This window comes from Antechinus flavipes, chromosome 2, assembly GCF_016432865.1.
Source record: "Antechinus flavipes isolate AdamAnt ecotype Samford, QLD, Australia chromosome 2, AdamAnt_v2, whole genome shotgun sequence".
Lineage (NCBI taxonomy): Eukaryota > Metazoa > Chordata > Mammalia > Dasyuromorphia > Dasyuridae > Antechinus > Antechinus flavipes.
In genome coordinates, this window is record NC_067399.1 from 410,433,778 (window position 1) to 410,552,300 (window position 118,523).

Genomic DNA, 118,523 nt, shown 5'->3' on the forward strand with positions numbered 1-118,523 from the left:
TCCAGGGAAGCTTCAGATCGAGAAAGGGAGAAAAGGAAAAAAGGGTCTGCCTCTTTTCTATCTACTATCCCTTCTTCCTTCTTTTTCCCCCTTTTCCCCCTCTCTCTTTTCTTTTATTCTCCCATCTTTCCTTTTTCTTTTCTCCTTCTCCTTCTCCCTTCCCCTCTCCCTCTCCTTCTCTCTCTCATTTTCTGTCTTTGTCTCATTTCATTTTCTCTGTCTTTCCATCTCTCTCTGTCTCTATCTCATTCCCTTTCTGTCTGTCTCTTCCTCTCCCTCCTCCTTTCTTTCTGACATAGTTTCAGAGAAAGAAAAAGGGAGGAGGTCCTTCCAGGAAGAGCAGCAAGAATAGAGAGAAGCTCAGGGCAGCTGTCTGACTTTTGAGGGCACTGCAGAGACTGACAGAATACAGATTAGCCAGTAAGGCTCAGCAGTTCATCCCAGGGGATGGTGGAGAATGGGCTATGGTACTCCTGTTTATGGGTCTGCTGAAAAATAAAGAGAATGGAGTCTGCCAGCGAGATTCAGCAGAGCCATGCAGAGGATGCAGAAAGTGGGGACTTCACTAAAATTATGGGGCTCTGGGATTAGGGTAGAAAGGGGAGGGATGAAGTAAAATGGTGTAATGCCTTATGGAATGTGAGGAGGTACCTGGTACTGTCAAACACATTGTTTTTTCTGTCCTTCAACCACTTAGCTTGAGTTATTTCTCTATCTGGAATGCCACTGGTTCTCTTCTTCCCTCTCCAAATTCTACCAGATTTCAGAGCCTACCCATCTGAAATGGCTCCTCTTCCCAGTTTCTAGTGGATTTCTTGTCTAAACTTATTGTCTGTAACATTGATTTGACTATTAATCTCATGTTATCTTGTTTCATCTATTGTATAGTTGTATGGAACTATTCCTTATTTAAATGTAAAGCAGCATGAAATTGTGAATAAATGGCTTTGCTAGAAGCAAAACGACCCATTTTCAAGTCCCACTTTTGATACTGACTGTGTGACTGTAAGCAAATCATTGAAACATTCAGGGATCCAGATAACTCTTTCCTCCATTTAATAATATATATTTTTTCTTACGTGTAAACGTAGTTTTCAACATTCATTTTTATAGGAATTTTAAGTTTCCTTTTTTTCTCTTTTCATTCTTCTCCTTCCCCTTTCCCAAGACAGCAAGCAATTCTAGTTATCTTTTTATGGAATTTTTATTTATTTATTTTTTGGTGAGGCAGTTTGGGTTAAGTGACTTGCTCAGAGTCACATAGCTAGTAAGTATCTGAGGCTGGATTTGCATTCAGGTTCTTCTGACTTCAGGACTAGTGCTCTAATTCTTTTTTTTTTTTTTTTTTTTTTGACCTTGGCAATTGGGTCACACAGCTAGTAAGTGTTAAGTGTCTATGGCTGGATTTGAACACTAGGGCCAATACTCTATCCACTGTTTTCTAAGACTATAAACTACAGAGGAGGAGATGATCTGCACCATTAGAATGAATTTTCTCTCCTGGAAGATAAAACCACAATTTAAGTCCCTGTCCCTTGTATTATTATTTTTTAATTGCTTGTTGATTGATAGATTGGTTGAAATCCGATACGGCATCAGTAGTAGAGACCAAATACCAAGAATTGAATTCTAAAGATGAAATTCTAAGCGAGACAAATAAAGTATCTGACCTCATCATCTGGAAGTTCAAGTCCCATGTGGTTCTGATACTTACTGATTAGGAGGCTAGGCAACTTTCTTCATTGCTCAGGTACCTTCCTAAAGATCTGCTTTGATAGAAGAAGTCTGTTATTAGGAGTTCCCTATACCAATAAAATCACAGGTTTAGTTTAAAAAAATTCTAGTTTCTTCAACTGGAATATCAATTCCCTGAAAGTAGGAATAGTGTTAACATTTCTCAAGGCTCCTATCTCAGCTTTTTCTATGTATTGTAAATCTCATATACAAAATGTCATTACTTTTGATGTGTGTATTAAAATTGTATCTTGTTGTGGTTCCCCTCACCACTTCTCCCCCTTCTATTCAGTATAGTAAGTAAATTTCTAAGTAACCAATAGAAAGGAATAAAATTACACAAGGGAAACTGGAATACAAACCATCCCAAAGATCAAAGGAGCATAATAATTGCATCATATATTAACCAAAATTCACATTCTGGTAATATGTAATGAAACAGTAGAAGCCATCTAGGTGTTGGCCAATTCCAGACAAATTCCAGATCTTCACAGTTCCAGACTAGCCAAACATCAAAAAGGTATTGAGAATTTTGAAATTTTACAGATAACTTTCTGTTGATTTTGATATGTTAATGAACTAACCTCAAGGTGGCACAGATAGGAACTGATCTGTTTTCTACAAACAAATCTATAAAAATTAGACCTCAAACTCCTGCCCTCCTCACCCCCATTTCCATGAGGTTCATACTGCCCAGTGGTTCCAAATCTAATTCATGGTTACATGAGTGATAATCTCTGCCTCTTCCCCTTCCTATCCTTCTTCCCCCATTGCCTATTTCCCTTCACCATCCCATTCCCTGTCCCCATGATGCCATCTGCCTCTGTACCACTTTTCACCACTTGTCTCTGCTCTTATGGGCTTTTTATCCCCATACCCTCTGCGTTTAATTAAAGTGTATTTGCTGCCCTGTTTTCTGCTGCCAATTGTAGTCTTTCCCAGGAGTACCCAAAGAACAGAGTGTGTCTGCCCCCATTTCATAATTTCATAAACCATCGACTCAGTATGTTTGTTGACTGATATAAAATAGGAAATGAATATGTGCTGATGGATTAATTCTATTCAATATCACAAATGTCTAACAAGCATTTATGTTTTGTACAGTAGTGGGTTTGCAAAGGCTATGCCAGCAGAGGGCTAGTGCCAACTAATCTCATCAAGCTAAAGAAGGCTCCAATGAAGCACTGTCCATCTGCCATCTGAGGACCAGCCTAGCAAAGTTCAGAGCCTCATCTTCAGGCTGGCTGCAGGGGAATTATTTTTTCCATCACAGTAACTCTGGAAGACCTTTTATCAAGTAATAGAGGGGGTAGGGATTTGTGGACAGTGCTTTTCTTTGTGTTCCCAGAACTTTGCATAATGTTTGGCACATAATAAATGATTAATAAATTTGCTTATTGCCTGAGATCTGATCCCTCACTAAAGAATTATAGATGCTTGAAGTATTAAGATGCTGAACTATGTGTGATAGGCCCACTGCAATTTAAAAATGGCTCATGTACTGATCTTAAAGACTTTATATGATGTATTCAAGAAATTACTTCCATCAATGTTGAAGAATTCTACTCCTTTATTTGAGAGAAGGAATGCTAAGCACTAAAGAACTTCCATGGAGCAAGAGAATCCCAAGCTCAGTCCCAAATGATAATTGCTATTGTTCAGCCATTTCTGACTCTTCATGACCCCATTCAGAATTTTTTTTTGACAGACATACTGAATTTATTTGTTCTTTTCTTCTCTAGCACATTTTACAGATGGGAGACTGAAGCAAATAAGATTACATAGTAAATGTATGAGGTCAGATTTGAACTCAGAAAGCTTCTTCCTAACTTCAAGCCTGACACTCTATCCACTGTGCCATCTAGCTATCTGGAAGGTTATAATAGTATAATATTTCTTTTCTGTAGTACTGTACTTTAATATCTACAAAGAGTTAGAAAGAACTGAATTTACTAGACAAAGATGACACTACAGATACAGCTGAAATCCTTAAAAGGTACCACAGAGTCTCCTGGTCCTATCTCCTAGATCAGTAGCAGGAAGATTCCCCTCTTCTTTTTTGAAAATAGTATTTTATTTTTTCCAATTACACAGAAAAAACTAGTTTTAAATGTTCATTTTAATAAGAATTTGAGTTCCAAATTTTTCTCCCTTCCCCAAGACAGCAAGCAATCTGATGTACATGTGCAATCATGCTAAACATATTTCCACATTTTTCATGTTGTGAAAGAAGAAATAGAACAAAAGGGAAAAACCACAAAAACAAAAACAACCCAAAAAGTGAAAATTGTATTCTTTGATCTACATGCAGACTCCATGGTTCTTTCTCTGGATGTTGATGCTCTTTTTCATCACAAGTCTTTTGGAATTGTCTTAGATCATGGTATTGCTGAGAAGAGCAATATCTATCATATTTGATCACTGCATTATGTTGCGGTTCCTGGGTACAATATTTTCCTGGTTCTGGTCTCTTCATTCAGCATCAGTTCATGGAAGTCCAGGCTTTTCTGGAATCTTCCTGCTCATCCTTTCTTATAGCACAATACTATTCCATTACATTCATGTGTCACAACTTGTTCACAAACCACAATTCCCCGACTGATAGGCAATGAATCCTCCTTCATAACATCCCCAAGGAGTGCTTATTCAGTCTTTCTCCTCATTGATCACCAACAGTGATGAGATATTCACCACACACTGCATGTGGTTGCCTATTCCACTTTGAGAAAGCTCTATTAGTTTGAAATCTGCTGTCTGAAATTGCTGAAATTTGTGTACCTGTAACATAGGTTCCAATCCCAGATTTTGTCTTTGTGGGCACCAGGATGACTTAATATCTCTTCTACATGAAAGCCCTTTAAATAAGTGAAGATAGCAAATCATAACATTTTACAACTCCCTTTCCCCCTCTTTCCCCAAGACTCTCACCTAATGATTCCTGGCAGAATTTTCCTCCAAATGTGTTAGAAAAGGGTAAATAATGAGACTCGGTCTCTAAAACAGCAGTCTATGATACTAAAAATCAAATACTTCTATAATGCTATCTTTTCATATCTAGTTATCATTCCATTCAGTTTTTAAGAGATGTTCATTATGGAGACCACTAAATAGCACAGTGGATAGAATCAGCCCTAGAGTCAGGAGACCCTGACTTCAAATCTAGCCATAGACATTTAATAGTTTTGTGACTCTAGGCGTCACTTAAAAGTCATGCAAAAAAAAAAAAAAAGAAAAGAAAGAAAGAAAGAAAGAAAGAAAGAAAGAAAGAAAGAAAGAAAGAAAGAAAGAAAGAAAAGAAAAAGAAACGTTTATTATCCTATGCAGAGATCAGGTCTGAGGGTATGGATTACACTTATAATGGCAAACTTTTTCGATATATTGATTGTAATGCTGGACTTTCTTTTCTTCTTTTTTTTAAAGTCTTTTGTAAGTGACAGCTCTCTGCGAGTGGTCTGAGAAGGAATAAAGAGGGAAATCTAAATGATGTAAAAACAAAAGATTTCAGTAGAAAAAGTTAAAACCAAATTATTATCTTGATTTTACCAAAGAATCTCAGAGTTGTTCATGAGTTGCCCCACATTTCATGTGTAACAAAGCTGGCACTAAAGCCCAGTGAATGCTTTGAAAGATCTTTTACCTGGCTCCATGAATCAGAGCTGTTTGGTGTACTCACCACTCCCCTCCCCCAAAAATCTTCCCCCAGGTGCTTCGTACTTTAGTAGAAAATGCCAGTCTCAGATGATTCTGCATCTGAGGATTTTGTAAGAAGAAATTGCTCTTGGTCCTTCATTCTTGAAGAGGTGACTCCATAACATGCAAGTGAATTGGATTTAAGTGAAGGAAGACTGTGTAAGCTCACCAGTCTCACTTTCCCCTCCAGAGCCATCTGGGTCCAGTGGCAAGATAGATTCACCCCTCCTTTCCCTTCCCTCTCCCTTCCATTCTTTCTCCTCCCCACCCTGTCCTCCCTTCCCTACATGGGTTGGGTTTACATACGCCAAGGTCTCCTCCTCCTCCTCTTCCTCTCCCCATCTCAGCATTAACTACTATCTCGGAAGCTTTGTGTTCTAGAATAAGGGCTGAGCTGTGAACTCAGTTCGGCTTTGGGCCCAAGGCCTTTCAGTCAAGGACAAGATCCTAGTAATGATTAGATCATTAACTCCCAGCAGGTTTTGCTATCTCAGCATATCAGCTTAGGCAAATGCAGCCAAGAAATGAAAACTTAACATCGTCTTCCCAACCCCGAGCTGAGCTGATATATGCACGAGCAGGATTTGTTTGCACATTGGGCCCCCCTTCCCCATAAGACTCTACGTGCATACCACACACACACATGTACATGTAGATACTTGCACAAACAGCCTGTGGGGAATTCAGAGAAGAATAATATGACTCACTGCTATCACGGAGCTGTAGCAAGTATGTTCTGGGCTCACTATCAAAGAACCAAGAGATTTTTTTCTCTTTGGATTCTAGGGGTAACAGAGTTTGGGGCATTTCTTTTTTCAATGTCATCTACTCAGGCCCTGTTTGAGATATGTTCCTTCCCCAGTGTTAGCCCCCAGTGATTAGAGTCCTAATTTCATCTAAGCAATTAACATCTATTAACTTTTAAAAAGGCATATTTACTTCAAAGATATAACAAGAATAAAAGTACAGTTCCCCAAACAACTCAAAGGCACACTTTTTCTTATACGATTGTGGTCCCTAGGGAAAATGAGCTTAGATTTAAAGCAGTTTCTACATAGCATTAGTCCTACCAAATTTATGTCTGAATATAGCACTGCTCTCAGAGGGGTCCTCCCTCATCTCAGCTATTGTTGGACTGGATCCCAACAGTCACTTCCTGCTCCTTGGGGAACTGAGGCTGGGACCCTGAAAAAATCAACAAAAATAACATAAAATTGACTTCTGGTTGCCAAGATTCTCAAACTCTTAAAAGGCTCACTCTCCTGATCTTTTGAAATTCCTAAAGTCATAGCTTGCAAATGGATCTCCTTCATCTAAAATGAAAGAATAGATTCTGAGACAGAGAAGCCATTTTTACAAAGCTACATGTTGCTTTTGCTGGGCAAGAGTCCATTTTCTTCATTGTCTCTCATCTGAAGTCTCCCAGCAGGAAGAAGTTAGCCAAAGAGAAAACATCAAAACAAGGGAAAAAGGCTGAGTTTAGTCAAAACTTTTTGAATGTCCCAATTCCATCTCCACAACTTCAACTAATCATGAGGCTTGATTCAACACATAATTAGAAGAACAGAACCAGTTACAAAGTGTGCATGCTCCAAAGCTCTCCAAGACACTTCTATTATATTTCAACTCAACAATCCCAGAAGCCTCTTCCATAGGGAGAATTTTATCAGCAATTCACTCCACCCTTTCACAAGGCCCCTTCCTGTTTCCCATTCTGTGAAAGCATTTAAATAGGTTTGCCTTCAGATCCCTTCCATCCTTTTTACCGATCTAGATTTCAAAATCTTCTCTTTGTTTTTGTCTTAGCCTACACTTACTACACTCAGCACAGGGGCCTTCCAACCCTTAGGCTTGATTACTGTACAATATCCTTTCACAAAGGTGAGTTCTCTCTTTGGGAAGTTCTTCCAGGAGCCACTATTTTGTGAAGGAACCATGGTAGGCCTCCCTTCATTCCCTTCTTGGCCTTGGTAGACTTCAAAATCCTATATCTTTTATCTCTCAACTCTCCTCATTTTAGCTCTCTTTTTTATGTTGTCCTTCCCCATTAGAATGTAAACTCTTTGAGTGCAGGGACTATTTTTTTGCTTGTATTTGTATACCCAGAATTTAGCACAAATGCCTGATACATAGTAAATGCTTGATTCCTTCCTTCTTTCCCTCCCTCTCAAGAATGGCACTTTCCATCATAAGTCTGTTGAAATTATGGGGCCAATGCTTCTTTCACATGACTGCCCCTGAAATACTTGAAGACAATTCTCAGGTCCCTCCTGATGTATTTGTTTTCCTGTCTAAATATTCCCTCCCTTTTTTCAACTGATCCTTGTAGGATAGGACTCAAAGCCCTTCATTTTCATAGTTGTTTTCCTTTCAATATTCTCCAGTTTATTAATAATCTTAACCTGTGGTACATAGAACTAAACATAACATTCCAGGTGAGATCTAACAAGGCTCAAGCATAGGGAGATAATCACCTCCCCTCTCTTAGAATTATATCTCTGAGCTACATCTCTCTAAATGTGGGCTGACACTGAGGAGAAATCAGCCTACTGCATGCTCTGGTCTATTTGGGTGATGTCCAGTGTAGCTTCCTTGGAGTCCTTGCCTGGGACATCTGGTTCTGCCTTTGATTTCCACCACCTGGAGAACTAAATTATCTCCAACATTCCTCCCAGCTCTAACAATCCTTAAGGATCTCTAAGACCTTGATAGACCTCAAAATCATGTTCTCTGCTGGATATCCTCATCTCTCAACTCTCCCCATTTTACTGCCTTTTTAGCTGTCTTTCCCCATTAGACTGTAAACTCTTTGAGGACAGGGACTACTTAAAAAAAATTAAGAATAGCTTTTTATTTTTAAATATTTAAATATCCCTGAATTTTATTGTTTATTTTTAAAATACATGCAAAGATAGTTTTCAACATTCACCCTTGCAAAACCTTGTGTTCCAAATTTTTCTCCTCTTTTCCCTATCCTCTTTCCCTAGACAGCAAACAATCCATTTTAATTTAAACATGTACAATTCTCTTAAAGATATTTCCATATTATCATACTACACAAGAGAAATCAGATCAAAAAGGAAAAAATGAGAAAGAAAGAAAAAACAAGCCAAGCAAACAACTACAACAAAAGGTGAAAATTCTATGTTGTGATCCACATTCTGTCTCTATAGTTCTCTTTCTGGATGCAGGTGGCTCTCTCCATCACAAGTCTATTGGAACTGGTCTGAATCACCTCATTGTTGAAAAGAGCCAAGTCTATCAGAGTTGATCATCACATAATTTTGTTGTTGCTGTATACAATGTTGTCTTGGTTCTACCCAATTCACTTAGCCTCAGTCCCTGATATTCTCTCCAGCCTTTCTGAAATCATCCTGCTGATGTTTCTTATAGAACAATAATGTTCCATTACATTCCTATATCAGTCATTCCCCAACTGGTGGGCATCTACTCAGTTTCCAATTCCTTGCCACTACAGAAAAGGCTGCTAAAAACATTTTTTACACATGTGGAAGGGACTATTTTTTTTTTCTTGTATTTGTATCCCTAGAGTTTAGCCTGGCACATAGAGTCTCTAAGTCTCAATGCTTGGCAAGGTTCTATCTACTTTCCTTGGTGGTGGTGGTTGTTCAGTCATTTCAATAGTGTCCTACTCTTAGTGACCCTTTTTGGGGGGATTTTTCTTAGCAAAGTAGTGATTTGCCATTTCCTTCTCCAGCTCATTTTAAGGACGAGGAAATTATGGCAAACAGAGTTAAGTGACTTGCCCAGATTCACTCAGCTATGTGTCTGAGGCTAAATTTGCATTTAGGTCTTTCTTATTCCAGGAAGTGTCCTCTATCTGCTGCACTACCTAGTTGTCCTTCCCTTGGTTATTCAGCCACAAAATAAAAAGTCAGAAAGGGAGCTAATTTTGGAAAGCGGTTGCTTTTTGGGGCCACTGACTTCATTTCCATTCTCTAATACTTAGAAGCAGGACGTCTTTTTAGTGTTTCGAAGTATCACATCACTTCAGGTGGGGAATTGGTATCTAGGGAAATCAAGTCCATTCTGAATGTAAAGAGGCCGGGGAAAGCTGACTCAGGATGTATAGTTCCTAGCAGGGTGATGTACCTGGAGAAGAAATATAACAGGAAAAGCTGAATGCTCTGACTCAGCAGAAACCCCCTGGTTTTTCAATAATTCAGGCACATGTGTTCTGGATAATTACTTTTCTCCCGCTTATAAGCTTAGAGGAATACCACCTCCCAATAACTAGATACTTAATAAGGCTAAATTATAATGAGGGTTCTGTGGAATTACACATTACATTAACATGAAATGAGTTCATTAGGAATTCATTAAGAATGACTGCTGTGGTGGTCACAAGAATTCGTAATGGTTAGTCAGACACAATGGAAAGGATCTGAATTATTGTTCAAGGAGGGGGATGGAGACCTCTCCAGTTCCACCTTGGGCCAACAGTCCCTATTTCCCAGGATTACAGAATCCGTGAAAAGTTTTCAGAATTTGGACATTACTAGATCTACTTTCTTCTCCTCCTCTTACTCCTCTCTGATCTAGCCATGACTGGTTCCCTTTTACAAAAGGAGAATAAAGAGGTCGTCTCATTCTTTACTGATCCTAAATGTTGAGCTTTTTCTATGTTTTTAACCCTATGCTTTTTATCTTGGAGGATTCAGAAAAGGGTAAGACTTGGTCCCTGTCCTCAAAGAACTTGCTCTCTAGCTAGAGAGATAGGATACATACATAAAACATAAAAGACAGAATTATAATTTCGTGATGAATTGTATGGTACAGACAATGTGTCCATTAGAGAAGGTACTTCATACAAGCACAAGAAGGGAAAGACATGACTGGATATCATTTCATAGGGAAAAGATGAGAGGTTTTTAGTGTTTTATAAATTCAATGAGTAGATGGTATGATATACTCTAGCATGCTAATAGATTTGCAATCTTATGGAATCTCCAGCTACTCAAATTCATTCATTCTTTTGTGCTTGGCACAAATCCTTGTGAATCTTGTCCATGTCATTCCATAAATCACTAGTTAAATCTTCCAAATTTTCTTTATGTTGCATGAATACTTGTGGAGCATGTAGACTATTCATTAATTATTTCTTGCTCTTGTGAAATGACCAGACTATTGCTTTTGCTGTCAAACCTTTCTTTGATGACATCCTTTATACCACTTCTGCATAATTTCTCATTTGTAATGTATTATGATTTACTTATACTCTGCATACTTATACTCTACATACTCCATAAAGGAAAAGATACTTTCCATTTCCCTTTGGGTAAACTTCAACTTCCTCAACAGTAGCCTCCTCAAAATACTATGGTGAAATTAAACTACATTAAGAGATGCATGAAGGGCAACATTATAAATAATGCAAATTGTCTTTTGTTCAGGAACGCCTGGATTCAAGTCCTGCTTCTGACAAATATTAGTTATCTGTGTGACCATGGACACATCATTCAACTCCTCAGTGTCCCCTGAAAATGCTCTAATTCTATAAGTTACAGACAAGTTATATATCTTCCTAAGTGGAGGGACATTTTATATTGCAAGTTTCCTTCATTGATGATGGTCTTGTCCTCTTTCCCCCTTTCCCTGAAAAAAAAAAAAAAAAAGGAAAAAAGGAAGGAGCATTGTGCCTAGAACTAGGTAAATCTCCCTGCACTTTAACCTGATCAGACATCTGGAATAATATATTCTATTTGAGATATCACATTTCCGGATGAGCATTGAAAATCTATAGAGCGTATCAAGATGGCAGAGGCACTCAAGATAGTGAAGACTTTTGTGAGTCCATGTCCTGGGAATATTACTAAACTAGGGGCATTTAGCCTGATGAAAAGGAGACTTTTATGGTGGTAGTGATGGTGATGGAGGTTAGGGGTACTGGAACATGGTGATTATCTTCAAATATTTGAAGAGTTGTCATAAGAAAGATGACTTAAACTTTTTATGCTTGGTCCCAGAGGGTAGAGCTAGTACTTAATAGGTAGAAGTAACAGAGAAGTAGATATTACAACTGTGTGAGATAAAATTCCCCAAAGATTAAAATGATTCCAAAGTAGAATGGGCTGTCTCCCTGAAGCTTTCAGGCAGAGGTTACAGTTGCTTGTTGAGATTCTTGATGTGGAGCAGGTTTGGGATAGATGATTTGTGAAGATTCTTCTAAAGCTGAGATGCTAGGTGGGATTTTGTGAATTGGTAAAATTAGGACTTAAAGGAGTATAATCTTTTTTAAAATAAAGCTTTTTATTTTCAAAATATATGCATAGTTTTCAACATTCACCCTTACAAAACCTTGTGTCCAAAATTTTTTTTCTCCCTTCTTTCCTTTTACTCCCTTCCCTAGATGGCTAGTAATCCAATATATGTTGTGTGTGTGTGTGTGTGTGCGTGTGTGTGTATATGTGTATATATATATATATATATATATATATATATATATAGTGTAATTCTTCTATATATATTGAGAAGTATAATCTTTAAGCATGGCTTGAGAATTTATATCAAATCAAAAATGGGAAAAAATACAGGTTAGGGAAGTGAGGACAGCAAGAGCAGAACAAAGGTTTCTCTTTTTATGACTTGGAGGCAAAGGTTGGGTGTGAATCAGAGACTATTAATTTATAGCTGAACTAAAAATTTTTAACCTGAGGTTCGTGAACTTCAATTAAAAAAAAGATTTTGATAACTGTATTCCATTAAAGTTGGTTTTGCAATCCTATGTATTTTGTTTTATGCAATTAAAAACCTTATTCTGAGAAGGAGGTCCATAAGTTTCATGAGATTGTCAAAGAAGTACAAAACACTCTAGTAAGCAACTTTCCATTCATTCTTAATTATCGTTGTAAGTTTACCCATCACTAGAGATTTCAAGGGAAGACTGACTGGTCATTTACTGGGGATGCTAAAAGAGGGATTCTTTCTAGATGAGATATGGATTGACCAAGATGACATTTAAGAACTCCTCCTTCTCTGAGATTCTCTGATCCTGAGATCTGCTATTAAGTGATGAATTTATAGGAATTTATAATCTCAGTTCATTTTTCTCTGACAGAACCCAGTCCTCCCACCCTAGATATGTAATTATTTTATTTTTTCAATTGACATTTTTCTCCCATATTTTCTCCTCTCCCCCAGTAAAAAAGAAAGATTTAATCTTAGACCTTAGAGATCCTCTACCACAATCTTTACATTTTACTGAAAGGCAAAAAAATGAAGTGACTTGTCTAAGAACACTCAGCTTATCAGTGGCAGAATTAATATTGGGACTAAGTTTGATCCTCACAACAATCCTGTGATATATGTACAATTTTAATCCCTTTTTACAATTAAGGAAACAGGTAGGCAAAGGTTAAATTACTTGTCCAAGGTCACACATCTAGGATGTGTCTGCTACTAAACTCAGCTCTTTCTGATGCCATATTAGTGTTTGGGGACTAGAGAAGTTGGTTAGGTCAGCTTATGAAAAGATCTATATTGTGTCTTCGTGGTGAAAGATCCCAAGTTAGGAGAGGTCCTAGAAGAACATATATATCACAATTCTTCTAGTTCTCTCATGTCACAAATTCCTAAGACCCCCAAAATCTTGCCATCTGGGTTTTGATTCTCTTTTACTAAGGGTTAAAACATGTCTTGAAAGTTTTCATTCTTTCAACTCAGCAAGAGTGACTGGAAGAGGTACCTGTCAGTCCACTCCTCTGACACCCCATTTATCATCTAAGAATCTAACCCCAAACTGTATCTTCCAAGCCACCACATAGAACAGGATTTTTTAGACTTTTTTCATTCATGACCCCTTTTCACCTGAGAAGTTTTTACACGACCCCATCTTGGATCTAGGCTATGGTGTTTCTGGCAGCATTTGTGCATATGCAGTGCAAAGTGTGCAATGAAGTCACGCAATGTAACGTGGGCAAATGCTGCCAGAAACACCTCAGATTCATTGGGTGATTGATTCAAATTAATTTTTGATTATTGTGTTTAGAAATCTTTTAATGTTGACAAATTTTTGTGACCCCCACATTCAGTTATATGACCCTATATGGAGTCTCAACCCAGAGTTTAAGAAGCTTTGACATAGTGTGTGAATTTCCCCTCACTAGAATATAAACTCTTTGAAGACAAGGCTAGTTTTTGCTTATTATTATTATTTTAAAATTTCCCCAGGACCTAAAACAAAACTTTGCACATAGTATTAGCCTAAATTTTTTCATTCCTTCATTAATTGGCCCAGTGCAAGATTAAGGTCTAACCATGGGAAACCAGGATCAATCTGTTCTAGAGAGACACAGCTATTTTTCGTCTTTACCACAAAACAAACAAACAAACAAACAAACAAACAAACAAAAAAACCTTAGGTTTAATCTTAGACCTTAGGGATCCTCTACCACAACCTTTACATTTTACTGAGAGGGAAAAAAATGAAATGACTTGCCTAAGATCACTCAGTTTATTTTATTAGTGGCAGAACTAGTATTGGGACTGAATTTTACTCAACTTGGAGCTAAACACATAGATTTGCCTACAATGACACAAAGTGTAAAATGGCAGACTCACAACCAGAACCAGCTTCCTGACTGCTAGGTCAGTGCTCTTGCCTCTATATCACATTGACATTGAGTACTGTGGTACTCTATCAGTTACAGTTGCCCCATAAAATAATAAAGAGGGGCAGCAAGATGTCTCAATGGAGAGGTCATTGGCTCTGGAGTCAGGAAGAATTGAATTCAATCCAGCCTTAGACACATCACTTCCTAGCTGTGTGACTCTGGACAAATCATCTAAGTCTGACTGCCTCACACACACAAACAAACAAACAAAAAAATAAATAAAAAAAAAAATTGGTAAATGGTTATTGAAATTGTGTGGGATAGGAGGAAGGTTTGGGAAGAAGTGAGAATGAGATCTTGAAAGTAGACCCTTCCAATTCTCCAAAAGCAGAGCAAGAATACGGTTGAGTTGTCATTGGTACCTAATGCCCTCAGGAGTTCTCTCCACACCCACTTCAACCTTGAACTTGAGAGTATCAACTGAAAAGGAAAAAGCTTTGGCTTTAGACTCAATTCCCATTAATAATTAAAGAAAAGAAAAAGGAGGAAGTTGGGAGGTGGGAGATGGGAGATGGGAGGTGGAAAGAGAGAAGAGTGTGTGTGGATTCTAAAGCCATCAGGCTTTCATCACTGTACTTTTCAAGCAGACTCCTTGAGATTATTCCAGGAGGATCAAGTCATATCAGATATTTATTTAGTACCCACTAAAGCAGGCATTCTTGATTTTTTTTTTTTGCATGCCATGGATCTAGTTTGCAGTTTGATAAGTCTTATAGATTCTTTTTGTCAGTCAACTAGCTTTTTAAGTATTTACTATGTGTCAGGTAATGTGCTAAGCACTGGGTTGACATGTGGCAGGAATAGCAAAGTCAGTATTGTTGGATTGTAGAATATGTAGAGAGGATCAAAGTGTAAAAAGACTGGAAATATTGGATAGAAGACAAGTTGTGAAGATTTTGTTTTGTTTTGTTTTGAATAATAACTTTTTATTTTCAAAATATATGTAAAGATAGTTTTCAACATTCATCCTTGCAAAACCTTGTGTTCCAAATTTTTCTCCTTTCCTTCCCTCATATCTCCCCCAGACATCAGGTAATTCAATATATATTTAACATGTGCAATTTTTCTATACATATTTCTACATTTATCATTTTGTATAAGAAAAATCAGGTCAAAAAGGAAAAACATGAAAAAAAAAAGCAAGCAAACAAGAAAAAGGTGAAAATACTATGTTATGATCCACATTCACCCACAGTCCTCCTTCTGGATGTAGATGGCTCTCTCCATTACAAGTCTATTGGAATTGGCCTAAATCATCTCATTGTTGAAAAGAGCCAAGTTCATCAGAATTGATCATTACCTAATCTTCTTCTTGTTTCTATTCACTTCACTTAACTTCAGTTCATGTAAGTCTCTCCAGGGTTTTTTGAAATCATCCTGCTGGTCGTTTCTTATAAAATAATAATATTCTATAATATTTATATAGCATAACTTATTTAGCCATTCCCCAAATGATGAGAATTCATTAAGTTTCCAGTTCCTTGCAATTACAAAAAGGACTACTACAAACATTTTTGCATGCATAGATTCTTTTACCTTTTTATGATCTCTCTGGGATATGGGCCCAGTAGAGACACTGCTGAATCACAGAGTATGCACAGTTTGATTGCTCTTTAGGTATAGTTCCAAATTGCTCTCCAGCAAATGGCTGGATCAGTTTATACCTCCACCAACTGTGAAGATTTTTAAATGCCAAATAGAGCATTTTACATTTGGTTCTAGAGACAATAGAGAATCACTGGAATTGATAACATGGCTGGACCTGTGTTTTAGGAAGATTACATTGGCAGTTAAATGGAGAATGAATTGGATTGAAGAGAGACTTGAAGGAGAAAAATTAGAAGGCTTTTCGCTTTAGGCTATGTAAGTAGAGTGAAGGGAACACATAAGAGAAATGTTTTAAAGGCAGAAAAGATAACAAAAAACAATAGTTCAACAATAGATTATATATGTGAAATAAGTATGAGTCAAGGATGACAATAGTAATAGCCTGGTGACTGGGAGGAGGATGGTGTCCTTATCTGTAAGGGAAATGTGGAAAAGAGAAGGGTTTTGAGAAGAAGTTAATAAATTTTGTTTTGAACGTTTTGAGTTTGAGATACCTATAAGACACCTAGTTCAAGATGTCCAAAGACAATGTTGTAGACCTGGCTCAGCAGAGAGGTTAGGTCTAGATATAGAGACTTGAGAATTATCTGCAGAAATGAGAACTGAACCTAGGTGATCTGAGATCACTAAACAAAACACTATAAAGGGGAGTCCCAGAATAAGGTCCTTATTTTCTTAATAATTTTTTCCAGTTACATCTAAAGATGATTTTTAACATTCAACTCTAAGATTTCGAGCTCCAAATTTTTCTTCTCTCCCTTCCTTCCTATCACCCCAAGATAGAGAGCAAACTGACATAGGTTACACATGTACAATCATGTCAACCATATTTCCAGGATAGAATCTTAGAGGACACTCATGTTTAATATACATGACCTGGATGAAAATGTAGCAATGGAAACAAGAAAAGGACGTATTCAGACATAGGAAGAGAAACAGAAGATAACAGGAAGATAATAGGAGAAAAAAGCAATCAATAGGGTAAAAAATTGCAGAGAGGTCAAGAAGGATGCATTTTGAGAGTAAACCATTGGATCTGACAATATAGAGATCATTGGTAATGTTGGTGTTTCAGTGGAATGATGAAGTACAAAGTAAGAATGCAAAAGGTCTAGTAGAGAGTGACAGGAAACAAAGTAGAGGGACCTCAAGAATACACTGCTATCTTAAGGAATTTAGTCAAGAATAAAGGTCAAAATAAAAGTACAGAGGCAGGAAGATAGTACTATAGAAAGATGCTGGATTTAAGGTCAGATGACAACTTCAATCTTATAACAGTGCTGATTCCCAGCTATGATCATTTGATCACTCTGGACCTCAGTTTCTTCATCTGTAAAATGAAAAAGATAATCCTATGAAAGGACAAGCTAATCATAATAACTGACAACCCATTTTGTTGTCATTCATTATGTTTTGTTCTTTGTGACCCCATTTGGGATTTTCTTAGTAAATATATTGGAGTGGTTTGCCATTTCCTTATTTTACAGATGAGGAAACTGAGGCAAACAGGATTAAAATGACTTGTTCAGGTCACATAACTAGTAAATGTCTGAGGCCAGATTTGAATTCAGAAAGATCAGTCTTACTGATCCCAGACCTGGCATTCTAACCTCTGTACCACCTAGTTGCCTATTAACACTCTTTAGGTCTTACAAAATAGGGCAGTTATTGAACTTTCAATGTTCCCTCTTAACTTTCTAAGTCTGTAGATTGTAGAAGAGTACCTGATCTGGTCTACTGTGGTAGAGGAAGGCTCCTGGTTGGTATTTACCAATATCATTTCCTTTTCAATACCATATCTTCTTTATTAAGAAATACTGGGACAGCTAGGTGGTATAGTGGGTAGAGCCCTGGAGTCAAAAGATTCTAAAGTCAAATCTGGCCTAAAAATGCTAATTGTATGACCTTATTTTATATATATAATACTTATTTTCTTCCTTCCCCTCAAAACCCCCACAACCAACAACAACAACAAAAAACAAGATTTCAGACCCACTATTCTTTTCATTATACTATTTTTTTCTCTCAATTGGCCCTTGATTTTGCATTCAACTCCAGAGGAAATGCTACAATTTCTCTAAATTGTCTTTCCCTCCATTTAATGATATTAAATGTCAGGAAATCCTACTTACTGTCTGGCTGATATCTCCACCATTATGGTTAATTTTATTTCTTTAAGGTAGGTATTCAGGGGAGATGCCTACTAAACCAGTGATATGGTTTATCTAGATAGGTATATTACAGCACAGTCCCTCTCAGTGTTTTGCCCATTATAAAAATTTCCTTTGTTAGTTTTCTAAGTATGAAATAAGACCCTTGAACATGTGCCAAGTTTTCATGGTTGGGAGCCTGAAGAAAGTGTCAAAGATATTAGTTCAGAAAATCCCTGGGATCCAACAATTGGCTGGGAGAAAAGCTATTTTCCCAAGGATTTTGTCAAGATGCCCACTGGAAGTCATTCTTACTCTACTCAACCCTGGAGAGACTATGTCTGAAGTTTGGAATTCACTTCCAGATATCACATTTTTAAGAGGAATCCTAATAGGCTGGAGTGTGACCAGGATGATAAAGAGGCTCAGATATGGTTAATGGAACTGGGAAGTTTTAGCCTCAAAAAATAAAAAGTTTTAGAGAAATGACAGTTGTCTTCAAATATCTGGAGGACTGATTTATGGAAGAAGGTTTAACTTTATCTTGTGTTGTGTTGGAGGTTAGATAGAATAAGACAAATTGTGGAAGCTACAGGAAAACTAATTTTGGCTCAATGTAAAGGAATATGAAAAAAACAAAACAACCCTACTAGAACTGTCCAACAATGAGGCTCCCTCATGAGATAATGAGATCCATTTCACTAAGAATGTTCAACAGAGACTGGTTAAGCATCTGTTAGGGAATGGGAATTTAGACTAGATGGCTTCCAATAGTTGGAAGAGACCTTAGAGATTTTATAATGGAGCTCTAATTACTTACAGACTCCTGTAGGGGAGACAAACTACCAAGGATTTTATCAATATTAATAATTAGAACAATATCTTGCACTTATGGAATGCTTGATTCTCATCTGATCACTACAGTGACCCAGTTTGGGGGTTGGGTTTATTATTATTTTTTGACTAAGATGTGTGATTTCATATAATAGGGAATTTCTGCAGTTGTTTCACAATTCAAGATTGTAGAGACTTGCCTATTGGCTCAGAAAGGATAAGTTTTGTTTAGGGTCACAAAGTCAGATTATGTCAGAGATGAAATTTGAACCCAATCCTTTTTACCCCAAGATTGGCTCTCTATTCAATATTATAGGATGTTATCACTTTAGGATTAGCCAAATTTTATTTTAATTTAAAATTTTTATATTATTTAAATATGTAAATTTTTAAACATATTTGTTTCATTTGTTTATTTCCATTTATTTATTTCAGTAAATGGTATTTTAATTTTTACAATTTATTTTATATGTATGTAAAGGTAGTTTTTAATACTCATTTTTAATAAGATTTTTGAGTTTCAAATTTTTTCTCCCTCCTTCCTCCAATGTGGAATCATGTAAACATATTTCCATATTAGTCTATAATGTTCATTTTTTAAAAAATTTGAGTTACAAATTCACTCTCCTTCCTCTTTCTCCTTGAAAAGACAAGTAACTGGATACAAATTATACATGTATAGTTTTTTTTTTAATTAAAGCTTTTTATTTTCAAAACATATGCATGGGTAATTTTTCAACATTGATCCTTGCAAAACTTTGCTTTCCAATTTCCCCTCCTTTGCTCTACCTCTCCCATAAAAAGCAAGTAATTTGATATATGTTAAACATGGTAAAAATATAAGTTAAATCTAACATATGCATATAAATTTATACAATTATCTTGCTGTACAAGAAAAATAAGGTCAAAAAGGAAAAAAAATCTCTGTGACCCTGGGTAAGTCACTTAATCTCAATTGCTTCAGTAAAAAAAGGGAAAACATGAGAAAGAAAACAAAATGCAAGCAAACAACAAAAAGTGAAAATTCTATGCTGTGATCCACACTCAGTTCCCACAGTCCTCTCTCTGGGTTTAGATGACTCTCTTCATCACAAGATCATTGGAACTGGCCTGAATCATCTCATAGTTGAAAAGAGCTATGTCCATCAGAATTGAGCATTGTATAATCTTGTTATTGCCATGAACAATTATCTCCTGGTTTTGCTCATTTTACTTAGCATCAGTTCATACAAGTTTTTCCAAGCCTCTCCGAAATAATCCTGTTATCATTTCTTATAAAACAATAAAATTCCATAACATTCATATACCCTGACTTATTCAGCTAATCTCCAAGTAATGGGTATCCATTCAGTTTCCAGTTTCTTGCCACTACAAAAAAGAGCTGCCACAAATATTTTTGTATGTATACATGTATAGTTACACAAAACACATTTCCATAGTAATTGTGTTGCAAAAGAAAAAAAGACAGCTCTCTTCCCCTATTAAAAAAAAATTAAGAAAAAAAATATGATCTGCATTTAATATCAGTTCTTTCTCTGGAAGTAGATAACATTTTTCATCTTAATCATCATCATTTCATTCTTTGTAAATTAGTCATATTTTGTTAATTTTTTTTTGGTTCTTTTATTTTTTCCCATTTTAAAGATGATGAAACCAAATTCCATAGATAGCTTGTGGTCCTGTGACTCTATAATTTGCCCCAGATAAAGGTTGGTGTACCAGACTGGAACCCTCAATCAGTGTTGACTGTTGCTTAGTTGATTGGTATTGTTGCTTGGTTTTATTTTTGTTCAGTTTGGTTATATCTGACACAATCAATAGAATGTAGACTCTTTAAGACAGGGACTTTCCGTTCATTGTTGTAGCGACAGTATCTAGCAAAATGCCTGGGACATAATAGACCTTTTGCAAATGGTTGACAAGTGACACTGATTCCCATCTAATTCATTAAAGCAAATAAAAGTCTTAGATCTTCCAAGGTCAAGGAAGAACAGTGGGAATTCAGCCAAACTGGAGGTTCAACAACCTCAAGGTTGAAGACAGTCTTCTTCCTCCTTTTGATTGACCCTTCATAAAATCTTGAGGGTAGGGTGGGGAACAGTGGGGTGATTTGAGGGCTGGACAGAGGCTTCACGGAGAATTTATAAACCTCTAGTGGGGAGCTTCTTCATTGACTCCTAAACTGTGAGGTTGCTTTCTACCTTCTATCTATCCGACTTCCTTTCAGAATGAGCTTCACCGGCAAATATGAAGTTGAGAGTGAAAAGAACTATGAAGAGTTCCTGAAATGTCTGGGTAAGTGGCTTATCTGGAATTTTTTCTGATAAAGTTGTAATAGATCTAGGAAATAACAATTCCTCATAATCTTAGTTTGTAGGAGTATTTGGTATTTTCAAACCACTTTTGCTCAATTGTTTTTTGTAGCTAATCTAGAAACTAGGCAAGGTAGCAATTACTCATTTAATTGATGGATGGATTGAGGCAGAGAGAGAACTTGGAGAACTGAATAGGGAGCTAATCCCAGATTCAGGAAGACTTGGGTTTCAGTTCTATTTCTGATGCATATTGTCTATATGACCCTGGGCACTTAATCTGTCAAGTACCCTTAGGTAAATTTTTAACACTTGAAAGTAAAATGAAATCTTAAATATAGTGGGGAGGCGGGGGAGAGAGAGGAAATGAAGTGAATTAGTAATATAATTGGGATTAAAACTCTGGTCTTCTGTATTAACTCTGGTACTCTTTCCTATAATACTGCATCTTGGATCCTGTTCTTCTGCTCCAGCTACTGAAGAGAACAAAGACACATGTCCCCAAACTTTCCCTATTTACAGGCTCCTAGTGTTAGCAATTTTTTCATGATGCCCTTAGGCCAAAAGAAATGCCTGCCATTTTCCTTTATTAACTAATTAGATCCAAACAATTTAATAAGTAATGGTATCCTAACTACTTAGGAGAAGTTTAAAAAATACATATAAAATGAAAGAAAAAGGAATATCTTAAATCCATTTTTAAATTACCACAATTAATTATTGATGTGATGTGTATACCCTTTGGGCATTGCTCAGCTTCTCAAACCTTAGAATCAGGTATAACACTGACACCCTCATTTTTTCTTCCACTTTGATTTTCTTGTAGTTCTTACTTTTTATACACAGTAACCACCAAAATCCATAGAGGCAGCTTATTGCTCAGTGGTCAGAGTTAGAAAAACCTGATTTTGAATGTATCCTCAGACACTTGTTGGCTGTGTGACTGAGCAAATCATTTAACTCTGTTTGCCTCAATTTCCTCATCTATAAAATAAGCTAGAGAAGGAAATGATAAATCACTCCAGTATCTTTGCCAAGAAAACCCCAAAATAAGTCACGAAGGGTAGGGCAACGACAAAATAAAATTTTATTTTCTCAATGATAAGTGATCATGAATGGAAATAGAGTTTGCTGAGCTTTAGTATTTAGCAATGAACATTCATTTGTTGTGTTTCCCCTGAGAATTTAAAATATCTTATGGCCCCTCTCAGTCTGGGAACCTTGGAACTAAAGCCTTTTGTGTTTCCAGCCATCCAGTGACTGGGGGTCACCAATCTCACCTTTATAAGCACATCAGGTAAAATGTTTCCTGTAAGGAACCTGAGGAAGTCTTTGAGGCCCTGGAATGTTGATCTTACCATAGGAAGCAAGACTGAAATCCTAGGATAGCCTCAAGATCATCCAGCTAGATAGGGGAAGAGAAAGGAATGCTAATGGTGTTTCTTCCTTTTGTTCTTTGGCCATTCATGCCTTAAGTTTAGGGTTTTTGTCATGTGGGCAGCAGCCAATGTGAAAAGGACTTGGGTTAAGAGTCAAAAGACCTGGGCTCCACCTTTGAGTTAGTTAGCTGTGTGTTCCTGTGTAATTCCCTTGACCTCCCTGGACTGAAGTTTGTTGTTCTACCTCACAGGGTGAGAAAGCAGATGTGAAAGTCCTATAAAAGCTAAAAGCCTTCCCCAAATCAAGGTGGTAATATTATGGCTTTTTGTGGTGAGTCAGTGCTAGGTAAAAGGAAAGACTTTTAGAGGATGTTGGAATGTTTGCTCCTTACTCTATGGAGTAACTGACGCTATGGGGATGGCAGGGACTTAGGCTTCTTGTGCTTAATATTATCCCTTCCAAGTCAACCAACATTTATTAAGCTCTGGGCTAAGCACTGGATACACAGAGAAAGCTAAAAACGGGCTCACACAAACAAGCAAGATGTATTGCAGAGTAAATTGGAGATAATCATAGCAGGCACTTAATAGTTCAATTAAATCAAATTATCCACAGGAATCACAGGAGAAAGCATAGTGTGGGTCATAGGATACCCAGTTCTGCCTACTGATTTATCCCCTGGGTAACCATGGGCAAATAAACCTCTTCACTTCTCTATTAGCTTCTCAGTCTATTTAACATATAGCAGCTGGAATTGGATCAGGGGTGTCAGACTCAAGTAGAAATGGGGGTCATCTATTGACTTAGAAAAACAAAATTAATGTTAACTGTGTTGTATTTTTTTTTTTAACAAACATATCCTATATTTTAACATATATAACATTTATTGGATTGCTTGGCCTCTAGGGGAGGGAGGGGAGGGAAGGAGGAGAAAATCTGAAATACAAGGCTATGCAAAGATCAATGTTGAAAAATTATCTGTGCATATATTTTAAAAATAAAAAATAAAACATCCCAATTACATTTTAATCTAGTTCTGGTGCACTCAGGAATTTTGTAGGCCCCAAATTTGAAAGCTAGATGATCTCTTCAGGTTTTACAATGATTCCTTAACTCTGTCTTTCTTTTTGTTATAGAGGACAAGGCAGGAGAAGAGGAAACCTTTTTTTCAGAGATTTCTATATTTCACCTTAAGAGGGCAATCAATCATGTCTGTTGTATGCTGGGTGTTATGCTAAATGTTGGGAATTTTTCATTTTTCATCCATGTCTGACTTTTTTTGTGATCCTCTGTGGGACTTTCTTGGCAAAGATACTGAAATGGTCTGCTATTTCTTTACCTTAGCTTTTTACAAATGGAGAAATTGAGGTAAACAGGATAAAGTGACTTGCCAAGGGTCATATAACTAGAAAGTGTCTGGGGCCAGATTTGAACTTAGGAAGTTAAGTCTTCCTGAGTCCCAGACCAGGGCTCTTTCCATTGCATTACCTAGTTGTCCAATGTTGGGAATACAAAGACAAAATGGAAACTGTTACTGCCTTCAAGGAACTATCTTTCTCTTTGGCTAGACAACAAGTACATATAAATACATATACAATGTATATATCAAAAATACATGGTTTTTGTTTTGTTTTGTGTGGTTTTTGCAGGCAGTAGGGGAGGAAGGCTATAGCAATTGGGATGAATCTGGAAAGGTCTCACATAGGGTGCTTGAACTAAGCTTTGAAGGAAACTAGGGATTCTTTTTTTTTTTTTTTAATAATTTTTTATTGATAGAACGCATGCCAGGGTAATTTTTACAGCATTATCCCTTGCATTCATTTCTATTCCGATTTTACCCCTCCCTCCCTCCACCCCTTCCCTGAGATGGCAAGAGTCCTTTACATGTTGAATGGGTTGCAGTATATCCTAGATACAATATATGTGTGCAGAACTGAACAGTTTTCTTGTTGCACAGGGAGAATTGGATTCAGAAGGTATAAATAACCCAGGAGGAAAACCATAAATGCAAGCAGAAACTAGGGATTCTAAGAATTTGGAGATGAAGAGAGAGTGCCAGGGGGACAACCTGTGCAAGTCTTTGGAAATAGCTCAATGAGTGGCTTGTTTGACTGACTATGGAGCATATAAAAGGAAGCATAAAAATAATAATAGCAACTAACATTTATATAGGATTCACATTATTCCAGACACTATGCTGTGTTTTACTATTATTATCTTATTTGATTCTCACAACAACCCTGCAAGGTAGGTACAATTATTATCATCTTCCTTTTATAGATGAGGAAGCCAAGGGAAATGGAGGTTAAGTGACCTGTCAAGGGTCACACAGCTAGTACTCCTATGGAGTCACATTTGAACCTAGGTTTTTCTAACTCCAAGCCCACACTTCTATCCACATGGCTATCACTTAGTTGCCTTCAGTATTGTATAATAAGCCTGGAAAGATAGGTTAGAGCCAGAGTGTGAAAGATTTAAAATAACAAATAGGATTTGTATTTGATCTGAGAAGTAATAGAGAACCATTGGAATTTATTGAGCAAGACTGTGACAACATCAGACCTATAATTTAGTAATATCACTTTGCTGACCACATGAAGGATTAATTGGAGAGGAGAGACTAGAGGCAGGGAGAGCAATGAGCACATTGCACTAATGCAGGAAAAAGGCCTGAATTAGTCTCAGACTCAATTGAGGAGTAGCTAGGATGGTTCAGTGGCTAGAACCCCAACCTTGGGGTCTAAAGGATTTGAGTTCAAATGTGGCTTCAAACACTTATTAGATTCTGGTCAAGTTTTAAGTGACTTGTGGGGGTTAAATCCCAACTGCCTCAAAAAAGAAAACCAAATGAGGAAACTTAAGGGTTTCCTAAGGAAAAGAGAATTTTTTTCTTTCAAAGAATTGATTGTAAACAATAAATATGATGTTTTCCCCCTTAGGACTCTCCAGTAGTACCATTGAAAAATATAGACACTTCAAGACTATCACTGAGGTGATTCAAGATGGGAACAACTTTACCTGGATCCATACCTACCCAGATGGTCATACCGTGACAAACAAATTCACCATTGGCAAGGAGTCTGAAATGGAAACCATGGGAGGAAAGAAGTTCAAGGTGAGAGATGACATGGTCACTCAGGTATATCTTCTCTCCCACAGTGTAGGCTCATCTAGGGCTGATGCCCTTTTCTTTCTTTTATTTTTTTTAAATAGTATTTTATTTTTCCAAATACATGCAAAGATAGTTTTCAAGATTCACCTTTGCAAAGCTTTGTGCTCCAAATTTTTCATCCTCTTCCTTCCCCTGCCCACCTTCACCCCTGACTCCTTTCCCTGCCCTATGCAACAAACAATCCCATATAGGTTAAACATGTACAATTCTTTTAAACATATCTCCATATTTGTCATGCTGGGCAAGAAATTTCAGACCAAAAGGGGAAAAAACACGAGAGAGAGAAAAAAATCTAACAATAACAACAAAAAGATGAAAATACTATGCTTTGATTCACATTCAGTCTCCATAGTTCTCTCTGGATGTGGATGGGCTCTTTCCATCATAAGTCTATTGGAATTATTGTGAATCACCTCATTGGTGATTCAATTGAAAAGAGAGCTAAGTTCTGGTGTCCTTTTCTCTACCAGGGACACACAAATTCTTATTTCTCTAATTCTCTGAAAGGTCAACTTGCTCTGTTCCCTCATCTCAGTCTCCAGGATAATTAGGAAGGTAGGATTGGAGCCTGGGGCATTAATTAATCCAGATTCTTTTGTCAAGAAATATATTCCAAGTTTTTCCATGAATCCAAGTCACACCATTATTACTGTGTCCCAGCTATTATTAGCTCTTATTCCCCTAGAAAGCAATATTTAGATACCTTGGTGGCAAGGAGTGGGAATTTATCACTATCCCTTCTTCCCAGTCCCAGCCTATGTTCCCTCAGTCTTCCTCTGTACCTGTAACAAATGTTTGCTCACTCCACCTTAAAGATACTTAATGCTTCTTTGTCATCCTGAGCTCTCCTCCACCAGACTTCATCTTAGAATTCACTACCCTAGACCCTCTTTTCTCATATCATGCTTGCTTCCCTTTTTATGGTCCTGCCAAGAAGTTACTAGTTATCCCCTATAAAGTTCTTGTATTGTTTCTAGTCAGTTTGTACTTGGAGAAATTAAGTAATTTAGGGGCTATATTTGCTTTTATCTCAGGCCACAGTGCAGATGGAGGGGAGCAAGATTGTGGCTAACTTCCCCAACTATCAACAAACCTCAGAGATTGTAGGGGGAAAACTGGTGGAGGTAAGTCTGGGATATACCTCAAGAAATCCAAGATAGTCCCTGGGCTGCTTACAGAGGGAAACCAGTATACTGTCCAGCCTTGAAAATTTTGTATCAACTGACATTTCAATGAATAAAGGGCTCTTCTCTGGGGAAAACCTGCCCTTCCTATTTGTTATCATGGTTTCTAGATCAACAATTTTTTTAAAATTTAATAATAACTTTATATTGACAGAATCCATGCCAGGGTAATTTTTTTTTTTTTACAACATTATCCCTTGCACTCGCTTCTGTTCCGATTTTTTCCCTCCCTCCCTCCACCCCCTCCCCTAGATGGCAAGCAGTCCTATATATGTTAGATATGTTGCAGTATATCCTAGGTACAATATATGTTTGCAGAACTGAACAGTTCTCTTGTTGCACAGGGAGAATTGGATTCAGAAGGTAAAAATAACCCAGGAAGAAAAACAAAAATGCAAATAGTTCACATTCGTTTCCCAGTGTTCTTTCTTTGGGTGTAGCTGCTTCTGTCCATTATTTATCCATTGAAACTCAGTTAGGTCTCTTTGTCAAAGAAATCCACTTCCAGAATACATCCTCATACAGTATCGTTGTCGAAGTGTATAATGATCTCCTGGTTCTGCTCATTTCACTTAGCATCAGTTCATGTAAGTCTCTCCAAGCCTCTCTGTATTCATCCTGCTGGTCATTTCTTACAGAACAATAATATTCCATAACATTCATATACCACAATTTACCCAGCCATTCTCCAATTGATGGGCATCCATTCAATTTCCAGTTTCTAGCCACTACAAACAGGGCTGCCACAAGCATTTTGGCATATACAGGTCCCTTTCCCTTCTTTAGTTAGATCAACAATTTTTAACCTTTTTTTGTGTATGCTGGAACCCTTTGTGTCTGATGAAATCTATGAACTCACAAGAATAATAAATGCATAAAACACACAAGGTTACAAAGAAAAACAATTTTATTGAAAAACTTATCAAAATAATACATTTTAAAAAGTTAATTGATTCTAGGTTATCAAACTCCCAAGCTAGAAGGGACCTCAGAGACCAGTCCAATTTCTTTATTTTACAGATCGGGAATCCGAGGAAGGGAGGGAAAGTAAATTGCTTATGGTCACATAGGTAATGCCAGAATCAGGATTTGAACTCATGACTTTTGACTTCAGAGCTAGTGCTCTTTCTGTCTCCTTTCCCCAATGTCTCCCCAATGGTACACTATATCTTTTTATTTTCCTTTTTAGGAATCCTCAGATCATTTTTCTCTTTCCCCTGAAACCCTTCTCATAAGAAGGGAGAGCGAATGATAGGCTATTCAAGGTGAAGTAGAAGGGGGTGTTTTTATTTTCTATTGGAGAGAGGCCTTCAGTTCCATTCCACTTTGTAGTGACTAAACATCTCTAGAATGCTCCAATTTTCTCCACAAAGTTATCTTTTTCATTTCTTCTTCTTTCCTCTCATCTTCCTCTTTGTTCCTTGGATATTATGGATGAAAAAAGAATTGCACTCATTCTTTGCTGTTCCATGTTAAGACATTCTAATTCAAATGAGACTTACTAGCTGTATGACTCTGGGCAAGTCACTTGACTGCATCAGTTTCTTCATCTGTAAAAATAATCTGGAGAAGGAAATGGCGAACTCACTCCAGTATCTTTGGCCAAGAAAATCCCAAATGAGGTCATGAAGAGTAAGACATGACTGAAATGACTAAACACCAACAGTGCAAATTGGCCTATCTTGTTGTATCTTGGGTTGAAGAACTTGGCCTGTGAAATAATCTCAATATTCCTGCAGACAGCAGGCCATGTTGCAAGTGTGCATCTAGCCCTACCTGGTTCCTTTGAAAAGACTCCATGGTAGTGGCTTTGGGAGAGGGGGATGAGGGAGGATCATGGATGAGGCTCCTGTCAGATAAAAGATTACAGCCTGATGGACCCAGAAATTACACTAGATTTACAACCCAAGGATTAGGTTCAAACCTGACTCTTCAATTTGCCATCTTTGTGACTTTAAGCAGATCATGTGACCTCCTCTTTCTTGGTCTTAATTTTCTTACCTGCAAAATGAGGGGGTTGGATCTCTAAGAAGTTGATCTCCAAGATTCCTTCCAAATCTAAATCCTAAAATTCCTCTAGTAGACTGGAATGGGGTAGAAGAAAATGCCATAGTTCCACCAGTTTGAGAATCAGAGTCAGGATTAGGGAAATCATAGGACCATCTATCTGGCACTAGAAGGGACCTCAGAAACCTGATCTAGTCTACTTTTCTCTTCATTTTTGTTCAGTTATCCAATCATATCTGACTCTTTGTGATCCCATTTAGGGTTTTCTTGGCAAAACTACTAGAGTGGTTTGCCATTTCTTTCTCCAGCTCACTTTATAGATGAGGAAACTGAGGCAAACAGTGTGAAGTGCTTTGTCCAGATGTGAACTCATGAAGATGAATCTTCGTAACTATGGACCTGGAGCTCTGTGTATTATGATACCATCTAGCTCCCCTCTTCTCTCCTCATTTACATAGGATAAAATGTATAGATAATTTGGTTGGGATTAGCTAGGTAGCAAGCACCAAAGGCTACATTTGAACTCAGGTTCTCTGCTTCAAAAGCCAGCCCTTTTTTCATTCTATGGGAAGCAACATGACTTAATGGACAGAGTGGTAAACTGAGAGTCAGGAATCCAGGGTTCAAATCTCTCTTCAGATGCTAACTGTATGTATGTCTCTTAGGTGCATATTTCAGCCACACTTTCTTCAGTAATAAAACAGAGATAATAATACCTACCTCATGAGGTTATTGTGAGGATTATGAGATAATATATGTAAACCACTGTGCAACCCTTAAAAGGCTATTTAAATGCTAGCTATTATTATTACCACTGTGTCTCCTTAATCTTTTCCCTAGAATCAGAGCTATAAAATGTCAGAGCTCAAAACGCCCTTTGAGCTTTTAGTCTATTTCCTTCAGTTTATAAAAAAGGAAGCTAAGGTCCAGCAAGTGGAAGAGACATGCCTGAAATCAGCTGTTCTCACCAGGGCTTCTTGGCTCTTGGAATTTATGAGACTATTGTTAGGATTCCACGGGAATCAGAACCAGATTTGTCCAAGAGAATGCACTGAAACCCCCTCCCAGTAAGGACCTATTTCCTGGGACCTGGAAGCATCTAACAATCTTTTATGACCTTGTGTCTCAGAGTTCAGGTATGCAGGGCCCACCTCCATTTCCAAGCCTTGTTTGCCAAAGGAAACAGTGGCTTTTTGGACCCTGGAGAGTGGGGCTTTTGGCAGACATATGGAAAGCAATCAATCCTTCAGAAGATGATAATGACTCTTGCATAGTATTCTTCTCTCATTTAGTCATAGTTCTTTTTCTTCAGAGCTTTGCATTTTTAAAAGTGCTTTCCCCCCCAAATCCCTGTGAGATCATATAAGTCTCACAATAATTATTGCTCCCATTTTTTTAACCTGGGCCTTAGGTTTTCATTAATGTAGGGGTTCATGTAATATTGTGTTTTCTGTAGCCTGAGAGATACCTGAGGACGTTAAGAGGATAAATAACTGGAAGTCAGTATTTGTGAGATTCTGGGGCTAAGCTCTCCCAAATGTAGCAACCCTATTTTATAGAAGAGCAAATTGAGACTGAGGTAAAAGGACTCACTCAAGTTCTCACAGCTAATAGCGTGACAAGAGCTGGAACTTAAACTCGGTCCCCAACTCCAGGTCTAGTACTTCTACTTTCCCTCACCACATGGTTTTCTCTTCAACATCACAAAGACTTTTTGGGATGGAGGATTTTAGATTTGAGTAATTGGTTAAAATCTCTGAGGCACAAAAAAAAGTGACTTATTAAAGGTCAAAGAGCTTGATTTTATCCTGTACATAGCTTGATTTGTATTTATCTATTTGCATGTTGTTCCCACCTCCTGCCCCCACCCCTTAGATTACAGTCCCGAGGGGAAAGGGTTATCTTTTGCTTTAGCACTATACTTGGCACCTTGTAGGTTAAATTGAATTGATTTTTATTTTTATTTATTTATTTTATTGAATTGAATAGATAAGCAGCAGAGACAGGATTTAGATCTGGGTCTCCAGTCTTTCATAGTATCCTGCCTGCTCCCCACCTCTAGCCCACCCCAAGCTTTCCTTCAGAAATCAGCTTCTATTTACAGGGCCTCTGTCTTCTAGATACATAATTGTTGGTATGCAGTCTCATCCGTTGGAATGTGAATTCCTGGAGGGCAGAAACCTTGGGTTTGGGGGAGGGATACTCAATACTTAGCACCATGCCTGGCACATATTAAATGCTTAAATGCTTGATGATTTCTAACAACTTTTTTTTTTTTTTTTTTAAGATTTCCACTAGTGGCGGTGTGACCTACGAAAGAGTCAGCAAGAAATTGTCTTAAGCAGCCAAAATCCTGGAATCCTCCTTGCAAGGAGAGGGAGGGAAGTTTAAATAAAACCACTTTTAAACACAAACATCCAGTATTTGGGAATGTCTTGGTCTCTAGAACTCAGTAATTTTTGTTGTCTTGAAACATCTTGTGTCAGGGGATTGGGGTTGGACAAGAAGAGGATCTTAGGTTTCTGTGAATTACATGATAGTGTTGGAACATCTGTCCTGGGACCTCCCTCCCAGGAAGGATTAAAAGGTAGAGGAAAGGGGGAGGAGAAAGAATCAGGCAGTAGGAGGAAAGTCACCATCCCACAATCTCATCCAGAATGGTGGGGTACCACTATGTCTATTCTATCATTGTCATTGGTTTTGGTCAAGGCACCCAGCTGGTTTGCATTTTTGAAAGTGATTTCCTTTGGTGGCTCTTGCAAACAAGAATGAATTTATTAGATTAATGGGGAATGGGAGCCAGGACAGATACAGTGGGGAATTGCAGCCATTGTGAGGGGAAGAGTGAGGAAGAAGACAAAAGGGAACACAGGAAATGGGAGACACAAAGTAGGATTATAGATTTAAAAGGGATCTTAACTCATTTAGGAGGGAAGTGGGGCCCAGAGAGGCTAAGAATTTTGCATAAAGTCCCCTATGTGGTATGGCCAAGATTTGAAGCCTGACCCTTTGACTTTATCTATTGCTTTCTTTTATCCCATGAACCTTTGCCAGGTGGAATCTTTGTGGGTTTACTCCACTCTCCCAGGGCAGTCAGTCATGAAGTATTTATTAATATGCTTTACTATGTGCCAGACTTTGTATTAAATGCTAGGGCTACAAATACAAGCAAAAAGAGTCCCCGACCTCAGAGAGCTCACATCCTGATGAGGGAAGGCTACACAAATAAGGGGGAGCAGCTAAGTGAACAGAATGCCGGGTCTGGAGTCAAGAGGACCTGAGTTCAAATTCAGCCTCACACATTTACTAGCTGTGTGACCCTGGGCAAGCCACTTTTAACCCTTCTTTCCCCAGGTTCCTCATTTGTAAAAATGAGCTGGAGAAGAAAATGGCAAACTATTCCAAGTATCTTAGCCAAGAAAACCCCAAATGGGGTCACTGATCAGCTAAATAACAACATAAGGACACTGAAAGGCTAAGGAGTGGGGTGGGGGTCAGAGACAAAGAAGGGCATAGTGGTTAAATTCTGGTCTTGAGGGAAGGCCAGTGTGGACCCTACCCCCCCACTGGAGGTTTCTGGAAATTGCCTATAGGCTCCAGGAATGCTTTCCTGTCTCTCCCTGAGACTAGATGGATTCTAAGAAACTGACTCAGGAAACCTACTTTTAAGTCCTGGATGTACGCATTAGTCTGGTACTATGGCCAAATTACCTCACCCCTCTTTTTCCTCAATTTTCTCATCTGTAAAATGGGGGATAATAATATTTCCCTACCTGTCCACCTAAAAGGCAGCCATGGTTTGTAGAGAAGGAAGGATGGGGGGAACCTGAGTTCAAGGGCTGCTTCCCACATTTATTAGCTGAGTAACCAAAGATACAAGTGCCCCAGTTTTATTGTTTAGTTCTTTTTTGAGTTGCGTCTGACTCTTTATGACCCCATTTTTTGCTGTTTTGGCAAAAGAGTAGTTTGCCATTTCTTTCTCCAGCTCATTCTATAGATGAGGAAACTGAAGCAAACAAGGTTAAGTGACTTCCCAGGGTCACACAGCTAGGTTCTGAGGACAGATTTGAACTCAGGACACGGAGTCTTCCAAATTTCAGGTCCTATTTCACTGTTGCCTGTCAGTGCCCTGGGCAGCTCCCTAATTTAAAGTATTATGGGTTTACTTCATCTGATCCTCACAACTCTGTGAGGTGGTGGTTATTATTACCCTCCTTTTAGATAAGGAAACTGAGGCAGACAGATCAGATGACTTGTCTAAAGCCAGACAGCTAGAATTTGATCTGTTTCTACCACTTGTTTCAGACAGTAAATCAGAGCTAAGTTACCTTCTGCCTTGAGGGAATTTCCTCTTCTAGTGTACAAAGATGATAATGTGAGCATGCTCCATGTGCTTTGTAAATACAAGGAATGATGATGTTCTTGTGTGTTCATCCTTGGCCCCAGATTTCAAAAGTCCTTTGCTACCTATTAGCCCCCCATCTTGAGGACTGCCACGATTCTGGCTCATTTCCCCAAGAATGGTCCTTCCCACCACCTCTCAAGTTCATCATTCTACCAAGACTTATTACTAATTAAGTGAACTAGGTAGGCATTAAATTAAACCAGCAGCATTGTTCTTCCCCCTCCAGATTGAATAATTACTTATAATGAGCTTGGATAATAAGTCTCTAAATAACAGAGTTAGCTGTAATTAGGATGAAAAACTCAAATTCACTTCTTTGAAACAAGGACAAATACAAACTGCAGGGTGGAAATTTATCAACCTTCTTTCTCCACCCAACTTCTGTCCCTTCTTCACATCTCCAATCCTACCCCTCTTTAATAGGATTGGGGGGCTTCATCAACTTCCCAAAATACACTCCTGTGATTATAGGCAAATCATTTCATCTGATACTTGTTTTGTCAATTGCAAAAGAGATAGCTGCCTATTTTGGAAATGGATTGTATGAATGAAACATGTGATATAATAATAATAATAAAGTTCTTTAGACAGACCTTGAGAGTATCCCTTGTATTACTTTTTCTGACCACATTGTGAGCACTTGCTTTAGGTGAGTTAATTTTTTTTTGGCAAGCATACATTTGGCATTTAAACAATGTGGCCAGCCCAATGGAGTTGTGCTCTCTGCAGTAGAGTTGGAATGTTGGCAGTTTAGTTTTAAGAAAAAACCTCAGTGTCTGATATCCTATCTTGCTACATGATCTTGAGGATCTTAAAACAATTATCTTATCACTCCCAAGCTCAAGATTCTTCAGTGGCTCCCTATTGCCTATCACAAGAAATTTAAATTCTATTTATTATTATATTTTTCAACTGCACACCTATATGCAATCTCCCAGAACACATCTTTTTTCCAGCCAAAGTGATTTTAGGTGCTGATACTTCTTGACCACCAGGTGGGGCTCCATTCCCTATTCTGGACACCTTTGAAACCAAAACTTTTGCAGGGAAAGCATTTGGTTTTGAGTTATCAAATGGGAAAAGACTTTGGGTTGTAGATGTATTTAAGCTTATGTGTATAGATATCTAAGATAAGTGCTTTCAAGGCTGCTCTAGCAATTCTTACCATCTATGAAGAGAAGCACCTTTAGACTTATAGGTCTAAAGAACTCACCTGGGTTCTATTTTCTCATCTTTAAGTAAGGGGGCTACCTGAGTCCTAATTAACTTCTATAGTTACATTCTAGTACCATGATGCTGTGTGTGATTGTATCCTGAGGCAGTGTTAGAGGTTTATCAAAGTGAAAATGGCTTTGAAGGGTGAGGAAGAATGAAAACAAATCTCATTTTTCCCCTTGCACCATTCTCCTTCAATATGTTTAAAAAATATTGTACTATAGAAACAAAAAAAAGAGGGGTCATGGGGGAACTATGAAAATTTTTATTGTTTTATAAGTACAAAAATTAATTGATCAGTAAGTTTGCCTAAAGTATAATAATAATAATATAGCAAAATTAATATAAATTAAGGCATTAAAACTACACTGGCATTTATATAATTTGCATAGTACTTCACATATATTATCTCACTTGATCCTAGGCTTCTTGGGCAATTATACAGATGAAGAAACTGAGATAGAAGTTAAGGAGTCACACAGCTGAATGTCAGCAGAATTTAAACCGAGGACTTCTTGACTTGATATTGAGATCAATATTCTATTCACAATTCGACTTTTTCCAAACTTCCCCTCAAAATGCTATTACAAACAGTAGTTTCAACAGCTGACATTTTTAAATGAATACCTCAATCAGTGCTTATAATTAAGTAGGTGGTGGTATGCAAACTTGGTGCTACAGAAATGGTTTTAAGTATGTGTGGGAAAGCTTCTTTTGCTAAATTGGATAAATTATTCTCCTTAGAAATCCCATTAGCACTAGTGATTGGATTAGCAGAATCCATTATATTTTCCTTAGTAATTTCTTCAGACACCTTTCTTGGATGTCTAGCTCCCTTTGGGCTTTCAGAATCCTCCTCAGGAAGATCAGTGAATCAACATTTATTCTGATAGAGGACTGATCAACTTTGAGATTGATTCTTTATTTGCTGAAGTTTGCGTCAACAGAGATTCCCAGACGACCCAGGCAGGGAGTCTGAGACAACAAAGGGGAGGCTGCTTTCTTGATGGAGAAAACAAGAGTGAAAATCATAGGATTTAGACTAGGAAAGAACCCATCAAGTCAATCCCCTTACTTGAATAATGTGAAAACTGAGGACGACAGGTGAATGAATACCCTTGCCCATTTTTTAAAAAAGACTATCTCAACTCCATCTAGCCTACTGTACTTTCCTCAATGATTAGGGTGTCTGGCTGTCTCCTTGCACTTGACACAGGAGTTGATATTGAGTTCAATATTCAATTCACAATTCCACTTTTTCCAAAGTTCCCCAAGAAATGCTACGTACAAAAAGTAGCTTCAATAGCTGGGTAGATCCAGCCCTCTGAACTCACTTGAGATCAACATAATGAAGGATGGAAACAAGATAAGTCTGGGTGGTATAAAACTATGTGACTTTGGACCTCACTTTTCCTTTTGGAGCTAATTTCCTCATCGGTAGAATAAGATTGCTGTAATAGATCCCCAATTGGACTAGACTTGCTTTAGTCCTGTCGAGCACCAACATTCTATGTTACAGTGATTCTAAGAATGAGTGGGCTGAAGAGCGTACCTGGTTGATAAGTCTCAGTTGGGTCCTGAATGTGACACAGCATTATGGAAATGGGATCATAAAAGTAAAGAATTGGCTTGCCTCCTCCCTTCCCCTCTCCCCTTTCTGATCTTCTAAATAGAAATGGATTTCCTAGGCGCACACTTACCAGCAGTCAGATAAATAGCTTCCTGGGCACTGCCACATTGCTAATGTGATTTAGGGCTCCATCTGTGGAACAACCCTCTTGACAAACTTCCCATCAATGCCCTTTGCAGCAAACTGGCTCTCTCATCCCCAAACTCAAGGTCTGTTTCCCTGGGGTCTCTCTGCCTGAGTCCATAAAGAATCAGCCTCCCAATAGCCAATTTCATGGGCTGCCCATCTTTCCCTCCAAGAATGGGCAGTGGAGGGGAGCTTTGGTGAATTCTTGGGAGTGGAAAGACTGGGCTTCCTCTCAATCTGAGAGTGAGCACAGCTGCCCACAAACCGAACAGAGCCACTGGGGAGGACTTATTGGCCACGATCCCTCGCCAAGCTGGCTGGTATGAGCTATTCACAAAGAGAAAAAGGCAGCAAAGCTGCTCTTCTATTTGGCTGAGTCTAATCGCCCTCAACACACCTGGTATGACCCAAAGAGAGCAGTACAGGATCTCATTCATTTGGAACCAGTCAGTGAAGCGTTTGTGATCACTAGACCATGTAAATGACCTAGGAAAACACAGTCTCCTAAGCCAGTTAGTGTCATAAACAAAGACTGGATGTAGTGGGTTATTTTGAGAAAATAAATTCACTGTCATCTAAAAATGTTTAGCACTCAGTTCTCATTTGGACAAGCTAATTTTAAATGTTATATGACTTTTCACAGTTTTAGCTCAAATGACAATTTCTCCAGGAAACCTCTCAGTTACAACTATTCTTTTCAAGTTCTCAGAGCATTTTTCTATTATTTCTTATGCTTCCCAACTTTGCTCACATTCATACTTTCATCCTAAGTGGCTCGCACTAAGCAAACACTTAAGAAGGGAGGTCCAAAAAACTGCCCTTAGAAGTCAGGAAGACCTGGCTTTAATTCTCTCAGACACTTAGTAGCTGTGTGACCCTGAGAAAATCATTACTCTAGGCTACAGTTTCTTATCTGTAAAATCAGAGAGTTACAACTGGCTTTCTAAGGTCCCTGCCAGTTCTAATTTCAATGCCTGTTAAGTGAAGTAAGTATAGAATCTCTCACTTTATATTGCCTGTGATAAACTACTAGGGTAAATAGCAGCTAAAATAGGAGAGGAAAATCTTAACCCAGAGGGTTCTGTTTCAAATAAACCAAAATTCAGACTGATGATTCAGGGTCAAGCCCAACACAATAGTACGGTCATATCTTGTAGGAGGGCTCTGCCTCTTAAATGAGTAAGGAAAGAAGAGACAGGACAAGACAAATCAGTTAGCTCTTTATTGGGGGAGCTTTCCTCCAGGAACCAGCAGGGGAAGCAGAAAAGAGAGGGAGAGTTTCACCAAATGGAAGAAAAGGTGGGGCTGGTTGCTGGATTCTGCTGTCAACCCTTAACTCCACACCTGTTACCCTGAGAGGATGCCCAATAAAATAGTGTAGAGACCAGACAGAGCTCGCAAACTATGAAAACAGATCAGAAAAAAACACCAAATTTCCAAAAGAGGAATGCTTAATGTTGCATCACTCTAAGGCTTTATTTTTGCTTGATATTTATGTTTTTCATCTACCCCGCCCACCTTCAACCTACCTTTTTATTAAAAACTTCATCTTTTCTATGCAAGAAAAGTTATTCAGATTAGATTGAGACCAACTTTTGGTGCCCACCAAGGTGGAAGGTGGGGTGGGTTTTCACTGTTGTAGTCTTAAAGAAGTTGGAAACACGTCACTGATTTCTCCTAAAAGTTACTTTAGGAAAGGACCATAATATGGTGCTAGAGGGACAACATCCAACTTCTCATTTTTCCCTTTCCCCACCTTTTTCTCACCCTGCCTCCCAACCCTCAAAAACACATTGAGCATGGGCCACATAAGTCAGAGTAAAAAAAATATTATTGCACATTGTTTATATTGTCAGATATAATGTGATTTAGGGCTCCCTCTGTGGAACAACCCTCCTGACAAACTTCCCATCAGTGCCCTCTAGATGTACACCAACCTTCTCCAATACTGCCCCTTTCAATCTGACCAATCTGACAGCAAATGTTCTGAGGGCATTCATCCTCTTGAATAAACACATCTCTGCATTTTTACAAATGCTCCATCTCTTTGCTTCATACAAACAAAAACCCAGGCTAGGTTCTCATCCTTTACAGAAGCAGAGAACAAAACTGTCATTTACTTTTCAAAGATCTTATCTAGGGGCTGATTATTATAGGGGAAAACTCCACTAGCAGAAAGTCTAGGGGCCATCTGGAACTACAAAAAGCTTAGAAAACGACCTTTGCTAATTATTTCTTTTCTTTCTGACAAGAAGAAAGTCTAGCTATCAGTTTTTAGTAAGCAAGCCATAAAATAGTTCAACTTAGAACACTTTAGCATTATGGGCAGTGCATCACTCACAGACAAAACTTTTTTTTTTTTTTTCCTAAGGAACCTTCAAGTAACATTAAATCCCTGATATAATTTGTAAACAAGACATCTTACTGAGCAAAAAAGCTAAGTCACTTCAGGAGGCAGCAGCATCTTTAAATACCTACAAGGCAGAGCAATATTTGAGGTTTAAAAAAAAAGTTAAAAAGGGACCCATCCACCCAATCCCAGAAGGCAGGTATTCAGATGTGTTTCTCTATTAAAACAACGATAACAACAAAACAGTGACAAATCTAAACAATAAAAACAGAAACAAACATACATTTGACATCCAAGCCAAGAAAAACCTGCACCAACATTCTTGGCATTTTCCAGAAGAATCAAAAAACTTCTCAGTGTCATTTTACAGTGGTATAGCTGCCATTGATAAGAAATAAAGTCTTTTTTTTTTTTTTTAACAATAAAAACAGGAAACATTCTTTGACTAGTAGTCTATCCAGGGTCAGGTAGTCTGGCCACCAGCCAGGTCCTTCTGATTCCCTGGAGTCCCTGCACTGGAAGCCATCTCTATACAACCAGATTTTCAGAAGGAAATGTTCTTGGTGAGGTATGTTATTGCATTTTTCCACTCTCACAGTTTTAAAAAGGGCAAAATTCCCCTAAGTCAGTGCTTCAACAAGGCCCTGGGGAGAAGAGGCCTTAAAAATAACCAAGTTCTGCAGCTGACATCCTAACACATCTCCCACAACAGCTGACGGCCGAGCAACTATGAGATTCCCCTGTTCGTTCGTTCTTCCACTCAGGCCTTGAGCTTAATGTAGTCTTGGAGAGGCTTTACTTTATCTGTCAAAACATCCAGCTGGGAATGAATGATGTCCACTGAAGTAGCTACTCCCATAGGCCATAGAGATGCAGTGTCTTGGTTCTGCCCCAATCTGTCTGGGGAGGGGTCCGGGGATGGTGACAGCCTGGACGGCTGAAGGCTGGAGGGCAGAATAAGGGTGATACAGAGAGGGGCCGGTGCTTCCCGAGAGCAAGCTCCCAGCCTGGTGGGGCTGGAGCGTGTCACGATAGGCTGAGCACAAGTCTTGCACAGGGGCCTGGATATGGGGCAGAGTAGCCGGGAGCTGGGGGAGGGGATGGTGGAAGGCTGGCTGTTGGAAGAGCACCTGGGTAGGAGCCTGATGTGTGCTGGGCACTAACACCTGGGACTGCAGGGTTAGTGGCTGGTTCTTCACTTTGTTGGGATCCTTGAAGTCACTGTCGAAAGCCCTGGAGGGGAAAACCAAAGGAGAGTTAGGTGAAAGTTGGCAATAAAAGTAATCACTAAGTATTTTTAAACTGCTGTGCCCTGGAATAACAGCAATTTACATTTTTAGATTATATAGCACCTTCCTATAACAACTCTGAGGCAGGAAGTCTAATTGGTCCCATTTTACAGATGAGGAAAATGAGACTCATGTTTAAAAGAAATAAAAGGGCAGAGGTTAAAAAAAAATAAAGTTCCTTAGTAAAGTTCAGGTCTTCCAATGCCCAAGTTTCATAGGAGACATGTTGTCTCTCAAGAAGAGAACTGCTTCTTTGAAGAAGCTATAGAATAGCTCTTCTCCTCACAGGCTGGCACAGAGTCCTTAGTCTTGTCTAAATGGTCAAACCTTCAGGAAGTACTGCCTAGGCAAGGGGGCCGTGGACATCCACTCAGTCTATCACTCTTCCAGTCCACCACTGGTCCTAGAGATCTCGTTTACCTTCATAGCCAAGTGACTGGGGAACTTCTTTTGAGGGTTTTTGCCTCTCGTGCCCTTTAAGTAGCCCCAGTGATTTCTCTGACCATTTGGTGATCAGTCACTCGCCCATTTAGCCAGAGATACCAAGGCCTCTTGAAATAGCATCAAAGACTTAGATAATAACCAATCTGTACATTTGCCTTGCCTAAGATGCGGCATTGACATTCCCACACTAAGTATTTTGCAAATTTATTTTTTATTGTGCTTATCTTACACACACACGTTCTCCATTCTGGACTGCCTCAAAACTCAAAGACTCTACACCAGGATGGAAGCACTCTAATGGTGAGGAGCTGTTGTGTGTGCTGAACTAGACAGACCCCCTACAGACTGACCCCTAGGCTGGCATGGCGTCAAGGAATATGGGGTAAGACTTACAACAGCATGACTTTAACACACGGACTGATCTGCTCCATAGAATAATGTGATATTCTCTCCAGGTCTCTGGGCCAGATGGGGGAGAACTGCAGGCAAATCCTAGAGGCCCCAATGCAGGCTGCAGCTACCATAGATGGTGGGAAGCTGTGAAAAATATGATCTGAAAGAGAAGTTAAGATTAAGAGAATGAAGAAAAATGTCTTCATAAAAATTCTATTCTCCCTTTATGTCTAAGAGGCTACCTTACGACTGGTCAACTCAGATCTCTCCTCTGAAGGAATAGGTGAGCAATGGTACCTTACCTGCAAAGCAGGTGGAGCTCCACCCTTCTTGTCTTAGTTCTATCTCAGTTTCTTGATCTCATGAAGCTGGAGCAAACCAGCAAATTGGGTCACACTTATTGTCTACATCAGCCTTGAAGTACCAAAAACTTCAGAACTGCTTTTTTTTCAGAGCTTTTTCTTTTGTTGACTCTGGACAAGGGCTCAACGACTTTAAAGCTCTCTGACCCTCTTTGGCTACATTTCATAAGAAATAAGCACTAATCCTGAGAAACAAAAAAAACTTTGTGCCTTTCGAATAATTTCAAGCTCCGTCAGGCAGGTGGAGGAAGAAGTCCTTTTTTCTTTTGGTTTGAGAAAGGGCTGCTTTCAAATACGGTAAGACTTGGTCTTCTAGTTCATAATTGAGCTTTTTCTCCTTGTCTTAATTATGGAGTAATAAGAGTTCTAATGTGTGTTTCTAATATCTAATATTTATTTTTTAAACAGATATTTGAGAAATTGCTTTCTGGGACGAATGGATGGCCCCTTTAAGTGAATTTTAAAAAATTTGCAGAATTGTCCTGCTTATTAGAGGTGCTGCTACCTATCTGGACTAATGCTAGGAAAAAATTATGAACATATCCATAATAATTAACCCAGAGATCCCATTGCTAAGTGTGAAACTCAAGGAAGTTCAAGACAGAATGGAAGGGCCTAAACATCAAAATATTTACAGCAGTACTTTTTGTATTAGCAAAGAACTGAGAGTTAAACAAATTGTGGTAGGTAAAATATAATGCTCTCTTACTATGCTGTAAGAAATGATGACTATGACTAATTCAGAGAATCATGGGCAATCTTACATGAGTCAATGAAGATTCAAAATCAAGTTAGCAAAACCAGAAAAATGATAGAATCACTGACCTCAACAAAACAAATGTTAAGAATAAAATATGGCATGCTTTGTGATAATAATGACCAAACTTGGCCTTGGAGAAGGTCAGAAAATGTACCTTTCTCCCTTTCTTTGCAGAGATGGAGGGCATAGAGATGTGAAATAATGCATATATTGTCACTTGGTTGATGTGTTGGTAATTCAGTGACTTTTCTCTTAGTTTTTCATCTTTGTTAAGAAGGCTGGGTCATGGGTGGGCTGTACTTGAAAATGAAGGTAACACACGAAAGATTCATATGAACTAATGCAAAGTGAAGTGAGCAGAAGCAGAACATTCTACCTAGTATCAGCAATATCACACAAAGACGATTAACTGTGAAAAATTAGCTATTCTTATCAAGACAACAATCCACAACAATTCCAAAGAATTCATAATGAAAAATGTTTCTCTATCTCTAGAAAGAACTGATGAACCAAAGCTATCAAATTAAAAACAATTCCTGTCTTGTGTCCTGAAATGATTTTTACGAATTCTGTCAACTCTCTTGCTTTTGACCTCTCCTTCAAAGCAGAATCAATAACTTAGGATTTAGATCTATACCAACTTTCTTAATTTACAGGTGAGGAAATCAAGACCCCCAAAACGAAGTGGTTTTTGCCCAAAGTCAGCTGGGATCACAAGTCATTGCTGGAAGAGACAGTAGCAAACATCCAAAAAACTCCTTTCATTTAAATGGGAGAGTCCAAAGAACCAGGGTATAGCAGAAATTTGGGACTCCCTACTTACATATCGACTCTTTATTCTGGCTACTATCTCAGGGGGCTTCAGTCCACCTCTACCTGGGACAGAAGACTTGTGCCAATTCCCTGGCGTTCTCCCAGCCCCTAGGTGGGCAGCCATCTCCCTACCTTGTAATGAGACTTCCAGAAAGTAGTGGGCATATTTCTCCAAGAAACCTTTGGTTTTCGAGAAAGAGAAGATGGGCCAGTTGTTGCAGAGGTCCTTCTCCCCGAGAGAGAACAAGAGGTAGTAATCCACATAGTGGGCTGGGGTCGGCATGCAGAGGTTCCATCCAAAAGCTTCCAGGAGGAGCAGCTCCGTCTGGAGAAGTTCCTTCTTACTCAGCACCAGCTGGTGGTTGCATAGGACGCCCAAGCTGTTCATCTGTTCCAGTTTTGGCACTCGATCATCCTTCTCTTCAAATTTACCTGGGGAAGGGATACAGAAAAACAAGAAAGTGTCTGAAACTGTCCCATAGTGAAGACTCATTAATGTCCAGAGAGGCCATGAAGTGCACAAGAAATGGCTTTAAAATAAGTTCATGTTAGAGCAGGAAAGGCAGGGCAAAAAACATGAGGAACACCTACCTGGAATGTTTAATTTGAGAATGCCAGCTAGGAAAATTACTGTTATATGCTTCCAGAAAGTCCCTATCATTTCTTCACCTTCCAACACATTTCCAGAAACCATAGAAAATAGAAATCCTGTCCAATATCTGCCCCAGGTAGCCAAAAACGTGGGTGGGAACTGTATGTTATTGTATATGCATACACATGCAAATATGTATAACACATACACACAATACATCTATGTGTGTATACACACACACATATGCACATAGGTACTTTCTCAGCCAGTCCCATCTTATGACTTCGTAAGTGTAGAAAACTGCAGGTGGAGAGCCTTCTCAACCAATGCAGATCTGTACATTTTTTGGCAACTTACTAATCCCTGAGGGTCACCTGGGGCATTGACTTGTACATAGCCAGCACTTGGAAGAAGGGAATTTGAATCATGGTGGTCTTGATTCCAAGGTCAGCTCTCTACCAGGTCATGTTGCTACTAGTATAAATATTTTCGCCCTGGGCTTACTGATAAGGAAAATAAGATAACTTATTGAGGGGCATCAAGTAGTAAAGATACAAGTACATAATTCAAATCTAGGCACTCTCCAACCTCCAAGTCCAATTCTCTTTCTATTATAGCACTTGTTCTCAGCTTTTGAGTTCAAGAATTCTTGTCAAAAAGAGTCTACAAAGGGGCAGCTAGGTGACACAGTGGATAGAGCACCAGCCCTGAAGTCAGGAGGACCTGAGTTCAAATCTGGTCTCAGACACTTAACACTGCCTGGCTGTGTGACTTGGGCAAGTCACTTCACCCCAATTGCCTCAGCCAAAAAAAAAGTCTGCGGAGTCAGACTTCACATGTATAATGGGTTATCATACTGTTTAATATTAAACATTTAAAAAAATTCTATAGATCCCTTTATCCCCACAGTTGTATAATTTAGTATCTACTGAGAAACTATGTAACATAAAAGTTGTACGAATTTAGCAACAGCTTAAGCAGACTTTTTTTTTTTTTGGATTCTCAAGAATATTTCCCCAACATCTGAAAGACATAAAGATAGCTAGAAGGGCAGCTAGGTGGTACAGTGGATAGAGCCAGACCTGGAGGCTTGAGTTCAAATTTATTCTCAGATATTTATTAGCTGTGTGATCCTGGGCAAATCACTTAACCCTGTTTGCTTCAGTTCCCTCATCTGTAAAATGAACAGCGAACCATTTCATTATCTTTGCCAAGAAAATCCCAAATGGGATCATGAAAAGTCCTACTGAACAAGGTAGCTAGGCAAAACAGCAAAGAGAGTGCTGGAGTTGGGAGACCTGAGTTCAAATGTGGATACACAACTGTATGACCCTAGGCAAGTCACTTAATCTAACTGCCTCAATTTCAATTGTAAAATGGAAATAATAGCAGCACCTCCTTCTGAGGGCTTTTGTGAAGATTATATGAGATATCTATAAGGCACATAATAGAATACCTGACACTATTAGGCAATATGTAAATTTCTTCCCTTTCTATTTCCAGTTAATTTAAATAAATGTATATGAGATTTCATTCATCAAAGTTATCATAACCAACACTTATGTATCACTTTAGGGTCTGCAAAATGTGTTGGGTACTATTATCTTCATTTTGCAGATAAGCAAATTAAAGCACATAGAGATTAAGTGACTTGCCAGCTAATAAGTATTTTCTGAGGCAGGATTCAAATTCAGCTTTTCCTGACTCTAGATACATCCTCTATTTCCTTACTACTCTGCCCCCTACAAAACTCAGATTACAGATAGTGTTTTGCTTATTAATTATACTATTGCTTATTTATTATATATAAATAATATATTTATTATACACAATACACTGTTGTGTATTGTGGGGGTATTATATATTCCTTTCCTATCCACTGCATGGTGCAGTCACTAGGCATTAGAAGGGCTGTTTATTACTGGGCTTTGAACAAGTCACTTTTTAGGCCTTACTTATTTTGTTCTTTTGACAGATGAGGAAACTGGGGCAACAGGGTTAAGTGACTTTCACTTGGGATATGGCAAAATCTTTATCAGTCTTAAAAAAAAGCCCACAACTTTTTATTTGTTTTTCAATTAACTTGAATTTATTTTCTCTCCCTCTCACCTTGTTTAAAACAAAGAAAAACCTTTGTAACAAATATGCACAAACAAAAATTCCCATACTGTCTATATCCAAAAATGTATCCCATTTTGCAACTCGAATCATGCAGAGGCAGGGAGTATAGTGCATCTTGAGTCCTGGAAATCATGGTGAGTCTCTGCATTGCTGACTTACTTCCCCTTCTCCACTTTTAGGTGCCTCTAAAACTGGTCCGTGCCAGCAGCTCTCAGATGGCTTACCTTCCCCCAAGGCTCAGAGCTCAGCTCAGGTGCCATCAACATCAAGCCAACTGTCCTGTTAGTGCTGGCTCGTTCCTCTAATTACCTTGTATCTTCTTATCTATTAACTTACTGTCATCATCTAATAAAGTAGAAGCTCTTTGAGAACAGGGAGGGCTATACATCCTTTGTCGTAAATAGAATTACTGGGAGAGAGAATCCAATCTAATCAACCAAATCCCATCTTACAAACACCTGGGATAATATAATGCTATTACTAATACTAACTAAGCAGCACAATAGGCAGAATGCTGAGCCTGGACTTCCTGAGGTCAAATCTGGGCCTGAGACACTTATTAGCTGTGTGACTGCCCATCTGTTAAATGAGCTGGAGAAAGAAATGGCAAGTCTTCCAGTATCTGCCAAACAATCCTCCCCCCCAAAAAGTCCCCTCAAAACAAATGGGACAGCTTAGTGGTACAGTGGATAGTGCACCAGGAGTCATTCAAATTCAACTTCAGATCTTTACTAGCTGTGCAACCCTGGGCAAGTCACTTAACCCTGCTTGCAATGCCCCCCCCCCCCCAAAAAAAAAAAACAAAAAAAAACTCCAAATGAGATCACCACAGGACACAATTGAAAACTACTTAGCAACAACGATGAACACTATGTGCTAAGTGCTTTATAATTATCATTTTCCTAATACTTTCCATATATAGTTTGCTATGTACCAGGCACAGAAATAAGCTCTTTGCTATCATCTCATTTGATTGTCATAATAGTCTAGGAAGGTAGGTGCCATTATTATTATTCCTATTTTACAAATAAGGAAATGCAACAAAGAGAAGCCAAGTGACTTGGGGGATAAAGCTAGTTAAGTATGTGGTAAATTTGAACTCAGGACTTCCTAACTCAGGGTTCTATTCACCGAGCCATCTTAGCTGCCCCCTCCTTGCTTAACCCCAAAGCAATCACTCTGAGGTTAAAATTCCCATTGCTAAAAATTAATAGACAATATCTTTCTTCTCTTACCCTCACCTTCAAATCCCTATTAACAGCTAAAGCTGACCCTATAAGAGAAATTTTTAAGGAAGACTTCTCCGATTCTTATGTTCCTTGTTAATCATTGGCCAATCCTTCATTTCCTTCTCCCGGATGTGAGAAAGAACTTCAATTCAGACTAGTTTATATTCCCAAGTAGAAACACAAATTATACTTCAATAAGCACCTGTAAGAGAAAGCAGCTGCTGACCTCTAATAAAAGTTTCAACCTATTCAGCAATTTCCTATGCACCAATCTTTGTTTTCTCTTAAACTGGGTAATCCTAAGGCCCTGAACTTTCCTGGTGTTTTTTTAAGGATGGCACTTTACCTTCTTCAGAAAGGCTTTTGCACTTCCAGATAATGGGAGTGCAAATAATATTGTCTACATTTTACAGAAGAGCAAACAGAGGCTTTGCCAGGCCAGTCTCAGAAGCAGGATTTGAACCCCAAGACTCTTGACCCACATCAAGCACTCCACTCCATGTACTAAACCATACAAGTAGGATGAAAAGATTAACTGGGTCTATGTTCAAGCCCTGCCTGCTTTCAATACTAGTAACAACTCTCAGACCAAAAAAAAGTTTAACTATATCTAACTGAATCACAGTTCAGAATATTGTCCATTTCAAAATTTCCTTAGCTTACCTTCCTGACTTGATCCAAAATTAATATTAAACGTAGTCCTCCCTCAAATCTGAGAGGGAGCAAGATCGAAAGCTACATTTTTACTCTTAGTGAGGGGAGAAGCTGGTGTAGTTTCTAGGGAATGTCTCGAAATTTAACTGTTCTAAGAGCCTGGAGGGGGAAGGGAAGGAGGACTCCTGTGCCGGAGGGAATACAGAGATATAACATCTGAACAGGAGGCTGCTAGCTGCCCTATCCCAGGTGGGAGCCAGACTCATGCCTGTTGGCTATAGAGGTAGCAGCTGGGGTCCTGCTGTCCCTCTCTGTTCCCAGCTGTTGTCTGGAAGCTCAGCCCTTGCCAACCCAGAACGCATTCGATCTTGGAATGAAATTAAGATCCAAGGGTCAGGGTATTGCTCTGGGAGGCAGTCTGGAGGAACATAAAAATTAGGCCAGAAGTCTCCCCTAACAGTTATAAATAAGCTCTTCCTTGTCTCACTCTGTTCCTCCCTCCCAATTCTGTTCTCAGGAGGCTGACTTTAAACATCAAACAATGCACTTCCCTTTAAGGGATGCAGTCTGAGCGAGTGCTATAATTAGTTGCTTGGCTTCTGCACGTTCACAAGCATACCACTCCTCCCTCCCCTCCTCTTGCCCCCAGTCACAATCATGAATCAGGGTGAGCAGCCCATTGTCCAGGCTGTACAAATCTGACTCAGCTGTCTCCGCCTTATCTCCAATCTGCCCAGACACCAGATGCAAGAAAAATTCTTTGAGGGGGGAGGTACCTACAAAGGGGTCTTGGGAGGGTCATGTGCATTCTAAAACACCAAAGAAAACCTTAAATTCCCCACAGCCACATTCCTTTCTCTTCCTCAAATGTGTACTTTATGGAAGGATGAGGGGAAGGAGGTTTTCCAGATCCACATATCTCTTCTCAATGGAGTTCTCTGGTCCAGGCAGAGGCACTGAAGGTGCTGACCTCAGTATTTTACAAACACAGCGAGGGATCCATTAGGCAGAATTCCAGAAACTAGCCAACTATGTCGAGGGGTTACGAGAGTAACAAAAACATTTCTTTCCTTGGATCAGGAATTTGTTGGAATTGTGCTTCCAAAGAGGAAGTGCTGGTTTGTTACCTTTTTAGAGAAGGGAGCCCCTCCTAAAAGGGAGACTTGGCAAAGGTGGGCAGGGAATCAGCCAACTTTGCTATCTTCTCAGGGGAAAAAAATGACCCCACATTGTTCTCTAACCCGATCTCTCTAAGTGGTGAAGACATTAGCCATCTGCAGATGAGATCTGGAACAACCTTTGCACCTGGGTATTGAGAATGAAAAATTAAACCTATTGAGGGCTTAGATCCACTGTTCCTTTGTAGGCAGTTTCAGTGACTTAAGGCTCTAAGGAAAACTACTATTCTTCTAGAATCATAGTGGCTCAAAACACACCTTTCTTAGACCAAGCCCCCTCTGTTTATTCTAGGACACATGCCTTCCTGATGTTTCTCACAGCCTACCTACCAATCAAGCTCTTTCTCTTCCTTAGACACCTGGTTTTGCAGGCTTACTCTGTTCAGATGCCATCTGCAAGAAGCTTTTCCAGGTCCCTCCAGCTAATAGCACCCTTCCTCTGAAATATCCTTCTATATAAAGATCTATATAGCTAAACAGATATAGATATCTATGTATGTCTTTGTATCTATAACTATATATAGCTAGCTACATCTCAGTCTCATCTGTATTGTTTGCATAATTGTCTCCCCAATTAGAGTAAGGTAGTATAAGGGATAGAGCAATGGGTCTGCAGTCAGGAAGGCCCAAGTTCAAATCCAGCCTCAGACACTTGCCAGTGGTATGGTCCCAAGTCATGCAAACTTTTCATTCCTTCAAATGCAAAATGGGGATAATAATAGCACCTATTCCCTGAGACTATTTTGAGATCAAATGAGGCAATATTTGTATTAGCCAATGCTTGGCACATAGTAGGTACTTAATTAGTTCTTTCCTCCTAAATAGGAGCTCCTTGAGCATAGGGAATCCTGTTCTTAACTTTTCTTTGTCTACTTAGAGCTTATATTGTACCCGGCATATACAGAGGGCTTAACAAATGATTAATAAATGACTAGAGGGGAAAATCAGCTAGCTGATATGGGGATCAACGACTTAGATACTGAAATACTAATCCTACCTCTGCCAATAATTAGCTATGAGAAGTTGGGTAAGTTATCTCACACTGCATTCAAACCTCAGTTTCCTATCTGTCTGTAAAATCAATGGGTTAGGGTTAGAAGATCTGAAAATTCCTTCCAATAGGATCCATACATTTAGCCCTGGAAAAGACCTCAGAGGCCATACTGCTCAATCCATTTTCTTGATGAGAAGCTGTGACAAGATTTTCCAACTTGCAGGTAAGAAAGATACTTTAAGGGGGGGAAAAAAGGGAGACAGGGAGAAAAGGGTTGAAAATAAACAGGAGAGAAGGCAGAGAAGAGAGAGAAAAAAAGAATTGCCCAAAGGAAGACCTCCTAAAGGAGGGTTTGGAGGAGAGCAGTGGGGAGCGGGGTTCTGGCTTTTCTGATGCTAATGGAAGTTTCTCTAGGCTCAGCAATAGCCCCTGAAAGGGCAGGCAAGGATAGCACCTTTTTTTTCCTTTAGCCTGGCAGAATCAACTCTGCATTAAGGCGATCACAAACACTCTAATAATGTGCTGTACAGATCTTGGGTCTGGGACGATTAAAAGCCTTCTCGTTAGAAAAAAAGAATCCTCCTAATTGGAGACGAACATGCAACTAAGAGATAAGCTGGGTTGGAATTTCTGGCTCAATGACTAATATACAAGGTGTGAATGTCATCACTCTCAAAAGCCTCAGTTTCCTTATCTGTAAAACAGACATACTGCTTCCTTCCTGATGGAATTAGATCTCATGAGCCTGTTGGCTTACAAGAAGGGGACTGGGGATTAGGAGGGGGGAAAGAATTAAAAGACTTCACACAAGGTTTTCTCTCTTTTGGCCATAGAACAACTCAGTGGGAGGAAAAGAGGAAAAGGCACTAATGCCCTCCAGTGGCATCCCTTTCAAATCAGCTAGGGCTCACTTCCTCAGGTTTTTGTGGCTTCCTTTTTTCCTGGGGCTCAGGTCCCTAGGAGGTTAGGAGGAATCTACTTTAACTAAACTACAAACATAAAAGTCACTCTGGTGGGATTAAGCCAGCCAATGTAATTTTACAAAGAGCTGTTCCTTAGACTTGGCATGGTATCTACTTGGGACTATTTGCCATCAAATACTGGTTTTTCTTTTTCATTCTTAAAGCAAAAACAATACAAAAATAAACCTGAGAAGCAGATTGTGTCTATTTCCCCCCTACCAAAGTTTTATTGATTTAAAAAAAAAATCATCATTCTCCAGCATCTCTCCTACCTCCCATCCCTAAGGTTAATATGCTAACAACCATTTTTATTTTTCAAAGCAAAGCAGATTCTATCCATATAAACTGGCTGGCTGTTGCTGGTAACCAATAGGATGGGCAGCTGATTTTGATTTTTTATCCCAAATCTCTGACAAGGATGTGGGGTGAGATTTGTAGTTTCTCAAGTAGGAAAAATTAAATTAAAGTGCCACAATGGAGGCAGTCTTGCTATGGCTCATTTGCCTAGAGGTTGTTCTAATAGCTGGGAGGATTTCCCTATCTCAAGGGTGTAAGAAATGCTTGCTACATATACCAACCTGCCCTAGATTCTCAGACTATGTCTCTCTATTCTGGCATCTCCTACTGTGTTGCCCCCAAAGTGACCCAGATGGTCTCTCTATTTCAAACCGCCTGTGATGCTCTCCTCAAATGACCAGAACACAAGAGGGATTGAAGGTCACTTATTATTTGGCTGAGATCTGGAACCGCCAGAGGTCAGCCCTGAGTCCTTTGTCTGGAGGAAGGAAGATGAATCTTTTTTCAAGGTTAGGGTTTTATAGTCATTCCAGACTGAAAGGGTAACAGAAGACAAATGCCACCAGCAAGCAAGTTTCACAGGACTGTTTCCAAAGGAGACATGATACAAAGCTTAATAAAGAGATGAATGGAAAGCCAGAGGCATTCTACTGTGTTCCCTCTTCTCCCTAGTGCAAGTGGAATAGAATTGTGGCCCTCCCAGCTAAACCACCCATCACTACAACCGGGCAGAGAACAGGCTGCGGGCAGCATGGTGGCTCCCTTCAAAGCTGGGTTATGATTTAAGTCTCATACTGGCAGAGCCCGATCTGTCCCCTAAGCACCAAGGCTTTGCTCCAGGTCAGCACAGAATCATTTGTAAAATGAGGGAGTTGGATTAGTTTCCATAAGAAGAGCTCTAACCCTAAATTTCAGATCTCTCAGATCCCTGATCCTTTAGTACTTATGTTGAAAGAAATAGAGTTTGCTCAGATCTCAGCAACTCATTTAGATTAAAACAGGCAATGGGCTGGTTACTTCCCAGTCAGCATGAAGGTTTCTCTGATAAAAGCCAAGAAAAGCAGATATAACTAAACCCCCATAGGACTGCTTTAAGACTAGTTAGATTTTGTAATACTAGCTCAGAAAGGCACCATATGATGCAAGTAGTTCATTCTACATAAGTCCTAAGGGTGAGGGCTTTTACCAGGAGTACCAAGAGTGGCTGTATGTGGCTTCTGAAGCAGTGATTTGTGAGTTAGCATGCTGGGCTGGAAATCAGCAAATTTGAGTTTCCAAACTGTACTTTTGACACATATAAAGTTGGGAGATCGTGGGCTAGTCATCCACCCTGTATGTACCTCAGACAACTCCCTAGACTTACCTTATTAAATCACAGGCAGGCCAGTGGAGGGATTCCCTTCCCACACAAGGAATGGGAAAAAGTAAGAGTCAAGAGTCAGAAGTCACAGAAGTGACTCAAAAGTAAAACCCCATAAACTGAAAAGTACTTTAATCATCCCACATAACATAAGCAGAGACAGAGGGTGCTTTGAAGTAGCCCCAGTGTGCAGATAATGTCACAGGAAGTAGAAGATAACAAATCTACAACTCAGGAGATCACAAGGACACAGCTTCCATTCTTGGATTTGCTAGTTGTGAGTGAATGTCTATGAGCATAAAATGTGCTATTATCCTCTAACAGTCTTGGAAGCCTTTTGTTGCCCCATGCAGTTAGCCTGAAATTTTAATAATCCTTCTGATCTCTTTAATAAATATGATAAAAACTAGTGCCTGCTGTTGAAAGCCTTACTATTACACTATTAAGACTGATAAAAAAAGGTTTCTATTTTTTGAACCAGTGATTCTCACTGTCACAAGCATAATGTCCAACATAAATGTCCAGTAGGTATTTAATAAATGCTAGCTTCCTTCCTTCCTTCCTTTCTTTTTCTACCAGCTTTATTCATAATGGAAAATAATTAAAAATAGCTCATATACTTAATGACTGAGAAATGGTATATGAATATAATGGGAATGCTTCATAGTGAAGAACAAACATGAAGATTACATAAACAGGCACAATAAGTAATAATGGACAATAAAAAAGAGAGGACACGAATATGCATACTGACTACAAGTCTACTGGCAATAAACAACCACAACGGACCTGACAAATACACAGGAGAAAGAGCTGAGATACAAGGAAATGCCATCTTTTTGTTGCTGTTGCTAAAATTTAACATTAAAAATTCTTAAAATAATTTGAAGTTTATACCATAATTTTTAGGGCAGTTAGAAAATGTAGTGTATACAGCATTGGGCTTAGAGTCAGGAAATCCTGAGTTCAAATGTGACCTCATTTAGCCACTTACTAGTTGTGTGACCCTGGGCAAATCACTTCATCCTGTTTGCCTCAGTTTCCTCATCTGTCAAATGAGCTGGAGAAGAAAATGGCAAACCCCTCCAGTAACTTTGCTAAGAAAACCCCAAATGAGGCCACAAAGAAACAATACAACCGAAAACAACTGAACAACAAACAACTCAAGACTGAAAATGAATATTTTAGTTGACTTGTGCTTAGGTTTAAAATTTAAAAACAAAAACCTCTATCGGTATTAAATAATATCTCTGGGTCTGAAGCCATTCCCCCCATGTCACTCTTATTTTCTATGTAAACCAAAGGTAGTTTTAATGCAATATAAAAAAGATGTCTCTGGAGAGAAGATGTATCAGCCTTCAATAATTACAATGCCAGAAAACAACTGACATCTCTCCCATAATGTGCCACCATTCCTTCAAGGAAAGCGACTCGAATCTGACGAAAACAACCCATTAGTTCATTCCTATCCACCAAAAAGGGATTTAGCTTGCTTTCAAGTCCTTTAGGTCTCAAACCAGGCCTCTTAAAGCAATCAAGGTGAGGAAGAGGGAGGGAAAAGGGGGAGAGGAAAGTTTATTGGGGGAAGAATCAGGGCGTTCCTGAGGCTTTAGGGCCATTGCCACACCAGAGTCATTTCGGCAGTAACTTTTATTGGAATCTCTGTCTCTGAAACTCTCCTAATTAAGGAGCCATTAACAGTTATTCTGTTTGAGAGCTCACCTCTATCCCCAGTTTCCCGAAAACAAGGTAACCATGAATCCAATTTTATCCAAAGACAACAGAAAAGCAAAAACTGCCATGAAACCACGGAGAGGAATACAGGGGTGGGGATATAGGACACACATTTATCTTAATAGCTTCTTGCAAACAGAGACAATCACCATGATCCCAAAAGTTTCTCAAATGAAAACAGTCGCATTTAAGAAAGAATTTTTCTACCAGTCATAATTTAAGGAGAAAAGAGAAGATCCATTAGGCTATGTGAAGTCATCACCAAGTAAGGAATAAGACCTTTCAAAATTTCCAAGGACAAAATCATTTTCTGAAAGGCGAATGGGGAAGTCACTTTAGGGTGCTCCACCTGATCACCTCCGGAACATTTGCCCATGTCCATTGAAGCCACTTGTCATTTTGTGCAGATGCAAGATGCTTAGAAATCAGGAACACATTCCTACTGTTTCCATGTGGCAAAATAATCCCACACACTAAAGAAACAAGTTGGATTCCATTTATCCTGAGTTTAGTAGGACCATTTTAAGTGTGGTAGAGTCAGCAAGACTTGGCTTCAAGTGCTGCATTAGTTGCATGACAATGGGTAAATTTCTTTATTTCTGGACCTCGGGGTCTTCATCTGTAAAAAACCCACCATCTGTTGGTAGGTGGGAGTGTCAGCTGATCATCTCTATAGTCTCTTCCAGTTTTACATGTAGAATCCAATGAGAGTGGCTCAGCTTTAGATTTTTACCTTGTTGTTAGGTGCCTTGTAACCCCTGGCTATTTTCTAGGAATAGCACTTGTCTACTTTCTGCAAACTCAATGCAGAATTGTTGGGTACAACTATGAAGGGTGGCTAGGTGAAGTGGACAAAAGTGCTGGGCCTGGAGCTGGAAAGACTCATCTTCTTGAGTTCAAATTCAGCCTCAGGATTTAATAGCTGTGTGACTCTGAGCTGTGTGACTTAATCCTGTTTGCCTCAGTTTCCTCATCTATAAAATGGGTTAGAGAAAGAAATGGAAAATCATTCTAGTATCTCTGATGAGAAAACCCCAAATGGGGTCATGAAGCGTGAACATGACTAAAATGAATGAACAAGAACATAGCTAGGAAAGGCTCAGGAGGTACAAAGAAGCAAGGGTCAAGGAGTTCAATCCTCTCATTTTATAGATGAGGCCCAGAGAGATTATGTGACTTACGTGACAAAGATAATATACTAGGTGTCTGAAAAAGGGACTGAACTCAGTCTGGCTGACCTTTCTATTCATTCTATTCATTATCCCACAAGGCTTTTCAGAAATAATCCTAATTTTGCCATTACCTAGCAATGTAATATGGGCAAATGACTTCCTTATCTGCTCTTTTTACCTGTACAATGGGGACAGAACTACTTGTATTATCTAATTCATAGCTTCTAGTGAGAATTAAATGACATAAAATCTGTAAATGCCCATTTGCAAGCATTATATAAAGGCGATGTAAATTTCTGATGTCATTCATAATTATGTATAAAATGAAGATGTACTAGATCTCCAGTGTCCTGTAGGTCTCAAAGTCTCATTCTATTGGATGCCTCCACCTTGAGACTCAAGGACAAAATCTAGAGGGAAGCAAACCAACTGTTTTTGCAAACAGATGCACCTTTAGTAACATTCCTGAATTTTTTTCCTCTGAATTTCTTTAGGATTATTAGTTCCTGGGGACTTGTTATACTGAAAGACTTCCTTCTTACCCTTTAAGGGGGAAAACAGATTAAAAAGATCCCTTCTGTGGCCAGAATGACTAAAGGATGTCTTTACATAAAGGATCAAGATTTAACAGCCCTTGGTAGGATGGGAGGTACCTTAAGAAAAAAACAAGGTGTCTTTTTGAAAAAAATAAAGGAGAAGCTGAGCTCAAAATGTCCTAGTTGATAGCCCGCTGACTCACGTGGGAGCAAGACAGTCTGGGGAAGCAGCAGGGAAAAGTGATGAATAGGATTTGGGGGCTGTCATGGAAACTTTTCTTTTCCTGGGTAGTGGCAGCATATGGCAGGTGCCCCCCAAAGTCAATTTCTCCTGCCTCAGGCTGGTTCCAGCTCTCAGTCATGCATACCCTGCCTTCCTTTCAATCTGAAGCGTCTCCCCACCACTCCTTTCCTCCAATTCCCCTCCCCCTTTGCTTAGTCACAGTAGCAACGTATCCCCCACCCCCACTTCTTAGCTTCACAAAACAGATGCTCAGAGGGAAGGCGCATGTAGCCCTGCTGAAACTTAGCTCTGTCCCAGCCCCTGAAAACGTATTCTGATGCAGCCCCCAACAAGGATAAAGAGTTGCTCAGACTGACAGCTGGTCCAGGTGGTGCACCCTGACTTTTACTGGCTAAGATGCAGCCAAGGAAACTGGGCTCACTTCTTTCTATGAATGGGGAGGGGGAGGGGAAGTGTGAGGACAGTTAGCTGCTTTTTGGTTTAGAAATACAAAGAGAAGACTGAAGACTAAAGAAATGGTATCAAGATGTGCAGAATCCATCTCTTTTGAGAAAGAGCCCACTGGAACACAGGGTTTTGCAAGGGCTAATGTTGAAGAATTGTCCATGCATATGTTTTAAAAAATAAAAAGCTTTAATTTAAAAAAAAAAAAAAAGAGAGAGGGAAAAAACTCACTGATCTTCCTAGTACTAGGGACTCTTGTCCTTATACCCCAGATGCTTAAGCTGTGGGTGTCTTATGGGGTCTTATAACTGAATGTGTTCATGGTGAAATTATGATTTATCATCAGTAAATGTCTTATTTGTATACCTATTTTATATACTTATATAGCCAGGGTCATGGACCAATTTCTTAGGTGAAATGGGGGCATGAGTGGAAAGTTTAAGAAGCTATAGTATATTTGTTTGTTTGTTCAGTCATTTAAGTTGTGTTCTACTCTTTGTGATCCCATTTGGGGTTTTCTTGACAAAGACAATGGAGTGATTTTTTCACTTCCTTCTCCAGTTCATTTGACAGGTGAAGAGACTGAAGCAAACAGGGTTTAGGGACTTAGCTAGGATTATACAGATACTATGTATCTGAGGCTGGATTTGAACTCAGGTTTTCTGCCTCCAGGCCCAGTGCTCTATTTATTCACTGTGCCACCCAGCTGCCCAGATGTTCAAAGATGCCCCATATTTCTAGTATCAATGTTGGAAAAATATAAACCCCATCAGGGGCTGTGCCTCTATTACTTGGTAATGCTTATCCTAGATCAGGAGGGAAAAAAAAAAGAGAACAAAAAGGTTCCTCCCCACTTCAAGTACTAGCATTCTCTGGGCCCAAGTGACTGAGATATCTCTTTAATCAATTATTTTATTAAAGTCACATAAGGAGCCTGAATATCAGTGATTAAGTCTAGGAGGGAGGTAAGGTGAGGAGAAGAAGTATAGAGATCCATCCCCCTACCCCCACCCCCTCCAAGCCCCAGGGAGCAAGACAATGGGAGAGAACAGGAGAAAGGTTTCCACTTACTTGCTAGCAAAAGGCAGGCTATGGCCACGATATGCAGCTGCTTTGCAGTCACGTTGTATCGATCCATGAAGAGGTCCAGCAGGTAGACAGCCAGGTGTCTGGCTGTGGGGCAGATTTTGCAGTGGTTGCTGAGGACAGAAACTAAGTCAACAAAATACCTTCGGCTCTCAAGGAGGGGGGACTGGGCTTTGTAGACAGGCAGCTTCAGCTCCTGGGGGAAAATGAGAGGGGAGAAGATGAGAATCCTATGGCGTTTAATGAGAGCACCCAAAGCTTAATTTGTTGCCTATTCAAGGGGACCATCTAGCAAGCTAATGTTTTATGAATGAATGATGAACATCTAAGACCAATAAAACCTTTTTGCTTAATATAGTAAATTTCTTACAGGAAGTAATGGGAGGTAGAAAAATGATCAAGCTTGATTTAGGGTCAATAGGTCTTATTTTTGGAAGAGGAAGAAATTTTTTTACTTTAACACCTTTATTATTTTTTTTATTTTAAACTTAAATACAAAATAGGAAAAGAAAAAAAACGACTGTCATGTACATTGCAGAACACAAGGATTTAAAATATAAAGCAATAATTTCAATTTCAAGAAAGCCTATATAATAAAAACTATACATTATGTTCAGAGCTGTCTGTCTTTGTTTCCTTGTAGATTTTCTTTCGTTTTCTGCTGTGCATCTTTTTCTTTATTTTTCCCCATTTTCCAAGAAAACTACAATTAAGGACTGATCTCACATATTCACACACAAATATACATTTATACATATACACACATACATACAATATCTATAATCATATTCATATACACATTCATATGCATTTATCTAACATATTATGCTTGTTTGTTCTATTTCTCTGAAGAGGGATAACATCTTTTACAAGTCTAAGTTTTTCCATATTTTTCTAACTAAACTAACTCATCATTTCCTATACCATAACAATATTTCAACTTATATTGTCCAGTTATTTTATAGTTTTATGGCTGACATATAGTATAGTTTTCCTATTTTTCACTTTTTAAATTAAATCTTTTAGCTTTAATTTTGTCTGAAATCATGATCACTACCCCTGCTTTTTTTTTTTTTACACAAATTCTATTCCTGATCTTTATATTTGTGTGTATCTCTTATTTCCTATCCCTCCTGACTCCTTTGTTTTACCTCTACCCACTACTTTGCCCTTTTCCTATTTACCCTATCTCACTTCCAAGGTTCCCTTCCTTATTATTCTCTGGTACTCTTTCTCTTTGCCCTTTTGTTTCTTTCTGAATTTAGAAGACTTTTATAGCCTTCTATGTATGTATATATGTATGTATGCATGCATGTATTTTTGTATATATGTATAGTTTCCTCTTTATCCCATTCCTGTTGATCTACACATTCATCTACGTCTCCTAATTCTCTCACTCTATTTCTCTGTAAATTTATCAATAAGGCTCCCTCCAAAAATCTCTCCCTTGTCTTCTTATCTCACCTTTGTATCCCTCTTTAACCCATGGTTCCAGAACTACTGGCTATTCTCCCCCATCTAATTCCTGTGTTTCATACATAGTTTTGCTTTTTAGAATCTCACTACACTCAGCTCTACCCCAATCTTTCTTTCAAGACACCCAATTGCTAATGACAACCTTAGACATAATAGTTTGTATTTTCACGTATAAAACAAATAGTTTGTCCTTATTTAAGTCCTTGTAATTTTAGTCTTTGATATTCAATTTATATTTTTCTGAAGATCTTGTATGTGAAATTTTCTATTAAGTTCAGGTCTTTTTTGCAACAAAATTCTGAAAGTCTGGCAATTCATTGAATATTCTTTTTGTTGTTATTGTTCAGGATTATGCTTAAAACTTTGCTGGATATACTTTTTGGCCACAACCCTAGTTCTTTTGCTTTTTGATATATAGTACTCCAAGACATGCAGTCTTTTAATGTAGCCCTTCCTAGGTCTTGTGTGATTCTTTTTTTTTTTTTTAATAAAAGTTTTTTATTCTCAAAATACATTCAAAGGTAGTTTTCAACATTCACCTTTGCAAAATCTTGTGTTCCAAATTTTTCTCTTTTCCTTCCTTTTCCTTATACTTCCCTCCTCCACCCCCCACCACAAGTAATCCAATAGTTACATGTGCAATCCTTCTATACACAATTCCCACCATTATCATGCTGCACAAGAAAAATCAGAACAAAAAGGGGGAAAAAATGAGAAAGGAAAAAGAAAAGCAAACAAACAACAAAAAAGGTGAAAATACCATGTTGTGAACCATATTCAATCATCATAAGCCTTTCTGGATGTAGATGATCAAAATCTATTGGAATTGGCCTGAATCACCTCATTAATGAAAACATCCACAGTTGATCATCACACAATCTTTTTGTTATGGAGACTTGTATGATTCTAACTGCAGTTTTGCTATATTTGAATTTTTTTTCTTGTTTACAATATTTTCTGTTTGATCTGGGGTTTTTGGAATTTGACTATGATATTCCTGGAGGTTTTCCTATGGTGGGGATTGGTCCTCAGCCTCCAAAGCCTCTTTCAGAGGCTTTCAGAGTATCTGGGTTTAGGCCTAAATTTTGTAGTGAAAGGATCTGGACTTCTTAGCTTTACTACAGACTGACTATATAATCCTGGGCAGATTGCTTTGCCTTCTACAATTGCAAAACACTCTACGAAATCACTTCCCCCTCCATTCCACAGGATCACATCACTACAGTATCTGCCTGCAAGGAGCTCACAATCTAATCCAACACTCCCATCATCAATATGCATTCAGGGAAAAACAATCAGTTTTTGAAAGGGAGGTAAAAATCTGCCCTAGGAAGGGAGGGAAAATGAGAATGGGGACAGATTAGGGGAAGAATTTTGTCTTATACAGGCCACTGTGCCAGACGATAAATCAATTATTTTCCAAATCAAATACATAGAGATTTTGGAGTATTAGAAGAGTCAAACTGGTAGCATGAGTTACCTAATAATCATTTATCTCCTCCAGCATCTCCCTTTACAAGTAAACTTATTTTTGTTGTTGGTAGGAAGAGATCTTTGTACATACATTTAGTATCACTGTCTGACCCCGCCCCCCTTATCTATAACTCAAGACAATGAAGCATTATTATAATGGTTTAAAGATAATTAAATAAAACTATACAAAGTCTCCCTTATAGTAACAACAGAACATATCTTTATGTAGCAAGACACATATACAAATATGACATTTATACCCTGCTAGGCTATAGACTTCATGAAATCAGATAACTAAATAAATGTGGCAAGTAAATCTGACAAACTTTTAAATTTATTAAGCATTAAGCACTAGGCTACATGTTTTATTTACAAGCCAAAAATCAAAATAGTCCTTACCTTTTTTATTTTATCTACTTAGCACAATGTACTGCTCTCACTCAATGTTTGTAGAAATTGAAGCACCCTACTTAAATCTTGAATAAAGACTTGTCATCTCAATTCCCAATCTACAGGTACTATTACAAAAACTCTGAAATTCTTTTTCCAATAGAAAAGAGATGTTCCAATCTAAGGGACATTCACTTTTCTTTACCAGAGTTTACCCAGAATCAGAATGTTAATACTTAGAAGGAATATCAGTCCTACATGCTTCCTCCCCATTTTACCACAATCCTGGGTGACTTCATGACCTGACCAAGGTAATATAGATAATATACTGGGACTGGAGCTCAAGTCTTGTGATTCAATATTCATTTAGTGTTTTACTCACAATACAAGTTATTTTTTCTGCAAAGGGCTATATATTAATTTTATCCAAAAGAGAAAAGCAGCTGGATCTTCAAAAAAGGGGGGAAAAAAGATGACACAATTCTGATTATTGGTAGGTTCACTCTCTGACCTCTAGGCTTCAACCTCACAGTTTTGTTTTGTTTTGTTTTTTGTGAGACAACAATTGGGTTAAGTGGCCTGCCCAGGGTCACACAGCTAGGAAATGTTAAGTGTGTCTGAGGCCATATTTGAACTCAGGACTCCAGGGCCAGTGCTCTATTCAATATACCATCTAGCATTTGTGTATGTCATGGATCTCCTTTGGCAAGCTTAGGGACATCTCAGAAGGAGGGTTTCAAATGTATAAATCAAAACACTTAGGATTACAAAGGAACCCCATCTAGTGAAATGCCATTTTATCAAAATATTTTAAGACTAAGTTCCTGGACTTTATTGAAGTTTTAAGAACTGCAATTTGGCAGGGTTGGGTTTCTAGGCCCTAGGTAGAACATGAATATGTCACAGAGGCTTTTATTCTTTCTAGTTTGGGTCTTTCAGGTAGGTATTTTTGGACTTCTAGACTGATTTCCTTGAAGACTGTCTCATTTCAAACAAATAACCTTTTTTTGCAAAGCATCTTGAATTTGAGAGACAATAAGGCAACTCCTCAACCCAATCAACTCTCAAAGGATTAGAAAGGCATTTTGCAGTCAGCTACTGGCAAGTGTAGTAAACTAGAGAGGAACAAAGTGATCTAGCAGACCCCCAAAAGAGTTAAACATAACCCTCAGGGTCAAAGGTAGGAGGGAGGCTAAGAAAGGGTTTTGTGGGCAATCATAGAGACTTATAGATTTTCTATTTCCCTTGCAGATTAAAATGGGTTTCTTCACTGCATCTGATTATCTTTTGGACATATACTTTTGACCTCTGCCCCACAAGCTGGATTTCAATGGTTCCTTCCACAGCTAAAAGTTCTGGGCAACTAAGTCATAGGTATTTTTAGAAAGGAATAAACTTCCACCTTCTGCAGGAAAACTTCTGCACCTGGCTTTCTATATTAACTGTTTTACAAATGAATGAATGAATGAAAAAGTTATTAAGAGCTTACTAAAACTCTAGGGACACAAATTATAAAATCAAACCAGTCTGTGCTCACGCTCTAATTGGAGGAGACAACACACACACATTTAAAAAAAAAAAAAAAAATTAGAGGCCTACAAGGCTGAACAAAGAAAGACAAGAAGTCCTAGGAGAACAATAGTGGGCAAATGGCAAAGGCCAGGGATTTTCAATTTAATTATTTAGCTATCTCCACAGAAAGATATTTTGGAACCCATATATATTGATAGGAAACTTGAAAAAGTATGATTAGATAAAAAGGATGGTACAGTACATAAAACATCACATACAGTATCAGGATGCCTGTTTTTCAATTTTATTATGGACTCTGAACAAGAGACAATCTCTGGACCTCAGTTAGACTCTCGCTTTCACTGAGAAGTAATCATTTCCTTTATTTATCTTTGGGCAGATTCTCTCTTTATCTTTGCCTCCTTAGCAATCCTGGCATCATTTTCCCCACAAAGATGATTCCCTGATTCATTTATCCAGCTCTAATTTCTCTTCCTGACTTGTAAATCCAACGGCCTGCTGAACATTTCTACCATCTAGACTGTAACATTTTCAAAACAGCTCCTCTCCTCAGTGACCTGGATTCAAAATCTTCCCTTATTCATTTTCTATGAAATGCTTAATTATCACATCCTGTTTTTTTTGTTGGCCGAGGCAATTGAGGGTAAGTGATTTTCCCAGGGTCACACAGCTAGGACGCATTAAGTGTCTGAGACCAGATTTGAACGCGGATCCTCCTGACTTCAGGGCTGCTGCCCTATGCATTGTGCCACCAAGCTGCTGTGGTCTTTTTTTTTTTTTTTTTAACTTCCATAACACATTTTCCAATCTATTCCCAGCTTTCTACTCATTACCACCCTAAGGTCAAGACCTCATAACTTCTTAGATCTATTACAACAGCCTCCTAACTAGCATTCTATGTCTCCCTTCTCTAATCTATCCTTCACAGCTGGCAAAAGAATCTTCCTAAACGACATGGGCTTGCCATGTCCATATAGCAAAAATTGTCAAGGACTCCTCTGGACAAAAACAACATAAATTAGAGCACCAGCCCTGAGGTCAGGAGGACCCGAGTTCAAATCTGACCTCAGACACTTGCCACTTCCTATCTGTGTGACCCCTGGGCAAGTCACTTAACCCCAATTGCCTCAGCCAAAAAAACCAAATCAAACCAAACCAAACCAAACCAAAACAAAAAAAAACACCAAACCGCAACACAAAGCCGTTAGCCTGGCATTCCCTCGTCTTAACATTGTGCCACGATCTATTTGTGCAGTCTCGTTGCATATTACCCTTTGTGAACTTTCTGAATTCAAATCTACACTACTAGCAAATTAGAACTGTATTCCACACACATCAAATGTCATTCTTTCTTCATTTCTGCTTTTCAAATTTCTTATTTTCCTTCAAGATTTGGGTACCACTTCTCCTATAATGTTTTTCCTATTTCTCTTCATCCTCAAAATTTCCTAGCGCATAAGATCTAGATACTTCCTTTGTCTCCTACTCCCATCTCATGTATTATATTTCCCTGTATTCCTATTGACTCTGCCAGTAAAATGAAAGCACAATTTTTTTTAAACTGTCTTTATCATTAATGTCTAATACACAGGGATATAAGAGTCCCAGTAGGTGGAAGGTGAAATAGATTTCTGCCTGATTAAGAAAAATTTTTCTAAGAATCAGATCTGTCTAAAATCAAATGGGCTATTACTTTGAGAGGAGGCAGTGGGAGCTGGAGGATGTCAAGATACCATGTTAACAGGAGCCATTACAAGTTTATGCTATCTTATCTTCAACTTGGCCTTCACAGAATGAAGACAATGCTTTTTTGGTCTCCTAATCAATTTTTTATCTTTCTCCCAAAAAGGCCGTTCCAAACCTCAAGCCTCTCACAACATCCTGTCACACCTCCAGCTAAGGACATTGCCACATTCTTTTCTGATAAAATTGAGGATGCTTGTCTCTTCACTACATCTCAAAACCCCTCATTCTCTCAAATTCTCTTTTCCTTTTTTTTTTTTTTTGTTACATCTTTTAATAAAGAATTAGGAGTACTTGCCAAGGCAAACATCTCTCTGTATGTGTGTGTATGTGTATATGCTCATATGGTTCTCCTAAATTTCTGACTGCGTCTTCTCAGTCTCCTTTGCTGGAGTCACATGTCCTCAAATTGTAAATGTCCCTCAAATGTAAAGCTCAGTTCTGGCACATACTTATTTGACTATACTTTCTCACTTGGTGACTTCTCAAATCCAAAGGCATACAGCCTTTGATTCTCTGCTGAGCTCCTACCCTATCTCACCAGCTCTTTGTTGGACATTTCATATTGGAGGCAGCATGCCCCCAAAGAACTCATTCTCCCCACCCCCATCACAACTTTGTAATTATCCTTCATAACAACCAATTTATTGCTAAAATTGTGATCATACTGGTCTCTTTCAGTTCTTCTCTTCCTGGTATCCTCTTCTGATAAATAAAACATCTCTAAACACCTCCAGGAGGCCACCAGAAGATGACAAATTAGTCGCTTTCCTCATGAGCTGCAAAAGCTTTGTGAATAGAGAAGATTTTGAAAGAAGATAGACTTTTTGCATGCACATCTATTTTGGATGGAAGAACAGTATAGTTCAGAGATTTGGATGTAGACTCAGAAGACTCGAGCTTCCTTTCTCTTGGCTTGAATTTCCTCATTATAAAATAAGGCAATTCCCTTCCACCTCCAAACTATGATCTTATCCTATATATTACCCAGCTCAGGGAATTAGTAACATTGAGGCTCAAGAGTATTCAGAGGCAGAAAATGGGGCCACTGTGATAAGCCTTTCTCTTTAAAAAACAAAATTCATTCCTTTCCATCCCAAAGCTTCCTTCTTTACTGTGTCCAAGAATACAGAGGATTATGTTAAGTGCCTGAATGGCAGCTGAAGACAAGGGAATTCTAACCCACATAAAAGTTCTGCTTTAAGCCCTAAAATGAACAAGGGCATGCAGGTGTGTGAGCTCTGTTGTCTCTACATGTTCTAATATTAGTGAAGGGTAGGATGTCTCACATTCCCCTCTTTGCCCCAGTCAAAGTTAGGTACAAGAATACTCTTTTTTCCCTCCATCTTTAGTTCTAGACACTCTGATGCAAGCAACACCAATTACCAATGACTAAAAAAGGGCCTAGCAATTTACTGTCCCAGTGCTCCCAGTCTTTGGGACTTCCCAGCCATTACATCCTTTTCTTGGACCTTCTTAGCTTCCCCACTGAAATGTAATCAAAGACGGGATAAAATAAAAATGAATCCTCAACTATATCATCAAAAACATGATACTTTGCACTTAAGTACTTAATAAATATTTTTTCATTTATTGACTCATTCCTCTAGCCTCAGAAATACAGCAAGCTGCTTAAAGAATCCACCCTTTTCACCTTGTTTTTTCTTTCTGATAAACTCTTGAAAGTGGAGATGAGATAAATATGTAACATGGATGTCAAATACCAGAAAGCAGTATAAAAGGAAAGATAATAGGATTTGGTTTCAGGAGTTGATTGTTTCATTTTCTTTCTGGGTGACCGTAACCAATTCACAAATTCCTTGGGACTTCGTTCCCCTCGAGTATAAAAATGAAAGGGTCAGAGTAGATGGGGATATAAAGAAAAGCCAGAAGCAAGTCTTTATTCCCAAAAAGCTTAGTCTAAAAGAGAAGACCATGTAAATTAGTATATTAAAAATACAGAGTAGACAGTGAGTAATATCAGAGGTCACCAGCAGTTGGAGAGATGCTTGCAAACAAAGACTTCCAGCAGAAAGTGAGATTTGAGCTGAATCTTGAAGGAAACCAGGACACTAGAAAAAAGGACACTAAGTAGGAGGTGAGAGAGCAGGTCATTCCAGTCATAGGGGATAGCCAGCCCCAGGCACAAAGATTAGGCCAGGTGTGAGGAACATTTAGGAGGTCAACAAAAAGGAAGAAAGTAAAAGTGTAAGAAGAATGGAAAAGCAGGAAGGAACCAAGTTGTGAGGACTTAAGGTGCTGGGACAGAGAAGGTTTTTATTTAATTCCAGAGGAGAGTAGTAATTGTAGCATGATCACTCTTGAGTTTTAGGAGGTCACTTTGATAGAGAGTAGAAGAAGTAGAGAGACTGATGTCAAGGGAAGCAGTCAGTTGGCTACTGTCATACTCTGGATAAGAAATAAGGTCATGAACTACAGGAGTGGTTGTGAAGGGTGAGAAGGGTACACAGAAATATTGTGAGGCAACAAGGAGTGATTGCTGACACAGAGCTGGTAAATCTGGGTGAATGAGAAGATGGACAATAGTACCCTCTGCAGAAAATAGGTGTGTCAGAAGAGAGGAAGGTGTGGGGAGAAAAGAAAAATAATGAGTTCTGTTTTGGATGTTTGAATTTGACTCAACCTGTTCAAAATGTCCATTAGACAACTAATGATGCAGGATTGTAGAGAGGATTTTTCTCACAACCAAACAAAAGAGGTAATACAGGTACTTCTTAAGTCTATTTATTAGGAGAATCCACTAATAAGTTCAATTAATAGGTAGAGGGACTCAACCAAGATCACACAGTTAGTATCAGAAGTGACAGTAACTGGGAAATGTTGGAATAAAATAAGAATATGCTACTACAACAAAAATGTTAATTTGTGATTTCCTAAGTCAATGCACCTCCATAAGGACTCAGTTGTATTGATTTTGATATCACTGATTTAAATCCCTCTAAGACTATGAATGAGGAAAGAAGTTAATTTGCTTAAGGTCAATTGCTCATTGGTAAGACAGACTGAGGTGAAACTAGAACTCAGATTACAGGATCACAGACCAGGGCTTGCAATTATCTGAAGAGACCATCTTAAGGAGCAGCTAGGTGGTGCAGTGGATAAAGCACCAGCCCTGAAGTCAGGAGGACCCGAGTTAAAATCTGGTCTCAGACACTTAACACTTCCTAGCTGTGTGACCCTGGGCAAGTCACTTAACCCCAATTGCCTCCCAATAAATCCTCCAAAAAACCCAAAGAGAAAGACTATCTTGAATACTCCTTCCTTCTATAAGTGGCCTTTCTTGATACAAGAGTGCCCTAATTACCTTGTAATACCTTGTATAATTAAATACTAATTTGTATTCATTTATATTTATTCTCATTCTCTCTTTCTTATATCACAGACACATCATCACCCTTTTAGAAAGTAAGATCCTTGAGAATAGTTTTACCCTCAAATTAAGTCTGCCTTGAGGATTGGTTCATTCTTAGTATTTTATATCTATATAAGTCTTTAATAAATGCTTTCTAAATGATTGTTTATAGATAAGGAAACTGAGGAGTAGGGAAGTGAAAGGATTTATTCAAGATGATAGTGTCAGAGATAAGATTTCTTCATTCTCTAGTCTGACTATATCCTCCAACAACCCAACCAACTTTCTGCCTAGCCATCCCCATTCCCAAGCTCCCCCCATTGATAACTATTACTCCCAAGTGGACTAGTGTTTCAGGAAGGACTTAGTCATGGATGTCTATTTTCTACTTTCCCCTCTTCTATAATTATAAACCCTTATGGTTTCATTCACTATTCCTGTATCTTTCTGAACCAAAATTCTCTTCTCTGTGTATTGTCTTCACATTTAAGAAGTAAGCTTTTGTATTTCTATCTCCAAAACTGAGAACAGTGGTTGTAAACAGGTAAAAAGACCTCAAGTATTTCTTCATCCCCAGGTTCTGACTCAGGAACCGGGCTGCTTTCCACTTTATCAGACTCCTTCTTAGACATTCTTGCTGAATGAAAAGTTGGATCTTTCTAGCTTTGAACTTAAACACTAAGCTCTCCTCATTCCCTCTTTCACTAATTTTTTTCTTACTTCCAAGGAGCTCAGAGAAGTTATTAGGTTGAAATCATGTCAACATTTTGGAAAAGTACCATGGGAAATGTTCTTGCTGTCACTATCACTTGACAGAAGGCCTCGATACAATAAACAAGTTCAATAAAATTCAACACTTATCTGCTGAGTAGCTCTGTGGCATCCTCATTAGAATCACTGGTTCACAGTCTAATAATATGATTAATGTCTTTGCTTGAAGATTTACCAAGGAGCCCTGAATAATTAAGAATCAGCTTCATTCCCCAGCCTAATCCACATAAGAACTTCTACACAGACACCACTCGCTGACTGAGGGTCCCTATTAGACTGTGCACTTCTTGAGCTTGTCTCTTTTTGCACTTACCACAGTACCTGGAATATTTGTTATTACTCTTCATGACCCATAGCACAGCAATACTGGCATGGGGTTTTCTTGGCAAATATATTGGAATGGTTTGCCATTCCCTTTTCTAAAAGCTTAAGGTAAACCGAAATTAATCACAGTTAGTAAGCATCTGAAGCTGGATTTGAACTCATCTTCCTGACTCCAGGACCAGCACTCTATTCACTGAGGTATCCTGCTACCTCTGCCTGGCACATAGTAGGTGCTTGGTAATGTTTACTGATTGATGGAGAGGTCCAAGAGAACCACAAAGCTCTAAGTGAAAGGTTGGTGCCTATGAGATCACAACAGTGCCTAAAATGTTGATGTCCACTGTTCTACTCCATCAATTCTCCTTTCCTAGAAGTGGAAGATTGGCTCTATTACTGAAGGTCAATCAAGTTAGAGAGCAACACTAATAATTCATTTTTCTTTCTTACCTTGGACAAACATTTCAAAGAATGAAAAGCATTCTCTCCCAAATCCCTTTACATTTCATATAAGAGTTTAAAGATAGTTTATGAAATACTTTTCCTGACATGACCTTCACAATCCCAATGATTGAGCAAGAGTATCACGTATACCAACAGATAAGAAAATCAAGGCACAAAGGTGCTGTGATTTGTCTAATGGTCAAATTCAATTCAATTCTACCATGCCAAGCTCTGTGCTTTATGCTAGGATTTCAAGACAAACAAACAAACAAAAACAAAAAGTTCTGATCTTTATGGAATTTACTGGACAGACTAAGTAACATTAATGCCTAGGAAACCTAATTTTCTGACTCCTAGTTTAATAAGGTCGCTCTTATCTCCACAGACTCCAAACAGTCAAGAGATTCTAGCCACACTCTTCCCCCTCCCCCCGCAAGAAAACACAGAGTTCTTTGCACTTTGGAATTAAATTGGGACACAGTGAATGATCAATCACATACTGCAACTGCAGCATTCCTGGTTTCTCCAATAATTCTGCTGGAGCTGTAAGAATTGCTAAAGTTATATATCAAAACTATTAAACCGAAGCCTACTCTCACACTAAAAATTACCTCTCATCTCCATTCTTCAACCTTCATTCTGAATACTTTCTCCAAAAAAAGACAAGGTGTACAGAACACTGGGATGAGGAAAACCTGTGTCCCCAATGCCTAACTGTAACCACAGGCAAGTCCCCTACCCTCTTGATCACTCAATAAATATTTTTCAATTGCCCACCCACGTACCACACACTGTGCTAAACTCTGGGGATCTGCAAAAAGTAGTCTTTTCCCTCAAGCTCATAATCTCCTTTATAGTGATAAATTCTGTAGTTCCTCCAACCACACAGCTATTGTGAGACTTCAGATAAAGTAGGTTAAAGTGCTTTGAGAAGGTAAAGGCCTGTGTATAAAATGTAAGCCTCTATTATAAAAAAGTACTAAGCTTCCCAAGCAGCCCCGTGTTTTTTGTCACATTTGACATTTGCACAAGAGTAGCAAGAAATGAAGAAAGGGCATGTGCAACAATGACCAACAAAATGTGGAAACTTCAGATTAAAGGTAAGAAAAACTGACTTGTCATCATCAGAACAGCTTGTGGTACACTGTGTACCTACTCCCCCATCTAGGCTTGCATCACTTAGCACAACATTTCTATTAAAAAAAAAAGGGGGATGGGGGGAGGAGAAGACTCATTCTTAGTAAAGAATTACCTCTGCCAAGGCACCATTTCCCCATTACAAAGTACATTTTAAAAAAATTTCAACACCAAATAAAGCATTTCTATATACAAAGAACAGAAAAGGAGGAATACATATGAAATTACAAATCTTTATTATGTAGTTTTTCTTTTTGAAATAAATTCAATTGCCCTTTCAAAACTGTCCTTTGGGCTTCTTTCTGGCATTCCTACCAGTCTCTTCCCAACATTAAAAAAAAAAAAAAATTAAAAGATGTCTTGATGACCCCTCTTTTCTTTTTCTACCCTAACTCTATGTCTGCCAGTTCCCTTAAAAAATGAAAAAGAAAAAACGATTAAGACAATTTTGAAAAAGCATTACCAGAAGTGTAAAGAGCAGTGAGCTAGAAGTCAGCCTTGGGTTTGATTTTTCATCACTACTTGCTATCTATTTGGAAAGGACAAGTCACTTCCCCTCTTATGTTTATTTCTCCATCGGTGAAAAGAAGATAAGAACACAGCATTGAAAAGATTAAAAAAATTACCAAATATTCAATTAAACACACATTTAAAAATCACCTATCATGTGCCATATATGAGGGATATAACACCTCCCCCCCAAAAAAATAATGCTTGCCCTCAAGGGGCTTTTTTAATAATGTAAAAATTAAAAAGTGCTTTATGAACTAGTGTCACAGAATCCATAAGATTACGGACATCATAAGACCCTTATTATTATTGTAAGATCGGTGACATCTTGGAGTGATATCTTGACTTGCTCAAGAAAAATGTCATTGTATTTAAGTGAAGTAGACTAGCACAAAGTCATGAGTTTCACCTTTCTCAGCCAGTCATCCAGGACAAAATAGATCACCCTGGGAGTACTTAAGTGTCTAACCACTGGAACAGAGTGTTCCCATTCCATCAGTGAAAGTCTTCTTCTTGGAGTTCTCACCCCCTAATTCACTGTGGGTTTGGGGCCTGTCAGTAACTTAGTGTGCTACAACAGTTTACTGGGGGGCCACCACACATGCTAGGACAGCTTCTTGGAGCCACAGGTGAGAGCTGAATGCCAGGATGAGTAACCCTGAAAACGGCTCAGCAAGCTCTCACACCAGAGATGAGAGACCTCTTCAAACATCCTTATCTCTCTAATTCAATACTATAGACACTGAATCACTTCCTCTCAATTCCATCCATTCAGAGTCCCTCTCCTCTTCTAGCTTTAATGATAAAAGGAGCTCATCTTAAATCTATTCTCATATGACCAATGACATTTGAGAAACTGCTAATAAGGCTGAGGGTCATCTCTGGCCACAGACTGAGGCTGTGTGAAAGTCCAGAGCTATGACCTCAAGCCTCCTCAGGACTGTGTTCTAACCAATAGTAAATGGCCCCATAGGAAACAAGCAACAAGTCCTCTGTTTACTCTTTTTCAGGAAGTGTCTCTCTATTTCCTTGCAAAAGAAACCTAATGTTTGGAACTTGGAAGCCAAGTTATGCTTGTTAGTCCTAGCAGGAATATTAAATTCTTTTCCTCTGGATGTTCTCCCAGAAGCAGAAATTAAGCATATTTCCAGTCCCTGGGGAACTGTCCCTAAAAACTGCTTTAGTGAAAAGAGTTTTGAATTTGGAGTCTGGGAACTTGTCCTAATCCCCAATTCTGCCTAAATATAGGACTTTGGGTATGTCGTGTAGTTCCTCGGACTGTTGCCTCACCCATAAAATGAGGCTATTCACACTACCTATTTCACAAGGTTGTTGTAAGGGAAAGCATTTTGTAAGCTATAAAGAAAAAAATCACTACAGAAAGGTGAGTTATTTTTTTTCCAGTAATCTCATTATGACCAAAAAAAAAAGCACAGTAAAAATGAATGCTGGACTAGAAATGGAGACATGGATTTGAATTCTGCCTCCTAATAGTAACTAATTTGCTTAACCAGTTTCCCCATCTGCAAAATGTGAATAAAATCTATAGTATTTAATCTCATAGAATTGTCGAGAGGATCAAAACAAGTGGTTTCCAAACCTTTAAACATTATATATAAATGTTAGGTATAATTGTAACAATTCTGATGTCAAGTTTGTATCTAAAACTTTATAGAGAGAAGCCCTCAAGGGGCTGATTTTTTTATAATGTAAAAATTCAAAAGTGCTTTGTGAACTAGTATCATAGAATTCCTTCTATATTATTCTAAAATTAAAATTTTTGTTTCATTATTAAACACTGACAAATATTAACTTCAATAATCAAGAAACAGGAATATTTCAATATAACAAAGAACAGAAAATAGAAAAAACAGTGACCATCTATGACAGTTTTGTTTTTACCTTCTACATTTTCGTAAAACAGATTATACTCTACTATCAGGCACCTTTATATTGATTCCAGTAATTACATGTATATGTCTTCTCTTCATTTAGATCAGAGGGGTTCTTTGTCTTTTCACATTCTTGGCAGTGGACAGGGCCACCCAGGCCTCTATATAATCTGAATTAGGTCCACGAATTTTATGTGTATGTATGTATGTGTGTATATATATATATATATATTCCCTATGTTTTTTATTTTATGAATTAAAAATCCTTATGCTGAGAAAGTCTGGGTCCATAAGGCTTTACTTGAAGGGCAAAGAAATCCTTGACATAAAACCCTGAATTAAAAGGGTAAAGACCACTAGAGGCCCAGGTCTTTTGCTGCTTCTTTGTGACCTTGGAAGCCCTTAGTACAGTTTTATATTCATAGGAAGTTAAAAGTTTGTTAATTTGTACATCCTTCAAAATCCCCATTTAAACAGACATGGAAAATGAGGCATCGAGAGGCTGGGTGCAGAGGACAAAGTGATAAAATCTAATGTGTCACATTATATCCCAGACATACTGACTCAGAAGCATAAGAAATAAAGGCATTCTGGGAACCACAGTGGGGCAATGGAAACATCACTGGATAACAGGTTACATTTTTAAGGCATCTTCTATGTGCCAGGCCCTGTGCTAAAGGCGATACAATTATCATCTCATTTGATCATCATAACTACCCTGGGAGGTAGGTGCTATCATGATCACCATTTTACAGATGAGGAAACTCAGGCAAATAAAGTTAAGTGACTTGCCCAGGTGCATGCAACTTGGAAACAAAGGCTGGATATGAACCCTGGTTTTCCTGACTCTAAGCGTAGGGATTATCCATTTGCCCAGAAATAGGAAAAAACACAAGCAGCAATATGGGTGCAGTAGAATAGACATCTGTGGATTAGGTTCTCTGGGAAGAAGACGTAGAACGAGTTAATGGACCATGGAGAAGGTGAGACAAAGAAGCAGCAAGGGAGTGAAATGCAATGTGGAGAAACAAACCTGGAAATTGCCTCTTGCTATACTGTGAGTCTGTGGATATGTAAGCCAAGCAGAAAAGGAGCTCATTTTTTAGTAAGGGCTTTTACCCTATCTGGGAAGTTCTACCCTCTAGTTAATTCTGGAGAGTCTGAGGTTCCTGGAGAGTTGGGGCTCAGAGGAAAAAGAGATGGTTTTACTTTCAATGGGCCCACATGCTTTCTTTTTTTGGAGGAGAGGCTCAATCCCAAAGTAAGTGGAGAATGATTAGGGAAGGGAGACATTCTAACTATTCAGGAATGAGTAATGTGAATCGGTTGTAGTTTTTTTCTCTTACATAAAGTCATCTTTATTCAGTGTATTGTTAACCTGAGTGTTTGCATGGGAATTTACGGCCTCTGCTTTGTGTTGGAGACCTACATCTTGGCCAAATTCTGATTTTCAAAACAAATCCTGCTTGGGGAGCCCAAGTTGAAGAATTATTACTGAGAAGCCCTCAGGATTGAACTCATTTCATATAAACCTACAGAGCTTCCATTTTGGAGCTAGGGTTATAATTTTATCAAGTCTCACATTATGCTTGACAAGTCAAGTTTGTATGGTATTATCCCAAGTCAAATGTTTTTTAGAACATCCATAAATAGTATATATTGAAAGAAAAAATAATTATACTAAGTCTTGTGTTTTTCTCTAAGTTTTAGCCTTATTTCCAACAAAGTGTGAGAATATACACATAATTTCTTGCCTCTTAATTCTCGTACCAGCTCTCTCCTTGTCCCCCCAACTCCCAATCTCCCCAAACCCACTGGGTACATAATAGATGTTCAAGAAGTATTTATTGAAATGACCTAAATTCAGATTATATAGAGGCTGGGTGGCCCTGTCTACTGCCAAGAATGTGAAAAATTTGTAGTATAGAGAACCCTTCCTGTGAGCTACCCATCTGCATGGACATCAGCTCTGAAGGACAGCTTACATTTGTCTTTGAAGGATTCAGCTACAAAATAAACTATATAATTACTCAAGGGAGCTAAGCAAAAGAGGCTCTGACCTTTGCTTGTGTGGAAAGGCATAAGTATAGTTAAGAGGTGAATATAGAACTTCAAACCACTCATCCAGCCTTCTCTTACAAACAGACCATTGAATCTGGTTCTGTCTCACTGTAACAGAGGGGGGGGAAAACACCTAGTTAAATGGTTTAGAAATGTCTTTTTTTTCCTTACTCTTTCTATGTGAGAACAGCATGCTCACCCATATAAAAGCTTACATTATTCAGGACCCCATAATTTATAATGCAGAGCAACTAGATGGCACAGTGAATAGTCTGGAATTGGAAAAGTCATCTTCCTAAATTCAAATCTGGCCTCAAAAACTTACTAATAGGGTGACTTTGGGCATCCCACTTAATCCTGTTTGCCTCAGTATTCTCTTCTACAAAATAAGCTGGAGAAGGAAATAATAAATTATTTTAGTATCTTTCCTAAGAAAACTCCACTTGGGCTCAGAGAATGAGATACTACTGGTAACAAATAAATAAATTCACAAAGTTATCAAAGGAAATTGCAAACCTTAAGGTGCTAAATAAATGCTGGCTCTTACTTATCACAAAAACATATTTTTTAAGAGACTGGGTTTTTCTCTCTCCAAGGAGAAGTACAGGGAGCTACTCATCAATCTCACTACTGCTCTGCATGGGAGCTCTGACCCATTCCCTTCAAGTCTTGTTCTCACAGCACTCCCATCCCCCACCCACTTTTGACCTCAGATGTAGGAAGGATAAGCTTGGTTATCTCAGGCTCAGAACTCCTGAAATCAAGTGATTCTCCAGCCTCAGCCATCCCAGTAGCTTTGTTACACTAAACCTCCTTGGAGTTTTGACCAGGTGCCAGATAATCTTGGTCTTTTCATATACAGAAGTCAGGAAAATATCTACTTGTTTCTTGGTAACTAACTGAACAATAGCAGAGAGGTCATTACAGGTTGAGTGTTTGCTTTTGAAATTAGATTGTTTGCAAAATTCTCAATACCTGGGCTATAATGCTTTAGGAATAACTATTCTACAGAATGTTATTTGGCATTATCACATAAACTGACAAGACTGTTGAAAGTACTAAAGAAAAAATACTCACTTTCTACTTCCAGGTTCTTGCAGAGAAAATCTGGCTACTCAGATTTTCACTGGGCTAAAAATTTATCTTGGTTGAGGGTGGGATCTTAAGAAGGGATAGATGGCAATGAACAATATACATATAGAAAACTAGTTCAGGGACTTTTTGGATGGATCATCTAATCCAAGTCTGGGCCAGGAAGAATAGCTCTAGGTAAAATCAAGTTGGTGAACAGGAAAAGATTAAAAAAAAAATTAAAACAAAACCTTTAGAATAGGAGTCTAGGAACCCAAGTTCTGATCCTGGTTCTGCTGCTACCTTGCTGTGTGACCTCAATTTTTTTCTATTTCCCCAAAGCAAAACTAAGGTTTATGACACATGATGCTTTGCTAACTAATTCCAGATTGATTCAAAGAGCAGTAGAAGCCAAAGCATAGGTAAATACAAATTCAGACCAGTAAAGCCTCTTTCTACCAACCAAGGGAAGAACAAGGATATTCTCAATTAACTATCCTTCACCTGAAGTACAGAATCCTCAGATTGGGTAGAAAGAGCTTTATCAGTTCTATCTCATAAAACTACCTTAGCACTTCAGGCAAAAGAAGAGTCTCATTATGGAACTGAACTCACTGGGGCAGAAGCTCCCAAGAGGCAGAGCCTTGTTTTTGGAATGTTATCACCTAACAGGTTTACAGAAGCCTAGGATAGAGCAATGTCCAGCAGCATGAAGACAGAACTCTGAATAGGATTTTATACAAGAGCAATAGAAGATTATCTGAAAACCTTGCCAAATTGAAGGTCTCTTGTGAGGCTAAGATTTCTTGAATCACTAGGTGAAGAATCCTTAAGTATTCTTTCCAGAAAGCTGGTCATTTCCTAAATGGAGGACTAGACAAAACTCAAGTCTATCCACCATCCTGTTCATTAGCTACTAAAAAGTTTAGTGAAAACAATCAAAGCCACCAAATCAGAATTTTTTTAAAATTTATTTTCTCAAGTATGTGTCTCTACTCTTCTAGTTACTTGTTTAATATCCTTAAATTGTACTTCGGTCCTGCCCAGTACATCTGCTCCTCCTCCAATAGTAATTTTTAAAAATTACACCCACCTGCTGAGAGCAATATCTGATAAGGGGAAAACCACTTCCTTCTGGCAGCCTAGCAGATATTCATTGAGTCCTGTGTGACAAATTGCAAGCTTTTATTCCCAGGTTACTCAAGGCTAACCTGTCATCCACTGTCAAGCCTTGTGGCTGAAGTCCTTTCTTTAGAGACCACCTGCTGCTAAAGGTCTAAGCAAGACAAAATGGGCATTAAGCATTCCTGGGAAGTTTCTTTCCAACCTTTTCCTCAGAGACTAGCCAATCAATCTAGAGAGGACAGATATAGCAGTTCAACTAATCCTAACCTACTACAGGCCAAAATGACCTTATCGTCCTTTGAACTCAAAGAATTTTCAACTGCTACTTTAAGTGTTTAAACTGTTTCTGTTAAGTGGAACTGAAATGCTAACTGTTCCTACTAGCTATGTATATAACTAAATTGCAAACTCACAAAAAGGCATGGATAATTTCAATCCCAGTCATCCAATCCCAACCCTCTAAATTTTATGTATGTAAAAACTTAAGCTCAGAGGGATTGTGACTTGTTCAAGGTCACAAAAAGGCATTGAAGAGCAGAACCAGAGTTCAAGTTCAGATTTCCTGACTGCAAATGAGACAATCTTCTCACCACACTGTTTCAAACATTCATGAAACATCTAGTTTTCTTACTTATAGAATGAGGGGATAGGCTGGATGACCTCTGATGAATCTGAACTCTAGATTCTATGAAGTGTACAGGTAAGTCACAATAGATATGTGTTTGCCCTTAAGAAGATTATAAGTCTAATTGGGAGATGACTATCAGATATTGATACAGGTACAAGATGGACAAAAATGAAGGAAGATGAAAGTTGGGCAAAGTACTGAGAAACTTGAAGGAGGAGGATTCATTCTGGGAGAAGATGGATCCTGAATAAATTGACTTTAGGAAAGAGGGTTGAGGGCTAATGCAAACATGGTGGTCAGGGTGCACAAGTAAAGCCATGGGGACAGGAAATGGTGGCAAGATGAGGGATGAGAAAGCAGTCCAATTTATTAGGAATAGAAAGAAGTAAAAGCTGGATGGATAGTCTTTTTGTGTCATGGACCTTCCTGGTAATCTGGTAACGTTCCATTCTCAGAATGTTTTTAAACACACAGGAAGACAAAGGAAACAAATTATACTGAAATACAATTATCAAAACATTTTTAAAATGGGCTATATAAAGTCCATTTAACTAACAAAAATTTCTGGGAAAACTAGAAAATAGTACAAAAGAAATTAGATTTTGACCAATATCTTACAATAAGAAAAACTCCATGGATCTATGACCTAAGTAAGAACATATCATAAGCAAATTAGAGGAACAAGGAAGAAATTATCTTTTAGATTTATGAATAGGGTAAGAGTTTATGACCAAACAAAGAATAGAGGATTAGAGAAGATGAAATGGACAAGTCTGATAACATAAAATATAAAAGGTTTTGTACAAATACAACTGAGAAGGGAACTTAAAATATATGCATTAGGTTTCTTTCCATAGAAGTCCTAGTTCTAAGATAAAAAGAAACTAATTCAAATTTCTAACAATAAGACTCACTGTCTAATTGATAAATAATCAAAGGATATGAACAGGCAGTTCTCAAAGAAAGAAGCCCAAGCTATTCATACTCTTATTTAAAAAAATGCTCCAAATTATTAATAATTAGAGAAATGCAAACCAAAGCAACTCTGGGGGATTCTACATTATACCAGTTTCAGATTGCTCAAAGCTGATTTAAAAAGTCAATGACAAATTTACTTTGGGCACAATGATGCCCTGCTACACAACTGTGAACTGGACCAAACATTTCAGAAAACAATTTGGACTATGTCCCAAAAGTTAGTAAACTCTGCTTGTCCTTTAACTTATTAGTATTTCTAGTAGGCAGTATCGCTAGAAAGATCAAGGAAACAAGAAAAGATAGAATGATGTACAAAAATTTTGTAAGAGTTCTTTTAATGGTGGCAAAGAACTGGAGGTACCCATGAATTGGGGAATGACTAAACAATATTAATATAATAGAATACTATTCTGCTATAAGAAAAATGACTGCTTTTGAGAGAATTGGGAAAACCTATAGAAACTGATGCTAAGTGAAATAAATAGAATCAGGAAAACAATTTAAATTATAACATCAATATTATAAAAACTAACAATTCAGAAAGATTTACAACTCATGAATACCATGATCTACCATTATTTCAGAGGACTGATGAATTACACTATCCACCTCAATCAATCAACATTTATTAAACATCTAGTATGTGTCAGCAGAGACTAATGTGCAAAATGAGAAACATCCTTTTGGATTTGGCCAATGTGGAATTTGTTTTGTTTAAGTATCCTTATATGACAGAAGGGTTCTTTCTTTTGCAGTGGGTGGAGGGTGGTTAAAAAAAAAAAGCTTGATAATTGGGGGGAGGGGAGATATTGCTTTAAAAAATTAATCCTTTGGAAAAAAAGTTCATAGACTCAAGCCAAGAAACCTTGCAAGAGATCAAGAACTTAAATTTTAACCAAGAGACAAAAGTCAACCACCCAAAGGTTTTGAATTCATTATTCATCAAACACTTTAAAATATGTAAAGTGCTTTCTCCCCAAGAACCCAATGAGACAGACAATCCATATATTATGCCCATTTTACAAGTGGAAAAACTGAGATTAACTGAGATTCCTCAGGAGTTTACATAACAGTCTGAACTAGTATTTTTAACACAGGTTTTCTAATTGAAACAGTACTCTACCAATTATACCAATTCAGTCCAACAAGTATTTATCAAGCAGTTACTACATGCTAAGTGATAGAGATAAAAAGCTAAAACAAGAAAATAGTTCCTTCCCTTGAGAAGCATACTTACATTCTACTTGGAGGCATGTAACATTATATAATGTTTCTAAAGCCTTCAGTAATATAGTAGGTGCTATATAAATGCTAGTTGTTATTATATGCAAGTCAATTTAAGAAGAACCCTCACTTCCAGAGGAATCAGAACATAGTAGACATTATATAATTGCTAGCAATTACTATTACTATTATTGCTATTACCAAGTTAATTTGAGAAGGGGAAGAACTCCTATTCCCACGAGGTATAAGAACATAGGCACTATATACATGCTAGTTATTGTTAGTATTATTATGTGCAAGTTAATTTGAGAAGGGGAAAAATCTTCATTCTCAGGGGGAATCGGGGAAAATTTCATGTCTTTACGAGGTAGCACCTGAGTTGAGCCTATTAGAAAGTTAAAGGTTTTAAAAAACCAAAAAATTGAGGAGGGAGTGCTCTGTAGAGATAGAGGGCTGTCTGGAATCAAAGATGGAATATAGTTAGAATCATAAAGCAAGTTCAGATGATACAGTGATTGAGGAAAAGCATGTGCAGTAAGTCTGGAAAGGTCAGAAGCCACATTGTGAAGGGCTTCAAATGCCAGGCTGAGAAGTTGTTACAGTCACTTTGACTTTAACAATTGTTTTGAAAATTTTAATTGGGGAACATTTTGAGCATAACATTAAATATTTGAGCTTAGTAACAAGAAATTTCTTCTGCAAGAAATAGAGGAAACAGAAAACTGCAATCTTTCTGATGTCCAAGGTAATATGCCATGTTTATCTTTTAATTTCTGATGGAGCAATTGCTTTGAGAGGAGGAGGGCTGGTGTCTCACCCTCACCGTGCCCATATCTTAAGAGATTTTGCCAGTCTGAACTGGGGGAAATATCTATCACTGTAATCTTTATTAGTTCATATAGGTTTTTCTATATTTTTCTGAATTCCTCTTAGTTATCATTTCATTTCTTAAGATATAATAATTATCATTCATAAACCACAATTTATTCAGCCATTACATAGTATTCATTTTGCTTCCAGCATTTTGACTGACACAAAGAATGCTATAAATATATATTTTTAGTAGATGGGATCTTTCATTTTGTCATACCTAATATACACATTAACAGTGAGCTCAAAAAGAAATGAAAAATTTAGTCCCTTTTCTTATACAATAAATTGTTTTCCAGAATGGTCTAACCAGTTTACAATTCAATCAAATATGCAAATATGTTATTTTCCCATAGCTCCTCCAAAATTAACTTTTGTTACCTGTTTAGCAGTTCGGAAGGAGTTTGAACATGTTAACAGCCTTTCATATATTTACTGATTGCATCAGTTTCTCTTTTTGAGAATTGTTGTCTCACAGATCATTAGAGACTGACCGTGTGGGTTTTAATGTATTTTAAATGTATATTTCACTGTAATAAAGGAAGTGACAGAGACCTGTACTTTTCTATGAAGAGTATTATGACAGCTGTAGAGAGGGGAGAAGACCAGAAGTTAGAGGCTAAATAGGGTTCTACTGCATTAGTCCAAATGAGAAGGACTGGAATGAAGATGGGGGCAAATGCCCCATAGCCAACAGCATATAGAGGAAAAAACACAAATGTGAGAGATGCTGTTCAGGTAGAATTTACAGGCTCTGCCAAATGACTAGATATGGAGGTAGTAAGAGAGAGTAAAGTTCTAGGATAACTCCAAGGTTTCAAATGGGGGAAGAGGGAGGGGACTAGAAAGGTTGGGATGCCTCTAGCAGAAATAGGAAAGCTTGGGGGAGGGATAGGTTTAAGGCAAAGGAATAAACATTTATAGGCAGTGGGTACAGTGCTAAGCACTTTGCAAATATTACCTTATTTGACAAGGGGGCTAGAATGAACTATTTTGGACGTCCCTGAGCTTGAGGAGCCTGAAAGAATACAGATGATATCTAGTAGATTATGAGCAATGCTCAGGAGAGAGGGGAAGGTTGGATAGAAAACCTTGGTAGTAATCTGTAGAGAGATGATCTCTGTATCCATGAAAGATGTAAAGATTTTTTTAAAGAATTTTTTTTCTTTCTCTTTGCAGAAGTGAGGGAGCTTAAAATGAAGTACTAATTATAAAATTAGGCTTTAAAAAGCCTATAAAAATATGTTGGGTTAGTTTTACAAATCTTTTTTCTTTCTTTTCTTTTATTCTTTCTTATAAGGGATGGCTATCTGGGAGAGAAGGATACAATAATATCAGTGGGTGATATAAAAGCCAATTCTATCAATAAAATTCTTGAGGAGGACAAGGCCTTGGAGGTCTTCCATAGTTGAATGGTAGAATATATATATATATATATATATATATATATATATGATGATTCAGTCAAGGACACTGACAATCAGAGAGAGAGGCAGTAGTATAAAAGGTGGGAGAGAAGAGAGTATCTACAGGGGTCCTCAAACTTTTTAAACAGGGGGCCAGTTCACTGTCCCTCAGATTGTTGGAGGGCCGGACCATAGTAAAAACAAAAACTTTGTTTTGTGGGCCTTTAAATACAGAAACTTCATAGCCCTGGGTGAGGGGGATAAACGTCCTCAGCTGCTGCATCTGGCCCGCAGCCGTAGTTTGAGGACCCCTGATCTAGAAGAAGAGGAGTGACTAAGTGTAAAAAGTACAGTGAGGTCCAGAAGGATGAGGACTGAGAACAGGACGTTAGATTTATCAAATAGTTTATTGCTAATATTGGAGAAATAGAGATGTTTCAGAAAGCGAAAAAATAGAGGCACTGAGTACAGATAAATTTTTCTGGGAATTTGCCCAGGAAGGGATAAGAGATACAGGCTGACAGACTGAAATGTGACAGCATTAAGGGGAGTTAAGGAGGGGGAGCTAGTAAATAAGGAGAAATTGAAGATGAAAGAGACTGGATGATCAAAGACTGGGGCTTGGGAAGAAGGCAGAAAATGAGCCACTTTGTACTTACTGAATTTGGAGAGTCTAGAGGACACCCAAGAGGAGGTATTCACTGACATCAGAAGAGAACATTAGGAAAATGACTCAGACAGTGGTAGGAAGGGGAAAAGCAAGAAGATCAGTTAGGAGGTATAAGATCATCTAAGTAAGGTGACAGAAGGGAGTAAAGGATAGTGGCTGCAGTAGAAATGGAGAGGAGGGACTGGATAAAAATGTGAGAGGCAGGAACATTAACTTGGCAAGTGATGGGACATGTGGGATGAAGGACTGGGAAGAGTCAAAGCTGACTCAAGGTTAAACTGAACAACCCTTGACCTTGCAGATAATTCTCATTCTAATTCTCCCCCGTATATAGCAACACTGCATAATCAACTGTTAACTGTGAGAAAGTGCCTACAGACTTGAATTCCCAAGTTTTCTAGGCACCGTTCAACATAATTTCTCATCTATACTCAGTGGAATGGGACAAGGAACAGCTTCCCCATCCCAAAAGCTGGAATGAGCTGGAAGAAGCTCTGGGGTCCCAGTTTTCCCAAGTGCAGAGCTCAGATGTCAGCCTCTGGAGCCTGTTCCTAATCACAGTCAAGTTAATGAGGCCAGAGAGGGATCCAGCAGGAGGAATTTGAGTGTTAGAGCATGTGACCACTAGGCCAAGGTGAAGCACCGCCCTACTGGTCTGAACAGGAAGGAGGGTCAAGGAATCTGAAAAAGGTTTCCCAGAATGGAAGGGAACAAAGAATGTTTCTGATCACAGTGGCCAGTCAACTCCCCACTACTCAAGTAGAGAGGCTCTAGAGAAGTTAGTTAAGACCTTGGTTCCACTGAGGCCAAAGTCATGGAACTAATCCCTATATGGGTCACTCAACTTCACTAAGTTCCAGGTAGAGGAGTTCTAGTGCAGCTGTTTACGAAGATATAATCACCTTGTTTGAAGGAAAGCCTTATTCAAATTCTCCCCCTCCCTCGAATCCAACTGAAACTTCAGTTTTCAAAAGGGTAAGAGCCAATGTGTCTGTATCCCTGATACTGCAAAATGTGCTATCTGTGGCTGGAATTATAGCGATACTACTTAAAACAGTGATTTAGATAGTACTTCCTCATTCGATGGCAAACTCTTTGGAGTCAGGAACTGTGTCACTTAGTCTTTATATCCCTAGTACTTAGCACACATGAAACTCAGCAGAGTGCTTGCACTTAATAAATGCTGACTGTCGTTTTGTCAATTTTTGAGTTCGGTTTTCCTATCTATAAAACTAAGTGCAGTATTAAATGGCCTCTAAGATCCTTCCAACTATAACATTCCATAGAATATGACTTTTCTAAGAACAATGAGAGTTGGATGATCTCTGAAAACCCAAGACTGGTAAAGATTTAAAAGTATAAACTCTTCAAAAGAAAAGTGGGACATTTCCTGATTCCTGGATTATCCTCATTTTCCCAGTCAAGGTTCAACAAACCAATTCTTCCTTTGCCTTTTGGTATCCCATGTGGGGAAAAGAGAGAGTTGGATTAGGAAAATTCTAAACTTCTTTTTACCTCTAAATCTATGATCCACCTAAGGCTGGGGGAATTATGGGAACTACATCTCTGATTTCATTATATGGGGTAACTGGTGGATAATTAAATTATCTTTATCAATGCAAGTGGGTACTTTCTCTGACAACCATAGTATATTATTGCCTGAGGCACTGAGAGGTCAAGTAAGTCAGTTTAATGGCAAAAGTGGAACTTAGACCCAGGTGTCTAACTATTATTCCACAAAATCCTTCTTCCTTATTTTAGTATTTTAACATCTGTTAAAAAAAAAAAAGATGTGAGGGAAAGCAATCACTGGCAATAAAGAAACCTACGGATGTACTAATAATAGTGAGGCAAAGTTTACACAACTACTGTCACCTGAAATGCCAGGATGAGCTGTTCGTTCATTTTTAACTCACAAAAGAAAGTTCTATTTTCCCTCTAAAGAGAGTTAAACTATTGACACTAACTGGGTGTTGAAAACACAACTAAGGTTACCAAAAAAAAAAAAAAAAATTCCAAGACTTTCCAATACACAGAATTTAGACAAACATTTTAACTGGTTTAAATAAAAATATTCTTCAAGTATAAGTAAATACTTCGTAGTGCCTATTCCTTTTCTCATGTCAAATAAAGACAATTTGTTTTTATCAGGCCATAGGAAGTCAAAGGTAAAGTTGGATAAGGAGACTACAAGCTCCATTTCCTGAGGAGTGGAGCATTGGTCTATGTCACTAATGGGGAAAAAAATCCGTTTTTCCTCACTAATTACTTAAACGCTAGCATTAAAAATCCCTCATCAATTTTAAATAGGGGTACCAGAACAGACAGGTGCTTCTGGGATATCTGTTCCATTTTAGTTTTCCAATGCCCATATGGAGATGGGGGTGGAGAAGAGAGGAGTGAATAAAGGATGGTATGGAGATCATATTTCATCTTGCAGAATGTTTGGTTACCTTTCCCCACCTGCTTCCCCCTTCTGCCACTAGCCTCGGCCACAGGGCTTTGTGTCTCTCTTAGTAACAGCCTAGCTTTCTTTCCCCCAAGGCGTCTAAAGCAGTCAATTTAATTGGCTTGTGGGTTGGGTAGTCAGCCCCTGGATGCAGACTCACATCCCACGGCGATTAGTTGTTTTTAAGGAGGGCTTTTTTGTTCGGTTTCCTTCCCTCCCCTCACCTCCCCCCACCCGCCCTGCTTTCGAAGTTTCCCAATTCGTAAACATCAAGAGTTATCAATACGCACAAAGGTCTGGCTAGGATTTCACAAGACAGTCATTTCTGCTTCATTTGAGATCTTGGACAATAAACGAGCAAGACACGAATAAATGAAAAGTCGGAGTTCAGAGTTCTAATCGGCAGAACTGAACTCAGACTACCATGGGAGGGCGAAAGGGAGAGCCAACAATCCAGTCACCCTTCAAAGAGCAGCTCAACCAGCAAAGGAGAGAGAGAGAGAGTAACAAGAAACTGACCTTTTCTCTGAGCGTACAGTGAATATCCAATGCCAGGTGTCCTTCCCACCATCGCTCATCCATCCTCGCTTCTCTCCGTTGGAATTTGGGGTGGCCGGGGATCTCAACGCGCACCTGGGCAGAGAAAGACAACTTTAACTGAGGCTGTGGAGCGCCCCACTTCGCCCGTCCCGAGGTCCCGCCTCCACCCTCAGCCCCATTACCTTCTGCAGCCTAGGATAGAGGAGCAGTGCACTCGAGGGTCTACGGACTGGACCTCGAGCCCCAGCAAGCCTGGGGATCTCTCCCCACCCCCGCCTCCATTTTGCTACCTGCAACGCCCCCTCCCCTTTGGCTCTCTTTCCCAGAGCACAGGACTTTTTTTTTTTGCAAGTTGTAAAGTAGAGAGTAAAGAAAACTTGCCCGACTCCGTTAGCTCAGCGCCTGGCTGATGCTCCGGGCAGCTGCTCTCCCCGCCCCCTCGGGCAGCCTTTGTCCTACTCCCACATCCTGCCCCCGGAGCTGAGGCGAAACTCACGCATCCCTCTCTCCGCTGCAAACGCAGGGGCTGCAGCTTCGGAGAGGGCAACCTCTCCGCCTCTCCACTCCCGGAGCCCAGCTCTTGACCTGGCGCCGCCTGCCCCACGGCCGGCTCTGCTCCGCGGCCGCGCAGGGCTGGCTCCAATGCCAGCCAGTGGCCGCTGCAAGCCCGAGCCCGCTTTCGGCCGCGGTGCCCCAGCGCACACGGGTCCCGCGGCAGCTGACTCCCAGCCCCGGCAGCGGTCGCCGGGGACCTCCCTCCCTACCTCCCTCCCTCACTGGGGGGAGTTGGGGGCCGCCCCTCACGCATGCGCTGCCCCTCCGGATCCCAAGGGGTTGATGGGGATTGTAGTCTTTCTTCCATACTTCCTCAGGCGTTTTCCTTCCCTTCTCGGCTCCGCCCCGTACGGCTGCGCTCCAAGCTTTCTCTAATCTTCCCACGCCGCCGCTTTTGGGTTTGGGGGTCGCAAATCTTAGACACTGCTCGGCTTTCTCTTTTCCTTCAAGCTCTAAGCTACCGCTCTAACCTCCGACTGTCAGGCCTCTGCCCCCCTCCAAGTTTGCATCCCACCCTGAGCATGGGGAGAATTGGCATAAACTTGCTAACTAACCTTTGCTAGGAAACGTCTCGTTGACACCTGCGGCTTTTGGAAACCATCCTTCCAGGGATTGTCTGAAATCCTTTCCTGCAATCCTTAGAGCTGGAGCTGATGACTTCTGACACGCAAAGTAATTTCTGGATCAAATGAAGCTTCTTATTTGGTCACGACGTGGGATTTCATCCGCGGGCAATTGTCATCTTAAGAGAGCCGCCTGGAGAAACTGAAGCTTTTCCAAAGTCGCGCTAGTAAATAGTCGAGGTAGAATTCACACCCAGATCTTACAAACTCCACCCACGTCAGTCCCCTTCCCGCCCCTCAATACAAAATACTATCCAATGACAAGCCTAGTCTCCGCAGAATGGCTTAACGCAATCCATAGATTAGAATAATTAATCAAGGAATCGTGATAACGCGCTAAACATACCACGTGACCGCACATGTTAAATGACGTTAGCGGATTTAAATACTTTGAGATGAGAGAAAAGAAATCTGCAAACTCGATGAAAAGGATCCTAGGCAGACCTCCGCTCTCAAGTCCCCATTCCTTTCAGATCCATTCTCACCCCTACCCAAAAGGTGATGGGAGCGCTATCTAAGGCTCTGCCCGCATGCGAGTTAGGCTAGTTTTGCCATGAAAAGGCCTCAAAGTTTAGTTGGCTCAGGAAAAATTGACATGGTTTCCAGGTCTCTTTCAATTCGGTTCAATTCAAAGCAAGCATTTATTAAGTGCTCTAATATGTGCCAAGTAATATGCTAAGCGATAGAGATACAAAAAGGGCACAAAGGACATTTCAAGGCACTTCTAATGGGGGAGAAGATGTGGAAACAAATGTATACAAAGCAAACGTATATAAAGTATAAACAAAATAATTAACAGAGAAATGGCACTAGAATTAAGAAGGGTTAAGTAAATCTTGTGTAGAATGTGGAATTTTAATTGGACATAAAAGAAGTCAGAGAGGATTGTAGTCAGATCGTAAGAGACAGAGCTTTCCATGTATAGGAGAGAGCAAATATAAAAAATAAGAAACTTGAATACCAAAAAATCCCAACCATCCATGAGCAACTCAACTAAATCCAAGAGTAGGTATTCTGGATGAAGATCTGAGTTGAGAATCCTTACCCTAAGTAAATCTTTTGTTAACTATTAAATATTCAAGAATTTTGTTCCAAGAAGTATCAATTTAGAAATGAGGTATCAAATACATCATTTTGCTTTACCCTTCCATTCCAATGCACTTTTGGAAAGCCTACATATATATTTTTGCTGAGGCAATTGGGGTTAAGAGGTCAGATTTGAAGTCAGGTCCCCTGACTAAAGAGCCCTGTCCTCTATCCACTGTCTTTTAGCTGCCTCTCAATGAATTGTTAAGAAATTTCATAATACACATATAAAAGCTTCTTATTATAAAATTTCATCTCCCAATTACATCCCTTTGCAATTAGGGAAAACTGTTCAGTCTTTTTCCCCAGTCATGCCCACCTCTTCACTGTCTCATTTGGAATTTTCTTAGCAAAGATATGGAGTGGTTTGCCATTTTATTCTAAAGCTCATTTTACAGATGAGGAAACTGAGGCAAACAGGATTAAGTGGTTACCTAGGGTCACACAGCTAATAAGTTTCTGAGGCCAGATTTGAATTCTGGAAGATAAATATCTTCCAGACTCCATTGGAGGCCTGGCACTCTCAGCACAGCACAACCTAATTGCCCTTTTCAATCAAGGAAATTCCCTTTAATTTCCCATCCTAAGATCTCACTGTCCAGGCCACCCTCACCAGCACTAGATGGCTGATACACACTGGACTAGGGGAAGAATTTTCATGCTTCTTCACCACCATTACTCAGCCTGCTTCTCCCTGAAGGTTAACTACATCTGGATATATCACCCTACCAGATCATAGTGACTTTTTTCTCCAGGACCTGAGTGCATTCTATCTATCTATCTATCTATCTATCTATCTATCTATCTATCTATCTATCTATCTATCTATCCATCTATCTATCTATCTTCTTCCTTTTTCAAAGAATCCAGCACCTGACTCAGTCTTCTCTTCATTGATTCTTTTATATTTGGAAATCTCAATTTATATGTTAAATATCATTGAGTTCTTGACAAATTAGTGTTGTTTTATCAGCTGGGCTCTCATTGCTGCATTGTAAATTTTTTTTTGGTTACTCTTGCCTGATTATCCCATTCCCCTCAAATCTCTTCTGCTTTTCTTAAGCCATCCCTTTGGTAAGTTGCTTCATACTTCACTTAAAAAAATAATTGAGGCCATCTGTTACAATCTTTCTTTTCTCTTCAACTCTGTTCAACATCACCTCAATCTAATTCTTTCCAGATTTTTTTTTCTTCCTATTTTGAAAAGGTGTTCCTTCTTGCAAATCCCTGCCTTTCTACTCATACTCTAATATTATGCCAGGCACTGTGCTAAATCTGTCACAATTATCTAATTTTACCCTCACAACAGCCCTGGGAGGTAAGTTCTATTATTATCCCCATTTTGCAAATGAAGAATTTTAAGTAAACAGAGGTTAAGTGATTTGGTCAATGTCACACAACTAAGTGTCCGTGGCCAACTTCATTCCAAGCTCAGTACAATTTCCACCAAACTTAGCTGCTCTAGTACTAGGACATGAATGATTATGTGGGAGTGGGGAGTGGTGGCTCAGATAGTATATTTAGGGTGGTTTATCAAGTTACAAGGTTTCTCCTCCCTATCCTCAAAATATTTAAATCTGCTAAAGCCACATGTGGCTTTGTGTATACTTAATAAGTGATTCTATGATTTAATTACTCCAGGCAACAATTGAGTTGTCACCTTGTAGAGTGGAGACTTGTTATAGGATAGGGTAGGAAAGGGGCAGGGAGGAAATTGAGAGGGTGGAGAGGAGAAATGGCTTGTGACTTCAAGAGCTAAATACAAATTTTTCTTTTATCCCAGTTAGCTGAACCACCTTAGATGAGTCACTTAGCCAACTACTAATAGATAGTATAATTGATTTGATAGCTGGGATCAGAACTAAAGATTTAAAAAAAAGCAGGAGTACTGACTGCACAGGTGGCAGAATCAGTTGGGAAATATAATCTGAATCCAGCCAGATATAAATAGCTAGTTGAGCTTACAGCTAAGACCTGATTAGTGGGGGTGTGAGGCAGATAGGTGATATAATGCATGAAGCAAGCGCACCTGAATCAGGGAGAGTTCAAATCTGGCCTCAAATATTTATTAGTTGTATGACTCTATGCAACGTCACTGTGCCTCAGTTTTGCCTCACTGTTTGCCTCAATTTCCTTATCTATAAACTGTAAAACTGTAAACTTATCTGTAAACTAGGAGGAAATGATCCAGTATCTTTGTCAAGAAAACCCTAAATGGGATTGTGAAGTCAGACATGACTGAACTATGAATTGAAAACTATTGAACTACGAATTGTTCCAGGTTTCTTATTCACACTGAGGGGGGCCTACATGTATTCATACAGCTAGGCTTATATCCTGGAGCTCCAAAACTAAGATGGATTTACTTCTTTTTTTTTTTTTTAAATTTTTTATTTAATAATTACATTATATTGACACTCGTTTCTGTTCCGATTTTTTTTTCCCCTCCCTCCCTCCACCCCCTCCCCTAGATGGCAAGCAGTCCTTTATATGTTGGATATGTTGCAGTATATCCTAGATACAATATATGTTTGCAGAACCAAACAGTTCTCTTGTTGCGTAGGGAGAATTGGATTCAGAAGGTATAAATAATCTGGGAAGAAAAACAAAAATGCAGATAGTTTACATTCGTTTCCCAGTGTTCTTTCTTTGGGTGTAGCTGCTTTTGTCCGTCATTTATCAATTGAAACTCAGGTCTCTTTGTCAAAGAAATCCACTTCCATCAAAATATGTCCTCATACAATATCGTTGTTGAAGTGTATAATGATCTCCTGGTTCTGCTCATTTCACTTAGCATCAGTTCATGTAAGTCTCGCCAGTCCTCTCTGTATTCAGATGGATTTACTTCTTCAGGGATTGGGGTCATTTTTCTGGAGATCTTACACTTCTAGTACTAGTAGATGAGGCTGTTTAATGCAGAGCTAAACCATTGATGAGTCTGTCTAGACCCACCCAGAGGGCTGGGCTTTTGGTTTACCAAAGAGACCAAAAAATAGAATAGGTTTTAAACCTCTAATTCTATCTTTGCTATAGCCTTAAAGGAAGGAGATTCCACAATAAAAAGATTGCAGGGGACAGCTGTGGGGGTGGGGCTAGAGCAGTTAGTAAGGGCATCATCTCTCCTTTCCTTTCTCTGCTTCCTCACCTCAACTCTGAGTTACCTGGACTCTATGGGAAGGTCAGGTAGGATAAGCCATCAAGGACACTGTCTTCCCCTTCTTCCTTTCTCTGTATTGTCTGAGGGCTTTCAGATCTCATCCAGGGTGGCAGGGCAAGAAGAGGATCATGACTTCCCTTGAATGCGGTAGGAGTAATCCATTACAATCTTTTTTTTTTTTTTTAACATTCATTTTTAAATGTTGAGTTCCAAATTTTCTCCCTCCCTCCATCCCCTCCCCAATTCATTGAGAAAGCACAAAATATGATATCCATTATATATGTGAAGTCATGCAAAATATTTCCATGTTGACCATGTCACCAAAAAAAAAAAAAAAAAAAGGAAAAAAAATAAAGTGAAAAAATATGCTTCAATGTGCACTCAGAGTACATCATTTTCTCTTTGTAGATGGATGGCATTTTTTTCATCATGAGTGCTTTGGAATGATTGTGCACCATTATATTTGATCAGAGTACTTCAATCCTTTTGATAAGATGGAGGACCAAAAGGCCTTACCATTTACTCTGCCACAAAAGGTTTTCTAACTCTCCTATCTGCTCTGCTGCCCTACCCTCAGAACTCTCTCATCATTTCTATATCCTTTGAACTCTACAGCTCTGAGCTCTCATAAAGGTTATCTTCTCCAATTAGAATGTGTCCTATATAAACTTACTACCAAAAAAAGTGACCTCTCATTTCTCTGTTTGTATGCTCAGTACTTGGCACAGTGCTTAGCTCATAGAAAAGTGCTTAATAAATGCTTTTTTTTATTCTTTCATTCATGGTTGAGGAGGATGTCATTAGTAGGAGGCTGCTCTTCCATCTCCCAGAGCTTTGGAATGCTATGGAAACAGCCACCAGGAACAATGAAAGGGCTGCTGAGAACTGGTCAGACCCAGGCTGGGAGAAATGAAAAGAAGTCGTTAACTTCAAAGTCTCTGAGCTTCCCTACTCCTGGTTTCCCTCCCATCACAGCAGACAATGGACAGGAAGGGAACTCTAAACTGGACAGTAAAAAGTGGCCAGACAGTGGGGGCTTGCCTAGATAGCCCTAAGTCAGAAGTTCCTTTAAACTGCTCATCATGTATCCTGCTGTCCACCTGGAGCTTCCTCAATCATCTGGGATCTTCCCAAGGTCATTTCTGCTAATGCTGGCTTGGCAAAGATACCAAGTGAAAGGGATCAGGAATCATAGGCCAAGAAGATAAAGATGATTTATGCTAGAGAGCTTCAATTCACTAAATATATATATATATATCCCTGACATCTGCTGGGGTTGCTTTCATGCCCTCCCAATAGAGCAAACCCTTAAGTCTTTTTTTTTTTTTTAACAGCATTTATACTTTTCAAAAGCACTTTGATATCCATTATCTTATTTGGAAATCTATGAGTATTAGAGCTGAAGAAGACCATAAAAAACAGACTTTATATTTTTATGAGCGTCTAGCCCTTAGCTTTAGTTATTATCTGAAAAGAGAGCTTCCTAGAGGAATAAGCACGTGAACAAGGCTGCGCCTGCTACATACTCTGGCAGCTCCAGAGATTGTCATGGAATTATATCTGGAAAATGCCAGGATCATAAGATTTCAGACCAAGAACTGGAAGAGATCTTGTTGTTTTGGTTTGTTGTGGTGGTTTTTAGTCGTGTTGGATTCTTTGTGAATTGATATCCATTATATATGTGAAGTCATATAAACCATTTCCATGTTAACTTTGTTGCAACAAAAAAAGGAAAGAAAAATAAAATGAAAAAAAATTTTGGAAAGATACTGGAGTAATTTACTATTTTTTCTTTTTCCAGTCCATTTTACAGATGGGGAAACTGAGGCAAACAATTTTAAATTACTTAGCCAGGATAGCTAGTAAGTGTCTGAGTTTAGGTTTGAACTCAGAAAAATGAGTCTGTAGGGAAGTTACTCTATCCATCATTATACCATTATGTCCAGAAGGGACCTTAGAGACCATCTACTCCAAGCTATTCATTTTTATAGAGGCAGTGACTTGACTAAGATCATACTGATGGTAAATTCTAGAGAAAGAACTCTAATTGCAGCATCCTTTCTACTTTACTAGGCTGTCTTATCTGATGAAAAGGAGAGCCATCACCCATATTTCATAGAACAAGAAGGGATATTAGCCCTCCTTGTTGACTAGCTAAAGGCCAGAAATTCCCAGAGCCTAGATTTGAAGGCTTCATCCAATAGCACAGTATTTGCCATGAACAGGAGCAGACCAGGATGACCCTGGGCATCCATGACCAACAAAACTGGTGCTTGCTACTGTGCTTTGCATGCAGTGCCTGCCCAGCAGGCTACTTCTACTGATTCTATCTTATTTATTATCCTCTCAACACATCAGTGCTCTGGTTTTAAGCCAGAGATGAAAGGAAATGTGGAGCCCAGTGCCTCAGCTTTATAGAGGGGCTTAGCTTTCTTTCCTTTTGCCTTAAAACAGATTCTGTTGCCCAGACCCTCCTAAAATCCATCTGTCATTTCACAAAAATTGGAAGTTCTTAAGAATTGGCAGCTCAGCCAGGGAAAGGTGTTAGGCAAAGCGATACTAATAAGTAATAGTTTTGATAAACCGTTGTGTTTTTTAAAAGCAGTCTAGGACACTTCTTGGGAAGGTTCTTTTGAGATATAACTCTGGAAAGTCAAGGATAAGAATGTTAGCGTATGTGTAAATGTGTGTGTGTCTTCAACAACCACAGTTTCTCAAAGCCTCAGACAAGAAGAACAGAATGCAAATCTGTCCATGAACCTGTTCCACTTTCACAATAAATATGCCTCTCCATTTGAGATGTTTACATTTATTTGTGAAAGTAAGAACAGAAAGGGAGCACCTACTCTCACAATACCTCTGTAAGGCATTTTATCTTATGTATGTATTTAATATATTGTTGATTGCTATTTATTTTTTTGATCTGGGATTTCATTAGCATAGGGAACACTGGGATGTAGAGATCCTCTTCATTGATTCAGAGAAGCAACTAACCTGTAATTTACTGTCTTAGAAAATTACCCAGGTACCAAGAATTTAAATGAATTTTTGTCTAGATTTTGACAGTTGTATGTGTCAGAGACAGGACCTGAAACCAGGTTGTCCTGATTGAGGTTGGATTCACTATGCACTTAGTCATGTTGCTACTGTTATTTTTATTTGTCTTTATAATGATCTTCACAACAAGCTCCTAAGGCAAGTATAGCAATTTAGCGTTCTTGCTTTGGAGATGAATAAAAGAGAGTATAAACATTTTGGATACACAGCCAATAAGTATCAGAGCTGGGAATCAAATCCAGGTCTCTTCACTCCAAGTCTAGTTTATTTTCCTATTTCATGATTGGTTGTGTCTCCTAATGGCAGGAGAGTATAGACTTTTGCACACTGGTATGTGCCTTCTGGTAGGGGTGATGTCTACCCCATTAAAATGAGTTCTTCAAGAACAAGGATCATATATCTTCCTTTCTCTGGACAGTGAGCTTTTGGTATATCTTACTAACTTACAGACTTTTAGCCCATGCTCAAGTAACCTAATAACATTTGTCTAACTTGTCTTCAGGAGAAACAAAGAGCTATGTTTTGAAGTTTAAATAGAAAGTTGGATATATCAGAAACCACCCACTAAATCCCATTTGTATTTATGAGATTTTGAGAACTGGAGTATCCCTGCCTAGGCTCCTGCCTTAAAATGTAGTATTTCAAGACTTATCTTCTCTTTGGTGGCCTTGTTCCAGAAGGTTTCTTGCCAAAGGTACTGATAGTTCTCATTTTACTATCTCAAGTTATGGAATATCAGAGCTAGCAGGTACCACAGAGAACATCCAAATCCTTCATTTTACAGATGAAGAACCTTAGAGCCAGGGGAAAAAAAAAAAAAAAAACCAAACCCTTAGACTTCCTCAATGTCATCTAAGTTAAATAAATAGGAAAGCCAGGATTTAAACTCAAATTAATTTACTGTAAATAATTTTTCCTTTCATTAAAATACCCTGTTGTCTATAAAAAGGATTGACCCTAATTTAAAAGCAAAGCTAGTGAATAGCAAAGGGATATAGAACTCGATATCCTGATTGTCTTATGCTGGAGTAACTATCCCTTTGATTTAGAGCTTAATGTAAAACAATAAAAAAATTATATAGAAATTTAAAAATGGTGGAGACTTGTTTCCATTTTATTTTATATGGTAGGATACAAAGTCATACCATAACTTTGGGCCAGAAATCTCATTTGCTTTCAGTTCTGCACCCAGAAAGGAATGGCAAGAGGACTGCGGGACAATGAGAAATGAAGCTCTAGGCGTGGATCCAATGCGCCTTGCGGCATCTCTAGAATTTTGCATGGTGAAAAGTCTCCCCCTGAAGGGAAAGTGGAAAACAGCAGGCCAAATATAATCTTTATAACTAAAAAAACACAGCTGGGTGATGGATATTAGCTTTTCTACTCTGTTTCCCAACTCAAACAATTTTTTTTCTGATTGGTAAAATAAGTGATTTTTCACCTGCCTTCTGAAGCTTCAGGTTGGCTGAGGAATTTGAATGATGAATGGAAACTGAAGAGGAGGAAAGCATGGGAAATCTGGAAGGGGATATTTGGAGGAGCAAAGGGAGGCAGTTTTTTAAGTGCAGGCATTTTAAAAAGTAAGGACAAGTTCTGTGCACTGGAAAAACTTGTAGCAATATCCTGAGGGATATCAATTTGTGGTGGGAAACTGATCTAATTCATTACTTCCTTTATTATTGCGTCTTGTTGGGCAAGTGACTTAACCTCCCTGGGCATCTTCATCTTATTGTGGGAAGACCTCTGTTGTACCTTCCAGATTCATATTCTATAATCCTTTTTCAGAGGAGAAAAGTGTGATTTAAAGAGATTAAGCAAAAAACAAATTTTTTCCTTTTTAAATATAAAACAGTTTTATTTGTTTATTTATTTAGGCAAGGCAACTGGGATTAAACAACTTGCCCAGCATCATATAGGTAGTAAACATTAAGTGTCTGAGGCTGAATTTGAACTTGAGTCCTCCTGTTCCAGGGCCAATACTCTACCCAGTGTACCATCTAGTTGTCCCTGTTTTTTCTTTTCAAAAAAGAGATTAAGCAAGCTTGCCTAAGATCACACAGCTAACTGGTGATAGCCTGCTTAAAAGCCAGATTTCCTGGACTGTACTTCTCCCACTACACCACTAAATTGCAGACAACCTTGGGCCTTTTCCTGAAGTTCTAATAATAACCAACCAACCAATTTATTCATAGATGTATCCTATGTGAGCAAAATCATGGAGTTCCATGTTGACTTAAAAAAAATACACATATTGCTAGATTAGCCAAACAGTGGGATCATCTTCACCTGTATTGAATGAGAAGCAAAGTATCCTGTATATTTTTCCATGTCCTGAAATTCCACAACCCGAGGACTTAAGGTCAAGGTAGTAAAGTAGAAAGAGTACTGGGATCAGAGTCAGCAGTTCAAATCCCATCTCTGAACATACAAGTCAATTAACTTCCCTGGATCTCAATTTCCTCATCTGTAAATTGAGGGAATTGGATTAGATGGCATCTGAGATTATTTCCAGATTTACATTTATTAACATCTTTCTTTAGTGGCCATAAACAGAATGGAGTCCAGATTTCTTTCTAGGTCACAATCACCTTAGCACTGACCCCATTGAACATCTATGCCTTGGGATTGACTCGATCTTGATCTAAGTAGTTTGGTGACCCAGTTCTCATCTTACTTCCGAGGTCCATAAGAAGTCAGTGGGACTCAACAAGTTTAAATCAACTTATTTTCTTTTTTATTTGTTGAATATGATTTTATTTATTTATTTATTTATTTGCATTATCTCCCCAAGAAGCCTTTCTTGATATTCTGGGGAAAATGATAGTAGATACAGTTTTCCTGCTAAAACCTATATAGATACAAGTAAACTCCTTAGCCCATTTTTGCAGAATATCCCTATAGCCTTGAGAAGAAAGGAACCAGAGACCCAATGAACTATTCAAATACTCAAGTTTAATGTTGTGCAAGAAAAGATTCACAAGGGATTAGTTAACTCAACAAGAACTTGGCCTTTGCAAAGTCTGAGATTGGCTCTCACTGGGCTCCCTTCCTTTGGGAAGGAGTTTCCCTTTCCCATCAGCACCTTCTACAACTCATTGGGGCCATCCTCGTCAGCGTAGATGAGAAAGCCAGTGAATAGGCTGTCTGTCCAGTAAGGATCATAGAAGAGTCCATTCTGTTCTGAATAGAAGATCTGTAGCCATACTTCATCCCCCTGTTTCAGGGCCAGGATGGTGGAGCCAGACGCCACATCATGGTTCCCAGTGTTGGCGTCAAACGTCCGGATCCGGTACTGTCCATTGTGCACCAGCCCGATGGCCAGGTGCTTGTTGGCCAGAGTGATGTCGTAGGTGAAGTAGTAGATACCAGGAAAGCCGCAGACAAACTTGCCACTGGACACGTTGTAATGGCCACCCTCGTTCATCAGGATCTTGTCAAACTTGATAGGTAGCCTCTCCCTGGGGTAGCTCTTGGTGACGGCCACTGAGAACGCAGACCTGGCCCTGTTAGCGCCGCAGATGCAGGGCCCTGGCATCCCGGTCTCCCCCTTCTTCCCTTTGGGCCCCTTTTTCCCATTTGCACCGTGTTTCCCTGGGGTTCCACTGACGCCTTTGGGACCCCTGGGACCAGCTCGTCCGATTGCCCCTGCTTTGCCCTTTGGTCCTGGTTTCCCCGGGTTCCCTATTCGGCCCCGTGCACCTAGAATACAAAATGACATACATCAACTTGGAGATATTCTTTCATTCCTTCATTCAACAACCACTATTTGAAGACCTGGCAATCATGCTAGTATGATGTTAGCTGGAATCCTAATAATAACTAATATTTCTGTAGCACCTTGTATTATCTCATTTGTTCCTCACAATAACCCTGGGAGGTAGGTGCTATTTTTATTAGCATTTTTATTGAGGAACAGAAAATTGAAGTGACCTGCTGAGAGTCACACAACCAGTAAATATCTGAGATCATATTTGAGTTTAGGTCCAGAGATTTGTGGTAGTAGATGATCTCTTCTAACCTTCTCATTTCTCAGATGAGGAAGCTGAGGTCCCCAAAGGGAAAATAGCCTATCTAATAATACTGAGAATGATAGATAGAAGCACTTTCTCAAAAGTCAGTAGAGTCTCTTGAGTAACCTTCATTTAGGGTACAGGACTAGGAGAGAGTAGCAGGTATTTCTGCCTGGAACATTTGGGTATACAAAACATGTAGTTCCTATTTATATAATGTTTATGCTTTACAGAGAGCTTTTCTAGAAAAATCCAGCATTTTTGTCACCCCCATTTCATAGTTGGAATTATCTGATTCTAAGACTTCTGCACTTGTCATATCTGTCCATCAGTTTGAACTTTTCAAAGAGCCCATCTCTATTTTCTTCTTTTAGTCCCATTTGATCATGACAATGTTTATTCTAGGTAGGGCAGGTATTATTATCCCCAGTGAAAAGATGGAGGAACTGAGACACCTAAAAGTTAAGGGATTTGTTTAAAATCATTACCAAGTTGGCCTAGAATCCAGCTTTACCTTCAGTCAGTGTCTTTCAGTTGACAAGTATTTATAAAGGGCCCATTATGTGCCAAACACTATGCCTCTATGTATAGATATAAATATTTAACATTTTATTTTTAGCTAAAGGGAGATAATATTAATTTTATTTTCAGAGCTTCATAATATTCTTTGAGATAAATGGAGACATGCTGAAATATTGCAAAGCCAGAACTGGGAATCACTAGGTGGGAATAGTAATATTTGTAAAATATTTTGCAAACCTATAAACAGCAAATAACCACAAGTTATTAACTCCATCATTATTATTTTGCCTTCTCCCTTACCTTCTTCTCCAGTTTCGCCTTTTTCTCCATCCTTCCCATCCTGACCATCTTTGCCTGGGAAGCCCATCCTGCCCACCATTCCTGAAGGTCCTGGGGCTCCTGGGAGGCCAGGGGGACCTTGGGGTCCTGGAATGCTGCAGATGAGCCTGGGGGGGTCATTCTGGAGTTCCCCTTGGGCGAAGGCACTGAGGAGTTGGTTGGCAGCACAGGGGATAGCCCAGGCTAAGAATACACAGGAAATCATGATAGCTACCTGTAGGGAGGCAAGGAAGCCAATGAGTTTTGGGGTGGTCTGCCAGATTATTAGAAGAAAGAATTGTCCCTACTACATGGCAAATCAGGCATTTCCCCTGGGATTGGTGCCAAGGGTAGGGGACTCAGGTGGAAAAGGGAGAGAGCTGAAGGAAAAGAGAGGCACTTAACAGCTGTGGCTAAAGGAATTTACTGAGACACCTCTCATCATGAGGGACTATTGCCTCCCACAGCACTTCTGCCTACTGACTGCAGAACCTGATGCCCAAGCCTTTGTTTCCATTAATCCAGACTGCTCTTAATGTGTTGGAATAATATTTAATGATAATGGACCCTGGCTGTCAGGAAGTGAGAGCTCAAAGACACTCTCAGTGAAAGGGGAAAATAATATCTGACTTCCCTTTCTCATGGGGTTATTATGAGGATGTGGAAATCACTATGCAAATATAAGTCAAAGAGTAGAGTGATATTAGGGCTAAATATCAAAAGTACTTCCTGCCTCAGAGGAGACTGTGAGAAGCTTGCCACAGTAGACAGGAGTCAGGTCTGGGACAATGCCCATCTTGCATTCAATGTCATCACCATTATTATGACATTAGCCTTGAATCCAACTTTACTTACATTCAGTCTCAGTCAACAAGTATTTATAAAGGGCCTTTTATGTGCCATGCACTGTGATAAGCACTAAATGTTATTTTCCTTGCATCATACTGCCTCTATGTATAGAGGTAAATATTTAAAATTTTATTTTTAGCTAAAGGAGATGATATGAATTTTATTTTCAGAGCTTCATGACATTCTTTGAAATAAATGGAGACATGCTGAAGTGTTGCAAAGTCAGGACTGGGAATTTCCAGGTGGGAATAGTAATATTTGTAAAGTATTTTATAAACCTAAAAGCATCATATAATTGTACATGAGATGTACTATTGATTTAAGGTTGGCAAAATGATTTTCATACATTTTCCCATTTGATCCTCACAATAGCACTGTGAAATAAGTCCTATTATTACCCATATTTTACAGATGAGAAAATGCAAACTCAAATGGTGAAAGTGGCTTGTTCAGGAGCACACAGCTAGAGGAGATTTGAAGCTAGATCTTTTTGAGTTCCAGTGTTCTACATACTATGGCACTCTGTTTCTTTCAGTGTTTGAAATAGAGTGGAGGGTCTAAGCACTTAGCAAGAACATGATTTGACATTTCAGCAAGCTTTCCAGTTTTTGGTATCTGGTTCTTCTTAGCTCAGACTCTCATTTCTCTATATAGCCCCTGATTATTCTTGTCCCCCCACAACCTTGATAGATAGCCCTCCTCTCTGGTTCCTGGGCTTCTTTTATAGGCAGCAGAGGCTACTAAACCCCAGTAAGATTTCGGGTAAATTATTTCCCTTCCTGATCTGACATTCTATATTGTATGTGCCTTTCCCACTTGCCTCTGCATCTTGCTTTCTGATTAATTAGAGTCTTCCCTATTCTGACTGGACTCCAATATCCTAAGCACATTTTTCAGATATTCCCTTTCATGGTGGGTAACTGCGAGAGGCTTGGAATGGGTGGAGCTAGCAACAACTAATGAGGTTCACTCCTCAACCTTCTTTACTTGGGGCTCCTCCTTTTCCTTTTTCTAGTTCTCTCTGGCTCTGGTCCCTTTCTTTTCTTATCCTCTTCACTGTAGGACCTCATGTAGGCCCCTTAACTTTGTCTGGCTGTTTTTGGCTGCAGTCTGACTCAGCAACTGCATTTTTAACTGTTGAAAAGTGAAAGTGAAAAATCAATTCTTTCCATTTAGCCAAAAGGTATAGAATGAAGGAGGGAAGATCCAAGAATCAGCTATTGCCACGGTCCAAACTGTGGTCATCATTAGTGTGGCAAATGGATAGGGGATTAAATTTGGAGTCCAGGGTTCAAATCCTAATTTTGGTATTTATTATGCGTATACTCTGGACTAGGGGCAAAGTGGCATAAAATAGAGTGAGCTGACCTTAGAGTCAGGGAAACTTGGGTTCAAGAGTCTTGGTACTGGGCAAGGGTCTCCTAGAATTGATTTTAATTGCCTTGTGAAAACTTATTGCCAAATTTTCAGTATGAGCATTTACAATCTTAAAACCAGCAAACTACAAACTAGGGTTTGATCTATTATTTTGTTTATTATCTAGATTTAAGAAAGGAATGGAGAAAAAAGTGTTGACTGCAGATTAAACTTAAAAAGCATGTCAGAGGTACTTTCCCTCTTCCCAAAAGCTGGTTGTTAAATATTTATCAATACATATCTCCATTTCTAAGATTTTATATTGCAAAGCAGACGCTGACCTGCATGGTAAATTCTTTATACTAATGAAATAAAACCCACTTAAAAAAATAGACTTTATACCCAGGAAATTCACCTTTCTGGGCCTCTGTTTTCACATCTATAAAAGTGAAAGGACTGGTTTTGATGACTTCCTGGTGTAAATCTTGCCTTTCTCATTAAGAAAGCCTTCCCCTTTTAAATTCATATGCCCTGAATCAGCTATGATTCCATGTTCTCTCTGCCTATAACAGGTAAAAGAACCAATCTTTGGAGCAGGTCTGAACACTGCAACTCACTAACTTACTAGAATTTAAAGGGGGAGAGAGAGAGAGAGAGAGAGAGAGAGAGAGAGAGAGAGAGAGAGAGAGAGAAACAGAAAGAAAAAAGAGACAGACAAATAGAAAAAGGAACACTGAAAAAGACAAAGTATCTGTTTCAGCTTATTTATCTTCCTCTCCTCTGATAGTTTCCCCTTGTTCCTGCTCAGAGAAAGAGCATACTACCTTATTTAGTTAATTGCAATTCTGCTGAGACCAGTACTTCGTTAACCATCTCTTTGTTTTTCATAGTTAAAAATGAAAAGAATGGTGTTCTTCCTCCCTTTACCTACCCCTCTAAGCTTGCAGAGCTGTGGTCCTTTCATTTCTAAGAAGGTACCTGAAGACTATTTTCTTTAAGAGAGAGACCAGAAGGTTTAAAAATAAAAAAAAAGTATTTAATGATTTGGAAACTAACAGTCCTAATAACATTAGAACAGGTCCAGGGATTATTTTGAGAATTAAGATAAAGCTTGAGGTTTCTTCTTAATCTAGAAGAGGGATAAAGAATAAATATTCCAGAATGTCTTTCTCCTCAACCCTTCTCTGGACTTCTCATGTGCAATCCTCCTAATCCTCCAGATCCTGTTGTTGGGATGTCCTTCTCTGATGTTGTACAGCATGGCTTCTTAGGGTTTTAGGTAATTCCAAGTTCATGGTACTTCATGGTGGCAAGTCGATTTGTGATTGCCATTTTGTTTGAACTTTTCTGGGATGCTTTTCAATTAGTTTAGAATCATGGAATCTGAAAGGACTTAAGAGATCATCGATTTAGTCCATTCATTTTATAGAAAAAGAAATGAAGGCCCAAAGACAACAATCAGGTCAAATTAATTGACTGTTGCCTATAATTATCCTAGGAGAATTTAAGACATATAAGTTCTTTGGAGGTGGGGACTGTTTCTATTCATTTTGTCTTCATAACCCTAATACTTAGGACTTTTTTCCCTCCCCAAATACTGGACCTTGTGATTTCAAGAATGATGAGAACTTTCTTTGAGGAAACTCCCATTGGTCAGCCCCTTTTCTGCTGTTTAATTGTCTACAGGCATTGAATTACCTGGGGGGTACTTAGAGAGTAAGTGATTATTAATGATAGAACTAGACTCCATGTTTTTCTGCCTTCCAGGCCATCTCCCTATCCACTGTACCAAGCTTGGAACCAAGTAGGTGCTTAACAAACTTGAATTATTATGCCAAGAACCCAGGTCTTCTCAAACTAGGCACTCACTACCTAATAAAGTAGGGGGGAAAGCACACAATTTGGGAGTCAGAGGACCTGTTTTCAAACCTTGGGCTTCTTGATACCATCTGCCACCTTACTCAGCCAGTTACTTACTCTTTGTGTTTGTTTCTGTTATACTGGATTAGATCCAAGGTCCTTTTTAGTCCTAAATCCTGTGACCTATAAAGTGTTGCTTTCCCAAGGGTTAAATTTAGGCTAATTTAGTGATTGGTTGTAGGGTCCAAGTCAGGATAAAACACAATTCCTGTACCTCAAAAGTTTTCTTTCTAAAGATGACAAGGCAGAGAGCTGCTGACAGTTTGATACCCTACCCCAAACAACTACTGACTTGTTTTATTTTGTTTCTCCTTTTTATTTGAACTCTCTCTCAGTGTTTCCTTCTCTTTCTTTCTTTTTGTCTCTTTCTTTCCGTGTATATGCTGAAGCGTTTGTGTTTGTGTGTGTACATTTTGAAACAATGGGGAAGATGGGAGCAGAGCTTTGGAGGGGTTCTTTACATTCTTCCCATCATGGTGACAGAAATCCTTGTTTGGTCAAATCCCAGAAATAGAATTGTGGAATCCCAGCTTGGCTAAATTCCCAAGACTCTGACTTTAAATTTTGCTCTTCTTAAGCTTCAAGGGTCAAATACTTAATGATCCGTAAATAAACTTGAATGTTCAGAAATTAAAGGAATCAAGCTGTGAATTACATTTTTGGGGGGATGGGGCTTGGGAGTAAGAAAGTCTAGACATAGTATTTCATTTACACAAGGAACTCCCTGAAATGGAAACTCCTTTCCCTAATATAGATCAATAACTCACCTGAAAAAGTTGCCTGGGGGTACTGAGAGGTTAAAGTGGCTTGCTCCTAGTCACAGAGCAAATGTTAGAGTCTGGACTGGAATCCAGATCTTCCCATTTTCTTGGCTTCCTTTCTAGCCTCCCTCCTAAGCTGCCTTTCTAAACTGCAGGGTTTAGAATAGGGAATAGAATAATAATAATAAATAATAGAAGAAGAACAGGTGCCAATGTGCACTAGTAAATGGAATTTTCTCTCTTGGAATTCCAGTGAAATATCAGGTTCAAGCTTAAAAATTATTAATCCAGTGAAGATGATGCCCTAAATCTCTAGAGTCCTTTTTAGCTCTCTGAAGCTCTGTCTATATGATTTATCTTTCTCTGGAGAGCAGCCCAGCCTAGAATATTTGGATTTATTCCTCAAATTCTGCAGCACCAGAGTATGGTGCTTTATACACTTCTTTATACAACCTTGAGAGAGAATAAGTCAAATAAACATACATTTAAAGTGAAGTCTCAAAAGAAAGTCCAGCCTAAGATATTATATGGTTTCAGAAGAGTTTTAGACAAATTCTTGGACGATAGATTGATATTAGGTTATTATAGCAAACTTAGATAATTATAATGATTCACTTTTCTATAGGACTTTATGGTTTGCAAAGTGCCTTTCTCATATTATGGGATAGATACAGTGGGTAGAGTAACAGATCTGGAGTCAGGAAGGCCCATCTTCCTGAGTTTAAATCTGGCCTCAGACATTTAGTGGCCTTGGGCAAAGGTCATTTAATCCTGTTTGCTTTACTTTCCTTATCTGTAAAATGAGTTGGAGAAGGAAATGGTAAACCTCCCCAATATCTCTACCAAGAAAACCCCAAATGGGGTCAAGAAGAATCAGACAAAACTGAAAAATGACTGAATGACAGCAAATAAAATAATATCTTGCTTTGTTTATAGATGAGGAAATGGAGACTCAAAGGGCTTTGAATCAAGTGACTTGCCTGTGGCATCTCTGACCTTTGAGACTGAAACCAAGGATGACCAGTTTTGTTCTCCTGCAACAGATCTTGGATAACTTTGTCACAAAAGTCCTGGGTTACAGGGACCAAAAGCCTGATCCAGTATGATAATTTTTGTATTCTTAAAGTTAGAGTTCAGAAGGATAAAATAGGACATACTTATATTACAGATGTGGGAACTGACTTGGAAAACTAGTTTGATAGGAGTAGGAATTCCTTAATTCAGAACACTCCCATATTCTTACAGAATTCCAAGAAGCAAATTAAAAACAGAGTTCTCGATTTGGGCCTCTGTTTTTTTCTCTCCTGAAATGCCAGGAGAAAACAGAGGAGAAATGGGATAATTCTGATCCCTGACATCTTGGTTCATTGAGTACTTTTTATTTTCTACTTTACAAATACTACTATCCCTTCCTTTAGGAACAGATTTTAGATAGTCTCTGGCATCCAAAGGTTGCAGATTTTTCCAGCACTAAAATCCATAGGATCCATTTGCCAAGAAACAAGGGAAAACACGTTGACCTAAGCTGACACTTTATTGGCTAAATATGGAGAAAAAATAGGTCACTATGAGAAACCTAATAGCCAGAGCTCTAGGCAGAAATTGTGTACTAATGAGTTCCAGAAGTAATTACAGAACACATCAAAATGTTAGTTGTAGGGGAAGCTACTTTGAGCTGGATCCACCTGTCCCTTACTACCTCAGTGTGATCATGGTTCAGATTCATAAGTCAAGAGTTGGAAGGTGCCTCAGAGGCCATCTAATCAAATTTTGTTTATTTTTTAATTAAAACTTTTTTTTTTTTTAATCCATGAGGAAAGTGAAGCTCCAGGAGGTTAAGTTACTACAAAGTCACACAGGTATTAAGCATCAGAGATGGAATTTGAACCCAAGTTCTCTGACACAAAAACTAGTATTCTTTCCAAATGACATACTACCTTCTATGATAGACTTGTCAAACTACCTTTATTTCTAATTTTTTGTTTTTCTTTGTATCCTTAGCACTTAGAATGGTGTTATGGGCCAGAACTTGAAACAAGGTGCTAAGTCACTGGAATTGATTGAGACAATGCTTATGTTCTTAATTCACACCTTTAGAGTTCACACCTGTAAGAGAGTTCACACATTAATTCACCCATTAGGATTCACACCTTTAAGAGAGTTCACACATTAGCTCACACATTAGGGTTCACACCTTTAAGAGAGTTCACACCTGTAAGAGAGTTCACACCTTAGTTCACACATTAGGGTTCACACCTTTAAGAGAGTTCACACATTAGTTCACACATTAGAGTTTACACCTTTAAGAGAGTTCACACATTAGAGTTCACACCTTTAAGAGAGTTCACACATTAGTTCACACATTAGAGTTCACACCTTTAGAGAGCATATATAACCTAGGAGCCTCAAGTAGGATTAACTTTGGGAGATTCACAAGCCCACAAGCCCACAAGCCCACAAGCCCACAAGCCCACAAGCCCACAAGCCCACAAGCCCACAAGCCCACAAGCCCACAAGCCCACAAGCCCACAAGCCCACAAGCCCACAAGCCCACTCTGGGAGGCGGATTCATTCCAACTTCCACCTTTGTGCTGGAGGTTTTGGATTCAGAGGGAACCAGAGACTGAAGCTGGAAGAGACAAAGGACTAGCGGCAAGAGCTCTTAGAACCAAAGAGAGAGATATAGGCCTCTACTAAAGCTAACCGGGCCCCAGGAAAAGAGACAAGACTTTGAAGGACACAATAAAGGATTTGGACTTTAACTCCTGACTGCATTTGGGGTGATGAGACTGAACTGAAACTAAGGCTGCCTCCAGAAGCCCCCCCAAGAAACCTGCTCCCAGAGAACATTATATTTTAGAGAAGAGAATATTACAGAATGGTGGTTGGCATACAGTAAATACATAATAAATGCTTATTGCTGTAGATATGATTATATCTAATATATGTAATATAATCTCTTTAAGTTATAAAGCATCTATAGATATTTTAAAGCCCTATCTGAATAGGGATTCTATCAACAATATGCCTGACAAATGGTTCTTCAGTCTCCATTTGAAGATCTTTTGTTTTAGGACACTCACTAATCTTATGATTTTGCCCAACTGGAGATTATTTTGTTATTGTGTCTTAATTCATCCTTCCCTGGCTTCCTTTAAATCTCAACTAAAATTAAAAAAGCCTTTTCCACTTCCTCTTAATTCAAATACCTTTCTTCTGTTAATATTTTCTATTAATCCTGTCTATAATTTATTTGTGCTTATTGTTTGTTTGTTGTTTCCCCCCTTAGATTGTAAGGTCGTTGAACACAGGGATTATCTTTCACCTCTTTTTGTATCTGCAGAGTTTAGCAAAGTGTCTGCAATATATACAAGTACTTAATAAATGTTTATTTACTGACTATTCTGCAGAATAGCTTTTTAATTACTTGCAAATAGCTCTTGTGTTCTCCAGACTAACTATTCTTGTTCCTTAAATAGGATTTCTTGTAACTAGGGTTGAGTTGTCTTACCATCTTGTTTGCTTTCCTTTAGACACAGTCCGGCTTGTCAATGTCCTTCCTAAAATATCAGAAGTCACAAATAAGGTCAGAGAAATTCAGAGTTGTAAGGGACTTCCCAGATCATATAGGCCAACCCTGAATAAGAATCCTTCCAGAATAGAACATGCCAGATGAGTAATTATCGAACAACTTCTGTCTAGAAAAGTTAAATAATTTGCTCAAAGTCACATAGTTAGTAAATAACAGATGTAAAATTTGAACTCATGTTCTATTAGTCCAAGTTCATCCTAGGTAAAGGTGAGACAACCAACTTTTGAAAGCTCTCTTTGTACATGAGGGACATTTCAGTGTACTAGAGAGATAAGTGACCTTGGTAGTCAAGTTCTGCCTCTTTCACATTATTGGCTGTGATCCTGGGCAAGTCATTTAACTTTTCAAGGTCCTTGAGAACTTCTTTCTTTCTTTTAAAAAAATCAATCTTAATTTATTTTCATTTCCAAATTTTCTCCCTTATCCTCTCCCCTCTTCACTGAGAAGGCAAGAAAAATAAATCCATTACAAATCTGTAAAGATATGCAAAACAAATTTCTGTATTAGCCATGCTCCAAAGAAAAAAGCAAGAAAGAGAAAAGAAGGAAATTTGCTTCAAACTGCTGAGTCCTTCAGCTCTCTTTCTGGAGATGGTTAGCATGTTTCATCATGAATCTTTTGAAATTGTGATTCTACGTCTTTTAGACTTGATTATCTAAATAATGTTGTTACTGCAACATTTTCCAACTGGTTCTACTTAAGTCTTTTGCATAATTTCATACAAGCTTTCTCCCTAGGAACTATAAGTTGCAGGATGCTTGCTGATCAGTAAAAGTTCTCTATACTGATAGAATCACAGGCAAAAACAAAAAACATTATCTATACTTTCCATGGATTTGGAGATGAAAAGGACCTTAGGGTCATCTAAGCCAAATTCATTGTGAGGAGAGAGAATGGGTATGTTACTGTGTGTGGAGAAGAGAAACTGGACATTGGAGGGGAGTGTAAGATAGGGATGAGATGAGGCAGCAAATTCCATTTTCTTTGGTATATTTGAACATTCAGGTAGATGTTCTAGGAGGATTGTATGAGATCAGAGAATACAAGAAAGGAGGGAGGTCAAAGAGACAGAGTAGTATTATTGCTAACTGTTGTAGCTAAATGAGCATGCTTATTTAATACCAGGATGGTGAATGCAGACATGGAGAATGGGCAAGAATAAATTTAGAGCATCATAACAATTGGATAACAATAGATACTATTTTCAATTTCTACAGCTAATTTTCTCCATTAAACCCAATAAATCTGCACAATACTATAATGTTAATATATCCGATATGAATTTTACTCTTGGCAAATTGCCATTAATGATCACTTTTAAAAAGTCATTACATAGATAATGGAGAAAGCCAGATGGTCAAAAAAAAAAAAAACTTTCTCACTCCCCTTCTGTGCGTGTGTGTGTGTGTGTGTGTGTGTGTGTGTATTATATATACATGATTCTTAAATCACAATGTTATAAAGAATTTAATAATTCTCCTCATCAGGGCTTGTATCATTACAAAATTATTCAGAACTTAGTTCCTTTAATTTATAATCAATTAACAATCATTTACTGTAATTTGCAATGGGCCAGGAGCTGTGCTAGATAGATGCTGGGGATACAAATGCCAAAGTGAAACAATCCTTGCCTTTGAGGAATTTACTTTCTTTTGGGGAAGGCAACACCCACACCCACCCCCCCCCACAGAGATATAGATATATAGATAGATATAGATATAGATATGTACAGAATATATACAAAAATAATTTGGTTAGGGAAGGCATTTGATGCTTTTGGATTGAGAAATTTATAAATAAATATAAAATTTTATTTTATTCACAAATAAAAAATCAACTATATCTACAATGTATACAAATAAAGAGGAAGTAGAAAGGCAGGAGAGGACTTTTAAGTCTTTCAGTCCGAAGTCTGGAAACATAAGTGGGAGAAAGACTATGAAAAAGACCAGTTCAATTCTGCCAATACTTAAATCCAGTTCTTTGCTTTGAGGTGACCAAAATTTAGAAGCTAACAATCTCACCTTGTACAATTCACTTTTTCTTTGCCTTATTTTCCTCTTTTGTAAAATAAAAAAGATGGACTAGATGATCTCTAATTTTCTATGGTTCTAATGGGAATTTTTAAAAGTGTGGATTTCATAGTTTCATGGAATTTAGAACTGGAAGAGAGTTTAAGGACAACATGATCCAACCCCTTTTCTTCCAGAAGAATCAGGAACTCAGAAAGTTTAAATTAGTTACTCAAGGTCATGTAGTAATGAGTTTTAAAAGTGGGAAGAAAATATTTTCCCTTAGATAGTATTTCTAAGTCTCTTCTAATAACCTCCCAACATCAATATTGAGTGCTTTTGTATGTTCAGTAATGCAAGTGGAACTGAGGCATCAGAAGTACAGTATGCATATCCTAGTCATAAATAGGACATTTTATAGCTGGGTAAAAATAGTGTGGGTATGTGTGTGCATAGGGATACTCTCATGGGAATTGTGGTTGGGTGGAGAAATCAGTCCCAAGAGAAAGGTGCAAGGTGACAGGACTTTGGGGGTGGCAGCTTGTGCTTTATTGGTGACATGGACTAAAAAGCCAGGTGTAAAGACACTGGTCATGATGAAGACACAATATCCTAAATGTCAATGCCCTGTGGCAAAACTCCATTTGCCTCATACTAGTTATGTCACTGTCATCTCCAAATAAGTGACTTTAGGAATTAAAAGAAAACAGGCATTGGATTAATAATAAACATTTAGTACTTTAAGGTTTATAAAACACTCTTTAAATATTATCTCATTTGATCCTTTTAACAACTCTGTGAGGCAAGTGCAATTATTATCACCTTCATTTTACAGGTGAGGCACAGAGAATTTAAGTGACCTACTTGCTCAGGATCACACAATCAGTAAGTAAGTGTCTGAGACTGGACTTGAACTCATGTTCTCCTAACTCCAGATCCAGCATGCTACCTACTGTACCACTCTATTCTCTTATTTAGATTATCATTGTTTGTACATTGATGCACCTCTGTTTTGATGCTGTCTTTGAGAGGCTGTGAGCTGGTAATAGGTCTGAATGAATCAGAGGAAATGTTGAGAAATGGCATTTCTTCTCACTCCTCAACCCACTGCCATGTGTGGGTGGGTGGTAAGGAGAACAAGCTGGTGTTTAAGAACATAAACCAGGGTGGTTGACTAGGAGCTGGAAATGGACAGCTACACAAAAAGCAGAAGTTCTTTAGGGTCTGAGTCTTGTGAATAACTTACCTGGCAGGGGAGAAACTAAAAAGATGGAGATGAATTCAGCAGCTACTGCTCTAAGTCTTGGTGTGAGTACTTGGTAGTGGTGGTGATTTTGAACAGTTGCTTCAGGAGACTCGGAGCATCCTACTATGGTGGTCCTGCAAGCAACCACCCACCCACAATAACTGGCAAGGATCAGAGTCCAAGACTCTTATGCAAGGCTTAAGGATTCCTGAAAGAAAAGTAGACTACCAAAGGAGTTTGTGCAGGCAGTTGGAGCCAGATGTGCATTCTACTTCAACAGCAAGGACAGCATGTTTAAAACTAACCAAAGGGACAGTGTCATCCAGTAGAAGGAATGTTAGCCCTGGCACTGGGTTCTGGTCCTGGATTTGCTGATAATTACTATGAGTCCTTGGCAAATTGGCTTTGCTGGGTCTGACTTTCCTCGGGTACAAAATAACAGATTTGGATGATTTAATTCTCTACATCTTTTCTGGATACTCCTAATTCTGACCTCCAGGGAATTGAGCTTTAAGTAGTTTTTCTGCTCATCTCAGTTCCTTGCATGTTTAAAAAGTCACAGTCCCCCTCTCTGTAAGTTTAAAATTTTTCTAGCAATTAAGGTAAGAGGTGCTAGCAGTTTAAAACTGTCATCAGAACCCAGATACTCCAGTTTCTTCTCCAGCCCTTCAACCCAGACTTTCCTTAAACCTTCCCCCTCTGATAAGAGGATAGAACTGGAAGATGAGTGGTTAGGGAAGGGGGGGTCATGCTTGGTATTGGTATAAATGAAGGGTCAAAGGTAAAGGGAGCTGACACTCACCAGGACTAATCTTTTCCAGAGGGTCTCTGGAGATTCACGTAGTACGAGGCCTCAGGGCCCCGCCATGGGCAAGCCAGGCTGTGACCAACAGCTCCTTTTCCACGCAGGCAGGGATGCTGCTGAGGGCCCACAAGCTTTTGCCACGATTGCCACTGTTTCTCCAAGTCCTGACGTTCCCGGCTTCTCCCAACAACGCTCTCGGCTCCAGCCTTTGGCTCCTTTTGCCCAAAGCATAGTTTTCCCATCCTGTAATGGGACTGAGCTGCTTCCTTCTGGTCACGTGCCCCAGCCAATCACACACATGTGCTGGGGATTGGGGAACGTTCTCCCTTTGTTTTTGCAGTAAATTGGAAAAAGCTTCGGTGCATGTGGCAGCCAGGCTTCCCGCTCCGGGGAAACAGCCAGTGCTTCTGCCTGGGTGTGTGTGTAATTTAGCATGTATGCATTTCTGTGCATAGAAGTGTGTCTGGGCATTCCTGTCTGGGGTTGCCTGTGATTACCTGCGACTGTGAGTGAATGAGGATGTGCTTGTGTGTGTGTGTGTGTGCACACAAAGCACATCTGGTTGTGAGTACGCCAGAGTGAATTTGTGTGGACAACTTGGCTTCTTTTTATTCCATCTCTCAGTTCCTTCTGCCATTCCACAGACATTTAGTGTAAAGTCAAGAAGACTTTACACAAGGGCAGGACATAGCCCCTGTTTACAAAATCCGGCAATATGTGACATACATAAGAATGACATAGGTGGACACAGTTTCTTGAAAAGTCTTGTAATATAACTATCATTTCTCATGGCACATAATATGCCTTGGAATCAGTAACCAACTTCAAGCTTTCAGAATTTTGAGTTGTTTTAAATATTTCAAGCATTCCCATTTGGGGTTTTCTTGGCAAAGATACCAAAGTGGTTTCCTTTTCCAGCTCATTTTACAGATGAGGAAATTGAGGCAAACAGGAGTAAGTGACTTGCCCAGGTCACACAGTTAGGAAGTGTCTGAGTTAGAATATGAATTCAGGTCTGCCTCACTCCAGGTCCAGGGCTCCATCTAGTTGCCCTATAAGCTTATCAAATTACTAAAACATTGTTTTTTCCCCCAGGGTTCCCCATTACCTGTTGCTGTCCATTTACCTTTAGGGTTCTCTGCTACTGTATATCTGACCTAGGCTTATATCCTAAACTCTTATCCTGTTTCATAAGTTGCTTATTGGAAATTTTGAACTGGATGTCTCTTAGGCATCTCTAACTTAAAATTGTCAAAACAGAACTCATTATCATTTCCATGAGCCTGGGGTCTACTGATAAATGTTTAATAATTTACTCCATGAAAAAAAATACAGCAAAACACCCTTTTAAGTTTAAACTATACTCATCGCTTTCATAAATTGAGACAACCAATAAAACAAAAAATCAAATCCTCTTTTGTAGAGTTTGCTGATTTCCATGAGTAAATGCTCATCCTGAAAATTTAACAGTGCACTTTCCCAAAGCCTATTTAAGCTGCCTCCAGTGTATTCCTCCTCACTCTCCTTTTCTATACTTCCCTATTTTTGTTGAAGACTCCACCATTCTTCCAGCCCCACAAAGTGATCCTTAACTTACTCTCAATGTTAATATCCAATCACTTGTCAAATCTTGTTGATTTCATCATGATATCCCTTCCCTCTATCTTTTTGTTTTATTCACATGGCCACTGCCTATCACTTCGCTTTTGGACGATTACAATTGCCTTTTGATTTGATTTCCTGCCTTCATTCTCTTCCCTCTCCAAACCATCCTCCATATTGCCAATGTGACATTCCTGGAACATAGGTTCTGATAATATCACTTTTCTGCTCAGTAAGTTCAAATGATTCCTGATTTGCTTTTTAGATAAAATACAAATACCATTGTGTGGCATTGTGTGGAGATTAATGCAATCTCATTCCATTCTATCTTTCTGGAATTATTATGCATTATACCCTTTTATACATAACAATTCAGTCAAACTGGTCTTCATGCTCTTTCTTACATCTCCTGTTTATTTCTTTACATTCACTATTGACCATGTGTAACAATATTTGGGAATAACCAATGGGCTTAAGGATTGGGGCATTGTACCCATTCATTCTTCCTAAGGGATCCCTGAACTGAAGCTAGAGTATCTTATTCATTATTCAAGCATTCATGTATAGTTATTGAGTGAACCAAATTGACCTCTACTCTTATATTTTCTTGGAAGATTGATACTTAAACCTCATCAGAACATAACGTAGTTTGCAAGAATGACTGCTCATTAAGAGTTTTACATTTCATCTTGGCTCCTCACTGTCAAAACAATTCTAAACCCACTTCTGCTAAAATGGGGGCAGATTTGGACCCATCCTCTTGTTGGTGTTTGTCTTTTCCAAGATTACTGGAGTAGTTGATATGAAGCTTCTCCTCTTGCTACCAATCAGCTCTGTTCATTGGTCTCAGGATCTTTGGATCTCTCAAACTCATATGGTCTAGACTGGATTTATTCTTGGGGGAAGTTGGCCTCTATTGAAAGGGCATAGGACTTATTGAACTACAACTCCAGTATCCTACAGACAAATTATTTAAAGCTTAAGTCTTGGTTCATGTCAAAAGTATCTTCAAAAATGGAGGTATGAAAAGGGTATTTAATGTTCAATATATATGTATCAGCTATGGAATAGGTCCTACATATATAAGAAATGGTAATGGACATAAAAGACTCATAACATGCACTGACAAAACAACTTAAAATAGGATTTAGTATCTTACAACTTTTATATTACATGTATTGAAATTACCATCACACCCTCTTCCCTTGCTCTGGTTTGCCAGGTCCCCCAGAAGGTATATCTTCTCTCATAATTCTAGGAATAGCTGTGTGGGGATTGGAGTGGGTTTCTAATATTATAGCATTTCTAATGTAATGAAACCCCAGTGTGTTTCCCCCTTTATTGTCAGTTGATATCAATTAGTGAGACAAAATTTATTAGCTTTTAGAAATTAACATTTACTAAGATGTTATGGGAGCAGCTAGGTGGTACAGTGCATAGAGCACTGGGCCTGGAGTCAGGAAGGTCTGAAGTAAAATCTGACCTTAGACACTTACTAGTTGTGCAACTGGGCAAATCACTTAATCCTGTTTGCCTTAGGTTCCTCATCTGTAAAATGAACTGGAGAAGACAATGATAAACCACTCCAGTATCTTTGTCACGAAAACCTCAAATAGGGTCATGGAAGAGTCAGATATGATTGAACATAGGAATTGAACATAGTAGGAAAAAAAATTCCCACAAAGTCCAAGGGAAAGTGCTTGAGCTTAGAGCACATTTGGGAAAAGGGAAGTAACTCAGAGTCCCTGGGAGTCTTTTTTTTTTTTTCCTGGAAGTCTTTTTCTCTCCTTTGTGGGATGATCATGAAGTTCCCCTTACCTTACCAGAGGGTAAATATTTTTGATGGTCTCTTCATTAAGTTCAGAAGCTGCTTTTCCTTGGTATGTCTAGTTTGGCCTTAAAACTACTGCTAGCCTATATTACTGGACACGCTACTAGGACAATGAGGAGTTTCTTCTGAAGTTCACCAAATTCTTCTCTTATCACGAGGTGATTAAGAGAAAGAAGCTTCTCCCCTTTCAACTTCCAGTAACAAGGGACTCACTCTCAGGAGAATCACAACAACTACTCTTTCAAAGCTATCAGAATTGTGCTGGATTCTGAATAAACTTGCTGTTTTGCAGAAGATCCAGAGGGAAGTTTATACCTTTTGATTTATTCAATTTAGTCAATGCTTTTCATCTGTTAAAGATATCAGGATTAGAGTATCTTATTCATTACTCAAGAGTACATGTATAGTTATTAATTGAACCAAATTGACCTCCACTCTTATATTGCTCTTATGTTTTCTTGGAAGGTTGATACTTAAACCTCCTCAAAACATAAAAGTATTTTACAAGACTGACTGCTCATTAAGAGTTTCACCTTTCATTCTGGCTCCTCATTGTCAAAACAATTCTACATCCACTTCTTTTGCTAAAATGGGGGCAAATTTGAATCCATGTTCTTGTTGGTGTTTGTTTTTTCCAAAAACACTGGAGTGGTTGACATGAAACTCCTCCTCTTGCTATCTATCAGCTCTGTTCATTGGTCTCAGGACCTTTGGATCTCTCAAATTCACAAGGTTGACTTCAAACCTAGTTGTGTATCTTTCAAGAACAATGTTTGGCCACCTTTAAAATTTTTAAATTTTTGTTACATTTTGAATTCTGAGCTATTTCCCTTTCCACTCAGTCCTGCACTAAAAAAAAAAAACCAAAACAACAATATTTGACATAGATATATATATGAAATCATAAAAATACCTACTTCCATATATCATTTCTTTCTCTGGAGATAAGTAGCATCTTCCTATGTTCTTTGTAGTTGATTTGAATATTCATATTATTCAGAATAGCTCAAAATTTCTCAGAATAGCAGAATGAAAGAGTATTATTCACACTCTTTCAATAATATTGCTGTTATTGTGTACCAGTGTTCTTTTGATTATCCTCATTTCACTCTTCATTATTTCATTCAAGACTTTCTATGTTTTTCTAAAAATCAACCTGCTTATCATTTTTTAGAGCATAGTAATATTCCATCACAATCATAACCACAAATTGTTCAGCCATTACCCAATTTGTGGGGCATTTCCTCAATTTCCAGTATTTTGCCACCACAAAGAGAACTGTTATAACATATAGATTTTTCTCCTTCCCTCTCATGATCTTGGGAAATAGGCCTAATAGTTATATTGCTAGGTCAATCATCTTCAAATGTTTGTGTTTGCTGCTGACTCTAGGTCAAAGAGTTAAACAATTTTACAATTCTCTGGGCATGATTCCAGATTGCTCTCCAATCGACTATCTAGTTAGGAGAAGAAATAGAAAGTAGAAAAGAAAATCAGGGGAATTTCAATGGTTTTTGGACTTCTTATTAGTGTCCTAGTATATCTTTGGTAGAACAATGGCTGATCTTAAGCCAGAACAGATTTGACACATTGAGGAAAGAGCTTCAGGAATAGGCAAGAAGCATAGCAGAAAGGTACCCTGCACTTAAAGAAAATTTTATGAAGGCTCCATGAAGAAGCCTTTTAATAAAAGTACTTTCAGGAAGACATAGTCTAAGAATTTTATGGACAGTGTAGAGCCATGGTGGAATGTAAAATTCTTACTTAGCAATTCTACAAAGGGCAGTCAGGAGCTCTACTGCAAGTTTGCCTCATTGAGTCCATGCTCCATAAAGGTTCAATGGCCTGGTAGGAGGAAGAGTTCAGTCATTCCTCCACTGCTTTCACAAGAAGTTAAATATAGAATATGGCATATGTCATATTGGAGAATAAAAACAAAGTGGTTAAGATGGAAGATGCTTCTTTTTTAAGCTGATACAGCATTCTATCCTTTTGACCTGGTCATAAGGCAAGGGGGAAACCAAGAGGCCACGCAGGATTTGTTAGATTGTGTCAAAAGTAAAAGTCCTTTTAGTACTGTGTCACCACATAGCTGAAAACATCTAGGGAGTTCTAGGGAGTTCATCATCTTCAACAGCCAAATATTGATTGTGGTTGGCTGAAATATCAGTCTATTTTCTTTAAACTCCCATTATACCTGGAATTCTCCTTCCTAATTTCTAACTCTAAAAATCCCTAGACTCCTTCAAAGCTCAGCTAAAGCTCATTCCTCCTACATCAGGCCTTTTCTGATAATCTATAGCTGCCTCCCAAATGATCTGATATGTATTGTGCATATTTTGCATATATTTATTTATAAAGGCATATATTGTTTAGATTGGTGAGAGCAGTTTCATTTTTTTTTATTTAGCATCTAGTTCAATACCTAGTACAAAAATACTTGTTACCTGAGCAAGGTGGAATACAGTTGTAATTCTTTTCTTGGAAGAAATTTGGAATGGCAGATTGTTGGGAGTCTGGGAGCTGCAGTTAGACTAAATCTGGCACTATTATGATGAGTTCCTTTGAGTGGAAGATCACCAAGCTGCCTAAACACAAACAAACTAGTCCAGATCATAAAAAAAAACAGAGCAGATTAAATCTTCTGTAGCAATCAGCATTTGCATTGGCATATGAGGGGCTGCTATATTTCCAGCCTGGGTAAAATGGGAGATTTAGTATTCAGGTAAAAAGAAAAAAAGTTTGCTGGTAGAAAGCTTGGTTGATGTGCTAAGATCAGCATTGGTTTGAGAGACAGGAGACCTGGATTCTAGACTTGTGTAGGTCTGACCATGTCTTTCCGTTGCTCTAGAAGTTTCGGTGGCTCCCTATTGTCTCTAAGATAAAGTATAATTTCTTTGTTTTGGTATTTAAAGCCTTTCACAATCTGCTTCTGACCTTCTTTGCAGACTGATTACACATTGCTCTTTACCACATATCTCAGCCAAACTGTCCTATTTACTGTTCCACATATTCACATATCCACATGTTCCATATGTTTTCTATTTTCTACCTCCATGTCTTTGCATATTGCCTGAACACCATGGAGAGCTCCTTCCTCCTTACCTTTACTTGTGGAATCCCCAGCTTCCTTCAAAGCACTGGTCAAGTACCATTTCCTCTACAACAGACGTTTCCTGATTTCCCTTGATCTTAATACTCCCCATCCTACAAGTATTTTTTATTTGCTTTTCATGGATTCTGTATTTACTTATCTATGTAGCTACTGTTTTTTTCCCCAGGAAGAATGTAAACTCTTTGAGAATAGGGATTCTTTGTATATCCTGGACAGACACTGAAAAAGAATAAATTATATCCAAAATTAAATGGTGAGAAAGAAAAAGAGCTGGATAGTTTTTTAGAAATTGCAAAATTCTTTTTTTAATTAAAAAATTTTTTATAAAGCTTTTTATTTTAAAAACATATGCATAGATAGTTTTCAACATTCACCCTTGCAAAACTTTTCATTCCATTTTTTTCTCTCTCCCTTCCCCCAGATCCCTTCCCTAGATGGCAAGTAATTCAACATAGGTTAAATATGTGCAATTCTTTTATACATATTTCTACAATTATCATGCTGCACAAGAAAAATCAGATCAAAAAAGGGAAAAATATGAGAAAGAAAACAAAATGCAAGCAAACAACAACCAAAAAAGTGAAGATACTATGTTGTGATCCACATTCTGTCCCCTCTCTCTGGGTGCAGTTGGCTCTCTCCATCACAAAATATTGGAACTGGCACAAATCACCTCGCTGTTGAAAAGAGCCACATCCATAAGAATTGATTACCATATAATCTTCTTGTTGCTATGTACAATTCTCTTGGCTCTACTCACTTTACTTTGCATCAGTTCATGTAAATCTCTCCAAGCCTCTTTGAAATCATCCTGGTGATCATTTCTTATAGAACAATAATATTCCATAACACTTATATACCATAGCTTATCTAGCCATTCCCCAATTTATGGGCATCCACTCAGTTTCCAGTTCCTTGCCATAACAA

The 118,523-nt window shown here is 38.7% G+C and overlaps 3 protein-coding genes across 5 annotated transcripts; 1 reads left to right on the top strand and 2 right to left on the bottom strand.

The window, feature by feature from the left end:
* Positions 1–20,823: 20,823 nt before the first annotated feature.
* On the top strand, positions 20,824–31,118 carry FABP6 (fatty acid binding protein 6). The gene is made up of 4 exons (XM_051978828.1): positions 20,824–20,944; positions 25,281–25,456; positions 26,548–26,637; positions 30,992–31,118. Exons 1-4 carry the CDS (start codon positions 20,878–20,880, stop codon positions 31,043–31,045), a joined length of 387 nt encoding a protein of 128 aa, XP_051834788.1. The 5' UTR covers positions 20,824–20,877; the 3' UTR covers positions 31,046–31,118.
* Positions 31,119–37,287: 6,169 nt separating this feature from the next.
* Positions 37,288–86,926, bottom strand: CCNJL (cyclin J like). 2 transcript variants are annotated; one of them, XM_051978830.1, is made up of 6 exons: positions 85,676–86,926; positions 85,159–85,272; positions 57,080–57,290; positions 42,624–42,923; positions 40,557–40,716; positions 37,288–39,663 (listed from the first exon to the last, which is right to left on the bottom strand). In XM_051978830.1, exons 2-6 carry the CDS (start codon positions 85,219–85,221, stop codon positions 39,231–39,233), a joined length of 1,167 nt encoding a protein of 388 aa, XP_051834790.1. In that variant the 5' UTR covers positions 85,222–85,272; positions 85,676–86,926; the 3' UTR covers positions 37,288–39,230. The 2 variants fall into 2 exon arrangements, with proteins under 2 accessions (XP_051834790.1, XP_051834789.1); XM_051978829.1 differs by having other exon boundaries at positions 85,159–86,926.
* Positions 86,927–96,587: 9,661 nt separating this feature from the next.
* On the bottom strand, positions 96,588–111,302 carry C1QTNF2 (C1q and TNF related 2). Of its 2 annotated transcripts, XM_051978831.1 has the most exons (4): positions 111,046–111,302; positions 106,905–106,953; positions 98,490–98,742; positions 96,588–97,356 (listed from the first exon to the last, which is right to left on the bottom strand). In XM_051978831.1, exons 2-4 carry the CDS (start codon positions 106,905–106,907, stop codon positions 96,743–96,745), a joined length of 870 nt encoding a protein of 289 aa, XP_051834791.1. In that variant the 5' UTR covers positions 106,908–106,953; positions 111,046–111,302; the 3' UTR covers positions 96,588–96,742. The 2 variants fall into 2 exon arrangements, with proteins under 2 accessions (XP_051834791.1, XP_051834792.1); XM_051978832.1 differs by lacking the exon at positions 106,905–106,953 and having other exon boundaries at positions 111,046–111,301.
* Positions 111,303–118,523: the final 7,221 nt, after the last annotated feature.

Coding starts and splice junctions, on each gene's coding strand:
- FABP6 (XM_051978828.1), top strand. CDS start 20,878: ATGAGCTTCACCGGCAAATATGAAGTTGAGAGTGAAAAGAACTATGAA. Junction 20,945..25,280: donor AGAGTTCCTGAAATGTCTGG/GTAAGTGGCTTA, acceptor TTTCCCCCTTAG/GACTCTCCAGTAGTACCATT. Junction 26,638..30,991: donor TAGGGGGAAAACTGGTGGAG/GTAAGTCTGGGA, acceptor TTTTTTTTTAAG/ATTTCCACTAGTGGCGGTGT.
- CCNJL (XM_051978830.1), bottom strand. CDS start 85,221: ATGGATGAGCGATGGTGGGAAGGACACCTGGCATTGGATATTCACTGT. Junction 40,717..42,623: donor TCTGGAAGTCTCATTACAAG/GTAGGGAGATGG, acceptor CTTCTCTTTCAG/ATCATATTTTTCACAGCTTC. Junction 39,664..40,556: donor TGTGTTAAAGTCATGCTGTT/GTAAGTCTTACC, acceptor TTTCCCCTCCAG/GGCTTTCGACAGTGACTTCA.
- C1QTNF2 (XM_051978831.1), bottom strand. Junction 97,357..98,489: donor AGGCGAAACTGGAGAAGAAG/GTAAGGGAGAAG, acceptor TTTGTATTCTAG/GTGCACGGGGCCGAATAGGG.